The following is a 144,179-nucleotide window of genomic DNA, read 5'->3' on the forward strand; positions in this document are numbered from 1 at the left end:
CCTTCAATCTATAGCTTCGGCATTGAAGTTAGGTTTTATTTAGATTCAGGCTCATTCTCATTTTAGAGAGTGCGTCTTGAATTTTAGTCTTTGACAGTATGTTAAGGAGAGTCAGTTCAACTGGTGACTGAAAATACTGTAATTTTCCAGTTGTCAGTTTACGATTTATCAAGACAAAACATTTGCGCTGTAAATAATTAGCATTGCAGCCCTGTTTGAAAATAAATAGTATTCGGCACGATGATAGGATAGATCCTCCAGGACGTTTCCCTCCTATTAAAAAAGACCCCACAAGCACCGTTTCGAAGTCAGAAAACTATTCGAAATGGCCGAAACCTCGCGCAAAGAACTTTACTTTGGACCTCCCAGATACTCGAATAATAAACTCATCAACATTGCAGGAGAACGATGAACTAGTTGCAAATCCAGCCTCCAAATGACTAAATATCAAAAACTTTCATTCAGACCTTCTCATGTGATGCACCCAGATTTTGACATCACCTACCTGAAGAGCTCAGATTCATTTTGAGCTTGCTGGGATTCAGGAAAGTCCAAAAGCCCACATATCTAAATTACAACAGAAGATTAGAGGTTGATGTCTCTCATTCATGCCCATTTGTTCTGTTGTTTCTTTAGTTTCTTGTATCCTGTTTTCTAATGTGAATTGCTCTTCTGCCCACTTTACTAGGCCCTTCCACCCTATAACCCTGCAATCAATAAATACAATAATGTAAATAGAATCCTGCTGACTTGTTCCTTGAACACAACAAATCAAATCAAATACTAGCAAGATTTGTACCCTCCAACAGATCCCCATAGCGCAAAATGTCTGGTCTGGACTCAAACCAGCTATAAAGAGAATAATATCAAATATGTGCACTTCTCAATGGACCTGAAGATTACTACATCAAACATAAAGTTATTTTAAAGTTATGTATATATTTACCACAAGCGCCTTTTCATTTTAAGTAAGATATTAAGCACACAATAAAATTGTATGTTCACTGTTGTGTTCTATTTCTAATATGTACTATAGTTAAATTAACGTTTTTGAAAGTGAACCAACAACAACTTCTTCAAACATTATTCACATTAGTAACTATGTCATCCCATGAAGGTTTACAAATTAACTTGATAAAAAGGGCCCAATTCACAAAGCCTATAACATCCCTAAAATATTTATTCAGCTAAAAATGGCATCATTTTCCTCTACGAGGTGTCTACAAAAGAATGAATAGCATGCGTAAAACTATTTACTGCAGCTTAACTGTAGATCATGGCCACATACAATTACACAATAGTAAAGCCTATGCCATGGTGGGGAGTAGCAGCATCAAGGTGTCTTGTGGCTTTAGAGTCTGTGAACGCCTGTAGACTGATGCATTCCTCTGCGACCATTTCCCACCCTGATTATTTCTTTCTATTCTGGGTCCTAAAGCCTAGTTTAGCACGTAACACAGAGTATCACAGTGGAAAGAAAGAACCTGACCTGGAGCAGCTACCCACTCCTGGAGCTGGGAAATCTGGAAGCTTTGCTTTTAGCAGCTTTATTACTCTACAACCTGCAAAAACAGCCCTCAACCTTAACTCTTACCTAGATTTCCATTCAGCAATCAAAAAGTCGTATACTGTAAAATTCCTTGTAATTGAGGTAATACTGGGGAGCTTAGGTCCTACATTAAAAAATGACCACCCTTCCAAATCAGATGTACCATGGTCCAACCGTAATTCATTAAAAGGGGTCATGTTTTCACAGCTCAGTATAATTAATTCAAAGTATTTTCCACCAACTCTTCCAAACAATCATCTTTTCATTACTTTTCGCACATGAAAAAAGTGTACTCACTTCTCTTTAAATCGAATCTCCATTTTTGTCAGTTTTTCTGACTAGGCATTTTGTGACATCGACTGAATTAAAATGGTTGTCAGATTGGACAGATATTTTAGAACGTCCTGAATATAAAATATCAAAGCGTCAAGTACAATGACCTAATGCGGTCTTTCTGAAAGTGCCATTGGCACAAGGACTGCATTTCTGATTTGTTGCAGTATAAAGACCTGGTGAAATTTATGTAAGCAAAGGAAGCCACAGCCTTCTGTAAAAGTCTTTTGAATAAGAGTTCAGTTTCCAATACAAACTCCACACAAGTAACAGAAAGTGTTTCTCTAGTGCGTACAATTAGAAAATGCGCGTTCACACTGGAAACTCTATGGGATGCACTGACATTGCTATTTTTAGCAGTTATAACAGTCTGTTTAGGAGATGAAACTAAAACCCCGATTTAGCACTGAGTGTAGTGACAGTAGTTCAACAATATAGCCTTCGCGCTCTATTGCTCGACATACTACTCCCACGGCTTGAGTGTGCTCAGTAGTAAACCATCATAGTACATCCAATTTAGGATGGGAGAGGAGGGACAGCAAAATGTAAAATAAAAAAGGACCCCCTCTAATTCCACTATGGGTGAATATTCCCATGGTGTGGGGGAGCATTAGTTGCTCATTTTCTTTTAAAGAAACTCCTGCTTTGGGTATATGTTTTAGAAAAATGTAAAACTTTCAATGGATTGGTGTAAGGGTACGTCACCAATGGCGAACCCACCACCAAGCTTTTCAATGGATTAGCATGAGCCAATGGGATAGCACTTCATATAAATCCACAGAGTTCAATGCTGGGTCGGCGATGATCTCTCAGTTTAGCAATCAGAAGGAAAGTCGTCCGCCATCTTGACTGCCTTTACTCCATCCGCCATGCTGACTGCCTTTACTCCATCTGCCAAATTCAAAATCGGGCACTAAGTATTAATTCCGTTAAACAAATGAAACAAATTAAAATGTTCTATTTCTTCGGTATGTAAGTCAAGCATAGCGCAATCACCTTATGATCCCAAAGAATTGATGGCACCCAAAGAGTATGTTTTAATGTAGTTGAAATACACACAACCCCCATCTCCACTTATGGCAGGAGTCCCATAGATTGGTACAGCAAGAATAGTGTACTAAGGATGTATCTGTTCTCTGATGCAAGGGTCTTCCCTCTCGCTCATGCTTGTGGGTTTACTGTGCAGAACAGACTTTTAATGGCCAGTCAGTAGTCAGACATCATCTCAGCATTTAGTTTATGAGTTTACCATAGTGTGAAAGGTTTTACAAGGGTTGAGCACCAATACCATATCACTCTCCTCTAATCCTTAGAGATAAGAGCTCAAACATATGATAATGTTCTTTCCTGCTAATAGAAGATCTTAGCACAGTGTTCTCATCCACTTGCTGGGTGAACTAACTGGATACTCTAGATGACAGAAGCAACTACTTATAACCTTTACTGTGGGGATGCTCACCTGTCATCTGTCCAGCACTAATAGTAACCTTCAAAAGTTATGTTATTCTCTAGGTGATTTCTGTGTGTGGGGATCAGAGCCTAATGCTGTAGGCACTTTTACATCTCACTTAGGTAAACGCAAGCAATCCAGCTCAATTGTCAATATTTGCAAGTGTGTTCTGGACTTCTGCTGCATTATGGACTGTGTGTATCACAGAGCAATGTTGGGAAATTTTTCTGTGTAGAAGTTGGACATTTCCCAAATGGAAAAACTATCCTGTGCTAGGCCCAGAAAATCTAGACTGCCCAGAAATTACAACCTATCAGCTTCAACTTCTATCTTTGATTTCCTCCTGACGTAATATGTATGGGACAAATCTGGCCACAATTTCCTGCATCCTGATAAAATCTGGCTTCCAAGGTGCTCCAATCACTGCATCGAATGACCAGCCCTAATCAGGGGGCAACTGGTCTTTTGTTGCTTGTATTCCAGTTCTCGCAACTGCTCTGTGGGCTGAGGTAGTTGCTATAAGTTACTGCCGTGTGCTGTGGGGGATTAAACTACAGGAATTCCATGCCCCTAATCACATCAGTCCAGGAAGCAGGTGCTGGGACCTTTATTTAATTTTTCAACAGGAAATGCCTCCAAGACCGTCAATCAAAAAATTACTTAAAGGAAGAAACCCAATTATTGTTTCTTCCAATGTCTATTGTTTGACATGTAATTATTTGATGCTTTTAGCTGATATGTATACTTGAATATAACACGCTAAAATGAAGATATGTATGTGATTCTGTATGAAATGACATTACTTGTTGATTATGTACAATATAGTGTCCTACATTGTACTATTGGTGGGACATTTGCCACTTTAGTTCTCTAATCTGTAGTGCGAGGCAGTAATACTTGGCCCTATGATGGTGGGGGACAGAGCATTCGTTTGTTGCAGGGTATGGTCCTGAATTCAATCTCCCATGATGCACTGCCTTATGTGAAGATAGAACAATAAATGATAGCTCTTGGCCCCTTTGTAGTTGTGCCAATGCGTTTTGACCTTCGTGGTGAGCTTTTGACGTGTTTCAGGAAAGGTCTTCTTCAGGGCTTTAAGATTTGTGGACACTGTGTCGATTTTAAAACAGACAGTTACTATCTTTTGATAGTCCTTCTACATTAATTTAATGATGTGTGGACTAGATTCCACATCTCTTTAAGCGTCGTGGAGAGACGTACCTTTGGGTCAGCTTGTTCCTGTGTTCCTTTGAGGCCTATATATATGGTTTCCTTTACAAGGGCTTCTGTTTTATTAGCTGGTCCTACATGTGAAACAGGCATAAAGCAGGATTGAGTGTTATTCTATAGGTTTTAAAACCCATCATCCTATTTGCTATTCTGTATGAAACAAGGGGAATCCTACCTTGGGGTATGCTTTTGTGGAGGCCATTTAACTGTTCAACTCTGGGGTCCTGCTGGGGATCAAGGGGCACTTAGTCACACATTATGTATTTTTGACACCCATTGAAGGTCAGTAAATTGACATACTTAATATTATGTGGATGTTCGCACATGCATGCTTCATTATTGCCTTATATGGTGCATCTACTCTGGTGTATGACTGAATTGTTTCATATCCTCTAAGTGGTTAAATGGGGAGGAAGTGTTTCTCATGTGGTGGCATCAGTGTTGTGTTCGTATTGATGGGTTTTCTGCTCTAAGCATGATTTGTATCATACTTTGTTATATTGATGCCAACATGCCTATTAATCCAGCGGCAGGGGTTTAAGGCATCTAGTTGCCTTGTTTAGTCACAGGTCACCTAAAGAATCAGTGTCATTCTTATAGGTCTGGTTCGGGGATGTGCCTAATGTCATGCTTACTGCATGACGAATCATACTTGTTTGCCAGGATGTGGTGGTGGCATTCGGGTGTTTGTTTCATGCACCCTAGATTCATCCCCATTGCATTATAAACCCTGCATTTACCTATTGTCTAGTTATGGGATGTGAGGGGCACTCGAAACTGGTGGTCATGGTGGGGGGACTTAGACATTCTTATGGTTCATGCACCGATGCTTCCCACCACTCCTGCATGTGGCTGAGATCAACGCATCGGTGGTGAGGGCATGCCCTGGCCTTTACCATGTTTAGTGGCTTCGACCTCCTCTGCAAGGAGTGTTCATTCGAGAGCAGGTCGTGTCAGTGTGAATCCTCGGACTCGGTCTTTCTCTCCTTTGTTATCCTGCTGAGTACTCAGCAGGAGATGCAGGGAAAATGGGCAGGGCACCAATCAGAAATGACTTGCCTGACTTATGGGATGTTCTGCCTGGTGCGGGACATACGTCAGGGGGAACATCCTGCTTTTTGTTTTTTTGTATTTTGGTAGCGCTAACTTTATTGATTTTTTTTCACATAGCAACAACCGTCAATGTTTAATGCATTTGGCTTACCGGCTTAAAGCAATAAATTAAAGGATGTTATGTGTTACATATTTGTAAATCATTATTGTGGTTTGACGTTTTACTTACAACATGCATTAGTATACACCAGAGTTTATGCTGATCTTTACATTATGTTTAACATATAATAATCAGTCAATCAGAGCATTTATAAATTGCACCACTCACCCGTGAAGGTCTCAAGGCCCGGGAGGGGGGTTCTCGCCGCTACTGCTCAAAAAGCCAGCTCTTGAGAAGTCTCCTGAAGGTTAGTTGGTCCTGGGTCTGCCGTAGGAGGATGGGGAGGGAGTTCCGGGTCAGTCTTGGCGGCGAGGTGGGAGAATGATCTGCCGCCAGTGGTTGCTCTCTGGATGTGGGGGATGGTGGCAAGGGCGAGGTCAGCGGAGCGGAGCTGGCAGTTCGGGGTGTAGAAGCTGAGTCGTCTGTTGAGGTAAGCTGGTCCGGTGTTGTGGACAGTTTTTGATAACTTCCATCTTACAATGACTGTTTGTACTACACTGCCTAGACATGTAGATGATATAATGTATTTCTGGATTACATATTGTTCATTCATGGCCCCTTGAGCTTCATATGGGGTGTGTTGTCTTCAGCTGTGCTATGACTGATGTGTGCCTACTTGCCTTGTGTTGTTGGGGAGACAGGGGGTGATCTGTCACATGTTTCTTGTTAGAGGCAATGGACTATCTCACTCATTTTGTTCAGGCCATCAGTGGTAGTGCCTAAGTGCAGGAATATTTTGGCTTCAAGTTTTGAGAGTATATCATCATCGTGCTGGCCTTTAACATGTACTAGCCCGCCCATTTCATCTCTAAAGGGCCATGGCTTTTTTCCATTTAATGGTGCACCATTAGTGCATTTAGTACTTTGCATTTGATGCGTGACCGGTATTGTTTGATCCTTTTCCTAATGACCTGGGTCATTTTTCCAACGTATGCCAAATTCCATTGACATGTTGTGCAATATATCACATTCTCTGTATTACAGTTTGTAAATTCCGAGTGGTTAATTTTTTTGCCACAGTAAGCCCATTAAGAACAATTTCCACATCTGTGATGCCCTCTTAGAGGGGGTAAGGCAAGCATTCTGCGTTTAGATGTATTTTCCTTCTTACAGTTCATATTCGCTCTTACCATGCTGTCTCTCAAATGTTTGTTCCGTTTTAGGGCAAATAGGGGAGTGTCTTTCAGTTTTTCATGGCTTTTCACTGTGTTGCAGTTCTTATGTATAATCTTCTTTATGTCGTTTGTTGCACTTGAAAATATTGTTACACACACCAGGGGTTTGTTCTCTTTGCGTTCCTTTGGGACTAGCAATGTTTCTCTGCGCGTATACCATGCTAGTTTGAGTGCTCTCTTTAGTAGTTTCCTTGGATACTTTCTCTGTTTCCATCAAAGCTTTTGCGTTACTAAATTATTCTTCCCGTTTGGAGAAATTCTGCCTAATTCTCAGCACCTAGCTGTATGGTAGGTTGTCGTCATACAGGTAGGTTCCTTTGAGAGGAATTAGAGTGGTTCAGAAAAGTGTTCCTGTCGGTATTTTTTGTGTACAGTGTTGTGTAAATGCAAGCATCTTCATGTCTGATTGTGAAGTCTAGAAAATAAATTTTCGCTTTGTTGAAGTTTAAGGAAAATTGGATATCACGGCTTCTGTCATTCAGAGAGTTATGGAATTCCTAAATATTTTCAGTTGGGCCTCTCCAGATCATGAACACGTCGTTGATGTAACGTTTTCATAATACAATATTTTCTTCATACGGGTAGTTGGTATATCTTGAATTTTTGCTTGTACCGTGCATGAACATGACGGCGCTCTTTGGAGCGAAGGGGCATCCCACCCCACTGTGCCCTTTATTTGGAGGTAGCACTTTAGGCACAATTTCGCTAGCTTGATAAACATTCTGTGATCTCAAGTGTTTCTAGACCACTTTCTTGATGAATATTTGATTAAAGGCTGACAATGTCCATCGTGACCAAAGTGTCCAAGATTGGAGCAAATGGCATTCCTTAAAGAATGTTAAGTATTTGCATAGTGTCTCTTAGACAACTTGGAATTGTAGGAATGAGTGGTTTTAGAAATGTATTGACATATTTTGCTGGTCTTTCCAAAATTGAGTTTAATCCTGTGATTATTGGTATTAAAGGTGGATTAATCGGATATTTATGAATTTTTGGAAGAATATATTGCAAGGGTGTTCTTGGAATTTTGTGTAGTAGATAATTTGCTTCCTTCTTCGATAGCCAGGCTTTCTCTTCCCCTTCTTGAATTAGCTCAGTCAGTTTTTTTGCTACACATTTTGTCTTGGATTTTCTTGTAGTGATCTGAGTTATCTAGCTGAAGATGTACCTCCCTTTCATAGTTTTTCCTGTCCATGATGACTATCCCTCCCCCTTTGTCGGCGGGCTTGATAATTATATCATGGTCATTCTTGATTCTTGCCAGCGCTTCTTTTTCGTCTTTTGACAAGTTCTATTTCATATATGTTTTTTCTTCTCCAGACTTTCTCTGTCTCTCATGACATTTTTTTTAAATGTTTAAGTTCCATTGGCATACTATTGTTGGGTGGATAGAAGGTGGATGGTTCTTTTAGGCCAGAATAGTTGGTTTCAGGTTGATTTATCTGATCAGAGAAAAATGCCTGTAATTGCATCTTCCTGAATAGTCGAAGCATCTCAAATCAAATCTGGATGAAATCCGGACGTGTCGTTGGGATAAAGGACAGAAATATTCTCAGTATTTTTATTTCCTCCTTTTCTAGTCTCTGATTTGATAGGTTGTATAAAGGAATGATATCTGTTTCTACCATCTGTTCATCTGTCTCCTTATGGTGATTTCTCCCTGATACTGGTTCGGATTGATCCATTGTTTGGCTCTGTTGCGTCACCTTTGGCGTACTTGACCTCTCTCTGAAAAAGGTAGCGGGCAGGGAAAAATTGGCCCTGTTGGTTACTCTGTTGCTGGTTGAAGGCTCTGCGTCACTTGAACTCTTAGAGTATGATGAGGTGTCTGAGAATAAAATTAATTTCTTCTTACTCCTTCCTGGAAATTGTCTTAGTACCGTTGTGTGTTCAGGTTGTTAAAGAAACCATATATATGCCTCAAAAGAACACAGGAACATGCTGACCCAAAGGTATGTCTCACCACAATGCATAAAGAGATGTGGAAACAAGTCAATACATCTTTATATTAAGGTGCATAAGGACTATGAAAAGATAGTAACTGTCTGTTTTAAAATCTACAGTGTCCACAAAGCTTACAGCCCTGAGGAAGACCTTCCCTCAAACACATTACAGGACCACCAGAAGGTCAGAACACGTTGACGCAATTACATAGGGGCCAAGAGCTATCTGCAGATGGAATTCAGGACTGTATCCTGCCACAAACTAATACTCTGTCCCCCACCGTCATAGGGCCAAGTAGTACTGTCTAGCACTACAGATTACACGACTAATGTGGCAAATGTCACACCAATAGGACAATGTAGGACACTAAATTGTACACATTCAACTAGTATTGTCATGTAATGTTTGTCATTTTTGATTTGTATAAGTCTTGTCCTTTGTCATTTTGTTCATGATTGTAAGTAATACATGTGCAATGTTTCTTTCAAAAGCTATAACTTAAGTAAAGAGGACTGTTGATTCATTTCATACAGAAATACATGAATATATTCATTTTAGCTTGATATATTCAAGTGTACATAGCTGCTGAAAGCATCAAATAATTACGGGAAACGTCGTTTACAACGCGGTGTTTACACCGCACGACCTTTTCCCCGCAGCTATTACAACGCAAGTCGTTACTACGACTTGCGCTTGATGGCGCTGTGGGATAAGGAATGTTTTAATTTTATAGTCCAACACCTTCCCTACTGTTACGGGGACTGGTGTTGGAATATAAAATTAAAAAATTCCTAAATCCGCGCCCTCCAATGCAAGTCGTTGTAACGACTTGCGTTGTAAAATCTGCGATGTCAAGTACCGCGATCTGAAAGATCGCGTTGTACTGAAATACATCCAATAATTACAGGTCCAACAACAGACATTGGAAGAAACAATACTTGGGTTTCCTCCTCTAAAGAATGTTTTGAGGGGGGCGTGGCCAAGATGGCGAGCTGAGCGGACGCACTCTCCGCAGCTCCTCTGACCTTGGGCCCTTATGACCGAGAATTAGCGCAGATCTCCCCCTGGACTGCGCCGCAGCTGTAGCGGCGAAGCACCGTCATCGCGCTCTGCCGAGAAACGCTCTCTCTGCCAGCAACCGACGACCCGGGAACCCCGAGACCGGCGGCCTCCGGACAGCGGCCTGTGCGCAGCTCCGCACGACGAGGCGCCAGTGAAGCGAGGATCAACGGCCTCAGTGCTGGGTGTACGCAGGAAGGAAGGTGAGCTGCCGGGCACACAGCGACAGGCGCCGTTGGCCACCCGACCGGCCCTGGGGATCGGGTGGCGTCCGAAGACGGCAAGCGGCGGCGCCCCCTCGACCGGCCACAGCACCGGAAATCCCTAAGCGAGGCCGGGGTCGCGGCCTACTAACGGCGCACCCCGGCTCTCTGTCGCGGCCCCCACGGGCGCAGACAGACCGCTTCCAGGCCAACTCCGGGGGTGAGACGTGGAGTGCACCCGACCCCAGAGGGCTCATCGGGGACAGCCCGGCTGCAACACCGCCGCAGAGAGCGGACCCGAACAACGGCTGGAGAGGATTCCTGTGGTGGAGTGACCGGGACCAACGCTGCACGACTTACACGGCGGTGGGGCCTCTGCCTCTAAGTCTCAGCTCCGGGGACTGTGGGGTGCGGCGAGCTGGGGTCCCCAAGCCTCAGGGGCCCCTGTGGAGAACCGCCCCGAACGCGGCCATGGGCAGGGGACGCACGGGGGCCGGAGACGCGGACTGCTGCCGAAGATAAAGAGGCCGTCCCCCCTACCCTACGCTGCAGGGAGAGCCTACGGACGCCTGACCCCCACGCAGCTAGCGGAGCCGGACCCCCCCGGGGGGAATCGCAGACGGCCTCTCACGTCAAAGCGGAGGCCCCCTCCTCCTGCCCCTCCTAGAGCAACCGGCTCCCATCGGGCCGAGGGACGACGAGCTCTGACCGACGACGGTGGCGGGAGGCCGGGGACCTGCCTCCTGAGAGCTTGGGCCCGGGACATTTGCCGCGGGACACGGACGCCGGCCCTGGCCTGCGCCCTCGCACACGGGACCGGCCTGGCGCTCTGCACTGGACTCGCTTCGTGGCACACGTGAGGGGTCCCTCGCTGCCCTCTGTACAGCCTGTGGAGGCGTCGTTGTGCTGAGACTGGTGGCCTGGGCGCTGCGGAGGACAACATCGTGGGCCGCGACGAGACCAGAGCGACCCGCGCAGCATTGACCAGGGGTCTCACCCCACACCAGAGAGGGGGCTGGTAGGAGCTTTGCGTCCTTAGCCGAGGCGCGCGGACTACAGCGCAGGTCCTGATATAGCGCCACTCCGAACAGACTTTCACTGACGCGCAACGGCCCCTCGAGCAGGTCTAGACGCCCGACGGCTGGACTGGGCGCCATTGACCACAACGATGGCTGGCAATCGAGGACCCAAAAAGGGGGAACGGACCCTGCCCGAGATGCTGAACAAGGGACCTCCGAAATCTGACAAAGGACAGCACTCACCGGGCACCTCTCGAACCCCGCCGGACATGGAAGACAGGGAGCCGCCGGTCACCAGATCCTTTCTGGAATCCCTATTCAGCTCCCTAAGAGACGACTTCCAGACATTGAAGCAGGAGGTGGCCGGAGAAGTCAAGGAAGTGCGAAAGGAGGTGGATAACCTCGTTGAGAGGGTGGCCACAGTGGAGGAAGCTTGTCACTCTAGGGATGAGCAGGTCGAGCACCTGCAGAAGTTGGTGCTCCGCATACGTGACCAACAACTGGACTTGCAAACCCACAACGAGGATCTTGAGAACCGGTCCCGCCGCAACAATATCACGGAGTGCCATCCAAAGAAGAAGGGGAGGACGTTGCCGCTTATCTGCAATCTCTGTTCAGGGACGTACTGGGAGAATCGGAAGACTTCCCCATCAGGATAGACAGAGCGCACAGAGTGGGCTTGGCACGCCGGGCCTCAGCACCGCCGCCGGACATCCTGGCCTTCCTGCCGGATTACCCACTTAAAGAGCGGATCCTCCGTGAAGCGAGGAGACGACAATCGCTACACTTCCGTGGTCACGCGATCGCACTTTTTCAAGACTTATCAACGATTACGCTCCAAAAACGTAGGGCATTTAAGATCGCAACAGACTTTCTGAGAAGCCATGACACGCAGTACACCTGGGGACACCCTTTCCGGCTTATCTTTCGCTGGAACGGCACCCTGCACCAACTCCGCTCCCTTCAAGACACGTGTGAAATACTGGGAATCACGGCGTCGGACGAGCGCCCATCCACGCCCCGTCGCAGGCGCACCACCAGGGACGGCTGGCAACGCATCCCGGATCGACGACCATCTGTCACCTCCGGCCGCCCAGACTCGCCCACTGCCCGGTCGGGAATGGACAGGGCAATACAGGAAGCGGCAGCCAGAAGCACGACCACTAACACTGCCGCGCGAACAGCATGAAATGACTCCGGGGGGAGATGGACATCGCCTTTACTAATGCAGGTTTGGGGGTGAGAGGGGAGGGGCGGGAGGGGGTGTGGTGGCTCAACGTCCATTACCGTAATCAACCACAGTCTCGTTCTGATTGGACTGGACTGGGACTAAAGGACCAAGGGGCTCATTGCAGGGTGGGGGAGGAGGGCAGGAGGGGTTGGTGGGGCTTTTTGTTTCAGTAGTTTGAGGGGTGGGGTACGGGATTGTTCAGGGGATGGTGAGGGAGCAGGGGGAGAGGTCGTCCAGTGCCCTGAAAACACACACGCTAGCCAGACAATGCTCCGATACACTGTTTGCCGCGATGCTGCCCGGCCCGGGCTCTGAATCATTGCTTGCGATGCCACCGACCCATGATTATGGCCACTCTTAAAGTAGTGACCCTTAATGTGAAGGGGCTTAATAATCTGGTCAAAAGGAGGGCGGTACTCTCCCTACTTGAAAACACCCAAGTAGACATTTGTCTCCTGCAGGAGACTCACTTACTACCCCGGGATTGCCATAGGATGCGATCTCGCCATTTTCCCACGCAACTCTTTTCCTCCAACACCACCAAGACAGCGGGGGTGGCAATCTTGCTCTCCCGAACATTTAAGGGGGAGGTTTTACATAAAATTGCTGAACACAAGGGGAGACTTTTAGCGTACAGGGTAAAACTGGGAGGGCTGGTGTTCACTGTAGGATCCATATATAGCCCCAACGAGCAGCAGGAGCGATTCTTACACTCAGCCGTGGTGGATGTCACTGCCACCGCAGACAGGCACATCATCATAGGGGGAGACCTGAACATGGTATTTGACTCATCCTTGGATAGGTCAGCGCAGAGATTCCCACAAACAGGAGCACTCTCCCAGGGGAGTAGATCCCATTTGAAGGACCTGGACCTTCATGATCTTTGGCGCAGTCTTCACCCCACCGATAGGGACTACTTCTTTTACTCGCATGCGCATAAGACGTATGCGAAATTGGACCACCTCTTGGTCTCGGGCCCGGTCTGTGCCCTTGCCACTTCGTCTGAAATGGGGGTTCTCTCTCTGTCTGATCATGCACCCGTCATGGGCACCTTTCACCTCCCTCCAGTGTCTTCATCGCGAAGGGTGTGGCGCCTCAGGGACACGCTATTGCACAAAAAACCGGTGGTGCAGCGCATCACGGACTCCATCCGCAAATACCAGACCCACAATGATAACGCGGATACCTCTGTGGCAACGCAATGGGCGGCCCTTAAGACGGTGCTCCGAGGGGAGTTCATAGCGATCTCTTCTGTGGAAAATAAGGAACGACAACTCAAGCGAGACGAGCTCACGCGTGCAGTCAAGGAGCTAGAACAGGTGCACCAGCGCACCGGAGCCCCTAGGGTGTGGAGACAACTTACGGCGGGGAGGAAACTCTTATCGGCTCTAGACACGGATAGGGCAGAGTATGCTGCGCTGCGCTTGAAGCATGCATACTACACGGGCGGAGACAAGTGTGGCCGACTGCTGGCGAACAAGCTCCGTGTCGCGCACCAGCAGCATCACGTGAAAGAGCTGCAAACCTCCGGCGGGGACACGGTCACGGACGATGCTCGGATAGCCGAGACCTTCCGTACCTATTATGCGGAGCTCTACGCGGGTGAGCCCCAATCCCCGTGGACAGAGGCGAGTTACCTGGACTCGGTCGCCCTCCCTGCCTTGACTCCGGAGCAGGCGGAATACCTAGAAAGGGACATTCGAGTTGAGGAAGGGATTACAGCCATCTCTAAACTTAAGCACGGGAAAGCCCCGGGCCCGGATGGCTATACTTTCCTTTTCTACAAGACGTTCTGCTCTATACTGGCTCCTATTCTCACCCGGCTCTTCAACTCATTCTCTACTCCGGGAGCTATCCCCCCGGATCTGCTTCGAGTGACCGTCTCGGTCATTCCCAAACCGGGTAAGGATCGTACGCAATGCAGCTCGTATAGACCAATCTCAAGCTGTACACCGGGATCCTTGCAACGAGACTGGCACTCCATCTACCCGGGTTGATTGACCCGGACCAGGCTGGTTTCGTCCCCGGGAGACAGACAGTGGACAATACCAAGAGGGTGGTACACCTGCTTGAAAAGGCCTCTCGGACCTCCGGTGAAACCATGCTGTTGGCCGTCGACGCGGAGAAGGCGTTTGACCGGGTGCACTGGCTTTATTTAGAACGTGTCCTGGCAAAAATTGGCATTGGGGAGAAGTTCCGCACCTTGGTGTTCAACTGCTATAGGCTACCATCGGCGGTGGTACGGGTGAATGGTGACAGCTCCCAGAGGTTCGACATAGAGCGGGGCACCAGGCAGGGGTGCCCTCTGTCACCGCTGCTCTTTGCCCTCTATATGGAGCCTCTAGCTCAGAGGATACGCCTAAACCCAGTGGTGACAGGGGTGAAAATGGGGGAGTTTGTTCACACCATCAGCCTCTATGCGGACGATGTGATATTGACACTAACTAACCCGAGAGGGGCATTCCCAGCGTCTATAGCGGAGTTAGAAATGGAGGAAAAGGTCCTAAGACTGAGTACAAAAATTATCACACAACTATTCAATTACATTAATTTAAATCAATTTGAAGAAGCAGAGCTATTCAATGCAAAAGAATTTAATTCAAATTTTGCATATACATCCTTCTCAATGGATTACAACTTAAGTTACATTAGACACATTTCTAAACATGCTTGTGCCCCCAAACACAACAGGGGGGGGTGAAGTGGAAGGAGTGTTAGGAAAAGGGTAAACGTGATCTGAGTCATTCCGTGACAAATCTTATTTACAATCGAAACAATACATATAAGTGGTCCCTTGAAACAAAGGCCACATTACAAGGCTCGCACAGAGTCCAAATTTGATCAAGTAGAACGAGCCTAACTCCCTTGTAGCGATCAGTGTCTGCGTGGGGACGGGAGTTGGTCACTGGTGTGTAGTTGTCTACGTTTCGACCCGAAAGAACAGTAGGGGTTTCTTCCTTACAATTGGGTCTTCATCAGGACAGAAGGAGTTGTGGGCGGGCAACCTCCTATCGCCAAAGGCGAGCGAAGTTGGAACTACTTCAAGATGGATTATCTGATCCTAAATCCAGTCCTTATTGGTCGTGACGTTGGTAGTAAATAAATTTGTGCAGCGTACTTGGTAATATCTAATAGCCTCTAAAAAGTCAGCTGTAGTGGACTTATGACAAATATTCTTCCACAGTGAGTTTAGCACCCTAATAGCCTCTAAGAGGTCAGCTTTAAGGAGACTTATGACACAATTTTCTTACTCAATTTGTTTGGCACCCTCAAAGTGTTTACAAAAGACCATTCCGGATAAATCTGGTAGTGCTATTGCGTTGAGCGTCATGTGAATGTTATATGTGAACTCTTATTTCGTATTCATATCCGCGTTAGGGATCCATGAAACTTTGAACATTACCGGTTTCTTTTAGCGGCGCTTCTAATAAATAGGAGAAGTGAGGAGTCAAGCCGTCACCGGAGATGGCTGTCTACGGTGAGAGACAAAATCTTGTGGTCTATTCACAGCTATCTTGGGACGTCTTAAATTATTCCAACAGATCGTCAGGTATTCGTGGCTTATATGGTTGTTCAAAGGTTGCTTAGAGCTTCATCTGTCATCCGACAGAGATCCTCGGGTGTTCCTCACCCATGTAATTAATCCAGGGCACCAAACCTGAGCTGCACTCAAATCATCAGCCGTGGCTTCTACTCGAAGTAAACTAGGTTACACCATTTCCTGGTTGTTCGGTGGGTGGGCGGGACTACTACGTGAAAATAGAAGAGATACTATCCTTAGTAAAGGAATCGTAGTTCCAAAGCCATTTAGCTTAATCGGACTACAAACTCTTCATTGATCGCATAGCGGAGTTAGAGGCCTTCTTGTCCGTGGCAGGTTTCAAAATGAACATGGGGAAGTCTGCGGCCCTTGCTGTCTCACTGACTACGGTCACTAGAACTGATCTCCAGAGGCTCTTCCCCATGCATTGGTCATCAGATGTGGTGCCCTACCTAGGCATTCTTTTGGCGCCCACCCTGCCTGCCATGGTTACTGCTAATTACGCGGCATTGGGTAAGAAAATTAAGGAAGAACTGCGCCGCTGGGACAAAGGTACCCTGTCCTGGCTGGGCAGAGTTGCAGCAGTTAAAATGACAATTTTACCCCAGGTCCTGTACCTGTTCCGAGCCCTACCACTTCATCCCCCTAAAGGGTGGCTTCACCAGACGCAAGCGGACCTGGCCCGATTTGTCTGGCAGGGGTGCAAGCCCCGGATAAAGAGAGCGCTCATCACGCTGGCCCCTGAAGCGGGGGGTCTAAGTATGCCGGACTTACGCAAGTATTTCCAAGCGGCGCAATTGCGCTATCTAGTCGAGTGGAGCAGACGGGAGTCAGACAAACATTGGCTTTTCCAGGATCAAGCAATAGCAGGCAGGCCATTACAGGAGATACCCTTCTTGCGCAGACCTCACCGCCCGCCCAACTTGTACGCGTCTTTTATCACGCGACTCCCGCTGCAAACATGGGACGCCACTAGCGTTGCTCATGGTCTCACCTCGTTCCCCTCCCCGTTTACTCCACTGGTTTGGAACCCGGATTTCACCCCGGGGATTCTACTGGGTGCCTTTAGGCGTCGGCGAGAGGAGAGGTGCACAGCACTGTACCACATGTATTCCCCAGACGGCGTCATCCCGTTTGAGGATTTTAAACGCGAATATCATATGCCGGAATCGGAGAGGTTGCGATATTTGCAGGTGCGGCACTGGGCGCTGCACCCACAGGTGCGAGACTCGGCAGATAGGCAGCTTACATCTTACGAGAAATGGCTAGTGACACGTACCTCAGACGCGAAACTACTCTCAGATCTTTACCGATTACTGCAGCCTCCCTCCTATCATATTCATAACCCAGGCAGGGAACGGTGGGAACAGGAATTGGGGAGGACACTGGATCATAAAGAGTGGGACCAGATCTCGTACCGGGCACGACACTCTGCATACCACACAGGCCTTAGAGAAACATTCACTAAGGTGACAACTTACTGGTACTACACCCCCGAAAGGTTGCACGAGATGAATCGTAATAATGAGAATACGTGTTGGAGGGCCTGTGGGCAGGTGGGTACACTTACACATGTGCTATGGGATTGCCCTTTGCTGCGCTCCTACTGGACGGAGATTTTAGATGAAATAGACGCACACTTTGACATTGAACTCCCGCGCTTCCCTGCCTATGTGCTGCTGGGCTTGCCCAACCGGTTATGTACCCGCTGAAATCCCGAAGGGGCCGGCAAATTGCGATTGCACTGGGCTCGGCAGTGCAAAACATTCTCATACACTGGCGCACCACAACGCCCCCCTCGCTCACAAGTTGGCTGCATAGATTATGGCATGTCTTGGGCATGGAGAAGTTGTCGCTCACAGTGGCGGGTGATGTGGACCAATTTGAGGAACTATGGCAACCGTTCCACTCGCTGTTGGTTAAGGAATTCAGAGAACGTACGTGCCCGAGGTATCTTAGACTCTTGAGGCTGTCAACACCTGCGGGCTCATCTACTTGAAGGATTGGGGGTGGGGTGCCGGGGAGCGGGGCAGGACTTGGGGAGTAGCAAGTGGATTAATCAGGCGCTGGATCAGGGAGGGGGGAGGGTTGGGGAAGGTGGGGGGGTTCGGGGAGTTGGTGTGGGTTTGTTCATTAGTGTGTTCGGGTCGCAGTATGCGCACCAACGCCAATGCTGCCTAAGTGCCTTCTTTGCAAATTTTTCTAAGCCAAGCGCCCTGGGGTGGCGATATTATGTCTTGACTTTGATGCAACCATTGTAATTTTTGTTTTGTCAGTGGATAAATCAATAAAAATGCTTTAAACCTAAAGAATGTTTTGATTGATGGTCTTGGAGGCATTTCCTGTTGAAAAATTTGATTCCAGCCTCCAAAGCCATTAACTGAATCACCCCCCTCGACAATACACGCAACCTTTATTTGGCCGTCACGCTACTCCTGCACCAGGTGGCCCTGCCTGCATCTGCCACCAGCCAGTCAAGATCAGACCGGCACCTCCCCCTTGTCTATGTGTTCCGCTCCTCTTTATTATTGGTAAGTGTATGATAAATTTGCCATCTGGTGAATTCAAGCACCCCCACAACATCCCACACATAAATTAACATGGTGGATGAAGAGCTTGGTTTAGGTGTGCAGTCCTCCAACTTAGCTGGGGTTGGTGTTACTAACCACAACACTGCTTCTACTTTGGTGGCAGAAAGTCCACCCATTATTGCTAGTACGCAGGATTCTCCTGCTTCCGGTTCACATGCTTTTTTAACCTCAACTGATGTGCAGATGACTCTTCAGCTGTTCCCTTGGAACCTGCAAAATTAAATTACCTGTTAAGGGCCCTTCGAATAAGATGTCCACAAAGCCTCCTCCAGCTAGCATGAAGGTTCTTTCGATTGCTGATGACTCACAGATGGACTGGCCACGAAGTTGGAGGTTTTGGTGGCCCACTCTTTTTCTTCTTGTGCACAGGGACTTTCAAGGATTAAAGATGTCATCTTCCAATTCTCTGACCAATTTAAGACTTTTCACCAATTTTGGGATTAGGGCTGGGCCATCTGTTATTCTATTGCGCATTACGAAGGCTGTCTCTGTTGCTTCTGTTCCCTCTGTCCCACCCGCTGGTGTGACATATTTATTTAATGCTCCACATTCTTCTGATCCCACGATATTACTCAGTAGATAACGTCGAATACAAATACTCGGGGTCAAATAATGCTGCGGCATTGCAGAATGTTCAGAAGCCAATTATTTCCACTTCTTATGCTCCTTGTGAGGGTCTCAGTATAGCCATCCAATACACAAACCTGTGGCCTAATTGGTTATAACAGCAATGGGGCAGTCTACTCCATGGAACCCAGTCTTGTGCCCCCAGTCTTGGTTTACCTCTATCCACCACTCCCTATGTTCAGATTTTGGTATAGGTTTCTCCCCTGCATGAAACAACGTTGGAAAATCATTTCTAACTAAAATATAAATTGGTTGCCTCGGTAAATTATTAGTTGGGGGCAGTAAACAATTGTTCAAGTCCATCCACATTGTGAGGAGGGTCCCGTGGTTGGGTTCTCAACCTAGGTACTTAGATGGCGATTATGTTTTAGTAAATTTGAATAACTCCAAGACAGCTGGCCTTCTGCTAACCAACTTGGCGTCTGGCCCAGTGAACTCTTCAGGCATTTTACCACTTCCTTTATGTTAATTTTATAAATCTCCCCCTTCAAGCGGTTTATGTAACTTTAAGGTTAATGCAATTCCCTCTGTTCCAACTGTATTCAACACTATTCCAGTATGAATGCAGTATGCCTACTTCTAATAGTTTTGCACCGTTGAGTGCCAGGGTTGACAATGACTAACTGCCTCTTGCTCACGATGTAAGCTTGTCCCCCAGCCAGGGAGGTAACTTATTGCATATTGAGTCTGTTGACTCTTTAACATTTTTAAGTTGGAATATAGCAGGATTTGCTAATAAAATGGAGAATGAGGATTTTTCTTCTTTTTTGCAGAAATTTGAAATTGTGTGGTTTCAAGACACCAGGGACGTGGTCTCAAATTCTTTCCGTGACAGTTATACTTTTTTTTCTGTCCCTGCCATTTCGTCTAACCATGGGGAGGCCAGAGGTGATATCTTTGTCTTGATTGCTTAGAACCAAGGGCTAGATGTATCAACATACCCTTTTGCGATTTCCAAATAGCGATTTTTAAGGAATCGCTATTTGGGAATTGCAAAATGGCATGTATGTAGAAATTCGCTATTTTTTAGCGATTTCTTAAAATTCCTTATTTGCGATTAGCGATTAAGTTACAAGTTGGTGGTAATTTGCGATTTCTTAGCCAAAATTCGCTAAAATGAAATGTTTCATACATAGCATTTAAGAAATCGCAATTTGCGATTTCTTAAATGCTTGCGCAATGTTAAGGAATCGCAAAATTTGCGATTCCTTAATATTGCAAACTTTTTGCATGATACATCTCATTTCCCGTTTTTCTTGTCGCAAACACTGCTATTTTGCGAATCGCAGTGTTTGCGACAAGAAAAAAGCTTGATACATCTACCCCCAAGGCTGTAAAGCTAAGGTGATCAATACTAGTTCACCTAACTTGGTTGCTGTTTTGTTAACTTTTTTTTAATTCCCAGAGTTTACTTGCTGTTGATTACTACAATGCTTTTTCGCAGTCACTTTCTCCTGGCCAAGCCCAGGTACTTAGATATGTTTTAGAAAAGTTGTACATTTTTAACTGTGCTTATTCACATATAACAGGAAGAAATTAATGAATTAGGTTATGTGTGATATTATTTTATTTTCAGCCAACTTTTCTCATTCAGAGGCTTTTTCTGTACCCCTTTATGTAGGTTTAGGTTGTTCTAGAGTGAGCTATTAACTTTTTATTACCTCTCCTATGACTTACTTTCTTGAAAAATATGAGGTAGTATGGGTTCCTCTGAGCACTAATAATCCCTTAACAGTGTCTTTTATTTGGGAATTTAAAAGAGCTAACCCTGTTTGCTGGCTTTAGATAATGTTAGACCTTACAAAAAGGGTAACACCTTAGGTGGATTAAGGTGGTCCTGAGGTTTTTTATCATGATCTTTTTTTTACAGATTGTCAGTTTAGCTTCAATACCTGCTTGAATTTGAACTTTAACTATTGTGCTACTTCCATCATTAATTATTTTGTAGCTATTTGTCAAAAAATAAACTCTTTCTTTACCTGTATTGCTAAACCCCAGGTATTAAGCCCTTTAAATGGTTTGATAAACAATGCTCCAGGGCACATTGGGATATTTTGGAGACAAATTAAGGTCCCTCTCAGATATTGATCAAGGGTCGACACTTGTGGTGCTTCCTATAAGAAAATTCATAAGAATTGTAATTTCATTGCGTGAGGAGGAATGAAAACAACTCATGTGTGCATGTAGATTTAGGGATAGCTCCAGGTTTTAGGAAATTATTATTCAAACCATATTTAAGCCCTTATTGCCTGTTTTATGCTCCACTATTTTGCCTGAGCTATGGGTCAGCCATTTTAAAGACACCTAACTTTGTGATTCTTTGATTCTCTGTGAATGATGTTTTGCCTGGTAATATTTTAACTGGGAAGAGGTTAATAACGGTATTCAAGAGCTCCCCATGAATAAGGCCCCTGGTCCTGATGGTTCGCTGGATAGTTTAAATCTAACATTATATAACAAAAAGGAGCGCCTGACTCTAATCAGTAAGGCTGAGTCATCAACACTACAAACTAAACAAGCTGCCAATACTGATAAGCAATTTGTGAACCACTAAATGATAGAAGCAAGGATATCAAGCCAAGCAACCTAAAGCTTATTAATCGCTTTTATTTTCAATATTCGAAAATATTTGTTTTCATTTAGGACATATGATGACAGAAAATAAATAAATGCACCTCTTGTCATTCAAGCTCACTCCTATTTAATCATTCGTACAGTCATACCTACATTTACACGTTCAATATTCACAACACACACTACAACATCCTAACAGGCCCGAGTGATTAGTAAGAAAACAGGCCTTGCCATTACCGTGACAAACGTTATGAAAGTACATACATATTGCACGAGCAATTAAACAATTTTGAACCATACAGCTTTTACAATGTAACATCAGTTTTGATCACAATGTAGATACAAATTATTTGGGAGTGGCATTAACAATGTTATGGTTCATTTTGAATAGTGAAAATAAAAGCGATTAATAACCTTTAGGTTGCTTGGCTTGATATCCTTGCTTCTATCATTTAGTGGTTTACAAATTGCTTATCAGTATTGGCAGCTTAAATCTAACATGGCAGTTTGGGACCCCCCCTAATTACTTTATGCATTAATGTGGTTGTCCAGCAGTCTATGCCCCATGTACCTCATGAGACTATTTTCAAGAAGGGGAAACGTGCTGATCCTATATACTATTTTTCCATATTCCTGATAAGATCTATGGTTAAGATCATAGGGCGTATGGTCTTAAAGAGGTTAATACCCTGGGCCTACGGTTGCAACATACTAAATGAAGTTCAATATGGCTTTCGGTCTGGCCTTTGGAGAGTTTCTTAATGTCTTATCTGCATCTTATTATAAGCAAATATACAGTTTCCAAGCAAGGTGCCATACATCTGGCTTTCATGGATTTAAGCTTCGCTTTTGACAGTGTTAACAGGGAGAGAATCTTTGGGATATTATGCTGTTTCTTGGAGTTGAGGTCAATATGGTTACTTTGCTTTGCAAACTTCATTCTAACTTGCCCACTTCCATCCCATATGGCCCTAATGGGGAATGCACTGAACACTTTACACTGAATAGGGGCCTGCACCAAGGCTGTATCCAGGCATTGTTTCTTTTTACCCTGTACATAAATCATTTGGAGAAAGCACTCTTGGATTGTAGTAGAGATATTCTCTGGATGCTCTGCTGATGAAGCTGTCCTTATTTCTAGGTTAGCGTTGGGGCTGGAATGCTTGTTAAACTCCTTTGTCCCCTTTATGGACAGCCCTGACCTGGGCACCAATTTCACTAAATCCTATGTTACGGTAATAAGCCCTAGATTTTCAAAAACCAGAACCTTTTGGGTTAAAGGCATTATTGTCAGTCATGTGGCCACATTCTCATATTTAGGAGTACTATTTAACTCATCTATGACTTGGTCCCCCTTGATTGCACCTAGGTTTAGTATGCTTGCCAGGAGCATTGTGTTGTGATTGTAAAATGTTGAGTGCTCACTGTTGTCATGGCAAGCTGCGAATGTGGTCTCTAGGAGACTGAGAACGTTAAGTGGAGGAGCAACTGTGCACTGTGCCAGGATTGTAATAAACTACATCTAACAGCAATCATGAGTTGGATTGATCTTTACACTTTTTGGCGACAAGTGAAAGACGATGTAAATGTAAATGTACAGGAATTTATATAGCGCAAATCACCAAGCGGTTTCTAAGCGCTTGCTTAGGGAACCCGTCCTGGTATTCCCCTGTGAGATAGCAGGGTATCCACAAGGTGAAAGTCAGGCATCCCGCCGCGAGGGGCCGTTGTGGAGATTAAGCAAGCTATTGCCCAGAGTCGCAGAGTGTGAACCCGTGAGTCGAGGAGGCACCAGGGCGAGAATTATCGAGTCCATGGAATTTTTTAGCCCAAGACCCGCCGAGGCGGGGAATTGAACCCTGGTCCAGGACCGATCTCAGCTTCCGGGTCTGCTGCCTCTAACCCCTGAGCCACACTTCTCCACTGCAGCATCCTTGCAGCAGTAAAGAACCTACATGTGCGAAGTACGCAGTGACTCTTCAGACCACATTCTAGTCCTGCCCCAAAACTATGCTGCTGAAAACATGCACGCATTCTAAGAACATACAAAGGAACATCTTTCTTTGAATACTGAGGTACTGTCCCTTGCCATTTTGTTTTTTTGTTAATTTAAGTTTTGCCTCTGTTGAGTTCAGTGTGAGTACTTGGTGTGTGAATTCTTTCCTTCTTTTGACATATGACACACTGCCCACCCAGCAGTACAAGCTCAAATTCTGCAAAGCGTAAGTTTTCATTTCAAATACAGCAGCTATCTTTTGGGGAACTACAGGAGGTTGCACAGGGTAAACTCAATTGAGCCATTCTATTATCCACTTGAGTGCTTTCAAGTCCAGGCATGTTTATCAAGCCTGTCGCTTCAGGGACAGGGACGCTTCAAGCAATTTAATTACCTGCTGTTATAGGCACATCAAGATGGGAATCAACATCCCAAAAATGTCTAAGAAGTATTTCGTAGGAGTTAGTAAAATTTACAAATATTAAGCAGCAGTTGCTCTTCCAAATCATTCAGGTACTGGTTTACATTTGGCTGGAATACTTGTTGGAAACATAATTATTTGTTTCTCTTCTTCTCTTTAGTCTTCAAGTGTACTTATCACAGTTATGGCATCTGGCAATGTGTGGAGAGCTTATTGCCTCCATATTCGCTTTTTGGCAAATAGGGTGAACCTTTGCTTAATTGGAATGAGTGGAATGAGTGGAAAGAACATTTCGAGAATTATAGTTCCACGTTTGATGATGATGAGAAACTAACATCTGAAAAGAAGATCAATATTCTACTACATTGCTTAGGAGCTGGTGGTATAAAAACGTATAATCATATGCCAAAAACAAATTAGACCATAGATTCAAGTGGATGCATACAAGAATCAATTAGAAGATTTAGACTTGTACTTTAATCCAACGGTGTGTGTATCAGTTGACAGGTACACGTTTATTTGTCACTGGAACCAAGTATAGACGAGCCTGTAGAGGACTATGTTGCAGAACTTAAAAATTCAGCATTGACATGTAGGTTTGCAAACTTACATGATGAGTTCATATGTGACCAAATTGTAATGTGTGCTGCGAACAATAATATTCAAGATAAATTATGGACTGTGGGTGAATGTACTCTACAGGAAGTCATTGATGTTGCTAAAGAAGCAGAACTAACTGGCAGATGTACTAAAGAAATGATACCTGGCAGGGCTGATAGGGCAGTTGTGGAGAAGGATAACAATGTAGGTACAAAAATGTACATAAAACAAAAGGCCACATTTGAGAATAAACCTGTTAGTAAGAAACAGGTTACAGATTTTAAAAAATCAGATCAAGTTGAGCAACCTATTTTAAAACCAAAATGTTATAGATGTGGTAATACATTGCATTTTGCAACTGACAAGAAGTTTCCTGCTAGGAACCAAAGATGTTCAAGGTGCACGGTAGTCACACATTTTGTGAAAGTTTGCAGGAAGCATAAAGCAAAGGGGGTGAATCTTCTTACACATGATTCATCCACTAATACTGACAACCATGATAGTGAGATTGTGAACATGTGCATTTTGACTGTGGGTGAATATGATCTAGCAAGTGAAACAAGCCATCTAAGAAAGAAACCCAAATGTGAAATCTGTATAAGTGGGGTGGTTGTCACTGTAACAGAAGATTCAGGCTCACCTTATACGATTGTTAATAAGCAAATATGGCAGGAGAAATATGGTACCTGTTCTAGGGTACGAATTAGAGCCCACAAATGTATGTCCTAAAACCTTCACTGGTGACAATATCAAAATGTTAGCTGTGATGGCAGTAACATTCATTTTCAAAGTTAGAGTGGCAGAATGTAAACTGTATGTGACCGAAGCTGGTCCATCTGTTTTGGGAAGGTGAGATGAAAGACAATTAGGCATTGTACTTGATCCCATCAGCCCGGAGCCCATCCTGGTGGTTTAGCCTGCAGATGAACTTGAGCAGAACATTATGAAAGAGTATCCTTAAGTCTTCCCTGGAGAAAGTAAGGGATTTAAACACAATGTCCAGTTCAAACACAATGCCAGTCCACATGTGCATAAGGTTAGGAATATACCATTAGGTATAGAAGAGGAAGTCAAGTGTGAGTTAAAAAAAGGTGTGTGCAGAAGGGTTAGAAAAATTGTGTGCCCAAGGGGTCAGAAAAGTTGTGTGCATAAGGAATTATTCAGAGTAGAAGCTTCAGAGTGGGTCTCTGCCTTCGTTATTGCCCACAATGAAAATAGGATGCTTAGGTTATGTGTGGACATTAGAGATTTGAATAAGAACATCATTGAGGGAAAATTTCCCTTGCCAAACATAAGAGAAATGCTTTCAGTCACCAAGGGTGCAAGATGGTTCACCACAATAGACCTCACAGTTGCCTACCACCAAGTATCTTTAGATAAGAACAGCCGGAGCCTCACTACTTTCATAACTCCTTTTGGCTGTTTCAGGTATGTCAGGGTTCCTTTTGGACTTGCCTCTGCTGCTACTATGTTTCAGCGCATAATGTTTGAATTATTTAAGGATGTAAACAATGTCATGTTATTCCAAGATGATTTTTCAAACATGGGGAAGACCAAAACTGAACACAACAAAACTGTCAGGAAAGTAATGGACATTTTGAGCTTTAAAGGTTTAACAGCTACATTTAGAAAATTTTAATTTGCAAAAGAAAGTGTGACATATTTAGGACATGAAGTGTCTATTGACGGTATTAAACCAGAAAGAGAGTTGCTAGAAGCAATTGTAGTGTAGTTCCTATATTCCCAATAGGCTCTGCATATTGGAATAATATATCCTATAGATTTGACGTAGGACTTAGGTCAGTAGGTCTCTATCGTATATATTAAACTTAATAGTGAGTGCCAGCTAGCTCAGAGGTCACTAGAAACTTTCTCGAATTCACAAGAAGGGATTAGTTTCTGACAACCGCATAAACATGACAACTTTGTTTCCCTACGACTGGAAAATATCTTCAGAGTTGTTGAAACAATAGATAACTATTTTACTCAGTCAATCGTGCACCCTTCTTTTCTACAGAGTTGCAGAGAAATAGTGAGACAGGCGTTTTCAATAAAAGGTTTATTGAACAGTCTTCTTTCTCATGCAAGAGAGGGGAACTGCTACAATCGTTAGACAGAATGCAAAGTATAATGCGTACAGCGAGAATAGTATTATAAAATAATACTGTAATAGCATTGTATGGTAGCTAAGCCATATAAAAATACATACATTAATAACATAGGCTAAAATACTCAACTGGTGCTTCTAAAATACGCCTACCCCAATGTACCTAACCAAGGTGTAGTACGAGGGAAGACGTAAGTATTGTTTAGCATAGGTTTTAGTTCTGCCAAGAATTGACAAAGGTTTCTCTAGGTTCTAATCAGCTCCATACCTTAGAATGAAGGAGGTTGGTATCTCTGTCCCGAACTCGAATTCCCAACACCCCGCACGGGGAGTCAGAAACACTGGAGCTGGATTTTCGGCAGAGGAGGACAGCTTCTTGTCAGTGTGTCAGCTGGAGAGTCGGCTTCCTTCGGCACTTGCTGTAGCGAGCTGCATCGGGCAAGTAGGTCATCGAACTCCACCGAACCACACCGTGCTTTGCTATCGCAAGTGAAGGTATATTTATACCTTGAAGGTGTTTAGGAATGCCAGCTTTGACGTAAAGTTGGGCATATGAACGTCATGGAGGAGTCCCTTCTGCTTAAGAGTCTGGTTTTCCAAGAAATCATTGTGACGTTTGATGATTGGATGGAAGTAGCCATGCCTGTATTTGGATAGCATGGGCTATGCCTAAATAAGGGTTCGATTCCTATGCATATATATAAGGGCAACGTGGATTGTACCTATATAAGGGCATGAATCGGGAAAATTCATTCAGAATCTAAAACGCCAACCAACACAATAGTGAAGTCTCTGGACCACGGCAACAAAGATGATGTCAGAGCCTTCCTGGGGCTAATAGAATTTTATTCAAAGTTTGTAAAAAAAAAATCGAGCAAGACATACAACATCAGGCAACTCCTCAAGAACAAAAACTATTTGAGTGGTCAAAAGACTGCCAGCAGGACTTTGAGTTGGTGAAACAAGAAATGTGTACCATCATCCCACTTTAAAATCTAAGGTCACCGCCGATGCAAGCTCTAGAGGAATTGGGGCCATCTTTTCACAGATTAATGGGGAGGGTAAAGAGTGTGTTATGGAGTATGAGTCTCACTCGCTCACCCCCACTGACATAAAGTGCTCAGTAATTGAGTGAGAAGCGTAAGCTTGTGTGTGGGGGTTAGAACATTATAGAGCCTTCATTTGGGGTCGTCATGTAGTTCTGAGGGGTGACCATAAGCCACATTCTAAGGTTCTTCCAACCAATGGTTTATATTCTGCTTCTCCCTATCAGTAAAGTTATTAGATTTTGATTACGCTGTACAAAATATTCCAGGAGTGAGAAATAAGGTAGCAGATGTTTTAAGCAGATTACATTTACCTAGATTGGAAGATATGGAAGATGACATTAAGCAATACAGCGTAGCCAACATTGGAGATTAAATGAGTGTGATCACAGCGGAAAAATGGAGCAAGGCTTATGAGGAGGATAAAATATTAACCGAAGTGCAGGGTAAGATTTTAGAAGGGTTGCCTGGGAAGAGTAATATCACAAAGGAATTGAAGGTATACTGGGAAGTGAGACAAGAATTGTCAGTGGTAGAATCATTCCTCCTTGCAGTTTACATGCAAGGATTATGGACTTGAGCCATGAAGGACACCTAGGTATAGCACAAACAAGGAACCAACCGAATTAAGTAACATTACAGGTGGCCAGGTATGAGTGTATGCGTGGAAAGGATAGTAATCGTGTCTGAAAGTGGACAAGATTCAAGTTACCCTAAGACCACATTTATCCCCTGTCAGTGTCCCAGGAATGCCTTGGGAATAGATTTGGGTAGATATCACAGGTCCAATCTTGGATGGAACAGTTCAAAAGTATCTGATAGTCACCCTCAACCATTTCTCAAAGTGGCCAGAGGTGGAAGTGGTTGAACGCATTGCCACTAGTTCTGTGATTTGTTTCCTTGATAAATTGTTCCTAAGGGAGGGATTCATGAAAATTATCATTACCAATAACAGTTTTCAATTCACTGCAAAAGCCTTCAAGTATTGTTTAACACGCAATGGCATAAAACATAATACTACTTCACTCTATCATCCGCCGGAGAACGGGGCAGTGGGAAGATTTAATAGAGTAATTAAAGGAGTGATCCAATTAGCAATAAAACACAGTTTAGAGTGGAAAATTGAATTGTTCCTTACTATTTGGGCATTCAAACTTGCACCTTGCTCGACCGCAGGACATAGTCCTTTTGAATTAATGCAAGGCAGAGCTGTGTTCTCCAAAGATAATATTGGTTGGATGCCTAGTACTAAAAGAGTGGTTTGGGATCCTGTAGTCGTAAAAGCTAGGATCAATAGGGCCAAACAAGTGTATAGAGAGCATTACGACTCCAAACATGGTTTTAAAATACACAACCTACGCATGGGTGACTGTGTTAAAGTTAAAAAATCCGGTGTCTTAAGGAGCGGACAGAGCAGATTTTCTAAACCCCATGTGGGAGAGAAAATATTTAGCAATCTGTTTTGTTGAGCAACAGTAAGGTACGTCACATGAGCTACTTAGCAGGGTGCAATTAAAAAACAAGGCAAGTGTGTGATTATGGAGGAAACAAGTTTGGCTGGTTGTTTGAGGGAGGAAGAAGTTTCAATTACTTACCTGGAATTAGGATTTCCACCCAAAGTTCCACACCTGATTCTCCACTGGTGGAAAAGAACATCTCTAGTGGACATAGAACAGGTTTGGAAGAATTCTGAAAGAACCCTTCAAACTGAGAAATTATGTGTGAGAATACGTTTTTGCTTAACATATGTTTACTTGTGTTTGTGTACAATGTAATTGTAATACGTATACTGCTTGGATAATGTTATATACTACAAGTACCAACATAGGAAAATATGTAATGTTAGATTTTTTCTTAGGCAATGTTAAATAATTTGAAGGTTGTGTTGTGATTGTAGAATGTAGAGTGTTTACTGTTGACATAGCAAGCTGGGAATGAGGTCTCTAGGGGATTGAGAATGTTACGAGGGGAGACCATTAGTGCTGCTTCTTATACGTGCAAGAGCAATTGTGCGTTGTGCCAGGATCATAATGCACTACATCTAACAGTAATGCTGAGTCGGATTGATCTTTACACGTAGCCTCTGTTTTAGATTTTTCAGAGAGGCTGGGGCATAAGTCTATTAAGGTCAAGTTACATATTTACAAAGCAAATGTCTTGCAATTGTTGCTTTTGGAAGTGATATTTGGGGTTTTGCCAATCTTTCAGTATTTCAGTATTATCTGTTATTGAGGACAAATTCTTAAGAAGACTGTTATGTCTTCCCCAATATTCCTCCTCATATATTTCTCATGCGGAACTATGGTTAGTTTTTTTACTGATACTCTGCAGATGAGAACTTTGATACTCTAGCTGTTTGTATGATTGAGACCTGAAAAGAGGCTTAACCGCATAATACTGAAGTATTGCCTCTCCATTTATTAAGTGTCTAGAATTTCCTGGTTCTACTAGGTTACAGTGTTAAAATATTTAACCACACTTAGTCCATTGTTATTGGCGATGTTGTCTGGGTATTAATGGTCTAGAAGACAAAAGAGAGAGATCTGATTGAAATGGAAAAGTTCTCCCGTGTTTATGTTCCTTTACAAACTTCTAAGGCAGTGAAGCCTTCTTTAACTTTTGATATACCAAACCATCATCGTTTTTATTGATCTGCTTTAGACTCAATGTGATTCATCACCACCTACTCCTAGGGGAGCTCATTTGGTTCAACTTCTGTACTATGTTGATGCAACTGTGTTTCCACACAATACACATTGCATTTTTTTATGTTTTATTATTTTTCTAAACAACTGTGAACGTTTTTAATTTTACCTTTGGGTGGCCGGTAAACAGTACAACATGTTTTGTTTTAATGAAAGTTATTGTTTGTTTTCTCAGGAGTTGTCCAACTATGGACATTTCTTCAACGTCATTAATGTATTTTATTTTTTTGTTAATGTCGTTTATTGTTTTAATTTGTCAAATCCAATTATAGGTTACATGATGATGAAGTTGATGATCATGATGATGATGACATGAACAAAGCCCAAATTAACCTGTATTACATTTTCTGGTAGCCAGTCAGGCTTAACTTATAGGCAAAGTGTAAGGCATTTATGCAGCACACAAGCAGTACTATAAACACTAAACAGGAAAAATCCCATACCAATTTTTTAAAAATAGAATAAAATGTATTAAATGTTTTGATGGCAAACAGCAGAAATTGAAATAGTAAAATCAGAGATATTCAATTTTAAAAATGTAAGTAAAAACAGTGCTTAAAATTTCAGAGCTTCAACTGTGGTATCTGGCCACGTCGGACCAGGCCATATTCACAAGTTCAGGCTGACCACAATGGTGGGTGGCCTGGATGCAGGGACCAAGTTAGGCCCCCTGACAAGTACCCCATATCCTGGTTGCGGAGCATTGCTCGATCCCACATTGATGGTGGGACACACAGCTGCAGTTCCGAGAAGTTGTGGGCTGTGATGCAAGTTCTTGCATGGAGAATGAGTCACTCAATGATTGTTGTGAGGAGCAGAAAGATCCTGAAGTTTGGCAATGCATTGTACAGCCGTGGTTCTGATGCCCAGCTGCAAGGTGATGCTTCGCTCTACGTCAATTCTGCAAGGACCACAGTTGGGCTGGCAGAGCACATTCAGACCCATTTTCAATAGTCCACTACTGGTGTGGCACCATTCTGGGGGCAGGACTCAAAGCAGGCAGACTCCAAGTGCTTGGTTCAAGAGGGTTGTAGACTTTTCTGTCGCTGAGGCTCTGATCAGGATGCCAGACAACTAGACCTTGAAGTCACTCTTGTGGTCCTGGTTTCAAGATGCAGAACTAGTCCTTTTTCCTCAGAAAGTAGGGCAGCAGAGCAGCAGGGTAGCAAAGATGCAGTCTGTCTTGGATCAGAGCAGCACAGAAGTCCTTCTGAGTATTTCACAGGTCGAGAGGTTTACTGAAGATTTGCCTCGAAGGGTCTACTATTTATTCTTGGTACCAGTTTTGAGGTAGGAGAAGTTTCTAGAGGGTTCCACCCCCAGGAGTGTTTGCAATTTCCTGCCTCCGTGCCCTAGCCCCAGCTTGTCTAGGGCCACCAAAGATTAGTGTCAATCTGTTGGAATGGCCCTTTCTGCAGGGTAACCCCATACCTTTTGCCTTCATTCTCCACTTTTGGCTGAATTCGTTTTTTGCTGACCGTAGGTCTCTGAGCACTTTACCATTGCTAACCAGTGCTAAATTGCATGTGCTCGCTACTCTCAACCTGGTGCTATTGGATCATTATCCAATTGGAATATGTAATGCTCTTATAAATATATAGTAAAGTGCACTAGATGTGCCCATAGCCTAAACATGTTTCCAGGCTCAGCCCTTCCTTTTTAATACACCTGTCACCACTAGGGTAGGTCCTGAACTGCCCAGAGGGTAGGGAGGAATGTATTTATAAAGTAGGACATGTACTTTTAAGTTTTGCACGTCCTGATAGTGAAAAACTCTCACATTGATTTGTTGTTACTGCATAGGATAACATTTGGATTACCATATTGCATTTTATAAGAGTAATGTCTAAATGGGAAGATATAACTGGTTTAAGTTTGGTGTCTCTGGAATCCTAATTTAAAATCCTAATTTATGGTGCAGCCAGATTTTAACTTAAAATTCTGCAAATGCCACTTTTAGGACATTGTCTTTTTCTTTCCATAACCATTTGGTGCCTGTAGCCTGTCTCTGATCACATCTCTGGGTGTAGTTAGCAATGGGGCTTTGTGTTTCCCTCCTAGACAGCCACACACAATGGAAGCTTAGGTGTGTCTCAATTTTCCATCTCTGGCAGGATGAGAGGGATGAACTGGGAACAGCCTTACTTATACCAGAGTTGGCTCTGTCCTGTCCACACCCAAAGGGCTGTAACCCCCCCCCCCCATAGTGAGTCTGGAGCCGTGGCAAGAAGGGACACTTCACAGGCATGTCTTTGAAGTCTCCCCTACTACAAAGGCCCCACTGGGCATAAAGACTAGACCTCAAGCACCACCACTTCAGTACCCTTCTGGACTTGTGGATATACTGCCAGGATAAAGAACTGCTGTGCTTCTAAAGGACTGCTGCTCTGCTGGACTGTACTCAGCTGGACTCCTACTTTGCTGATCTGCTGCCTGCTGCCATGCTACCTAAGTGAGAAGGACTGTGCTTGCATCCTTTGACCCCAGAACCCAGAGTAACCCCAAGAGTTAGTTGGCTGGCCTCTGTATCTGAAAGCTCAGGGGTGTAACAGGCTGCCAACCCCTGCACCTGGACTCTGCCATCTGTAAGTCTACACTGCCAAGTGGTGCCACCCCAGTTGTGTACCCTCGGAAGTGGGTCTAATGTGTTTGCCAGAGGAACTGATGCATCATCTCTGCCGAGTGAAGCATCTCCTTAGTTGAGCTGTGCATCCCTGCCACTGCTGTCTGGATTAAACCAAACGCAAAAGTCCTGCATCGCTGCTGCCTCCCTCATTTTGGGATACGATCACCTTCATAACCGACACTTTACCCAGCGCATGCACCTGCTAGCCCTTTTCGCAGCTTCTCTTCTCATCACAACCAATGCATCATTTCAGCTGCTGATCGCATTCTCAACACCACCCTTCACATCGTCCCTGTAGACAGGATCCTAGATGTTGACACATTGGGCGCTCGTACCTCAAACTTGCTGCATCTTTGAACTGTCGCATTGCATTGGCTGCACGACATGTCTGTGACTCAGATCCGCACAACACTCTGAAACAAGGATTTAAGGTACTTTCTTTAGCGTGCCTAGCTGAGTCCCTGTAGCCAGCCTGCACTCCATTGTGGTCATCCTAATATTGTTTCTTTGTCCTGATCTGGTGCAACCAGATATCCCTATAGATCTTTGTGGTTTTGATGATAGAGTTCTCTATAAACTGTAAAATTCAATAACTCCAGTTTTACTAATTGGATTTTTGTTGTGTAGTCTTGTTTTATTTATTAAAGTCAAATATATTTTTCTAATTTGGTGTGGGAACTTTTAGTATGGTGTTGTCACTGTTCTGCTGTTTGAAATGTTGCACAAAAACTTTATCAAAGGGTGAGCACAGGTTATTGTTATTTTAGGGGTTTTCTTTCCCTGACCCTCATAGGGATTGTGTTTAGTGCTTGACCACGGCTCATATCCATGTCAAACAGTAATCCAGGTTCTGATACTATCCCTTTGTGGAGTGGTGTGGCTCACTGGTTAGAGGCGGCAGACCCGTAAGCACGGCCCGGGACCAGGGTTCAATTCCCGACACGGCAGGGTCGTGGACGAGGGTCAAAAAACAGACTCGATAATTCTCGCCTCGGTGCCTACTCTAACCAGGGAACACACTCGGCAACTCTGGGCATTAAGCTTGCCTCATCTCTACAACGGCCCCCCACAGACGCCAGGAATGCCTGGTTTCACCTTGGAGATACCCAGAAAGGGACCATCTCACAGAGAAAACCAGGACGGGTTCCCCAGCAGTCTTCAGCGCCAGGATACTCCATGGAGTCGCAGTGCGCTTTACAAGTACACCCACATTTACATTTTGTGAGAGTGCTGAGGCTTTGTCATATGCCTCAAACCTATGGTGACTCACTCTCTGCTTCCAAGCTGAGTGGTCGCTCCCTGCTCCCTGCTGCTGAGGTATCGCTTCTGCAGCGCTTACGCTATAACTTGGTCTGCATTTAACAAGTACTGCCTGCTGTGTGCCCTCATTACCGCTGCTTGCTAGAACCGCCGCTTTGCACATTTAATAACTGAATTTACCGACTTGCCCTTTTAAAGTGCGTTTCTGCTAGCGTGACTCTGTTGCTCATTGTGTTTTGATCTCGCCGCTTTACCTGATTAGCATTCGTTTCCCCCCTAGCGCTCCTGCCGCCCTGACCCCTCCACCTCCATTTTGTCGCATTTTGTTGTTGTTGTCGTCGTCCTTTGCCCGCCCCGCCTCCCAGCTGAAGCGCCCTCCCACAGACAACAAACAGCGCGCCCACACCAGGAAGCGCCGTGACTCACTCTCTGCTTCCAAGCTGAGTGGTCGCTCCCTGCTCCCTGCTGCTGAGGTATCGCTTCTGCAGCGCTTACGCTATAACTTGGTCTGCATTTAACAAGTACTGCCTGCTGTGTGCCCTCATTACCGCTGCTTGCTAGAACCGCCGCTTTGCACATTTAATAACTGAATTTACCGACTTGCCCTTTTAAAGTGCGTTTCTGCTAGCGTGACTCTGTTGCTCATTGTGTTTTGATCTCGCCGCTTTACCTGATTAGCATTCGTTTCCCCCCTAGCGCTCCTGCCGCCCTGACCCCTCCACCTCCATTTTGTCGCATTTTGTTGTTGTTGTCGTCGTCCTTTGCCCGCCCCGCCTCCCAGCTGAAGCGCCCTCGCCCCTCCCCCCCACCATCCATTTATGGCCAATGCCCCCACGCGCAGCGTCCACGCGCTTCGTACACGCCGAAGGTGCGCCAAAGGTAAGCCCGTCTACGCCCGTCCGCGCCTGGACCGCGCCCAGCGCCAGACCCCCTGCCCCTCGCGCTGCCCAGCCCCCCCGCATTACCTACGATGCCGCCACCCTCCTAGCCCTTAACCCAGGTCGCGCCCCCAACTGCGTCCAAGCCGCTCCTGGACGCTTCCATGGACCGTTCTCTTGCCTCTCCTGCAAATATAGCGGCACTGACAACATCTCCACTGCGACCACAACACAGATTACCGACCCCAACCACCTAGAATGCATCCTGCTCAACACCCGCTCGGTCCACAGGCACGCCATTGACCTTTGGTACTTACTTGACACCATCTCTCCTGACGTCGCCTTCCTAACGGAAACATGGATGAACGCTTCCTCCGCCCCTGACATCGCCATCGCTATCCCTGATGACTATAAGATCACACGCAAAGACCGCACCGACCATACAGGAGGAGGAATCGCTATCGTCCACAAGAAATCAATCCGCATCTCAACCAGCTCTGACGACAACCTCGCTAACTCCGAACACCTTCACTTCCAGATCCACATCGACCCCAAAACCACACTCCGAGGCACCCTCCTCTACAGACCACCAGGACCCCGCGCAAAATTCAGTGAAGACATCACGGACTTCATCACCCCACACGCGCTCCCCTCCAAAGACTACATCCTTCTGGGAGATCTCAACTTTCACCTTGAAAAGAACAACGATCACAACACCGCCACCCTCTTGGACAACCTCGACAACCTCGGACTTAAACAACTGGTCACTTCCCCCACCCACATCGCAGGTCACACACTCGACCCCATCTTCACCTCTAGCAACCATGTCTCCTTCAGCCACACTACGAATCTCCTCTGGACTGACCACAGCTGCGTTCACTTCACCTACAACAAGCCGAAACCCACCATCCACCTCCAACCAACTCTACAAAGAAACTGGAACAAGATCACCACCGACCAGATCTCCACATCACTCCTTCAAACCTCCCCAGCCCTCTCTTCTAACGTCAACGAAGCCGCCTCCAACCTCACCCTCTGGCTATCCAACACCGCCGACACCTTAGCACCACTGAAAAAACGTCAACACAAACCTGGTGTCAAGAAGGCCTCATGGTTCAACGATGACCTCAAGAATTCCAAGAAACTGTGCCGCTCCCTTGAAAAGGCCTGGAAAAAAGACCCATCCACCAACACCAAAGACGCCTTCAAAAGCGCCATCCGTACTCACCACCAACTGATCCGAAAAGCCAAGAAAACAGCATTCAAGGATCGACTTGACAACAACGCCCACAACAGCAAGGAACTTTTCAACATCGTCAAGGAATTTTCCAACCCCTCAGCCAACTCCAACGACATCACCCCCTCTCAAACCCTCTGCGACTCCCTAGCCTCTTTTTTCCACAACAAGATTGCTGACATCCACAACAGCTTTGACAACCAACCCGGAAGCCAACCCACCCTACCATCAGCCGACCATCCTCCCCTCGTTAACACCCTTAACGCCTGGAACCCAATCTCCACTGAGGACACCATCCGCCTGATGAATTCCATCCACTCTGGATCCCCCACAGACCCATGCCCTCACCACATCTTCAACAAAGCAGATTCCGTCATAGCTCCGCACCTCCGAGACGTCATCAACTGTTCCTTCAACTCCGCTACCTTCCCAGAAGACTGGAAACACGCTGAACTCACCGCCCTTCTGAAAAAACCAACAGCAGACCCCACCGAACTCAAAAACTACCGACCCATCTCGCTTCTTCCATTCCCGGCCAAAGTCATCGAGAAAGCTGTCAACAACCAGCTCGCCGCCTTCCTCGAAGCCAACAAATCACTCGACCCCTCACAATCTGGCTTCCGAGCCAAACACAGTACTGAAACCGCCCTCATCGCAGCAACAGACGACATTCGAACTCTACTGGACAATGGAGACACAGTCGCCCTCATCCTGCTCGACCTCTCTGCAGCCTTCGACACAGTCTGCCACAGCACCCTTTTACAACGCCTCAGAAACATCGGAATCGAAGGAAAGGCACTGGAATGGATCACCTCGTTCCTCACCGGAAGAACCCAGAAAGTCCGCCTCCCACCATTCAAGTCCGAAGCCTCTGAAATCATCTGCGGTGTACCACAAGGATCCTCACTCAGTCCCACCCTCTTCAACGTATACATGAGCCCCCTCGCAGCCATCGCCCGCCAACACAACCTCAACATCATCTCTTACGCGGATGACACTCAACTGATCCTATCTCTCACCAAGGACCCCAGCACAGCCAAAACTAACCTACACGAAGGAATGAAAGAAGTCGCCGAATGGATGAAACAAAGCCGTCTGAAACTGAACTCAGACAAAACAGAAGTCCTCATCTTAGGTAAATCCCCCTCTGCATGGGACGACTCCTGGTGGCCGGAAGCCCTCGGAAATGCACCCATCCCGACAGACCACGCACGGAACCTGGGTATCATCCTGGATTCTTCACTGTCTATGAACAGACAAGCCAGCGCCGTATCCTCCTCCTGCTTTAACATTCTTCGCATGCTCAGAAAAACCTTTCGCTGGATCCCCACCGAAACAAGGAAAACAGTCACCCATGCCCTGGTCACGAGCCGACTGGACTACGGAAACACCCTCTACGCAGGTACCACCGCTAAACTCCAGAAGAAACTACAACGAATCCAAAACGCCTCTGCCAGGCTCATATTAGACATCCCACGCAACGAACACATCTCTGGTCACCTCAAAGACCTCCACTGGCTACCCGTCAATAAGAGGATTACTTTCCGTCTGCTTACCCACGCACACAAATCACTCTACGACATCGGACCAGATTGCCTCAACTCTCGACTGTCCTTCTACACCCCCTCCCGCCAACTTCGCTCTTCCAGCCAAGCCCTCGCCACTGTACCTCGCATCAACAAGACCACCATGGGAGGCAGATCCTTTTCTTACCTGGCTGCCAGAACATGGAACTCTCTCCCCGCTCACCTTCGCCTCACCCAGAATCACCTAGCGTTCAGAAAACAGCTTAAAACGTGGATCTTTGACAAATAATTCATCCTCCCCTTCCTAAGCGCCTTGAAACCCTCTGGGTATGTAGTGCGCTATATAAATTTTATGACTTGACTTGACTTGACATGTAAGAATTTCTAGTACACTTCCTAGAAAAAATCCTCTTCACTACATCTAGTTCAATGCTGGGAGAGGAATTCAGAAGGAGCCATGGGCACCAAGAATGAAGATGGTGATTTGCATCTGAGAGATTAAGGAGTAGATGAGACGTTTTAGACAAAGCCTATTGTGATGGGTTTATACTGCTTGAAATTGCTTTGGGACAGTTTAAGGTTCCGGCCTCTGTGAATGGGCCTGTTAAATTATATTATTACAACTGTGTTTCTGGATTCATATCAAATGAGCTTAAGTGATCTGAATATGGATAACAATTAAGACAGCAAATATGTGAAAGAGCCATTAAAGTTAGCTTGTTTTGCAGACGGAATTGTGCAAAATGCACTTAATATTGTGCCTCCGTGATGAAAATAGGCAAAACATTTGACACTGTTGCTTCCTTAAGCATGCCTTATTAAAAGAAAATGGTGTGTGCTGGAAAGGATACTAAATCTGGTCCAGATAAGCAGATGTAACAGTATCTATTTACCGCATGTTATATTCATGTTCCAAGTAGAGTGTAAATGAGAAGTGCTTGAGTATCTATATGAAAGTTAGCCATTAAGGGCCAGATGTATCAAAATTACATTTTGCCAGTCTATAATAGCAAATTTTACTGATTCACTCTTATAGACTCAGAAAATACAATGTATGTAGGTTTTTGCAAAATTGTTGTGGTTCCTACATATTTCTCAATAGCGAGTCGCACATTGTGATTCGCTATTAAGGAATGCCTTCACATTCATTCCTATGGGCCTACAGGCCCATAGCAATGAAGGGGAAGATTTTCGCAATTTGCAAGGACCAAATAGGTACTCGCAAATTACGCATGTGATTTCATGGGTGCTAGCGGGCCAAAAGGCCACCCTGATCCACCCCTGAAATATGCATGTGTGTGCTCCAAATGCCACTTAAAAAAATGCAAAAAAGTGCCTTTTTCTTGTAATTTTCAAATTACCACAAACTAGAAGTTGGTGGTAGTTTGGAATTCCTTAATGCCAATCTGCAATTTGCGATAGCTACAAAAATTGCATGTTGGGAGTCGCAAATAATTGCAATTACCCATATTGCGAATTAAAAATTATTGATACTTTGCAAAACGCATTTTTGCGATCGCAAGAAGAGTTGATACATCTGGCCCTTAATTCATTTAGGTCATTTTCTGGGCATTCACTATGAAGACCCACAGAGTGGGTCCATGTTGGGAGGTATGAGAAAACAAAGCATTGGTTCCTGACCTAAATGTGAGGTGACCTTGGAAGAGTTCTTCCAAAAATGATTGCAGTTCACAGCGAGGATTTGAATCTTTGACGGACCACTCAGAGGGGGAAATGAACTGTCCCTGAGGTTAATACTGGGATGTGGAATGGTAAGATCTCTCAGTGAGTGTAACTCCTGGGGACACATCTAATAAGTAAGGGAATCCAGGGAGACAAGAAATGGAAAGTGTACCAAACTTGTTTGAGGTCATGGTCCTCAGCTTCAAGCTCTAAAAATCCATCCAGGTACAGGGTCACAACAGGACTGTGCCTCTGGGCACATACGACAAATGTCTTCTTTTTTTATGTTGAGTTGGAAAGTTCTGCTCAGCATTCAATATATCAAGCATATTGTTTTGATATATGCCATGGCACTAAGAGTTATTTTCATTAGATATGTAGCTCATCACCACTGTATCTGAGTTGTCTTAGGCTGAGCAGTATCTGGCCGGTGTGCAGCAAATGCAAGAGTTTTGTTAGCCTCTAGAAGCACTCATGGCTCTAATGCTTGATTGCCAGTGCAACATTCATGCTCCATTGATCTGCCCCAGAGACTCCTTTTAAGGTCACAGCTCACAGACCTCCCACTTGGCCATTTCATTGGAGAATTCCGGAAGAAAATTTTATTAAAACTCAACAGTCTAGCCAGTGATTGGATAGTGAAAAATAGCAATCTGTAGCACATGCTGAGGCCATATCTTACTCACCCAGGGGCTGATATACAAGCCACTTGCAACACTTTTGTGCTGCTGTTGCTTCCTTTTTGGGATGCAGAGGCGGCATAAACAATGTGGCCAATTTACAACGTGAAGCCCTGCGTCACATTATACCTGCGTCCGGTATAAAATATGCACAGTGGGCGTTCCCGCGCAGGAATTCGTTGTAAAAGTGATGGAGTGAAATCTACAAGGTTTCACTGCGCCACTTCTAGGACGCCACTGTGTCAAAACCTTACGCCTGCTTGAAGCAGGCATAAGGAGTGATGCAGTACAATACGCTAGGCCTCAACATGCATTGCTGGTGTTGCATTGTGCTTGCAGCACAACTGCAGCACTGTGTGACTTTTGGGCCAACAGATATGTCAGAATTACTGACGCATCTGTCAATCCTTGCACCATGGTGTGCCATATTGGAAATACAGTGCCTCCATGGTGGCGCAAGGGTATAGTAGGCTGCCGTAGGGAAACTGACGCATCCCTACAGATGCGTAAGTTTCTTTTAAATCTGCCCCGCATTGCTGGAGTTGCATCATGCTTGCAACACGACTCAATCAAAGTGGAACTTTTGGGCCAATAGATGCATCGAAATTTCTGACGAACCTGTGAATCTTTGAGCTATGTTGCGTCATATTATAAATACGGCGCATCCATGGTGGCGCAAGGGTATCGCAGGCTGACGCAGGGAAACTGATGCATCTCTACAGATGCGCCAGTTTCTTGTAAATCTGCACCCCAATTTGTGGGTGGAGATGCATTTAGCCTCCAGGTTTAACAGCCCATCTGCAAAGTGCATATCAGACCTCATACCTATCCACAGACCTCAAGATCCTTTGTCTGTGGCAACTTTAGCTGGTATGCATTCCAACACAAATGTGGATGTCCAAGATGAGGGCTACTAGGTGCAATAACTGGTGGCCAAAGCCACTTTGGGCCTGAATACGATGTTGGCGAACCACCACCGACATGCCATCTATGGTGGTCCAACTGACTGACAATCCGGTTCGACCACCGGATTACAATCCAGGCAGTCAGACCTTAAACATTTGTGGGGTAGACCAACACCTTCGACAGGATCTGCAATCCGTTGCTCCGGCAATTGGAATAGCAATCTACCCAAGGAATCTGATAAAATCCCATTTTCTGTTTTTAAAGCAGTAAACCTGGAATTGCGGCAAAATGGTGTGCCAACCACAGAGAGGCGTAATGATGAGAAATATATTCATTTCTCATTTTTTCCTCTTTCCATGTTTGCTGCATTCTTAACTATGGTGCAAGGGGGCCTGCGTGGCACCAGGCAGCACCCCGTTTTCAAATGTGTATTAAAATCTGGTTTGTTTCTTTAAGTTAGCTTTTGCCAGAGGAAATGATACTAGAGGTCCCAAATGATTGGTTTGGGATCAAAGACAGTAAGTACCAATTGAATAGATGTGTGATGCCCACAAGAATGTGCATGTGGTATTATACAAGGAACAACTCCACTTCTCATTGGTTGAGCCTCAATGAGTTATATTTTTGCAAGGTGTGAAATAGACAAGATCTACATGGGCAGATGACAGCTAGTGTGCAATTCCTTGTGGCAACATTCAGGATGTTGATGCTAACCACCAACTTCCCTTCATAATAGAAGTAATATATGCCATAGCAATATTAGACTGGTCAAACACTCTCCCATTTTGTTCCTGCACTTAAATCCAAATGTTTCTTTGCTTGGACTCTATCAATTTCTCTGCAGCTGTTGGGTAAGTTCTACTTGTGAAAAGCTTTGTTGCAGTTTTATTTACCAGCATGAAAAGTTCCTGTTTCTGGATGTCATGAATCTTGAATAACTGAAGGAACGCCTTTTGACTAAAAGATGTGATATCATCAGATCTCAGCATGTTATTCTTTGCACTTTGACAGTCGATATTATTCACATAAAAAACTTTATTTTGCCCTTATGTCCTAATGCACTTATAATATGGTGGACTGGATATCAGTCATGTTTGTGACAGAATACCAGTTGGCAAACTCTAAATCAGGCCCTTTCTACTGTGAATATTTTCTGTGATGTAGGCATTTCTGTAGACTCCACCTCAATTTTTAAGTCTGCCAGTAACCACAACCTTTTGATTATACTAAAACAATGTGGTATACTATACTTACTTGTAATTTTTATATTATTCATGTTCAATTACTTAAAATGATTACATGATAAAACATGCACAAATGAATGACTGTATTCAAAGACTGAGGGGTAAAAACAAATTTAAACCAGTGAAAGTGCCAGCAGGCTGGATAGAATAAGATTGTACAGAACTCATATAATTTTGAAAAGTTAAAAACGCTCATGAAAGTGCTGACACACAGTTTTAAAATAAATTGTGTACTACATCCATGATTACTAAGTGTCGTTGGGTCGCCTAGGTGGCAACAAATATTCTGAAGGTCTTTGAAAAGATAAAGTTCTAATGCTTACGATTAACACTTATGAATTTAATTAATCAATCTTAGCTTGTGCAGTTAGAACCCCTTAGGTGGGCTGCAGGTATCCAAGGTGGCTTTATCAGGAGTGGAAGTGCTCTGGTTTTCAAGGTCCACCTGAAGAAAGTACAATGGTTGAACTTAAAAAGCAACCTTGCAGAATAAATCAAAGTTCATCCCATTAGTCTGATGGAAGTAATGAACTGAGGTCAAGTGAACCCTTGGCCATTAAAGCCAATGAGGGACGAAGTGCTGACTGAATGGCATTTGTAAATTTCCCAAACCTTGCTGGGATCATAGGAGTGGGTTGGGAGAATCACAGATCGGAATCCACTCTGCAAGTCACAGTCCCTTGAGCCAGTAATAGGGGAACTGTGAGGGGAAGATGTTCAAGGTCAGGTTTGGGGCAGTAACACAGCAGATGAAGCCAACATTTGTTGAGTAGTTTCACAGCTTGCAGGATCTTTTCTCATTTTCCCTAGCCCAAGAGTAGTTGAAATCCATGATTGGTAGTGCAAGGATGTGCATGTATAGGATTTTAATGCGGGCAGCTTGTGCTCGGTGCAGATAAGGCTGTGCTTTTGCAACCATGTGGGAAGCATTTAGTACCTCTGTGTTCGTGGAATGACGTAAGCTGCTCATGTCCTGTTCAAGCAAGATGTTGGTCACCTGAGCATTCAGTAAACTTTTCCAGGCTGAAAATGAGGTGTTAGAGCAATTGATACTGTAAGCTTCACATTTTAGATATACCAGGTAATGAAGATACAGGTTGCTATTGTCACACAAGGCCTAACTCCAATAAGACCCTCATCCTTTATATGTGATGAGGTATGTGGAAGATTCGCTGTCTGCTGTGTTTACCATGTTGTCTAGGATAGCGTACCAGGGAATATAGTTTAAAATGGAATCAATCAATTAATCAGTATTTGTATAGCACAACACTATCACCCATAGGGTTATCTGGGCACTGAGGGTTCTGTGTTTCCTTCAAAAAGCCAGGTCTTGAACTTGCTTCTGCAGTCTGCCAGGGAAGGTGTTGTCCTGAGGTTGGGGGCAGGTTGTTCCAAGTCTTGGTGGCAATGTAGGAAGGTGGACCAGCCATGTTGCAGCTGTGTCAGATGTGGGGGCTGTGGAGTGCTAGTGATGGGGAGCCGAGGTGCCTTGAGGGCAGATGGACGTTCAGTCAGTGGTTGATGTAGTTTCAATGGACACAGTTTGGCTTTTAGAACTGTTACCATGGGTTCTGCCTACGGACGCAGCAAGTGGCTATTTAGGTGGTTGTGGCCATGGACAGCACCTGTGCCTTTGATTCTTTGATGCTTTACTATACTTACTTAAGGGGGCTTTCAGCCACCTCTTTTCACCGACTGGTCTGTTGTTGTGTCATTCCATTTTTACTTCCGCCCGCTACAGCATGCAGCTTGTGGCAGCAGGCCAGCCTACTTAAGCCTCTGGTTAATGTCACTTTGAGAGACTGCATTTTGCTCTTTCAGAATACGCACATCCGCAAACAAGGTAATTTATTTTGTTTCCTTTCGTGTCGGTGTTGCCTGATGTGACAGTAGGAAGAATTATAATTGAGCACAGGGCACATTCCAGTTCTATCAGTTCATGTCACCTTCCAGTGTGGGTGTAAACTTCATTTTGTGGACTGCTGCTATTTCGCAGCATACTATATTGCGTTCCTGGACTAGGTTTCACCAATGGTTCTTTATTAAACTTTGCCTAGGATGAAAATCAAACTTTATTGTGTTTCATTTGCAAGACATTTGCAACACTTTTATTTAAATATAGGTTGTCGTAATTTGGGTTTTAGTATCCAGTAATTATTACTATAAACCTTTTCCTTCCTTCTTTTACTTTCCTTTTCTTTCCTTCTTTCTTACCTCCTTTCTTTTTTCTTTTTCCTTTTTCTTTCCTTCTTTCTTTCCATTTTTCCTTTCCTTTTCCCTTCTTTCTTTCATTCATTCTTTTTTTACCTACCTATTCTTTCTTTCTTTCTTCCTTCTTTTTCTTTCCTTTAATCTTTATTTATTTCTTGTCTTCCTTCCTTTTTTCGTCTTACTTTAATAATTTTTTACCATCTTTCCTACTTTCTGTTTCACCTTCATTTCTTCTTTCTTTCTTTTTTGCCTGTTAATCCCTTCTTTTATATCCGTTTTGCCTTTGTTCTTGTGTTGTTTCCTTTTGCCTTTGTTCCTTTCTTTGTTCCTTCTTTATTTCTTATTGCCTTTTTCTTTTTTTCTTTCCTTCTTTTCTTTTGCCTTAATTCTTCCTATATTTCCTTCTTCCCTCCATCCATCCTTCCTTCCTTCCTTCCTTCCTTCCTCCCTCCCTCCCTCCTTCTGCTTCAAGTCTACCTTCCTTCCTTCTTACTTTGCCTTCCTACCTATTTTCTTCCTTCCAGTGGCAAAGTGAGCAAGGGACTCACGTCTGATCATACCCTGCCACCACCTTTTGTACCTCTTTTGGCTGCCATAAGTGTGGCAGGGTATGCTCAGACGTGAGCCCCTTGCTCACTTTGCCACTGGATTCAAGCAAGCAGGGCTGAAGACGGCTGGAATGCCAGAAACCGGTCCCCGGAAGCTTGTTTCCGGTCCAGGGAAGACATGGCTTGGCAGTTCGGGCTGGACTGTTCCCATGAGGCACAGGGTCAGACTGATTTGCATATAGCCATGTCTGAACTGGGGTGGCAGAGTGGGCTAAAGAACGGTGATGGATTAAACTTTGGATCTTTTGACTGGGTGTGAGTGTTTGATTGATTCAGATGCTCCGTCCATCACCACCCCCTTTTGTACCACCCTTTCTCAAGGAGCACATCCACCCACAAGGTAGTTCCCTTCAGTGAGACTAGAAAAACAATTTTCCCTTCAGCCAATGGTTTCCTTTGAATCTAAAGTGAGCCCGGGGGCTTCCCAAACAATAGTGGTCTGCAAAAACGATGACTAAACAAAAAAAGAGTTGGCAAAAATTGTCAGTAAAAGCCATACCTAATCTCTTTGCCATGGCTTGTTTTAAATGAGAATGTGTTTATATTTTATAATAAACGGCGATATCTTCAGTTCCTAGTCAAAGTCAGTGAGCATAATGCAAATCTACTGCAACCTTTATGTATCACTTTACTTGTGGTACTAAAGCCTCTGCAACAGTTCACAAATATGAAACTATTTTTTAACAACAAGATGTCAAATCTGAACAGAATACAAAGAATGCCTTATTTGTCTCATTTATTATTGGTAAACACCATGTAGTACATGATCTTCAAAGTCCAGTGTTTAAGGTAATTTTTCTAATCATCTCCCTCCACACCCTGACACGCAATTGCTATTCACCTTCAGATATTGACCCTGCTTAGTACACACTGCGTACAACATTGCTCTTTAAAATGGACAGGATACAAAAACCTGGAAAAGAAGAAAAGAAAACGATATAATAAAAAAAACATAGCAGGTTTCTCTTCCATTTAAATCAATTTGACTGCAGCATCTTTTCTCCATTTAGGTATCTGAAATGTCTATTTATTTATTATTCTGTTAATGGTAATGTTGGTGCGCATATCGCATTGTCATTTTGATTAGTAATATACAATACGATTGACAACATATAATGTGGCAAAACAACATTCGATTGGGGTGCGTGGAGCAAAATTAATTAGGCAACTTGAGTTTTTAGAGAGAAAACTAATTATTAGTATCTGGAAGTAAAATAATTGACAACATAATTATCTTCACTTGTGATTTGTTTCCATTACTGATCCATTTGTTTCACTTTCGTAAATACCTATTTTTGATCCAGAGTATTCATGGCACGAACATAATAATTGGTTCTGTTTGCTCATCATTTGCATAAACTAATTGTTGTGTTGCTAATTACCTTTTGTGATTGTTCCCAGGAGTCTTGTCTTGCTGTCTAATTAGTTACAAAGCAGACATTGTAATTCCCAAAGTTTGCTTAATCTCCTAAAGAGAGGCCTTTTAGGTGACACAGAAGTAGTCACGTGGAGACGTCTGCGTGGATGTGTGACTCTAGAACTGATTATTTTGTAGTCAGTTTACTTGTAACCTTCACATTCGGCAGTGTTTAATGTGTGCCACTAGTTGCAGGTAGAGGTGCAGCAACAGACTTTGATCCAGAGCAAAAGAGAGAAAGGTCTAAAATAGAGGAACAACGAGGAAGAAAAATATATAACACTGACACAGGATGAACGCAGGGATGAAATAAAAAGGCCACAAATGTGGGTGGTGGGAAGAAAAAAGCATGCGATTGAATTATGTCTAGTTAGCCTTGGTATTTAGCTAAGACAGCATTGGTAGTGCCATGTGGGGCTCCCAAGAAAAAGTATGTTGCACTTATGTATGTGCCAATCAAGCACTGGCATGAGATGCTGATTGTGAGAAACTGGGTTGCTGGTTGCCTGGGGTGTGCGCCCTGAAAAAGCAACAACCACAATCCCTGGCAGGGTGAACCACGAAAAGTTACTAAATTTGCCTGTGATTAATCCTGGGTAGCTTGGTACAAAATGTAGTCAGGCTAAACTTAGTGGTAATGTGTAAAGTATTCATGCAACACTCAAACAGTAATGAAGTGAAAATACAAAGTATAGTTTAGTAAACTTTTTGACACCAAAATGACAAAAATCAAATCAGTTGACCCGGAGTTAGAATTTTTTACGTTTTAACTAAAAACTAGCACCTAAAAGATTTACAGCCACATGCATCAATGTTGCCGTTTGCGAATCCTTAATTGCGAAAATTAAGGAATCGCAATTAAGAATTCGCAAACGGCAATTCACATTTTTTTTAGCGATTTCTTATTTTTCCGTAATTGCGATTCACAATTTGCGAAACGCAATTAAGGAAAACCCTTCCCATTGATTCCTATGGGCCAAGAGGCCCATAGGAATCAATGGGAAGGCATTTACAATTTGAGATTTTCAATTTGCGAATCATAAATTGAAAATGCAATTTCAAAGGTTCAGGGGGGTCCAAAGAACCCCTCCCTGCATCCCTGAAAATAAACATAAGTGCAATTTACACACACACATGTCCCAAGGACATGTGTGTGTGTAAAATGCATCTTTCAAAAATGCATTTTTGTGCATGTTTGAAGGTTTTCGTTAAATTAGCATGAGGTTCAACCTCATGCTAATTTACCACTTCCAAATTGCCAATTCGCAATTTAAAAATGATCATGCATTGCATTTAAGAAATGTGAAATTGCGATTTCTTAAATGCAATCGCAATTTTAGAAATCAGAACATGATTGCGATTCCTAAAATTGCGAAATACATGATGCATTCCAATTTTGATAATTGCATTCGCAAACGGCCAAAAATTGCGATTCGCACCGTTTGCGAATGCAATTATCATTGATGCATGTGCCTGTAAATCACTAACTGCGGACATCTGGTCATGCAAGAACAGGTCAAAGTTGAAAATTTAACAAGCGTGGATTGGGCCCAGTCTGCGCTTACCTTTGTACTTTTCAAGAAAAAGGTCCTGAGAAGGTAATGTTCAGTGGGCCAAGGCTGCAGGCAGTGTCAGAGGGGAGGTTGTCATCGTTGAGGAACCTGTGGTCGCACTAAAGATTACTAAATTTAGATTCAGTCACTTTTTTTAAAGTAAAAAATCTCCAGTTCTATGAGGCAGGAGGCTGAAGCCGAGGTCAGTTTCTGGAAGATGGATACTCCTTTGGCAAAGGACCTCTGTGCAGGATTTGCGACTGCAGAGATTATTATAGCGGGAGCAGCCATGAAGTCTGGCCAACCAGCGATGCACCTTTTGGCGAGCTGACAATCAGGTTTGTCCCAGTCTTCCCCCGGATCTCAGAGCAATTTGTAGCCACAATTTGGAAGTGTCCAGGAATGACGGGCACTATTTGGGGGTTCTCAACTGATTCGGACTGAGTCCAGGTGCAGGGTTAATCTTCTGGGTCCATGTGGCTCTGAAGAGTAGGACAGATGAAGGGCTCCTGAGTATGGCTCGCCTCTGAGGGTTCAAGGCAGGATCCAGGCTGCTGAACAGTCCTTCCAGGTGTAGAAAAGCACTTTAGTAAAGTACACAGCAGGTGACAGCACCAGGCTGTCTAGTCAAAGTCCTTCTGCAGGAAGAGAAAGACAGTATTCTACTTTCATATATTGTGCCTTCTTTGAATTTGGGAGAAGTTTCCAGAGGGTCCTCTTTAAATAGCTTGGAATTACCTGACTCCCATGCCCTGGCTCCTTGCTGCCTGCAGAGACCACGTAGAGGTGACAAAACCTTTGTGTGAGGGCAGAGCTCAGCCTATTCAGTTGCAAGTTTTTACTTTCCCTTCCTTTTCCTTAGTTATTATTTTGCCACCCACCGCCATGGCAAGGGGGCAGCTTCCATGCGGGTGGTGCCGCTGCCCAGGTGTGCAACCCTGGGCGATCTTTGAAGAGGGGGAGGTGGCAGCCCTAGTTTATTTTTTGCAGCCCCACCTCCCTTCAATGTTGGCAGCAGGCAGCAGGCCCGGTAATGGCTACTCCTTGCGGGAGTGTCGGCGGCGCTGGGGGACAGTGTGCCGGTGCGTGCAACACACCAGCGAGGTTCAGTGCACTGCCCAGCCTCTGAGGCACTGCTGGGCCGACATTCTCGCCCGAGAACAGGACCTGCTAGACCTGCTAAGCGTTGAGAATCCAGGGTTCAGTGGGTATTAAATATTTGTTGTGTTTGTGTTCTACAATGCAGAAAAAATCTGAATAGCACGCTGCTCGCACTTGGAGGTAGTTATGTCTAGTAAAGTTTACGCTGGTATATTATTGTGTGATCCAGTTTCTAGTTTCTGCTACCTAATCGCAGTCATCTGGCTCTCGCCTTAGCTGATTAATTAGCTGTTCATGTAGCTCGTAGAGTTCCAGGTTATTTAATTGAATTCACTGTGATGATGTGAAGTATGCATCTATGCATTGCAAAAAAGAGAGACTGAGTTGGCTCATCAAAGGTGTTGAGAAATGGGAATAGAATACAGTCAAAGATTATTCACTGCAACACATTAGTTCCAAATGTAGTTTTTGTTAAGGAGATTTGGAATATAGATTTAATGACAGTCAACAGACTTGAGTCAAAACTAGTGGTACAATAGATAATCTATTTTAGCGACTGCGCTTGCATTTCATAAACCATTTTGTGGAGATTATTAACAGTATCACTTATCTATTTTTATTTATATTCTTAATTTCTTTAATCAGCACCCAACTACAAGAAGAAAAATTCAGAGGGTCGTGGGCAAGCTGGTCAGCCAGCGCCGAACACCAGTGCCTCTGCTGAGGTCTCTGTTGATCCCAGTAAGTCATTTTATAATTGTTGTGGACTTCTTAGGGTAGAACCATTGAATATTGGGGTATTTATTGGTCTATTGAAATATTGATGCTATCTATCATGATTCGTGAAGTTTCCTATAGCAGGCCCAAGTAAGCTAGTATTTTAAATAAAAATCACCATTTATGTTTTTTCAGAAGGCTTCCCTTTTCCTGCTAATACCTAGCTCAAACACAGTTCAGTTCATAAGACAGTGGCCTTGGTCATCATGGACCACACCCTCTTAAGCCCCAATGTAGTCTGATGCAGACCTGTTCATTTTGAGTTACAGTGTACCAGCTGTTTCCAATGACAGTGCAGCAAACTGGAAAAAAGTATGAGGTGCCATTGCATTTGCCACCCAACACCATATGTCTTTCATTGACCATTATTCCACACCTGGCTTGTCCAACCTTGTGAACCAACAAATAAAATGCCCAGAGTGATATTTAGAAGATATTGACATGCTAACTGAGCTGTGGTGCTGCATTGCTGTTATATTTGGGGTTGCGTATCAGGAATCTAATTTTTGTGTTACTTTTTATTCTAGGTGCACAGAACATCAGTGATGCCGGCTCCAGTGCCACTGCAGGAGGAGACGCAATGGGTCAGTTGGAGGGGCGGCAGCAAGGACGGGCACTGGTATACTCACTAACTTATGCCATGGCGTAAAAAATGACTGAGGTGTACCCCCCAGCTTTACCCACTATAGCAGTGGTTGAGTTATTATTATTGCCTCTTCTATCTGTAATTCAGCCACATCTTACATAATTAACTTAGATGGCTTTGGAGAGACATGAAAGAACAGAAGATAACTTAAAAGGAAGGAATTGGTATATGAGTGAAATGGTGGGTGGGCTATTCTTGGCATGTGCCACATTTAATCATTTTGAAACCGGTCCCAGGATGCTTGTTTCCGGTCCAGGGAAGACATGGCTTGGCAGTTCGGGCTGGACTGTTCCCATGAGGCACAGGGTCAGACTGATTTGCATATAGACATGTCTGAACTGGGGTGGCTGAGTGAACTAAAGAATGGTGATGGATTAAACCCAGATCAGTTGTACTGGGGGTGAGTGTTTGATGTGTTCAAACGCTCCGTCCATCATCCCATTTTGTATTACATTTAATCATGCCATACAAATGTGAAATCATTCCAGAACATATAACATGGTTTCCCATAACAGATTATATTACACTTGTTCAGATTTTTTCCTTTGAATTGAAACGTGACTGTCAGTCAAATATCTTTATTCGGTTTATGTGCAAACCATAAAAGCATTCTAAAAACAGATTATATCAACAGCAGAAAATCCCTAATTTATAAAAAACACTATCAAAGTTCATAAATACATATAAAATCGATGGGTAAAAGCAATGCAAAAGTGATTTTATTTTAACAGAAAAAACTGTACATGATTTTAAAATATTAGGTTATTTTCCTCAGGGTTCTCACGGCTGCAGATAAAAAGTTAGCAATATTGACAGTTTCCCAAACATCGGTCAACATTTGCAGATAGTGAAAGGCAGGTCTCACTTGCATAAAACCTTTGTTAATTAAAATTGGATGGATAAAACATTTCCTAATGACAGTGAGGTGCTCACAGAAAAATAAGAAGTGTATAATATCCTGTTCCGAAAAGCTGTCGCAGGTACAGGGCCCAAGATCATCTACCTTCTGCCAGTCCTTCGGTTCACCAAGAAGAAAGTGAAATTGATTCAATCTGAAACGGGTGAGTAGGAAACGGTGATTGCTATTTGTAACATAACCTAAATATGGTTCCATGGATAGCGTTGTTTTACATAGCTGGTGGGCCCGTCACCTTTACCAGCTCTCTCTCTTCACTATCCATGGTAGCTAGGCGTAGGTATGTTTCCTTGGACCATTTTATATCTCCCTTCTCTAGTGTTTCTGGGGAGTTATACAATTCTGGTCTGCCTAGCCTAACTGATAGCTTCTGAACATATTTGAGCCAGGGTATGGACAGCCCATGGTCAAGTGACATACAATCTTTCAAGATGTTGTGATTTAACACTAAATCAGGATTTAACCAAGTTGCTATCCATTTTCGTAGGGGTGCCACAGCAATTGCGTCTTCAACAAAGCCAATACCACATTCCTGATGAACAATGTAATTTGCTGTTGTTTTAGGGACGGTTAGGCGGTTCTTTAAAAACCTATCTTCAATGATCGGTATGGCCTACGTGTTTTTATTACCCCACAGATCAGCCCCATACATGGCAAGAGAAATGCACTTTGCTCTGTATATTTGAATCAAGGCCCTCATAGGCCTGGCTCCTAACTTCCTGGCGAAACCCAACACCGCGGATGTAGCTCTGATCAAAACAGTTTTTTTCGCTGTGATCTGGGTGCCCCAGGATCGTCAAAAAATACTCCTAGGTATAGGAATGATGAAACCCTAGTTAGTAAATGTCCCTCGCAATATAGGGTTTTAACCTTTAGAGATTTCTGACCAATGGCCATTATGTGTGATTTAGGAAAGTTCACACTTAAGTCTAGTAACTTCATAAAGGCCGAAAAAGAATTGAGTAGTGACTGTAGTCCCACTGCAGTTCTTGCTAAGAGAGCAGCGTCATCCGCGTATAAAAGTGCGGGAATCATCCGTTTCCCTGCACGGGGGATATCTTTGCAGGAGGCAGTTAGGGTGGTAACTAAGTTGTTAATATATAGTGTAAAAAGCAGTGGTGCCAAAATGCACCCCTGCCTGACTCCATTTGAAATGGGGATTCCTTCTGTACAATTACCCCGCTGGTCATACCTCACTGTTGCAGATAAATCCCTGTGCAGGTCTGCTAAAAAATAGACGATGTTTTTGTCTACGCCTAGTACTAGAAGATTGGACCACAGCTTTGACCTGTTAACTCGATCGAAAGCCGAGGACAGGTCCATAAAGGCCAGAAATAGTGCTCCCTTCTTTGCTACTGTGTATTTGCCTATCAATAGTTGCAGGTTTTGGCATTTATCTATTGTGCCCATCCCTTTTCTGAAGCCGTACTGGGCTACAGAAAGTACTCCTGTTTCCTCAAGCCAACTAGCCAGTTGTTTTAAGACCACCCTACGAAGTACTTTTACTGAGGAGGCGATTAAGGATATCGGGCGGTAGCAACTCGGGTCACCTCTATTCCCTTTCTTATATATTGGTATAATGACAGATCTTGCCCATGTAGGAGGCAAACCCAATTGACAGGCATTAACAAAAACATTATACAGTATCTTTGCCCAGGTCTTTAAGTCAGCTTTAAATAGGTCTGCCGGGACTCCATCTGGCCCCGGAGCCTTATTACTCGTCATTTGCATTATGGCTTGCATTACCTCTAGCTCTGTGAATGACAGTGTATAATTTTCCATATTTAGTACTGGACCTGCCGGCGTTTCTTCCCCGTCATAGACATGTTTAAAATGACTGTACCATTCTTGTTCCTGGATGCCACAATCCAGCTCACTGTTGCAATTTTCCTGGAAGAAGGGCTTATTAACCACGGACCAAAATTTAGCACTATTTTTGATTACGTCAATGGATAAAAGCTTGTTCCAGGCCTCCTACCTGATTTCATTTTTCTGCTTTTTTTGTGCCAATTTATATGAGTTCCTGAGCACGGCTACTTCGGCTTTATCAGGAGGGTTAGATTTCAACGCTGCCATCAATTTACGATGTGACAGCACAAATGGGGTCAAAAGTTCCTCAAGGGGAGTATGCCTAAATAAAGGATGCTCCAAAAGAAAAGTTAACGAAATGAAAATAAGTATTAGTGCATTAGAATAGCTCTTACTCAGGACTTACAGGTGGTGTTGTGAGAGATGTGTGAGGTGAGGTGAATGCTCCTCCTTGGTAACCTAGTGCCCTCAGACAACCTTACGGTCGCCTTAGATCATCATTGGGCGTTGCTCCTCGTGTGGGCGGCGCTGCAGTCCCTCACGGGCCCCACAAGGGGGCTCTTTGGCGGAGTTCTTTTTTTGGAGATGCCGCAGTTGTGCATGGGAGTCTGGGGGCCTAGCAAAAAAATATAATAACTAGTGAGTGTGAGGAAGTTAAAATAACCATTCAGTAACCTCAAACTAGTTTATTCAGGGGTCTGAAAGGTTAATTAAAAGGGGGTGGACCCTGGAGTCGCCCTATAAAAATAAATAATAAGGGCGGTTGTCTAACTAAACGCTACTCTCAGGGTGAGTGCTCAAGTGGGGGTGCACAAAGTATCTGGTCGACATGTTTCACGCGTCTCGTGGTCCCTAGTGGATCCTATTGCGCTTCTTCAGGACCATATGATGTGCAAAGAACAATCTAGGTTTGTTATTGCAGGTGCCAGGCCTATTGCCCGTGTACCCGCTGTACCTTCATCGTCAAGGTGGACAGCGTCTAGGGTTTGGGTCCCATCAGCGTCGGCTTGCCTGTTAGGGCGAGGGAGCAAGTTTTCTCCCTCAACAGCCGTCTTGCATTCCTACCCACGGCAAGCTCGGCGTCGGATGGGCTATTGAACAGTTTTTGTCGAACCATTTCTCCCCCTTACAGGATTGCCCCTTAACTACTTTTTTGAGATCACTATCAATCTGGGTGCAGATTCTATTGTAGGCCGTGAGGACTTTTTCACCGACTATACCTTCAGTTAAACAGGTGGACATATCTTGCCCAACCTTTGCCAGAAAATTGTCCGAGAAATCTTTTGGGACCACCCGGCACCATTTCAGACGTCGTGCTTGATCTGTTGGTTTTAAATCTAACATTCCAGCTGACAGATTGGGTTTGTCTTTTTTCTTTAGGTCATCCATCAAAATCAGCCTTACAGGGTTGTGATCACCATATGAGGACCAAGAAACGGTATACTGACGGACCCTGTTTGCTACATTTAGGCTCACAAAGATATAATCAATAGTTTACCCAGAACCTTTGCCTTTAAAAGTTGGAACATCCCCTCTACTTTGGGTGGGGTAAATCAGGTCATTCCCAGCCACCAGTTCTTCTAGATACAATCCCTGCAGGGAATACTCAAAATTAATGTTTTCTTGGTTAGCTGGTCCTAAGCAGTCCCAAACATAACAATTACCATTGCAACAGTGAACATTAAAATCTCCAAGCACTATAACCGAATAACAATTTGTGCTATGTACGTTATACAATTCTAAAAAATCATATAGACTGACTAGATGTTCATTAAAAAAGGCCTTATTGAAGGAGTTATAAAAATTAACAATAAGCCAGTTACCGGTGGTTTTGGTCAAAATTTCCACAGCCATGCAATGGGATGAACCTGTCTCCACTTTGGTATAAGTGCCCTCAATTTTTAATGAGATAAGGGTTAAAAGCCCTCCCTTGGCCCTCCCCATAGGGGAAGCATCTGCTGGTGACCAAAAAGCCGCGTACCCATCTAGAAGAAAATTATTTTTTGTATCCCAGGTTTCCTGTAGCCCCATAATATCACAATCAGTAAGGCAGTCCCTCCACGTAGCATCATTTGCCTTACTGTTTAACCCAGCAATGTTCCAGCTGAGGAACCTAGTTCCGGGACAGTGGAATTTAGCTACCACCATGCCATTACTATGACCACCTTGTGCACCCCCCAAGTGGTGTGAGTGTTAGGATTGCCTCCCACACATACTTTCAGTGAGTTTATTTCTTCTCAGGCCGCCACATCCACAGCCAGTGAGCAAACTTCTACGGCAAGTGGAGATTGGGCCCGGCCAAGTTCGTGTCAATCATTTGAGTCTAAGCCACTCAGGGGTTGCTATCGATTCGATGTGACAACCCCATAGCCAGTGGCGCCATCAGTACTATTACCTCTTGCCCTAAAACAATCATTTGGGGGGTGCTGAGTTAAATGTCTATAAAAATATCCTAGTGGTCTAAGTGTAATACCCTGGTCATTTTGGGGTAAAGAGGCAGCTCTTAACAGTGCCGTATTGGCAAGATGTGGGTTTCTAAAATGAATAATAACACAGTCGCCACTAATGTTTTTATGAGATCTACCTATCCAGAAGACTCTTCTGGTGGTTAAGATCTGATGTGATAGGGCCACTGGATACCCACAGTCTTGGTTAAGCCATGACACAGTTTTATTCTTCAAGGACTCATGAGTTTCTGACTTGTTTGGGTGACCGGTCACTCTTACAGGTGGAACATTAGTTAAGACTGCCACAAACGGTGCGCATTCCGGTGATAAGTCTGGTTTTGAGTTAACCGGGCAGAAATCACTTGCTACTACTCCACCTTGATTTTTCTCTGAGCCTGTTACTTGCAATTAATTTTTTGCGCCCTGGTTTCGGGACTACAGGTACGACAGGTACTGCTGGTACTGCTGGTTCTACTGTGCGAGAACCCCCATTCAAAGACTTAAGGGTCTCATTGTTATCCCCAGAACCCTCTGCAACAGCTTTATCACTACCAGTTATATCAATGTGGGGGCCCAAAAGGGCTCCTAATCTCACTACTTCCGCAGAGATCAGGTCAACTTTGACCATTAGGGGCTTAACTAACTTGGCAATTTTTGTATCTATAATGCCAATCAGGAGATCCAATTGCTCCTTGTCTATTTTAACTATGGCATTATTGACAACTGGCTCGGTATCCCTTCCAACCCTAGCAGGATGCGATTCTGCTCTTTTGTTATTATGGCCCCCACCCCGTTTAATTTGTACATTCTTACGTGATCTCAAAACTCTCTGTGACCTCGGGCCGGGTTGCGCTGTGCTGGAGGGCTAGGAGAAACAGCCGGATTTTCCTGGTTCGGCGGTGGTACTATAGCTGAAGGGGTTGTGTCTTCCATGTTTATTAAGACAGAATGATCGGGATCGCAACTATTATCCAGTGTGGAAACTGATACCAAGATAGGCGATGTAGGCGGTGAGGTAAAAGATGCCTCCCGGCATAACGATTTGCGCCGTTCACTATTTATTTTATTCACAACTTTCACAAGATAGTTGTCTAACGTGGCTGGTGCAAAAGGTGTTTTGTGAACTTTAGCTTTCAACATTTTTGATACTGTCAAGGATTTCTAGAGTAATCAGTTTTGGAGACAAGGACCGTCACAAAGACCAAACCACCGTATTAAAAGGCTTCACTTAACTTCTTATCCTGCGACCTTATAGTTCAAACATTTACGCAAACATACATAAAATAATGGGAAAGTCTCACTATGTCAGAGACTCAGCTTCAATGTTCAACAACCAGGGTCCATGAACAACAGATGGATGAACAGGTGACCAGATAGAGACAAAGAGGTTACCCGGACGCCACTTTGATAGAAGCCAGAAGGACTGTGCCCAACAAAAAGAGGGAAGACCCAATACACAAACAACAAAATGAAGTGCACATGAAGAAAGAGGTGTTCGTTTTAAAACACTCAACACAAGCCCCTAAAATAAAAGCTATCATCCGTAAAAGATGGGAACTGATAGAAAATGAACCCGATTTTCAAGGCGTCTTTACTGGCATACCATTGTTTGCTCACACTCGTGCTCAAAATCTTCGTGAACTATTAAAAACACCGAAGACAGTCAAATCAGGAGAATTTAAGGGTATGAGAAAATGTCATAACTGCGGACAATGTACGAATTTAATAATTGGGAAAGAGTTTCGACACCCTCACACTGGCAAGGCGATTGCTCTTAGACATACTTCAGATTGTATGACTAACAATGTCATCTATGCGATAAAATGCCCATGTGGATTGATCTACTTGGGAAGGAACAGCAGAAAAATAAAAACTAGAATAGTGGAACATAAAAGCCGGATACGTAACAAAAACATGAGTTCTTCACTTGCAGCACATTGGATCAATGCTGCACATACCATTCCACAACTTAGGTTTACCATACTTGAACACATTCAACCACACACAGGCACTGACATAAATACAACATTGTCTCGAAAAGAAACACAATGGATTAAGAAATTAAGAAATTAGGGACCGTAATCCCGGGAGGTCTCAATGACCATTATGAACTTTTATGCTTTTTATGATAAATTTACTGGTATCCTAGAGTGTGAGGGGCTGTTTTCACATGCTTCTAAACGACATCAGCAGTTTCTGTTCACAAATCACTTTTTACCTTTTTACTTTTTCACTTTTTATTTACTATATTTCTTCTATTTCTTTTTTCCTATTTTCATTTCCTTTTCTCTATTTCCCTTCTCTCTTATTCGTTTCATCAGAATTATGGGCGCCATCTTAAATGAGGCAAACTGCTTTCATAAGTCCGTTTTCTATGTCCCTGAAGGCGGCACGCAACGCGTCGCTTAGTAGCCGGCGTACCTTGGATTTATCAATGGTGGGTGTTCCCCGCCTAGTTGATTTCAATCTGGAGTAGTGGAGATCGTTAAATGGAGAGCGTTTTTGTCCCAGCAGGTACGAGCAATTTTAATGATGTTTGGTCAATATTACCAAACTGGCTTACGCTCAGACACCCATTGAGTGTGTTCTCATGTCTATTTTAGATTATCTTAAGAACACGAAGGGTGCGAGTAATGTCCATTAGAAGGTAAGACGGAGACGCCGTCCCACTTTTCAAGTTAGGAATTAAGTCCGCTGCAGCTTGTAGTCTTAATGTAGTTTACGTTTGTTACATTCTAGTGACTTCTCGAGGTTTAATACGGATTGATGTCGAGCCATAGTCTTAATTTTCCCCGCGCATAAGGGTATGTTTCATTGGAACACTAATAGGTGACGCTGAAGTTTTTGGCTTCATTGAATTAATGAAACTTTAAATACCCACCATATCTACATTATTTTTATTTTTACTCTCACAGTGATACTTTTTTCTGGATATCGGGTAGATACTCCTGGTCCCAGTAGGACTGTATGAGGTACAGAGTTTATCAATTCACATTAGTTGGAGGTAGGGTAGCATTATGCACTAACAATGACACAGGTGTGTGGTGCATTATGAATTTAGTTTTTTCTCTCATTTTTTTCTCTCATCTTTTTCTCTTATTCCCCCTTGGTCTCTTCCATTGATTCCTTTTGGTTCACACACGGTTAATCTTGGAGATATGTATTCTACGGGGTTTCCTTTCTCTCTCAGTGGTGTCGTTTTTAAGAATGTAAATACCCACAGTCAAATGAGTAATGCTGGATATGTCTTGTACTGTATTCCATTGTCGTAAGAAATGAGGGAAGTGTTACTTCTTCTTTTCTTTTTGTATATTCGTAACCTGACTGACTCCGAAGACTTCAAATTGAACTTGTATTAGGATTTCTAGAATATGTATACCCCTGAAGAAGGGTTCAGATTGAACCTGAAATGCATTGGGTTTTAGTAAAATGTTGCTTTTTGGGATGTCAATTCATAAAGAATATACATATGTGTTGAGAAACCTTTACTTTGTGAAATTAACTAGATTATTGTTTCGGTGAAATTTATTTGAATTTACCTATTATATTTTGATTCGTGCTAAAATATTGAAGTAAAAACTTGAATGTCCTACTTGTGAAAAGTTTGTTCATAGAATTTAGGTCTTAGTGCCATTAAGCTGTGCAGGGTTCAGTCCCGGCTTTCCCCGGACTCTCTCTAATAGTGCCAATTGTCGCCACCTTGCTCCATGGTTCCAGGGTGCCTGTATTACAGGCAGGATTCTTTTTGTGCAAGAAGTGGAAATACCAGGGAGAAAGAAACATATTTCTCCTCGTTACCTCTCTGCTGGGATGACATTTCATTTTGACACATTCCCAGTTTTACTATTCTTAGTAAATGAATGAATGCACCAAAATCGTGAGTGGATGTAAGAGAACGCCCACACTCCACCCATGAAATGCCTTCACAATGCTGAGTAAAGCAAGGCAGCCACTTGCGCTGCCCTCTGTTACTCTACATTTACTAAGCTACAAAGAGCCACGTAAGGTGGCTTTGCATGACTGAAGGGCTTGCATTGCATTGGGTTGCCTTGTGTTGCCTTGAGAACATTTTATCTCATTAATTAATCCATTACCCTGAATGTTTAAAATGTTGAGCACCTAGGACATAGTGCTAACGGCCAACCGACAGTTTTATTGGTTTCAGATAACTCTAAAAAAGTTTTTTCATGGTCATAAATCACACCAAACTTCCTTTCGTGAAATTGCTAAAAAATGTTCGACCTTGTCATAAAAGGATATAGAAGGAAAGCAGAGCAAGACATGATCTCTAAATTTGTTAGAGAAAAAATAGTGTGAAATGCCGTGGAGGACACTGGGTACGAGGCCAAAACAGATGTTCTCTCTAAGTCACTTTGAGACATTGCCAGCATCGTAATTACAAGTCGAATTGACAGGATAACAAGAAAAAAGCTTTGCTGCAGCCCTTCGACAATTATATTTAGAGGAGCACACTGGTGTTGACACCTTCTGCTGAGACGATCCAGTGACATCGGGCAGGTTGAAACCCTACCCGAATGTCATAGCTGTTTGCATTATAGTCTTAAAAATTACCTGCAGTGATACCCTGCAACATATTCGGAAATGCTGTAAATTACACAGAAAAATTACTTTTGGCTATACAATGTCTGCTTTAGCTGTATCAGTTGCTTTGAAAGAGCTGGTTAATGCACAGAATGCATTCACTCCATAATAGCAAAAAGAGGAATGTACTCATTGGGCCAGACAAACAAATCTCTTTTGTAAAATAACAGGCTTTGTCACTGCAAAGCGTGCTTCTCATTCTGGTGAAGGTGCTTTCTGAATCACAACTAGGATGGTTCGTTGAAAGGGATGCCCTCTACCTACCACGACTCGGGTTAGAATACATATTAATAGAGTATGAACAAAATTGCAGCCACAAACCTTTGATCAGTTACCGACATTCTACAAAGTGTGATAACTGATTCACAAAGAATGAAACTATGAGGGTAGTGGGACAACATTCATATTGTGGTTCATGGTGTGTGACTTCAGTGGCTGTAGACAGTGATTCAAGGGGCCCCTGCATGTACCTTGCAATGCCATTTATTTATTTATTTATTTAATGTATTCTTATAAAGCGCAGACTTTACCCGAAGGTGTCAGAGCACTGTACCATAGAACCAGTTACGTTACATGAGAGAACTGTTACAGGAATGGAACAAATAAAAATAGCATGCCATAGAATCAAAGTGACGTAAGCATAAGGCACACAATCTCAGGCACAGCAAGCACAGACTGTACAAGCACAAATATGAATATAAATGACAAATCTTACAATGAATAAAGAACTTTCTGGCGAAAAATAGCAGGCCATAGAATCAAACCAACTCAGGCAAACGGAACACAAAATCAAACGCAGCAAGCACAGGATGTACAAATAAAAATATAAATATATGTGACACATTTACAATGACTAAAGAACTTCCTGGCGAGGTCTGAGAAGGGGGGAATTAGTTCCGAAAGTGTCTTTGGAATAAAAGAGATTTGAGGTCCGCTTTGAAGATCTGGATGGAGGTGATGGCACGGAGCGAGGGAGGAAGTGAGTTCCTGATTCTCACCGCATTACCTGAGAACGATTGTGCCATCAATTTTTCCCTTTTGAAGGAGGGGGGGCTCAAGAAGGAACTTTTCCGCATTCCGAGACGGTCTTGAGCCTCCAGACAATTTCAGTTTATTCGCCAGATAGCGAGGGGAGGAAGAGTGCAAAGCTTTGTGGGTGATGCACGCCGTTTTATAGATAGCTCTAGCCTCGATGGGAAACCATAGGAGAGAAGACAGTATAGGGGTGATGTGGTCACTTCGTTTGGACCCTGAAATGAAGCGAGCTGCTGAATGGAGGACGGATTTGAGGGGAGAGAGGGGAGATTTGGGCAGGCCAGTCAGAAGAGAATTACAATAGTCTAATCTAGAGAGAACTAGCGATTGAACCAAGGTTTTTAGGTCATTCTCCCGCAAGAACCGACGAATCCCCCAAAAAAGGCGCAGCTGATAATGTGCGCTCTTGGCCATGGAATTGATGTGTGAGATTAGGTTGAGTCTTTTGTCCAGTATGACACCTAAGGATTTAGCGCAGTCCAAAATGATGGGTTTACTGTTGAGTAGATACAACTGATCCAACCAGGATTGAACAGGAGGCGAGGAGAGAGAGTTAGATAAGAGGAGGTATTCCGTTTTAGAGGGATTGAGAATGAGTTGGTGCACTAACATCCAGTTGTGAATAGCATTGAGAGTAGAGCTGAGTAGTGATAGATCATGAGGGGAAGACACCTTGAGGTATATTTGGGTGTCGTCTGCATAGAGATGGTAGAGGATTCCAGATTTGCTTAGGAGGTTCCCTAATGGTTCCAGATAAAGATTAAACAGAGTGGGAGCAAGGATAGAACCTTGAGGGACGCCTTGACCAACCACCAGTGGAGACGAGAGACTGTTCGCAATCTTAATCATTTGGGATCTGTCCGAGAGGAAAGAGGCAAACAATTTGAGTACTATGCCTTCCACGCCCATTCTCTGATGAAGAATGTTCAGGAGGGAGTTGTGATTAACAGTGTCAAAAGCTGCAGAGAGGTCAAGAAGAATCAGAAGGCAAAATTCCCCCGAATCGTGAATATGCAGCGCATCATCGATCACTTTCAGCAGGGCTGTTTCAGTGCTGCAATTTTGAATAAAGTCCGACTGGAACATGTCGAGGGGATTATTGTCCATAATGTGTTGGGATAGTTGTTTTGCAACACATTTGTGTGTGATCTTTGAAGGAAAAGGGAGATTGGTGATGGGGCGGAAGTTATTGAGGTCATTTACATCTGCAGAGTTTTTTTTTAGAAGGGGGTAACCTGTCCTGTTTTGAGGACAACTGGAAGGGATCCTTGACTGAGGAAGAGATTGACTAGCCTGGTCCAGTTGGAAAGGGTGTTAGTATTGAAATCAATGGCAATGCCACTGGGTATGGTGTCAGAAGAATGGTTGGAGGGTTTGGTTTCGCGGATGCATTTGAGGAGATCAACCTCCGAGATGGTGGCAAAGTTGTGCCAGGTGACTAAGGCTTTTCGCTCCTCAATGAGGGTGGGGTGGGTGACCTGTTCCACCAGAGATTTTACCTTTTGATCGAAGAATATAGCGAACTCAGTTGCTTTCTTTGAAGCCTCCTCAGGCTTGATGGTTTGGAAAAAACAATTTGGGTTTTTGATGAGGTCGAAAAGTTTTTTTGGTCTGTTTTTAGCTGAATCAAGGAGAGATCTGAAATGAGATGTTTTTTCCTGGAAGTTGTGCTGGTGGTTATTGGATCTTGCTGAGCGTAAAAGAGAGAGGTTGGGGGTGGATGGAGAATGTCTCCAGTGCTTCTCCAAGATTCTGAGGTTTTTCCTTTTGTCATAGAGAGCTTTGTTGATCAAAGGAGCTGTTGGGGTGGGTCTTTTCCTTTTGCTTTGGAGTGGAGCAACCTTGTCGATCTCGACAGCAAGGATTGAGAGGCAAAGGGGAGCGAGATCGTTGACATCCGTATTGGGGTCTAGACTAGGAAGTGAACGCATAGCAGAATCACATAGAATCTCAAGATCAATGTTTTTTGTGTTGCAGAACCACGTAGATGCTCTTTTAGGTTGGTCGAGAGTTAAAGTGTGAGAGAGGTGAAAAAAGAAGGGAATGAGGAAATGGTCAGACCAGTCAACACGGATGGGTGAAGCAGAGGTAATCTGGTCTGATTTGGATATCACAAGGTCCAGAATTGAGCCCTTGGCGTGTGTAATTTCCGAGCAGTGTTGGGCAAGATCGTTAGCTGAGAGAAAGGTTGCAAGCTTGTTGGCAGCCGAGCTCGGAGGTCTCTTTTCCTGCATTTGCAGGGCTTGGCAGGAATCGCAAAATGTCTCATGCTTTGTAAATGTACATTTTGTGATGCAACTGATTAGCTCTTCAATCACATCTGAAAATGGAGCCCAGGTCGCAAACCAGTCAATCTAAAGCTTGTACCTCTAGACGCTGGCTCATAACCTATGGACTACATTGTTTTTAAAGAAGCATATAAGATACAAAATATTGACAAAGTGTACTCAGAAACAGGAACATCATTTGGAGAATGTGCACCAAATATAAACATTGCATAGATACAATTTTACATGTTAAAAGAACACAGCAGTCAATAAGGTACTCTTTGGGTTGAATCTGATGAATGTCTGCTAGCGTGGTGCACTGGAGTGTGGCCTTCAGGTATCAGGTGAGGGCAGGAACTGAGCCCCTATGAGTATGGAAACACCGATTCCAACCCTCTAACTCTGTACTCTCTGTAACAGCAATTATGCTTCACCTTGTGGGTCTGATTCCATGTTTGCACATCTGGGAGCAAAACAATACCCCAACATTTGCACAACAAACATGTTACCCCCCCAAAAAAATCTTTTTACCTCATTTGGTTCTCCAACAGGTTGAATTACAAGTTAAGGAACCTCCAAAATATCAATTAGTGGAGTAAAACAGTTAATAATGTAAGTAAAGGGGACCACTCAATTACGGAGTTCTAGATCAATGAAAGGTAAAGGGTTTTATTACAAAATAAAAAACAGAAGCGGTGCAGAAACGATGCCATAAAGGCTCTCAAATGCAAAATCAGAATTAGTTTAAGCCTCAAATGAGTAGCAAAATAAAAGAAAGTTGGGCAGCATCCCTAGTAAAATCCAAAAGTGTTCTAGATCACTCCCAGAATGTGGGGGTTTTCATACACAAGTCTGTCTTAAGTCAAACTTAAGACAAAATCCTAACTTTACTACTACTAAATACCTCTGTCAATACCAAAAGTAGTAAGTTTAGGATTTTGTCTCAGATTAGTTCTCTGAATTGGCCCAATTGTCTGTTTGGAAAAGCAGAAGACAGGGAAAAATACACACCATCAACTTAACACATAAGCACCATCCCAATTCAAGAATATTATTCTGCACCCCTTATGCTAATGCCATCCAGACATGTTCTAATAGAGATGAAACATTTAAATGATGGAACTTTCAGTGAATGAATGACCAGTATTCACAACAGAAGGCAGTGGAAGAAAACTTTTCCCCACAGGCGCTACAAGCACAGTCAAACTTTGCTTTATTTCCACTGTTTTCATTATCAATGTCTCGCTTCCAGTGTAGTCTTGGGGTCTGCATCAAGTCCTGTGAGATGGATGTCATTATGTGTGTCGACCTGCACCCATCACATGGATTGCATGCAACAGGGGATGTGTATTAGACTCCACGTCCTTGATGTGCCAATGTTGCTGCCATTTGGCCAGTAGCGTACGATGCGCTAGGAAGTGACCAGGGGGGGATACATGGTGTTTGTAAAAGTGTTCAAAGGCATGAAACCGCCTTCCTGGAACAATGTGCCCAGTGTGTCCAACCCTTTGTCTTTGAGAGTTCCATCCCCTCTCATTCAAGCAGATCCCTGAAAGGTCATATGAATCATAAGTGGATTTCCGGCGTGTTTGGCACCTGTGTCGGAGTTAGGCCAAATGCGATGCAGGGCGCGCAACAAAATTTGTTTTAATTATTAAAATGTTTACTTATCTCTAATCGGCCATAATCTGTAGTTTACTACACCCCACCCTGCCCCTCCCCGCCCCACATCATCGCCCATCAGCACTCCCACAATAGCCCGCTACTGGTCCCTGGTATAGTTAGCATATGTGGTTCACTGTCAAAATATTGATGTTAAAAATATAAAAGTAAAAAATATTGATGCAAAAATATTAACTCCCTATACTTAAATAGGTAAGTACCGAAAATTAGAGAAAACAATATCGATGTAAAAAATATAGTTGTACAGAGTATCGAATTTTATATATATATACATATAAAATAAAATAATATTACATTTCTTGAATAATAAAATTGGTATAGAAAAGTAAGTAGATTTAATATCAATTAAAAAAATATAATAAATAAACTTAATTAAAAAAGTGAAACACACATACATAATAATTCGTATATATTTACTTTAAACCAATTAATAAACTAATAATTTTAATGCAACACAGGGATATAAACAATATGGGGTTACGAAGCGATCAAGTGAAAAATTGAAAGATGAGTTTTGTGCTCTGTCTAAAACAGGAGAAGGAAATCAGCCTGCAGAATCTGAGCCACTGTGGTGTTCGAAGTTTTTAGTGCAAAGCAGCAGAAGGACCGTTGTCTGTTACTTCCCTTCTTTTAAGTTAATTCATTCCAGTATGGAGATGCTAATGGTGTTGCGTGATGTACTTGATCTGACTGGCCTCTTGGTCTTGGTTGTGGGTTGTGGTGCTGGCACTGAGACCCTTGTAGATGATGAAGGTTGTTTTGTATGACAGGCATATCTGCAGGGGGAGCCAATGTACTTCTCCGAGTGACATGGTAATTCTGTTGAATATGAGAAGACCTTGGGTGAGTCATTCTCCGATTTGAAAGATGTTCCTCGTGCTGGTCAGCCACGGCCCGTATAGGGCGTGCCAATGGGCGGTGATGTGGGGCGGGCGAGGGGCAGGGTGGGGGGGTGGTAAAAAGTGGCAAACGGACGATTTCAGGTAAGTAACAACAAAAAAAACAACTAATTTTGTTGCGCGTGCTGCATCGTATTTGGCGATGCAGCGTGCGCAACGAAATTCGTTTTTTTTTCGTTACACACCTGAAATCGTCCGTTTGCCGCTTTTTACAACCTTCGTCTGTAAATTAAAACAGTAAACTATTTAGAAATCTTCAATATTAAATTTCCCACTCCACAGAGTGCAACTGTAGGGATAGCGGAGGGGTAAAAATTACTATTCCCACTCCAGTGAGTGCAACAGTAGAGAAAGTGTTGGATAGCGGAGGGGTAAAAATTACTATTCCAACTCCAGTGAGTGCAACAGTATGAAAAGTGTTGGATAGCGGAGGGGTTAAAATTACTATTCCCACTCCAGTGAGTGAAACAGTAGGGAAAGTGTTGGATAGCGGAGGGGTAAAAATTACTATTCCAACTCCAGTGAGTGCAACAGTAGGAACCATGTTGGATAGTGGAGGGGTAAAAATTACTATTCCCACTCTGGTGACTGCAAAAAAAGGGAAGGTATTGGACAGCGGAGGGCTAACAATTACTAGTCCCACTCCAGTGAGTGCAACAGTAGGGAAATTGTTAAATTGCAGAGGAGTAGCAATTAATAATCTTACTCCAGTCAGTTCAAAATTAAAAACAAACCAACTTTTAACAATTAAAATTTTTTTTTTTAAATGTAAAGATATATAAATGTGTTAAAAGTTCAAATACAAATATATGTAATATTAAATATAAAAATATTATAATGTTATATATATATATATATATATATATATATATATATATATATATATATATAAAGGACACAAAAGATTTCCTTACCAAACTACAGAACCTGAAGTGGGATGATGACTGCCATCTCATCACCATGGATGTCCAGGCCCTTTATACCATCATTGACCATCAACAGGGCCTGGAAGCCTGTGAGCATTTTTTAGATGCACGTCCCCTTCGGTTCAAAGAGCACAGCAAAATGTTACTAGAAATGGTGGAATTCTAGCTCTTGAACAATTTCTTCCTGTTTGATGGTATTCTCTACAAGCAGGAGACTGGGACCGCGATGGGTTTATGTTTTGCTCCCAGTTTTGCGAACCTCTTTATGGGGCACTGGGAGCAGAAGATCTTCATGGACCCATCATGGTCGGAACATGTGAGTCATGTTGCTACTTGGTGGCGTTACATAGATGATCTCTTCGTGGTGTGGAGAGGGTAGAAGCAGCGAATTGCTTCATTGACCTCCTTAACGCCAATGCCAACAACATCGTGCTCACGAGCAGCATATGTAAGGTTATGGCCGAATACCTTGATGTCAGAATTGACATCAAGGACAATAAAATACATACCTCACTTTTCAGGAAAGCAACTGCCGGCAACAGTATTCTCCATGCCCTCAGCAGCCACCCGGACACTCTGAAATGGACTATAACTTATGGTGAGCTGCTGAGGGCAAGGAGAAACTGCAACACCGATGATGGCTATCAGCGCGAGTACACTGAAATGCTGGAACGGTTCAAAAACAGAGGGTATCCAGCATGGGTGTTGAAAAAAGCCAAACTAAGAGCAGACAAAATCCCCAGAAGTGCTACTCTAGAGGACAAAATATCTGATGATAAGGAATACAATGTGAACAGTACGCGACTCATCTTAACTTACAACACTGAGTCACGACAAGTACACAAGATACTGGCCAAAAACTGAGACATCTTAAAAAGTGATAATATCATAGGAGAACTTGTTCCCGAAAGACCAAGTATCACATACAGGAAAGGCAGGAATATCAGAGACCTATGTGTACGTAGTGATATCACCATGTACCCCACTACCCAAGACTTTGTTCCTAAGGGATTTTTTCCTTGTGGCCATTGCAAAGGTTGTAGGAACAGCACTCATGTAAAAAAAGTGAAATACAATAGAGTTGAGAAAGAGATCACCCAATTTCTCACTTGTAGTACCACGCATGTTGTATACGTGATTGTTTGTCCCTGCAGGCTTTGGTATATAGGCAGCACGACTGCACACGCCAAAAAACGCATACTGGAACACTATCGTGCCATTGCACAAAATGATGAAAAGTATCCTGTGGCAAGGCACTTTCGTGACAAACATTTCTCGAACCCTGCACTGTTGAGTTTTTTCATTTTAGAACAGATTGACAGGAACCCCAGGGGTGGTAACAGAGTGTTGAGACTGAGGCAGAATGAATCTAAACGTATCATCAATTTCCAGACCAAGGTCCCTGGGGGCCTGAATCAGGATGAGGAGCTGGCAGTCCATCTGAAGGAGAACTAATGTTCTCACCAGTGTTGTTATACATGACTATCTCATGCATGGGGACATTTGCTGGTCTCCACCAGCCTTCCCAGGGACCCTGTAACAAATGTTCTCGGATTCCCATGTAGCCATACCAACTCACACAGTCGGGGCATCTGATATTGGACATTTTCTCTGCATCTTCTTCTCCATGGTTTTAGTGCTTTAATTTGTTTATTTATTGTTTGTATACATTGCGAAAAATGCTTTTTAATTTAACAATATTTTTTATATATTCCCCAACAGGAGAACAGTCGGGGAACAGGGCCACGTCACTGCACTCACTTACACGGCCCTTTATTGTCTATTCTCACCTTACAACACTGAGCACGCCTTTGATGGGCACCTGTTGCAAGCACCAGGACATCGCAGCATTCTAATGGGCCTGTCGAGCAAGGACCTAATTTTCCGTGCACTGTGATTCCATGTATTTTACCTGATAACTTGACACCATAGTGTTCTCATGTGTTCCGTGATCACAGGGCGCAACCGGGTATTTGACCTGATAACTGTGTACCCTTTCGAGTGCTACTTGATCTTTCTAGTTGCACTTCATTGCAAACCCACGTACAATGATTATTATTATTTTGCGGGCACGTCTATGATCACATTGATGGACACTATCAGGCAGATGCGCTCGGGATTATACTTTAATGTGTGTCCATTCTGTGAGATGCACATTTCCAGACGACACCCACGCACGTTGTAGGGCTCTATTATGAGGACCTTTATTTTACACTCTGTCAGAGTTGTCATTTGACATAGTTTGTTTGTTTGCTTACTTGCAAGAACATTACATATGAACCATTGACATTATGTACACACTATGTTTATATGTTTTTTGGCCGTTCCAAGATGTCTGCCATTGAGTTGTCAGCCTACCAGTCCGCTGTCTGTGTCCATGAACTGCTTGTAACTTTATTAAGACTGTTTGCACGCATCTTCACTTACGTGATCAAGGCTTCCCACAAGCCGAAACATGTTGTAGGTGTAAATAAACACCCTTGGACTTTGCATTCTGGCGTTGTGTGTTGGTCTCTGAGAGCGTTGCGATTTTGGTACTGTTTATTCGTAATATATATATATATATATATATATATTCACTGAAAAAACCATAGGTTATAGACCATATATAGTTAGGAATTAGCATTTACAAAACCTTGAAAATTCACTGAAAAAACCATAGGTTATAGACCATATATAGTTAGGAATTAGCATTTAAAAAACCTTATTTTACTCACACAAAACCATTGAAATTCCATATATAGTTAGTTGCACTAACTATATATCGCGCACCCGCAATCCACTGCTGATCATGTCACATATTACATCATTCATGACATGGTCAGTGACATCACTGATGACATCACTGATGCCATCTCAAATGACATCACTGATGAGATCACTGATGACATCTCATTTGACATCAATGACCACATCACTGATGATATCATTCATGTGACAATACAATGCATCTCCTCACATTTTAATATAACCTCTGTTTCACCCAGTGTTAAATACAGAGTATAATGTTTGAAACCATTGACACACCAATACTAGTTACTACATACGTACTCACTGATTCCTACGTCTACACACACATTCACTCATTCACCCATACAATCATTCATACATACAATCACTCATCTTTACAACACTATCATATGCACTCATACACCTATACAGACACTCACACTCTGCCACTCATCCATGGAGTTACTCACACACCTAGTCAGTCCTGTAAAGAATCAATCACACTTCCATTTTCTTGTCTATACAGTTAAACATAGAGCACCTTACATTTTCAAACATATACTAACACATACTTACTTTCTTATACAATCATTGATACAAGTACACATTGATCTGCACAGAGTCACACACCTCCCAGCCAGCCACACACACACTCAGTCTCCCATACAAATACTTGGACAATCAATCAATAACCCATATAGTTAATCATATAGCTACTGATCAACACATGCAGCAGTTTACAGAACAACAGACATATTGATGCACAAATTAAGACAGTTTAGTCACTAACCCATGCACTCAGTGAGACACATTTAATCACTCACTCACACATTCAGTCATGCACCTACTAAATCCTTCGTCCAGACACTTATACATCTACTCATTCTTCAATATGTAAAACATATTTAAACTTTACAGAAACACACAGTCACTGGATGATGTCATCAGTGATCTCATCAGTGATGTCATTTGAGATGTCATCAGTGATGTCATCAGTGATGTCACTGACCATGTCATGAATGATGTAATATGTGACATGATCAGCAGTGGATTGCGGGTGCGCGATATATAGTTAGTGCAACTAACTATATATGGAATTTCAATGGTTTTGTGTGAGTAAAATAAGGTTTTTTAAATGCTAATTCCTAACTATATATGGTCTATAACCTATGGTTTTTTCAGTGAATTTTCAAGGTTTTGTAAATGCTAATTCCTAACTATATATGGTCTATAACCTATGGTTTTTTCAGTGAATTTCAATGGTTTTTTAATAGCAAATATCATAAGCTGTCGAATGTCAAGTACGTGGTAAGTGAAAACATTTTCGTGTTTATGCACACTGATCTGCTTTGAATGGTGCCCCCCCCCTCATTTCTATTAGGAGTTCTCTCTCTTTGCACATAGTGAAGGGTAGTTAACGCAGGCCTTTGCCCCCGTTGTAATACGTCGTGCCTGCTTCTCTCTCCATTTGATTGATTGTTATCCAAGTATTTACTGTTTTAGAATTGGTTCTCTTTGGTTCATTCTCTATTTACAAACAAACACAGAGTCGCAATACTCTGTTTAGTCTTCGCAGATAACGAAAAATCGTGTAAAAAAAAAAGAAAAGGAATCGAGCAAAATCAGTAGGCCACTAATGGGATCTCTTTTTGACCTCGCTAAAATAGAAACATTAGGAACAACCCCTCATGACAAATACAAAACTAGTGAGATGAACTGAACTCCACACAATGATGGCTGCAAAACAGCTTGGCTCCGCCACCCACCCCGCCCAAAATAACGATAAAGAGCGGCTGCCATGATTGGTTGCGGAATGGCCACGACGGAGCTACGAAATGGTGCTGCTCTCATGCTAACCCCAGCTTCAGTCTGAATATCCAGAAACACTGTAGACTACCAATTCGATCAGTTCCGGTAGCGCCCCAATGTAACCCGGTAGAGAAGAACTAGCCCTCCCCTCTTTGACTGATAGTTCTTGTTGCCTGTCCCTTCTGTTGTCATTTAACAGAACTATTTAGCCTGCTGAAAGGGGTTGTGTTCCAACCGCTGGTTGGTGGAGACATTTTGACTATATTCTGGACCTGCGTTGTCGCGTAATGCGTCATATGACGCGCCGCGTTAGCGCATCCGGAAGTCATCCGGGGCGCGCAGCGCGTAACGTAAGCATAACAAGTCATGTGACTTGTTAATAAAACTTTTCATTGGTTCATTTTACTTTTCTTATTCTAATGATGAAAGGCTTGGTCATATGACCTAAAATTACGCTTTTTATTACTTCCGAACATTATTTTTTCTTAAATATATGTTATAATGTTCCAGGCTAATGTACTTTCCCGGAAAATTTACAACTGTCCTGCAAGTAAAATATATTCTTTTTTCGAGAAAAAGAGCGTTTCTTCGTCCCATGACGGAGCCGTTGAGCAAAAGAGGGTCGACCTGCTGTCTTAGTCGCCGATACGCCTGAATATGAGATTCTTATCGATCACTTTATGTTGCAGGAGTAGAAAACACAACAGCCCTTGACCATTTATCTTTACTGCGATCCTTCGAATTATACCTTTTACCCTTCATGTAATTGGTCTGCTTTATTTCACTTGCCTTTTACTGATTCTAAAACAGTGACTATTATTAAAAACTTTACCAATGTATATACTACTACCATGTTTTCTTTTAAAAACCTTTATTGTGAAAATTTCATTATACAAATACGAGCCTATAACCACGTGGGCCGGCCACGGAGCAAACTGTAATCGTATATGATGAGTAGACATTTACACTGTAGAGGAACGTAACGGGCGGGCCATTAGGTTGCAAGAACTAAGGTGTCTAACAGTTACGGAATCGGTGGACGTACATTTTATAATTAAAATACGACAGGGCCAGTTACAATAAAATTATCTAGATATACATTTGCGGGCAAGTACCATGGGTGACGTTAATTCGAACTTTCAATAGTACAGTAATCAATAACACATCAGAACTTAATATCAATAGGGATGTCGAAATATTCAATCAATTCTCGTCCCCGCCCGCCATGTGCTTCAAAACTGCATACGTATCTCGTGATTTCAAGGTTCTGCAACCAGTACACAACAAGGAGTTACGAGTCCCATTTATTCCGGCGCCATTTTGGGCGAGGACGGGCAGGTCCAGGATATAGTCAAAATGTCTCTACCAACCATCGACTATGATGATGTTCATATGCTGTATTTATTAGAGTAACACTCATCTGTCCACATGAAATTAATTTGCCACAATCTAAACATGTCATTTTAATCTTTCCAAAGTTCTTCTAAATATTTGGGACCGTTTCCCTTGCCTCTGATGCTGTCAGTGCCACTTCTTTGATGAATGTACTAGCAGGTCAGGGGTTCTCCTCCAAATCTCTCTTTTATGCAGCACTATAATTAATTGGTGCCACCTCTCCATATGACGATGCATGGTATAGTTACCATAACTATATTTTTTTTCGGTTCCTCTGGAGAGTTCATCGTGGCAGATGAAGCGTGTAACGTACCGGGCATTTACCTTTTTTTGCATGTACAGGAAAGGAAAAAAAAAATCGAGCGTCCGAGTTCTAAGGTGTCCCAGGGCCATTTTAGTGGACCAGGCCCAAATCCAAAGAACAGGCCGCCATTTTGAGAGTCCTGTTGCAGCCGCCTGTCGCTGTAGCATCAAGAGCAGCCGAAACTCAGCTGAATGGCAACTGAAACGTTAAAGGGGCGCCCCACTACAGCAGACGAGCCTCCACCTAGGAAGGCCCGTTCACGCCGCCTCCCCCCCCCCCTTCGGGCACCCCACGCCGTTATTCGGAGCAGTATTGTAGGATGGCCACACCAGTGCGGCAACTTGCTAGACATCACCTCGGTGGTAACCGAATCTCAACGCCTTGTGGTGTCTTCTATTCAGAAAACATTGTTATGCTGCCTTCGACCTATTCGCCGCAAGTGCGCACACAACTCAACTGCATAGCTTGCTAGACACCACCTCGGTGCCATCCGGATCTTGGAATCTCAGCGCCTTTTGGTGTCTTCTCTTCAGAAAATATTGTTGCGCTGCCTTTGGCCCCATTCGCACATCGGTCCGCTACTGACGCCATCTCACAGGCTAATGGGGCGCCCCACGCCGACTTTCAGCATTGTAGGATGACCACACCAGTACAGCAACTTGCTAGACATCACCTCGGTGCCATCCGGATCTCGGCGCCCCACTGCAGATGAAGTGCCTCTCAACTATGAAACCACCACGGTGACATCCGGATCTTGGCGCGTTGTGCTGCCTTCGGCCTATTCGCACATCGGTCCGCTACTGATGCCATCTCACAGGCTAATGGGGCGCCCCACGCCGACTTTCAGCATTGTAGGATGACCACACCAGTACAGCAACTTGCTAGACATCACCTCGGTGCCATCCGGATCTTGGCATCTCAACGCCTAGTGGTATCTTCCATACAGAAAATATTGTTGCGCTGCCTTTGACCCCATTCGCACATCGGTCCGCAACTTAGACATCACCTCGGTGCCATCCGGATCTTGGCATCTCAGCGCCTTGTGGTGTCAGTCAGAAAATATTGTTGCGCTGCCTTTGGCCCCATTCGCACATCGGTCCGCAACTGACACCATCTCAGAGGCCAACAGGGCGCCCCACGCCGACTTTTACCATTGTAGGATGGCCACACCAGTACAGCAACTTGCTAGACATCACCTCGGTGCCATCCGGATCTTGGCATCTCAGCGCCTTGTGGTGTCAGTCAGAAAATATTGTTGCGCTGCCTTTGGCCCCATTCGCACATCAGTCCGCTACTGACACCATCTCACAGGCCAACAGGGCGCCCCACGCCGACTTTTACCATTGTAGGATGGCCACACCAGTGCCACAACTTGCTAGACACCACCTCGGTGCCATCCGGATCTTGGCGCGTTGTGCTGCCTTCGGCCTATTCGCACATCGGTCCGCTACTGACGCCGCCTCACGTGCCAACGTATTTTCTCCGCATTTTATACCCTATGCCGCATAACAGGTCATGTGACTTGTTTATAAAACTTTTCATTGGTTCATTTTACTTTTGGTTTCCTAATGATGGAAGGCTTGATCATATGACCTAAAAACAACACTTTTCATTGGATGAAAACTTTTTTTTTTCCCAAACGATGAAAGCCCCACCTTGTTTCTGGATGTTTCAGACTGAAGCTGGCTTCAGCATGAGAGCACCACCATCTCGTAGCTCCGTCGTGGTCATTCCGCGAGCAATCATGGCAACCGCTCCCCACCAGAAGCCTACAGGAGTCGGGGGCCCCCAAAACTTTTGATAAATCCTCAAGGCGGAGGGGACGCTTTCGAGAATGGGGTCCAAGACCTAGCAGACAAGCGTCCGATTTCCAAAGTGTCCCAGGGCCATTTCAGTGGACCAGGCCCAAAAAGGAAAGAGCCTGCCGCCATTTTGAGAGTCCTGTGACAGCCGCCTATCGCTGCACCGCAAGAGTGGGCGCAACTCAGCTGAATTGCGGCTTTTGACACAGTGGACCAAAAACGGACGGAATGGCAACTGAAACGGTAAAGGGGCGCCCCACTACAACAGATGACACTCCACCTGGAGAGGCCCGTTCACGCCGCCTCCCCCGGGGCGCCCCACACCGTTATTCGGAGCAGCATTGTAGGATACCAAAACCAGTGCGGCAACTTACTGGACATCACCTTGGTGCCATCGTTCTGCTGCCTTGGAACTATTCGCACAACAGTTTGCTACTGATGACCCACCCCCCGCGACGCCCCACGCCAGAAATCTGGACGTTGTGCTGCGTTGGGACTATTCGCACAGCCGACCGCTACTTCGTTGTTTTTCCCTAAAAATGTTTATATGTTATTACTGTTTTTGTTTTCTTGTATATATTTATAAGTTATTAAAGTTTTATAATCTTACTACTTTGTTGGAGTGCTATATATTTTTAATGTGACACATAATTGTAAAAACTTTGATGTACAAAGAGTCATCCCTGGAATCTTCCGCTTCAGGCTCGGTCCCCTCCCCAATCACAATACAGGATGGTTTTCAGATAATAGGAACGCGTCTGCTGTGACGGATCTCATCGAGTGTGGGCCTTGATCTACTATAACTCCTTTGAAGAGGGGTGATTCTTTACAGCTGGGGCCATAAACTACATCTGCAGGGCTAGCTGATACCCTAGGACCGGCCTGGACAATCGGACACAGAGGAAAAGGAGTGTCAGAGGGTGCGGTAGTGAATAGGGCGAAAGGGAGGTGTCGGGCGGGCACAGGGTGTGATTCTCAGGGAAGAGCAGCGCAGATGGGGGGTGGTTTATTACCCATGCATAAGACAGAGAGCGGGGGTGACCACTGCCTGGGGGAGATGCTTGCGAGGGTGGGGAGTCATGCTAAGGATCGACAGCGTGCACAGAGTGGGTCTGGTCAAGGCATCTAAAATGACTGCCGTGCACGACAAAAGTGTGGCATTTGAAAAAAGGCAAGATGGCGCAGACAATGTTTTTCAACACTTCCTGATTTCCTTCGAATCGAACGTTAACAGACGTTGGGGCATATTACCAAAGTTAAGCGATATTTATCCCTAACGATGCTTAGCAACGATTTTTTTACCGCTAAGCATCGTCAGAAATTATCGCAGATAAACCTTGCTATTATCAAGGTTTATCGCAAATACGATAAAAAACGACCGCAATGCATTAATATCGCTGAAAACTCAGCGATATTCATGCATTACCGAGCTAATGCTCTTAGCCATGTTATCCACCTCCCATTGGATAACATGCCTTAGAACTGCTCAGGGCAGGTGCTAGCTTTTGGAGATATTCGCGCTTATCGCGAATATTTCCAAAAGTTGATAATAGGAGATAGCGATGTTAGCGACTGTTTCCAGTCGCTAACATCTTGGCATGCCCACTTTGCATGTCATTAGTGATAAATATCACTCACATGCAAAGTGGGGCCCAAGATGGTCGCTATCTCCTACTAGCCGTCGCTAACTGGTGTTAGCAACAGCTAGGTAATACAGATATAATTTTATCTCCGCGAAGCGGAGCGCTGTTACAGATATATATCTTTTTTTGAACGTTAATTTCTCAAAATCCACTGGAGCACATATATTGAGACCTAGCAAAGGCACATCGGACTACCAGTCCCTACAATTTTGCCAAGTTTCGTGCAAATCCATTCAGCCGTTCGATTATTATTATTATTTTTTTTTTTGCCTCGCGGGGCCCTTTTAAAACCTCCACATCAAACCTAAGAGGTCAAGGAGGATCTACTATGCCCCCTTATGGTCATTTGCCCCTTTGCTTTGGCCTCCTCTTGTCTCTCGATCCTACCGAGAGACAAGATGGCGGCCGCTACGGACTGTTTGCAATGTTTACAGACGCCGGAGAACCAATCAGCTTCGCAAACCTCCGTTACGCGAAGCGGAGCGCTGTTACAGATATATATCTTTTTTTGAACATTAATTTCTCAAAATCCACTGGAGCACATATATTGAGACCTAGCAAAGGCACATCGGGCTACCAGTCCCTAATATTTTACCAAGTTTCGTGCAAATCCATTCAGCCGTTTGATTATTATTATTATTATTTTTTTTGCCCCGCGGGGCCCTTTTAAAACCTCCACATCAAACCTAGGGGGTCAGCGAGGATCTACTATGCCCCCTTATGGTCATTTGCCCCTTCGCTTTGGCCTCCTCTTGTCTCTCGATCCTACCGAGAGACAAGATGGCGGCCGCTACGGACTGTTTGGAATGTTTACAGACGCCGGAGAACCAATCAGCTTCGCTTCACAAAGGTCCGTTGCGCGAAAAGTACGCGAACTGGAGCGCTGCCCGGTCCGCTGTTACAGATATATATCTTTTTTTGAACGTTAAATTCTCAAAATCCACTGAAGCACATATATTGAGACCTACAAAAGGCACATCGGGCTACCAGTCCCTACAATTTTGCCAAGTTTCGTGCAAATCCATTCAGCCGTTCGGGCTAAAAGTGAGGCCAACCGCCCTATGGAAAACTCAATGTTAAAAACACGTTTTGGGACCCCCCTTTTTTCTCGGCCCCCCCTTGACGAACCCCCCCCAAATTTTCAAGGGCTGCTCAGAAACAAAATGTGCCATTTTCCTGAAAATTTCAGCCAATTCCGTCCACAAACGCCAAAGTTATTAGACATAGAATTTTCAAAAATCCCATATGGAAAAAATCCTAACTATATATACCTACTGGCGACCGCCAGTAGGTAATAAATATATATATATATATATCGTCGAACACTCGATCCTTCCTTGAACAAAGTAGACGGCACTCCGAGCTTCAATACAAAAAGTAATTTAATGGCAGACCCCCCTGCCCCCAGAAAGACAGACGCGTTTCGCCGTGAAGGCTTCCTCATATAATAAATGCCTACAAATATTATATTAACTAAAATAAAAAATATTTTCCAAATAACAAAATATATTTAATTAAAAATGATTAGAAATAAAAACATTCATTATTACATACATTTTACCTTTTGTATTTCCTACCCTATAACACCACAAGATTCACAACATACACCTAAATCTAAAAAAAATGTGCTTCCTCAACTAACATAATTAATTACCAATTAAAGAAATAGTATTGATTAAAAATACAAATTAAATCTCATAAAATGTATTTAACTTCCCACACTTTACCCCAAAACAATAAATACCATACAGACATACATATATACAAATATCCTAATTAAATATACATTAATTAATTAATAATAATGATCAACTAATTAAACAACAATTACTTCCCACAATATAAACCCCACAAACCACTCCTAAAATTAATTACACAAATTCCATATTTAAATTTCAATTAATTAATTAATAGTAAGAACTAATTATTAATTTGTTAAATATAAGTTACTTTCAACCCTTTACCCCATATATATATTTTTGGGAAATGGCAGTTGTTCCCTGGCTCATCTTCAAGTTATATCTGATAGATGATTAATAGGATCCACACAAATCAAGAAACAACATATGGGAGTAGGATCTATGTAGTGTAAGGATAAGATGAAGGCAAGCATTGTGAACATTCAATATGGAGTATGAGCAAGGCCCGGCTGAAGCGAAAATATTGTCTGGTTCTCTTTAGCCCCAAATTTGGGAAGGCTCAGAAATGTGTACCATGCCATTTGTTAGTTTGCACTATTTAAAAGAGTCCTTTTTCACTGATTAAATGTGAATATTGCACAAAGTTTAAGGATCAGACTTTAGTGGAGACTTATATGTATGTATGTATGTATTTTTTTTTTTATTTATATATTTATGCATTTATATATTTATATATTTGTATATACATTCAAATGGGCTATTGTCTACGACATAGGGTTGCCGATGCATAGTAATAGTAACATGATGTTAGATATATGTTTTTGAGATGTAATGTGTAGCGGCGCAGTCTAGTTGCTGCACGTCACGTACAGACGTGACGTGCGGCCGCCATCTTGAGGGATGCGCGTGCAGCGCGTAGGAGTAGCGCGAAATAGCCGACAGAGAGCAGATGCGGCTCGGCGCACTTTAGGGTAGATTTCAGTAATAAATTACTGAAACACAACTAATGTGGCAGCGTCCTCATTGGGGGAAGAACCATCATTACAATGGCGACGAGGGTGGGATGGTAGACCCCCACCCCCTGCACAGGACCAGCCCACCGAGGAAACAGCATCCATAGGTGGCTAGAGGGCACGCAGCAAGGAACAGCACCACCAGACAACTGGTGCCAGGAGGAGCAGGTGGCCGAGAAGCGACCAGCAGCCCCTACGCAGGTACCTCACCCTAAAGAGCGTGGCAGAGCACGGCACAGCCCAAAGGAGGTACATACCAGCCCGAAGGGGTAGCCCAAGCCCCACAGACCCCAAGCAAGCACGCCCGAGCACGCTGCGACCCACCAGACAGGGAGGACCGCGCTGGATACCCCAGGCAAGATCGAGGGGGCGGAAGAAGGTAGTCCCCAAGCGCAAACAGACAAGAAAGAACAGGACAACACGCCAAGAAGTCCCCGAAGCCAAGCGAGTGCCTATCCTGCGATCAAGAGCGAGAAAATGAGTGCGCAGGCGGGGTACGCGATGGTGCCAGTGCAGTTCCTGCCCAGACCAGGAGAACCGCTTATGAAGTGGGAAGACTGGAGGGAATACATCGATAATTTCATTGGAGTCTTGGAGGATGAGAGTGAAGAACAATTCAATCCCAAGAGGAAGAAACGCATATTATTGCTCAACCTGGGCCCAGAAGGCCTGAGAATTTACAAAAGCCTGGTGCCAAAGGAAAGAGGTAGCACCGACGTGGACGTGTATGCCCATGCCATCGAAGACCTGAACGAGCACTACAGGCCGGCGGTGTGTGTCTCAGTGGACAGGTTAAATTTTCAGCAAAGTAAACAACGCCCGGGAGAGACAGTGGAGGAATATGTTGCAGCCTTGAAGAGACTAGCGGCCACGTGCAAGTATGATACTTGGGAAGAGGAGTTCATCAAAGACCAGGTGGTGATGCATACCACGTGCACATCAGTGCAGGACAAGTTATGGGCCAGTGGAGACACCACCCTAAAGGAGGTAATGGTGATAGTCAAAAGGGCAGAACTGGCGCGCAGGTGTGCGGAAGCAACGAGGAAAGAGACAACCCCCAGCGCCATGTTGAACAGAATTGGCGAGGAAGAGTCCCGCAGGGACTACAAGAACAAGGGTTCGGCGGCTAAAGGACCCAACAAATGGCAAGGCAACCCAGGCCCTCCAGGGAAACAAGCGGGAGGTAGTAAGAAACCATGCTATCGGTGCGGAAGCTGGTCGCACGAGGCGCACGACAGGAAGTGCCCAGCATTCCGCGCCAAATGTTTGTACTGCGGTGTAGTGGGCCACTATGAGAAGGTGTGTCGGAGGAAGGCATCAAAGAGCATGGTGAAGTATTTTGGACAGGACGACGAAGAACAAGACGAGGGCGCCGAGGATGACGTCGTCACAATCATCTACATAGAAGATCAAGCACTAAGCGTCGATGGCCAGGTGTTGAACGTGGACGGCAAGAGAACGATGAAACCGGTCCTGGAGATGCTGATCAGCGGAATACCGATAAAGGTCGTGGCTGACACCGGCTCACCCTACACCATCATCCAAAGAGCGGTATGGGAGGAGAGTTTTGCACCACACTTAGGTCCAGGACTGGAGAAGCTGGACATCCGCCCAGTGACGTACAACGGGGACCGCATTCCCATGGCAGGTTTCAGGCCATTAGAGTTTAAGTTCAGAGGCCGATCAGCTTTCTGCAAACTGTATATATCGGAGAGAGGACCCTCAGTCCTAGGATGGCTCGACCAAGGAGACCTGGGCATCAAGCTGGACCCCGGAGGCAAGGAACAGATACTACTCACGGAACCGGGAGCCTGGCCTGACCTAGATAAATGGAAAGAAGAGTACCCCAAGGTGTTCGGAGGCACAGTCGGAAGGATGGAAAAAATTTGCACACAAGATAGTCTTGAAGGACGATGCAGTACCGGTCGCCCACAAAGTGAGGAATGTACCTCTGGCGGTGAGGGACGCGGTGCAGGAAGAACTACTGGATCTGGAAAGGAAAGGGATCATAGAACCTATCACGTGTGCGGAGTGGCTCGCACCTCTAGTGGTAGTGAAGAAGCCAAGCGGGAAGATCAGGCTGTGTGTCGACCTACGTGAATTGAACAAGAGCATAGTGGTGGAAAAGTTCCCCTTGCCCCGGATCGAGGAAATGTTGGCCAGAACCAGGGGAGTCAAATGGTATTCCACTATAGACTTGACCTCCGCCTACCACCAGATCGCCCTGCATCCGGACAGCCGTAAGCTCACTTCCTTCATCACCCCATTCGGGTGCTACCAGTTCCGCCGTATGCCGTTCGGGCTTGCCTCTGCGGCTGCGGTGTTCCAAAAATTGATGCACCAACTGTTCAAAGACACTGAAGGAGTCCAATATTTTCAGGACGACATCCTGGTAATGGGGCGAGACAGGCCGGATCTTGACAACAAACTAGGGAAGGTGCTAAAGATCCTCGAGAATAAGGGCCTCACCGCCGAGTGGTCCAAGTGCCGGATAGGAATGGAGTCCGTCACGTACCTGGGGCATGAGATAGGGGTGCGAGGAGTTACCCCCAAATCCGACAATGTGAGAGCCATCTGCGACGCGCCACCGCCCTCCAACAAAGAAGAAGTCCGATCGTTCCTCGGAATGGCAGAGTATTATAGTAAGTTCGTGCAGCACTTCGCATCCAAAACCCATCACATGAGGCAGCTGACACGGGACAACACGGAATTCTGCTGGTCGGAGGCGGCGCAAGGTGAATTCGAGATTGTCAAGAGAGAGGTGGCCGGAGCAGTCCCACTCCAAGGATATGACCCCCAAGGAACCACGGTATTAACCACGGACGCCAGCGACAAGGGATTGGGCGCCGTCCTTATGCAAGATCGAGGTCAAGGGAAGATGGAAACGATCAGTTTTGCATCCCGCACGCTCAGTGAGACTGAGAAGAAGTACAGTGTAATTGAAAAGGAGATGCTGGCGGTCGTATGGGCCATGACCCGGTTCAGGCAGTTCTTGTGGGGCACACGGTTCTTGTTAAAGACAGATCACAAACCCTTACTGAAAGTGCTAACGTCCAGCGGACACGCCAGTGCCACGCCGCGGATCTCAAAGATGACCCTCAAGTTGCTAGAATTTAGGTACGACGTAGAACACATCCCCGGCAGCAGGAACAAGGTGGCAGACTACCTGAGTAGAGCGGCGGCTATGGATCAGACTGGAGAGGACCAAGCAGGCGCAGAAGAAATGGTGGCACTCATGGAAGACCAAGAGGAAACCCTTGGGCATCACGAATGGAGGCAGGCCTATGAGACAGATCAGGTCCTTGAAGAAGTAAAGTCCTACATCACAAAGGGGTGGCCTGAAAAGAGACTTACCCGTGGAGGCCTCAACCCATACTTCGAAGTCAGAGAAGAGTTGTCGATGGACGACCAAGGAGTGTTTGTATACAGAGGGGAGAAAGTCATCCCCCCAGCAGAGATCATCCCCAAACTATTGGACATGCTCCACGAGGGACACTTGGGGATAGGAAAACTGACACTAAGAGCTAAGCAAAACTACTGGTGGCCAGGGATGGACGTAAGGGCTGAGAGGCACGTCAGAGACTGCTCCCAGTGCCAAGGAGCAGACAAAACGCTCAAACCACTCCGCCCAGCCCTTGGAAAATTTGACCCCCCGAGGAATCCGTGGGAGGAGTTGTCAGTGGACATACTGGGCCCTATCCTGGACGGGCATGGAGTCCAGAAGTACGTATGTGTCATGGTGGATAGGTACTCGAAATGGCCTGAGCTAAAAATAGATGAGGCGATGGACACTGAGACCATCATAAAGTTCCTGGCGGACACGTTCGTGAGGGAAGGCATCCCGAAGTCCATCTTAAGCGACAATGGCCCTCAATTCAGATCAGAGAAATGGAGCAACTTTATGCAAAGAAACGGAATTTTAGCAAAGCACACGTCCATATACCACCCGGCTGGGAACGGACTTGTGGAGCGTTTTAACAGAGTGGTGATGGGCTCTGTGCAGGCAGCCATCTCCAACAGCAAGGACTGGGAAAGAGAGATTGAACGCATGGTGTGGGCGTACAGGATCACCCCCACAGGGACAGGGTACAGCCCTTTTCAAATACTGAGAGGCCGTGAACCATTCACCCGAGACAACCGCGTATGGAAGGAAAAAATCATAACAAGTGAATGGTCCCCCGCGGTTGTGCGAGCCAACCTGGAGAAAGCACAGGCCGTTTACTCTAGACACTACAACGCCCGGAGAAACGTGAAGGAGACCGAACTGGAGAAAGGGGAATGGGTGCGAGTAAAATTGGCCACGCTAAGGAGGAAGGGAGAGAGTAAATATAGCAAGCCCCTGCAAGTCAAGGAAGTGAGGGGTAGAGCGGCTTTACTGAGTGATGGCAACGTGTGGTCACAGGATCGCATGGCTAGATGCAACGGAGTGCAAGGATGGAACCGAGGTGGAGAAGACCCAGGAGACGGAGAAGAAGGGTCTCAGGAACAAGAACGATCAAACGGTGAGTTGGAGGTGAGCAGAGGAAAACAGCGAGGAGAAAGAATAGATTGTGGTGATGAAGGACTAGGTAATGAAGTGGGAATGAACAGACGAGATGGAGGCGCGACCGCGCTTGAGAGTGAAGAAAGGAGCGAAGAGACACAGGGGAGAGTGATTTCACCTGACCCCCTGAGACTCACACGGAGTGGTAGAGCTGTGGTTAAGCCCGCAAGATATCGAGACTTTGATATGAGCGACGGAAAGTGAGTTAAATGTTTGTTGGGAAAAAAGGGGAGATATGTAGCGGCGCAGTCTAGTTGATGCACGTCACGTACAGACGTGACGTGCGGCCGCCATCTTGAGGGATGCGCGCGCAGCACGTAGGAGTAGCGCGAAATAGCCGACAGAGAGCAGATGCGGCTCGGCGCTCTTTAGGGTAGATTTCAGTAATAAATTACTGAAACACAACTAATGTGGCAGCGTCCTCATTGGGGGAAGAACCATCATTACATAATGGAGTTTATAAACAAAGATTTGAGTTTATGAATGCTCTATCAACAATGCATTATGCCATGAGAATTAAAATCCACTCTCTGAATATCTACCCACGAATGTCTGAGGATTTATCTGTTTGGATTTTGTGGAGAAATTTTAAAATTATGTATTAAGCAGTTTATTTTCCTTTTTCTATGTACAAAACAGTATTTAAACTGTAATGATATAAATATATGTACAATGAAAGTAATTGTATAACTGGCATAAACACTGCTGTGGAAAAACAGACAATTAGTCTGTTTTCTATTGTTTTGATGCACTGTCAGTTTAAATAAGAGAGGAATCACAAATATGTTATGTGATCAAGGCCGCTAGGGGCTGAAATGCGTCATGGCAGGATTCACTGAATAAAAATATTGCACGAGGAAAAACTGGTGTCCGTTCCGTTTTCTGGCTCTGCAACATGGAGTTGTAAGGATTCGGTATCTTGGATATATATATATGTCAAACCAAGCTTTCAAATCAAGCAGGCGCTGACTCTGTAGATTGATTGCCAAAGAAAGATACATTTATTCCAAACGACCAAGACGCGTTTCGGCGGCGGACCGACTTGCTCACTACATCTGGTTCCTCAAACATCAACATTATATACATTTCTGGTTGACAGGCATAAACTAGCTGGTTGTCACAGCAACTGTGTGAAGACAACTAACATAGAAGAGATTACTGCATTGGCATGATTGTGCAAAAAACGGTAAGGGTGAGAAAAGAAAGCATCGGGTGTTTATAATTTTCACAATTGTTAAATGCTGCACAATTGTTGAATTTAAAACTGAGGCTAGCGCATCTATGAATAACTAACGCAAATTAAAAAATGAGCTGTGACAATATTTATAAAGACATAACAGTGAATGAATATCTGCCACACTGTGTTAACTGTGCCTTAATTAAATTTGGTTACAGGAAGGTCTAGGCATACATTTTCAATGTTTATACTTCGTTACACTCTCTTGGTGCCACCCCACACTTCAGACTGAGTCTGGAAGGCATAATTTACCAGTGCTTGAAAAGGATATCCTCCACATGCCATGCATCAAAGAGTTACAATCAGTATTGTAGCTTAGTGTGTGCGAGTGCACTGTGGTTGGATGTATTGAAGCCGCATATACAAGCTATTGTGTGTTGTGGGATATGGTCAGAGAGTTACGCTGGGTGCTGCCCAAGTGGGCTTAATTAGAAGGCTATTGGCCTGTGACCATTGGTCGTAAGTGTATGACTATCTAGGACAACACAGTTAGTGTTGTGTGGAAAAAGAAAAAGTGGAAGAAAGTGTCAACTGAACCTTATAAAATCTATAAAGTAGTGAGAACCTGACGCTTCTGAGAGGGTTAGAGGTACAGGACAAATGGCTAGGATGTTAGAGATGCACATTAAGAGCCTCATCTACATTCATCCCATTGGGAATTTTGGAATCTAGAAGAATTATATATCTGGAATCCAGTCTTCTTAGTGACAGTTGTCTATTGCCTCTCCTGATGTTTTTGGGGATGCTGTCAATTACGTAGAAGGAAAGATCCTGTGTTTGTCCAGCGTGGCATGCGCTCATGTGCCTGGCTACAGGATATGCAGGGTCTCTTTTATTCCTATTATATTGTTAGGGATTATGCGACTGTAGCATTGTCAATCTTGTAGCTGTTTGCTTGCTTCTTGGTTGTACATTTGTAACGGCCATAGGACTATGTTTCTGCCCTTGTCTGACCATCTTACTACAATGTCTGGTCTTAGTTTGATCTTGTTGATTAAGTTGTTGTATTCCGTCCTTCTGTTGTAGTTATTTTTGATGAATTCCTTGGTGCTAAATAGAGATAGTTTTTTAAGATCCTTGATGACATTGTCAGAGAACATATCCAATACATCTTTGGGCAACAGAGGAATGAAGACTGATTTCGGTCTGAAAGGTGTGCGCACACTTTCATAAATGTCTAGTTCTGATCTTGCTGCTGCATCCATTGGAGATATTTGACTTAGTGTACTCGCAAAGTGTTAATTGCAACTGCCTCACCTCCAAAGTTGCCTGATAGATCTCCAGTAGTTTAGGAACCAGTATGCCCTCATAGACCTTATGAAACACAGCCAGTAGGCCACCCAGGGGAGGGGTTTAGGAAGTAGCCAGCCCTTGCTTTGCCGTTTGCAACTCTTGCTCTGGTATAGGCTGCTGCAATTCCTCTTGAACCACTCAATAAATAGTGGGCAGGTCAAGGTCTTCAAGGAATGCGTGTATAGGCGCTTCACGGGCAACATGGGGATCATATAAGTCTCTATAGTATGTTGTGAATGCATTGTGTATGTCTATCTGGGTAGTTACCATGTTTGTTCGAGATTGTTATATTGCCATGATTGGCATTGATGGATTCGCGCTGCCCAAAAGCCAGGCCAAGGGCCAACCAGACTTGTCCCCCTCTGCATGCATTCTTGGCTTATAGGCCTTAAAGTGAAGTTGTTGTAGCTGAGTCACCAATCAGGCGTGTTGACCTCTAGCATCTGCAAGGGCCAGATGTCTTGGGAGCTCATTACGATGCTGGATGGAAGCCCATCCGTAGTGTTGGCAGTGGTGTAAAACTTCATTTTTTCCGCCCCCGATGCGTATATAGCGACCACCATATTACAATGGGCCAACAGAGGCCATTATCGATCCGATACGGTCTTTCCGGCTCCGCATGTTTTCTCAGGATGCAAGGGTGGTGAACGGAGTCTATAGAGCAAGACCAGCATGTGTAAACACGTTCCGTCCACTAGCCAGATTACAATGTAACAAACAGTCATTCCCACCGCGGCATAAAAACCACCACATCGCGGGTGGCGGAAGCACAACTACGGAAAGTATAAGCCAACCCAGAACACATCCAGACCAGCTGAGCCGCCATGAATCCAGCGCTACTGGTCTTTATGCAGCTCTAACTGGTGCATCTCCAGCAGATAAGACACCACCATGATCTACAGCAGAGGTATGTCCAAAACACCTCCCCACATGCAACCCCTGTACAACTGCAACTCCTAGCAAGTGTGCAGGCTGGGCTGACCATAAGATGTATGTGGCAACCTGACAACTGCAATGGGCGAGGTCCACCTAAAAACACATGAGTGACACCCCCAGGGTTCCATTTCCGTGCCCCACAGATGCAGAGCGCACACCCCACGACATTCAAAACTGTAATCCGCTGGCAGCTCCCATTGACCAGATGGCGCTTTCGCATAGGCTGTGCCCCACCTCGTCGGCCAGGAAGCACCGTCCGCAATCCGCAATCCTGCACCACTCAATTGGGGCCAATGCGTGTTTTCGCTGTGGACGGCAGCTTCTGTGCCTGTAAACACATAAGGCATTCGCATTTTCGTCATGCGAATTGCATCACACACCCCAAAACATCAGCCGAAAGTGATGTGTGTACCCAGTGAAGGCATCATAGAGTGTGACCTTTGATTCAAGTCTGCACACACAAAGATTGTCCAAGAAAAGTATAGTGGATTTTCATTCCTTGTCATGCCCCGTGACCAGCATGGCCTTCAATGAGTCAAAAAGAACAAAGGCCTATCGCACTGTACCAATGTTGTGTGATGAAACTAACAACCTGTTCACACTGCCTGTATATCTCTTGCTATGTGCTTAGCAAATCCTTGGCCATGGGCCATCTTCTGAAGGGCCAGTGATGTAGGCTGACAATTTGTGGGGTGTCCATTCTCTGCAACTCAGAGACACTGGTAATCCCTAGCACTTCCAACACACGTACTGGTGTGGCATGCAGTGGGCCTAGCTGTCATTGCCTGTAAATGTCTCAAACGTCAGAGTACATATGTGTAACACAAAATCATCGCCTGGACGATATCATCTGTCGTTCACAGCCATGTGTATGTATACACAATCCATGTATTTATGTACCTCATGAAGTTGAACATGGCAATGTCTGTCATACATAATCACCACACAGTCACGATGTACTGACCCCATAATGTTCACATTTGCCTGCCCACCGTGCTGAATATAGATGTTTTATTGTCCAGGTGACACTCACTGCCTCATTCCGTAATGGTAGTCGTGCATTGTGGGACTGAAGTCTGAGGTCGTGCAGTGACAGTAGCTACATGCAAATCTGCATAGATGCTGTGAAACTGAAGTGCTGTGGCATCTAACCACAGGGCAGCTCAACCTTGATGTAGCAGTATACTGTATACCATTCATATCGAGCTACTATGGATGTTGAAGTAGTGAGTATGTTGAGTGAGTGAAGAAAGTAGTGAGTATGTCGAGTGAGTGAAGAAAAGAGTCTACGCTTAAGCTGAGTACCCCAACTCTCATCTTTGACTCATCTCATGCATGTGTACCCTGATAGGATACGTAGGAGGAGACTACCTATCTTTCGTCCTGTCCCTCACCTGGCAATAATGGAGGGCATCTACATCATCAGGAAATTTTGTTTGGATCGCCTCACACTGCAAGAGATATGTGTTCATTTGGAGCACCATTTGAAGCCAAAACGAACATATCCTGCTGCATTATCTGCTACAGTGAAGATGATGGCTGCACTGAATTTCTTTGCCACTGGGTCTTTCCAGTACACTGTGTCCAGCACTGTTGGGATTCCACAGACCATGTTCAGCATGGTGTTGCGTGATGTTCTGTCAACATTGATGCTGTACAAGGACAGCTATGTCCATTTTCCGAGGCAGGATGCATTGCCAGAGGGATTTCTTTGATCTGGAATGCATCTCAAATGTTGTGGGAGCTATTGACGGAACTGCCACCACAGGCACGTGAACACATTTTTTGCAACTGAAAACACCACCACTCCATTGATGTGCAAGTGGTATGCCAGGGGGATCAGGTAGTCTCACACGTCTGTGCAAATGAGTCCTACATCTTGCGGGACAGAAGCATACCACAATTAATGGCTAACCTGTACACTGAGCGGGCCTGGCTTGTTGGTGAGTGTGCTGTGTAAATGAATGTGATGTATGTGTGACATGCTGCTCTCCTCACATATTTTGATTACAATGTTTGTCTGTGTTCCTCACAAAAAGGTGACTCAGGGTATCCCAATCTTCAGTGGTGGATGACCCCACTGAGGAATCCAACCACGCCCAGGGAAGTACACTACAAAGATGCCCATGTAAGGACACATTGTGTGGTGGAGCACACCTTTGGACTGCCCAAGTCTAGATTTAGGTGTCTAGACAAGAGTGGTGGTGCACTACTCTACTCCCCACAGAAGGTGTGCCAGATATTAGTTGCCTGCTGCATGCTACACAACTTGACCTTGAGCAAGAAGATGCCCCTGATTTTGGATGATGATGAGCAGCAGCAGCCCCCTGCTCCAACCCACACATGCCCAGTGACAATGACAGTGGTGAGGAAGAAGGCCTTGACGTGCATCAATATCTCATCACCAACTACTTACGTTGAGTGTAAGTGAACACTGAGCGACTATGTCTGTGTCTGTGTGCTATGCTGTTGTCCATCTAACTTGATAGTTGTAGGTATACTGTGAATATACAGAATTATGCGTAGGATTATAGGACTTGGGCAGGAAGGGACCGAGACATTCTACCACATGAGCACCCTGAAACACTGGACCTAATAGCCATAGTGCCTCACTAGCGCAAACACTCACTGTCAGTGATACAAGTGCACAGACACCCCAGGACACAACACTCAGATCTCTCATGAATAGTGTTAACAACACACAGCCTGTCACCCTGACTCTTATACTTGTCCACAATGGGTTCATTTGAAGACAAACAATGGTTCGGAAGTTTTATTTGAACTACTGGTAAGAACATGCAGTATACAGCTCAAACGTGTTTGAGAAATGCATTTTGCACAAAAACATTTAACAGATTAAGATGTCCACATATCATTAAGTAAGATGGCATATCAATCAGCCATCTGGATGAAGCCCTTCGAACCCATCCCCCCTCCCACTGCGGGAAGAACCTCAATCAAATGTCATTACACTATGGGATTTGTGAGCAGAACCCACTCCTCAGCCCATAGATGGTGATATGTACGTCACATGTGCTGTGTCGCTCTTCTCTCTTGATAGACCCCTCCCCAAGTGTGGTGCACCTAGCCCGCTGCACGATAACATCTTAGAGGCACCCGTGGTCATTCGCTGCTGCAAGATCCTGTTGAGTTATGGTGATAGGGCCTGACCTGAACAGAATAACAAGGGACATTGTTCTCTGACCACGGACAGAATGTGCAGACAGTACCCCAGGAACCCGTAGAGATCCCATGTGACAGACATAAACGAAGCTTCTTGCAAGACTTCAAAGTCAGGGATTTACCTGTGCGTCAGCAGCATGATGGAATCCTGGCTCATACTATGGGACATTTACCCCGACAGACATATGAAAGCCTACGCTTCCTCAGCTCTGTAGTACCAAGCGAAAGAGGCAACAGAGGAGAGCAAAGTCAAAGCTAGGGCCAAAGTCAGAGATGTCTGACGGAGGCGAGAAATGTTGAGACAATATTGAATTAGTTGCCACCAGTTCCAGATGCTGCTAGGTAGCTACGGATCCAAGAAGGCACATGTAGCTTTGAAGGCAAGCAGTTCCAAAAGACGATCCAAATAAGCTTCAGCAAAAAGGACCGACATCCAATCCAGTAGCATGAAGGAACAGATGTGCTCCTCATACCACAAGGACAAATGGAGCATTTCATGGCAAGCTGGAAGTTTCTTGGTGTAGGCATAGCACAGCAACTGTTACGCAAATGCACAAGTGCAGCTGGCATCCTGTCTGACACGTTGAAAGGCATCCCATAAACGGCTATCCCTGAAACAGGCCTGGTCATGGGCCAACAAAGGACTCACCCACAGGTCATGATCAAGATCAGCATGGGATGTGTTTGAAAGGCAGACATCCTTGGCCCATTGAAAGGGGCACCGGCAACAGTAGACCACAGGTTGCATGCAGGTGAAATAGGCATAGCGGAAGGACAGCCTATAACTGATGCGGAGCACAGCCAATGGTATACATCAAAAGACGAGCTGCATCTGTTCACGGTACAGTTGCACCAGACCGCGGTTCGCCTGGACCACAAAACAGGCTGCCAATGCAAGAGAGTGGTCGGGAAACCAGCAATCTGCAGTACTGGCAAAGGGTTGATGTGCAACTGCCAAATACAGTCGGTAAAAATGAGGAGTGACACCCGATTGGGCTCCAATAATAGTGTGCAATGAAGTGACAAGGCCAGAGCCTTCAAGTAGAAAAAATGTGCAAAGTCTTTAAAATAAGACCCTATTGATATTTGGTGTGTCATTAGCCCAAAAACAAGTGGGAGTGTCGGGTCTCGTAGACACTGAATCGCGCGGGACGGTCAAGACACCTGGGATTCGGAGGTCTCACGGTCTGATGTGAGAGCGACTACTTGTTGAAACAAAAACCCATTGAGCATGCATCACTAGTTAAAGTCTGCTTTCCTTGTGGGAATGTGAGGCCACAACTGACTATCTACAAGCACATATGGGGGAGTTAAGAGAACATTGCTACAGCAATGAACACGTAGTGCAGCTTTTCCTATTTACGGGACGCCTGCCCGTAAACGGCAGCAGTTGTGGTCATTCAGGATAAGATAACTTCCGTTGAGAAGTAGATTTGTTGTGGGTATGACATCAGGGACTGTTGTTCATGTGGGTACAAATGCAAAAAGACTGGACATGACCCATGAAAGCCCTGTATAACAGTACTTGAGTTTATGTATGCAACCATGTCACCTTTGGCCACATGGCAGGATGTGTTTTGATGCTGGCTCCTGTGGGATTTATTGATCAGCGCTGTGTGTTTTGTGACAACTTACGTCATATCCATATTGATGTTAGTAAGGGGATGGTAGCACCCTACTTCACCTCCCAGCACAGTTTATCCCTTGGCATTCTGGTAAATGCAGTTCTGTCAAAATGCTTACTTGCAATTTAGCTTTTAGTGTTTCAACTGAGTTGGGCAGTGAGAGGTACAGAGAAATTAGTGTATTGTGGCAGCTTGCTCAGCAGACACTGATCTCAATTTATTTTACAGCTACTGATGTGGTATAATGTCATGCAACACATGTGTCTAGTGATTGACAGCACTGACCTGCATCCAGCCGAGGTGACTCACTTCCATGGAAAGACAAGTAAGCATTTCAACTGCAGTGCATTTATCAGGATGCGGAGGGGTAAACTGTGCTGGGAGGTGAAGTTGTGTGCTCCCATCCGCCTTCTGTCCATGTTGATGGTTTTGGCCTGTGTTAACTGGTATGCATCTTGTACAGTGTTGCCTAGTGCAGTGCATTTTCTGCATTGCCATCATATGTCAATTCACTGCCTTTTCCTTGAGTCGTTCCAGGTTCCTCTACTCTGTCAATGTATTGTCGCATTCACGTCTCATGATACATTACAATGTAAGTTAACATGCTACTTACTATGATAAAAATGTCATCTTGACACAAAGGCATACGGGTGTGATTTGTGTGTATTTGTCAATGACTGACAAGTGAGGGTTAAAGTTGAAAGTGATGGTACATGGTTAGTTTGGGTAGAACACACAATGGTGGGATTCCACATTCCAACAGTACACCTTGTGGCAATGTAGGATTGGATTTATAACAAAGTCAATGCTTGGTGTGACACTAGTGACATCAACGTTGGCTCCGAGAACTGGTACGGCACTGTGCTTTGCCACGTGATCCTCCCTGGGACTTTTTAGGATGGCCCCTATGCCGTTTGGCCTGGGGGAACCTGCTGCATGCTTGGAGGTGTCTGAGGATTCGCTGTAATGTGACTCACCCCTCCCTCTGGCCGCTGCTGAGGTGTTGTGACTATCATCTGGCTGGCCATGAGGGGGGTGGCCAGCTATTTGTGCTGCATGCATGTCCCTCAGGAAACCGACAAGCTGACCCATGTACTCTGCAATTTGTCCCAAACAAGTGTCCATGGACCTCTGCAGCAGGCGGAGTTCAAGCAGTTCATCAAGGACCTGGACAATCTGTCCCTGGTTATGCTGGTATTTCCCAAAGACAAATTGCATGGTGGCCTGGACCTTTGTCTCATTGTTCTCCTGTGACTGTCCGCAGTTGTCCTCCTGCATGCCCTACTGCCATGGACCTGTGGTGGCACCTGGTGCTGCCGCCGCACACAGTCCCCAGCATCCCGAAGCTGCCTTGTGGTATTGACTACAACTGGCACAGGGACAGTGTTGGAGGCAGCGGTTGGGATTGTGGAGAGAGCTGCCACACATGTCAGTGCTGCAGGGGTCAGCATTGTTGTTGCAGCTGTTGTGGGAGTAGTGGGGACAGTGAGGGCCCAACCCTGCGCTTGCCTAGGCATGCCAGAGGGGCCAGGTCAGTCCTCCTCATCCGTAAAAACCAGGGAGTCTGCATCCGAGAGTTCAACTTCTTGAGTGGGTGACTGGCTTGGGTCATCCATGGCACAGGCCCCTGCTGTTGCTGGTGAGTCACCTGTTTGATGAAGGTTGGAATGTCAGCATGTTCAGTACACGACACAACTTTGATGCCCATATTTGGCACATTTTGATTGAGACAACATGACTTTTCATCTTGGCATTACTTGTCATTCATGACAGTTTGTCAGTAGTGGGACATGATGGGGTACCAACTTGTTGATCGTCCACTTCTGTTCATGCTAGGATATTTGTGACGTTGCTATGACTGTTTGTCTACTATGCCGCAACTTTATGACTTCTGTTGTGCTTTTTGTACTGTCCCCTTGTGGTTTGTGATGTTTGACTGAGTCTACATGCATTTGTTCTGTTGATGTGAGCCTTTATGCTTTGGGATAATGATACTTGCACATTGGGATTTGGCCACTGCATTCTTGGGTTTTGCTTTGCAGTTACATGTGAGTTCATCGATGACACTGTGATTCATGTGAATTCTCAATGGTATTTTCTGTGTGTGCACTGGCTGCAACTTATGCAGCTTGACAGAGTTGACTCACAAATGTGGGATGTGGTGGTCGGATAGATCCCTTCTGTTTGGGGAGGAAGCCGTGTGGCCTTGCGGTCAGGTCCTGACAACCCCCTCCAGAGTAAGATGGCCACCTACCTGTTAAATGAAGCAGAGGAGTGTGATGGCTGCCACGTGGCTGTGGAATTGCACCTCAGTGGAGAACTATAAACAAGAAGCCAAACTGCTAGCTAACAACCTTACAATGAGACAATACCCTGAGAGAACAGTGACAAAGTGCATGAAGCGAGGTAACAACAATAATCGGGCGGGACTTCTCGAACCTAAAGTTAAGACAGCTGATAACATCATGACCTGTGTTTCAACGGTTTCCCCAAGATCTAACTTAATCAAGAAAACCATTAACAAACATTGGGGTATCCTTGGTGCAGGGGATCTAACAATTACCAGACGAAGATTTGCTTTCAGGCGATCAAATAATCTTAAAGATATGTTGATACACACTATACCGTCCCCTAAAGAAAACATTACTCAAAGGAACCTATGGGGACTCCCCCCAGTAACCGGCCACTACCCCTGTGGCTCCTGCACAGTCTGCCACAGACGAGACCAACCAAAGAAATAAAATTGACTGACAGTTTCACATGGGTGATGACAAGACACACCAACTGTAACACCAGCCACTGTACTTACCTATTGATATGCCCGTGTGATAAGTTCTACGTGGGTATGACCATGAGACCGGCTAAGGTGAGGGTTACTGAGCACAAGAGTAACATCAGATGTGGAAGAACCACAACAAAACTTTACACACACTGCCTCGAAAAAAGACATACACCAGAAAGCATAATATGGTTTGTTCTTGATGCAAAGCCCACAATAACTCAAAGAGGTCTGTTCAGGCTTGAACAGAGATGGATACATCGTTTGAAGTCTGCTGAAAATGGACTCAATGATGAAATTCCTTGGGTGGCATTGAACCCCGGAACTAGAGTTAGAGCCAGACTCTTCATCCTATAATTGCTGAGTTTTCTACCTTCACGGGGGGATACTATCTGTCTCCTCTATCTTTATTTCTCTACAGCATGTCGATATATTTTTAACATGTGGGAAATCCACTGTGCTTGCCCTATGGGAAACTGTGTACCTCCACCCACACAAGTATCGCATATGCCACATGGGCCTCCAGCAACTTTGGCATGTTATAAAACTAGGATCGCGACCCTGGTAAAGGGAAGTTGATATCTCTGACTTCTACACCTCGGTTTCTACTAACACCTATTTTTTCAAACTCACCCCACTTTGTCCGCAATTTTGAGGGTTTTTGCCACATAAAGACCACATTATTAATATTAAACTTACGAACCTTCAGAACATTAACCGGGTACTATTAAGACCGCACATAGATGTCATTTTACATCATGCGGGTCTCGCACCAGTCTCTAAGATGGCTGCTCCTTTAGTAAGTGATTCTGCCCCGCCGACAGCCATCGACACTGTCTACCAATGAGGCCACTCCCACTATTCCCATGGCCTATGAGCTTTCACAATACTTAACCGCCCTCGGCGAGCTACCCCGTCACCTTCCTAAAAAGCAGCGGCAGGGTAGGTCGACAGCACGGTTTCCACATTGAACAGGTAAGCACTTGGGGGCACGAGCATTTCTCTTATAATAGACTAAGGGTGGCTTTACTTAACTAATTGCTGAGTGCAGCGTGCCCGTCATTTTGCTTTTGTGGTTCACGTGCTTCAATGTGAGAAGTCACCTGGGCACTCCTGGTGCTTTAACAACTGAGCCATGATTCGAGGCTCTTGCTCTAACGTCATATTGCCCGGACAATCCTGGCGAACTTATTGCAGCTGGCACGTCGCGCAGTGGGTGGTCCGGTTTCTACCGCCATCACCACGGCGGGACGGGTCGGCTCACCGAGTGAGTCCGGTCTTTGTTTCTTGGGCAGACACTCAGATTGAGCTTAAGAACAATCTGGACCTCCGTTTTTTCCCGCTACATGGGCACAGTGACTTTTTGCACCGTTGCTGAGTCTGATACCTTTAGGAACAGTGATATGAGACACGGTTGTCTCAGACTAAGTGATGTGACCCCACCCGCCGTCAGAGGTGTCATGCTCTGTTACCACTGTGCCTCCTGCTTGCAATAGACACTCTGTCAGCTTTATGTATTGCTTCTGTTTTTAGCGACACTATTAACTGAGTGTCCAAGAAACCGCTGCACCAGATGAGGCCAACGCACACATTAGTTTAAGTGAGTGTTGCACTTAATTTGGTGTTTGCAGGTCTGTTCCCATGGCTGTAGATTTTGGTGTTTTATCTACTGCCTGCCTATGATACGGATGTCTTACCTATCAGTGGGACACCTTATGAATAGGCCACCACCTGTAGTTAAGCGCTGTTTTTATTCAAATGCAACTTGACTGGCACTGCATCCTTTGAATTAAGCGCTCCAACTCAGGATTGCTGTGCATGCATGTATGTATTTTAGCTTTGAATTTGCTTGTATTACAGGCGGTCTCCAGTACCTAGGAGGATCACCCTAGGCGTTTTGACAAGTGGCAAGTAGAATTGAGGCACTTGCCCCCCCCCATTTTATTGCAGATAGTTTTTTTGTTTATCACTAATTGTCCTTTTTATGCACGGTCCTGAAGAATCGCCAATGATCTTTAACAGACAGTTATTAGGCGAGAAACATGTCGACCACTAAGGAGCATAGTAGGTATTCTTTCAACTAGGATACAGAACATACTTCCCTCCTTTCTTGGTTTACTTAGGTAAAGTACCCACCAGAATAAAATTTAGCAGCAGAATCCTTAACCTTTTTTAATACACTGCACAGACATCTACACGTGACTAGGCCCCCCTCATCCCCACTGCACCCTTACAGCAAGGAATAAAAGATCTCCGATAAAGAGCCTCTTTAAGGGTGCCTGTTGGGCATCACAGCGCCGGCCCAACGAGGAGCAGGTTTAAATGATGAAGCATGACACTTAGCTTGCTGGGTGTGTGAGAGCCCTAGTTTCAAAAGGAGGAATTCCCCTCCTTTCTTCTACCTTTCTTTGACCCCTGTTTTCTCCTTTTCTTTTTCTTTAGCACTCCACCAGTTATTATTTCCCTGGTGTCTCATGGTGAATAATATTTCACTGAGGAACTGCGTATACTTCTTTGTTTCAGTGGGGAGGGTGCTCCCTGCTGTTTGGGAGGGAAGACAGAGGGCCTTGTGGGTGCTGTGGCCTTGCTGTCAGGTCCGGACAACTCCCTCCCGAGTAAGATGGCTACCTACCTGTTAAGTGAATCGGAGGAGGATGATAGCTGCAACATTGCTGTGGGGTGGGGAGGGTGTTCCATGCTGTTTTGGGAGGGAAGACAGAGGACCTTGTGGGAGTTGTGGTCTTGCTGTCAGGTTCCGACAACCCCCTCCCGAGTAAGATGGCTACCTACCTGTTAAGTGAAGCAGAGGAAGGAATGTGACATTCATGTTGACAGCGTGCATTGTACATGAGTTTGATTTTGTCTGCCAATTGAGGCTCACTTGTTGTGCTCAACAATACATTACAGTGGTTTGTGACCATTTTGTTTGTACTAACCGGCCTCCACTCTCCCCTTGATTCCTGTGAGACTCTCGGGATGCAGTAGGGCAAGCACCTTCTCCTCCCATTTAGTGAAGGTTAGTGGTGGTATGGGAGGGCCACCACCAGTTCTTTGGGCCTCCTCAAGTTACTATGGGCCCGATGCTTGACCCGGGCTTTAAGAACAACCCACCGCCTTTTGATGTCATGCAGTGAACGTAGGGTGACCCCTACAGCAGTGACTTTGTTGTAGATCCTTGTCCACATGTGGTTTTTGTGCACAAGCGAGGTGTGAAGGACCAGGCTTCCATAAAATGTGGTTCTACCCTTATTATCTCGTCTACCATCACTTTCAAATCGGTGTTGGTGAATTTGGCCATGGTGCAAAAGTGTGAAAAGTGCAGGGTGCAGGGGTTGGCGGAGTTATGTGTCAGGTGTGTGGGTGGAAAGTCGTGTTGTGTAGAGATGGGTGAATGTGATGTTGTGCTGTGTGCGTAAATGGTGTCCTGTATCTCTGTGTCAGCTTCTGGTGTGAAAAGGATGCTGGTCCAGGAAGGGGTTGGTTTTATGCAGTGGTATGTGGGTGTGTCCACATGTGTTTTGTCCTCCAGGTGTTTCTTCTATGCTGGGCATGGCTTACATTGCCAATGGAATTTGGGGTGTATCATTGTGGTGTGTGTGATGTGATTGAGGGCAGCGTCGAGTGCAGGCACACTATGTGCATCACTGCTCAGTTTTTCCAGACTTGCTGGCGCTGCATGTGTGGTATTTATCGACAAGGTTTGGTGTCACAGTGAAAAACATGTAGTTTTGACTGTCCGGTTCTGTGAACGTATTTCACAGCCCTTTTGATGTAAACCTCTAAATGCCCTCTCATTTAGGAATTGCTAGAAGAAAATACAGATCATTTTCTCTGTGGCAGTTTTATCAAGAGTGAATCTGCATTACTGGCATGAAAACAGAATAAAAATAGCGAGGTCCCTGTTGGACTTAGACGTAGATCATCATTATTCAAAGCCCACGGCTATCCATATTAATAATAGAGAATACCTGCATCTGAGGTGGCTTTCCTGAAGAAGGCATCTATATGCCGAAACATGCATAGATGACATGAAACCACCCAGGAACTGCAATCGCTCAATGACCCAGATAAATTGTACTATGTTTAAAGCCCAGCAATGAGATACACGTTTGTGTAATGCTGAGACAATTAATCACATCATTAAGTTTAAATATACAAATCTATCCAGAATATTTCTGTCTTGAGAATCTTTCAATGTGAAAAAATATATAAAACTTTGACTGATCAGTATGATTAGATAGATGAATGTGGCATGTATGTGGTTTGCTTTTATTTTAACTACGAATATGAATTCTATCTAAATTATCATTAATACATATTTGTACATTTCTATCCATGTGTGTCTGTTCTCTCTTCCATAAATTACTATTTTGTTCTTTTTGAAAATGTGTAGAAGTTGCCCTAGGAATGTCACAGTATGTATTATTTCCCTTCCTAGTGGAACTTCTTATTAGTAGCAGGGGGCCCTTTATCTTTACGGTCAGTTTGCTACTATCGCCATTCATTTGGTCTATGCGCGAGCAAGGGAATCGGAACACAATGCTCCACCTCCAGCTCCGCGGTTTCATTGTAATTGGCCATGTGGTCATTCCGCTGCAGGAGCAGCCTTTTTAGTCCCATGAACTGCTTTCCTCATCCGCTGCGGTCGGATGCACAACTTTTCCGAGCATGGTGGATGGTCATTTGTGAGTTCCGTCAGCCGTGGTAGGATTTTCTGTGCATTGCATCATAATTTGACCGACATAGATGCGTAGGGTCTTGCGGGTGCATTTGACAGAAGCCTTTTCCATCCGGCATCGTAATGGGCCCCTTAGTCGGGTCCCCCAAGGCTATGCGTCAAGGGCACTCAAGGATGCCTAACTAAGCTGCTCATTATAACCTGTAGCCGTAATAGCCATTAGTTCTGACTTTAATTGAGTTACTTCTCCCACTGTACTTAAAGCAACTTTATCCACTAAAGCAGACAACCACATTATCTTCATATCATTCATTGCCACACCTATTGAAAGAATAGTAGCAGCATCTAAAATATACATCTACCTGCCCACAAACTTGCTTTATTCACTTTAATCTAACTGCCTCAATCATTTCATTCATTTGAAAGACTCAAGGAAACACTAAAGCAAGATAGCAGGATCCAACCAAAATTCGTGGCAAACTAAAATAAGCAGCCTCATCACACTCATAACAAATTCCTCTCAAAATCATTTCTTCACTAATTAAGTAATCACCACTCAAAACAACATTTCTTTCACACAAAAGTTCTATCACATATTCAGTCTTACCACCTTTAAGTGGCTCATGACCCACTATACACATTTCTTCCTTATTGCAAATTCAACGTTCAATATTTCTCCTCTTCCTTAATTTGCTCGCTTATAGCATCTTCATCCATCCAATCTCTCAAAATATTCCTTCTTCACTCATTATGTTCCCTAATGAATTCCAGCTTTTCTGCGCTCAGACTACACACATACCCCAGTTTAATGGTTTTAAATTCATGCCTAATTTGTACAATTAGTCTAAAAACATACCATATTTAGTAACGTGGATGCGCTATCCACTCTCTGAAATATGTAAATCCTCCAATGACACAGTGAAATCCAGCAGGTAAGAAGACAAAAAGTACTTGTTATTAAATATGCTAGCAAACTCTGTACATGATAAGCCATACAGATTAGAAGCTGTGAATCGTTAACCTCTTCCGATGCAGAAGGAAGAAGAAACATGCTTAAAAAAAGTTTTTAAGACCCATTATCCCTGAATATTCATGTTACCTTGAAATTCACTAACTACATTTTCTCTATGTTTAATCATGTCATGCTTCACTTCATTATTTATCATGTCCCACCACAGATAGTAAGCACAGCAGGCTTACTAAAATCAGTAATGATATAAATAGTACAATAAAATTAATATTTTTACCACATCTGCTGCTCTACATGTTCTATTAAGAGATACATTTGATTGTGAAGCCCAAAAACCCAACATTATCAAACATTTTCTTCAAAACAATAATGCATTTAATCTTTCTTTCCTATTTATCTAAAACAATATTCAAAAAGAACATTTCTAAAATAGTCTCTTCTTTTTCTTTTCAAAATCTTTCAGTTCATTCTCTCAACAAGTTTTCTTTCATATGATTTATTTGGCCATAATTCACTTTGAAAGTCTTTCTATTTCGTAAGGTGGTTCTTCTTCTTCCTCTAATTCACTTTCAAACTCACTTTGAGAACAGTACTGGCAGCGACTCATTGGGCTGTAGAGCAGTACCTTTGATGCTTCTTCCGCTCTGTCTCTCAATATAGTGATTCAGTTGATCCATAGTTTTTGTTTGGTATTCTGTTCCTCATTGGTCGTTTAGCAACAAGTGTTTTACTTCTATTTTTTTGAGTTCAGTTCAGATATTTCCAGATTTTCATTGATTGCCTTTGATCTCTCTGGTTTATCTGGGTGACAGTGTTTTCTCTTGCAGGTTCTTTTCAGTGACTTATTTTCTTCTGGCTTTTCTCTTTCACCTGCTTTTTCACTCAATGACAACATGAACCTTGATCAAATTCAACTGTATGACTCACTGTTAATTGTTTTCTTCCTCTGGGGGTTCTTGTGACTCAAATTTTCAACTGCAACTCTTTTTTCTTTGGATAAGAGACCAACTTTTTTTTCTGTCCGTCATGTCTTTGACTTTGACATTGCAACAACTCTTCTTTCTGAACCCACCTTTGATACTGGACTTTGTCAGCACTGACAGAGGTTCTTCACTAGTACTCTCACTTTTACTGATCTGGACTTTTATGACAATTTCAACACATTCAACATCTTCATATCCCGCTGGATCCATGCTACATACTTAAGCATGACTCTGTGAATTAATAGTTGTCTTTTCCACTTCTTCATTTGGTGCCTTCACAAATTTATTAGCTTGAACACCCTTGATACACTGAGGGATTCCAGTGTTTGTTGTAAATATTACCTAATAAGGCTCACACCAGAGGTCTCCTGCTATATCTGCACCATTATCTGGTCTCCTGGATTCAGTACATTGCACAATATGTCTTTCGATTCTTCTGCTACCACATTCACCTAGTGAGAGACACATTTCACCATATTGGCCAGGCCTTGGAAGTGATTTAGCACAATGTCATTGTTTTTTTACACTAAATCAGCTGAAGTTATTTAAGCCAATCTCATTGCTCCACCCATGATTACTGAGCATGATGATCCAAGGGCACATACCAGACTTTTTTCAGTTATACATCATATGTCCAGAAAAACAAAGGGAAGTGTGTCAGGCCACTGCAAACCAGTTGGAGAACAGACTTTGACCAATATGTTCATGAGGATTCCATATACTCTCTCTACTTCACTGGAGAATTATGGACAATAACTACCATGAAACCGCTGATTTATTTGAAAGGAAATACAGATTATTGGCAAAGTTTGTTCCTAAATCATGAGCCATGATTTGCCTCCTAGAAATTGCAACGCCAGATCTAGGAATCAACTCTTTCAACACACGTTTAGCAGCTGTAAGACTATCTGATCATCAGACTATGACCGAGATATATTTCAAGCCATTGCAAACATGCATCTCTACAAAGTCTGCCTGAAGTCTTGTAAATTGGCCTTCTGATTTACCAGTATGATTCATGATAGTTAATAAAAAAAATTCTAATTGCATGTCTAATACCTACGACACAAAGCTTCAGCAACATGTCTAAAATATGCATTTTGCCAATATTTTTGAAATGTAAGAATCATACTGTCTCATCCTGATTCTGCTATGTTGTCAAAGTAATGTCCGATAGGATACAGCAGGGCATCAGGGAGAATATATTTATTCTCAGGAGTTAAATACATATCTTGATGATTTTTCTTGTAACCAATTACACCCATTTTATTTTCTCATCTTCTGTAGCCTCCTCCTGAAGTTCTCTAAAATTGCATGGAGAGGTCTGGATCAAATTTAAGAAGAGCTAGATCACATTTTCTGCATTTTATATTGATTCATCATTTTATTTATTTATTATTTATTTATTTATTTATTATATTTCTTAAGCGCACGGTCACCTGGCAGGCATCCTGGTGTTAACACTTTCAGAGATACGCAGTTGTGGGGCCATACAGAAAAAAACACCTAACTAGATCTTCGGAAACAGCCAGGTTTTTAACCCTCTTCTAAAAGGAAGAAGGTCACTAACCTGTCTAAGTTCCAAGGGCAAGGTGTTCCAAAACTTTGCAGCTGCCACCTCAAAGATTTGTCACCTGATCTCACCTTCCTGCATCTAGGTACCTTCACTAGTTTTGCCCCTGACGAGTGCAAAGTTCTTAAGGGGACATACCAAGCAAATTTCTTTTGGAAGGATACGGGACCCAATCGATTCAGGGCTTTGAACACTAGACAGAGAGATTTAAAATGGACTCTTTGTCTCAGTGGAAGCCAGTGTAATTCCGCTAAAGCCAGGGAGGAGGAGGACCTTCTAGGCCAGCCAAGGACTAATTTGGCTGCCATGGACTGAATCCTCTGCAACCTGTCAAATAGAAAGTTGGGGGACTCCAGCAACAAGGCATTACAGTAGTCTATTCTACTGAGAAGGGTACTGCGTGCTATCAGTGTCGAGCCAGAGGGGGCAGCAACAGAAACATTTTCCTCAATGATCTGATGATCGCAAGGCAACAGCCCATTGTTTTCGTCACCTGTGCTTCCAGAGTAAGTTTACTGTCAAAGGTCACCCCCAAGTAACGAACTGTCTTTACAGGCTGAATGGCAGTCGGGATGTCCATGGGCCAGAAATTACTGGGCAGCCTGGTGGGAATCCTTTCCGTAGTGCAATAAAGCACCTCGGTTTTGTCAGCATTGAATTGCAATGAGTTTTCCCTAAGCCATGATGCCATGTCACGCAGACAGCTATGAAACCCTTCCAATGATCAACTGAGTGTCATCAGCATACTTTATGATGTTGATGTTATGCTTTTTGATGATCGTCATTAGTGGTCTCTTGTAGATGTTAAATAAAATAGGACTGATGGCCGAGCCCCTTCTTGATCAGCATTATTATTTACAAGAGTCCCCAAATCTTTTCCAGTCATATGGGCAGCACACTTGACCACAGTAATCTCATTTGGTTGCTGGATTGCCTTAAAGAGATCAAGTATATAGGCACTGTTCTTTATGGGGCTCCAGAAGATATCATAAAACATATATTGCTCCCGAAGATGTCATAAAATATCTATGTGATCACAGATTCCAGTAAACATGCACACCAACCCTTAATTTGAGCCAGTGGTTTCCGTTGCTTGGCATCAGCACTTAATTGTAAACACTGACACTGATAACAGTGTGTCACAAAGTGGCAATGTTTGTCAAATTTAGAGATGAGCACAACAACAGTTGTTTATTAATTCAATATAGATTAAAATCGAATAATACCTGCCACCAAGCCAATTCTTATTACTTTGAGGGCCTGGAATAGCTGAAAATGTCACCCTAAAGGAGCGTGAAGGTTATTAGTTGTTTCGGTGCTGTCATTGGCAGTGTTGAAAGGGGCAATAGGTGGTTTAAACTGCAGTGGTCACTGGACAAGGTTGCTGGCATTTTTTTTTTGTGCAAATTAAGCACTGTGCACCACACCAAACCGTACTGACTGTATAAACGACACATGAAGATGTTCTCACAGTCAACCAACTATTGTCAATCCATCCAACCTACTCTGCCACTTGACCTGAAGTGACATTTGGCAGATACAATCCTTCAAGGATTACAGAAATAGAACATACTGCATAGGCAGACTTCAATACTCCACATTGCTCTCAACAAAAAAAGTAATAGCAAGGATTTCTAGAGTAGTTTTGTTTTATATCCAGTTTTGGTTTAGTATAGTTTTCAGTAGCTGGAATACAGTTATGTTCATACTCATTATGTTCATGTTCATTTTCATCATTATCCCTGCCTCTGCAATGTTTGTCTGGGATCAGAAGCAGATTTGCTGGATTTAGCATATATTTGATTTAAATGATTTCTTCTGCAAAAATTACTTTCGCTGACCTGGTGAGTCTATTGCTTATCATGTGCTGAGTCCTTGTTCATGTTAAAAGGATCTAAACTGAATGTAGGACATATACAATCAAAATATGACCCGTCACTATTCCTCCACTTTGTTCATTAACAGCACAAACAGGTGCAACCGATTTTAAACAATCAGGAAGACTTACATCTACTGGATTCAATACAAATTCAAGATAGGTAAATTGGCTCATCATTCCACCATAACTCTCTGTGTAAGAATTGATAATGTACACCCACCCTTCTCATGACAGTGCAAAAATAGTCAAATTATAGTCAAGCATCCAAGGGCGGGTGCATTACGAGAACTTTCTCTTAATATGTTGAATGCTTTTGAACATTCTTTTTTTAAATGATATTGGATATTTTATGTCGCTGTGAGTTAATCTTATTAAAGGTTTTGCAATCAAGGACAAGTTTGGGATGCACTCGCAACACTAACTAACAATTGGCAGGAATATCATCTCCTCCATCAGGGTGGTAGGAGGATTATTTTTTAGCATTTTAGAAACATGTTCTTTTGAGACTTTCCTTGTACCTTTTTTTAATATGGTGACCAGATAGATTTCTTCATTTTTAGATTACTGCATCTTTTTTGGTTAAACATAATGACCACTATCAACTAAATGATTCAACAAAGCAATTGTGTCAAGTTCACAGTCCTCTTTGCAACTAATAAGTCATCAATACACTGCACTACGACTTGAGTTACAGGCAATCTCACATTTTCCAGATCTTTCATCATAATTGACTAAAGATTAAATGACTTTCTGTATACCATTGTGGGATTCTACATCACATAAGAACTTTATTAAAACGTGAAGAGGAATTGACATTTCTCATTCAAAGGAACTGAGAAGAGTCAATGACTGAAAACCAATCTTACTCTGAAGGAATTTGGAATAAAAGCACTGTTAGATTCAGCACTATTGGATAACATGGGATGAAAATGTTATGTTTTTTTTAATCCCACATGATGCGTCATTTCCGACTAGGTTTATTTATTCCCATCACAGGAAAATTGTAAGGGCTACTAAGCACCACCAAAATAGTTTCTTGCTCAGGATTCTGTTGAGTCCGGAATATGGACAACGTATTTTACAGTATTCTATGGAGCAAATTCATACTGAAATCTATCTTGATTCTGTATGCATTCGCATTTCCAGTGCCCAATTTTAATGCAGAAGAGACAAGCAGTGTTCCTTTTCAATATTTCACTATTTGCTTTCCTATTAGAATTATTCACCATTGTCCTTCTCCCATCAGTATGCATTTTGTATTTGTCCATTTCCCATTCTCACACCTACGATTGAAGTCATTCTGTTAACTTCAGCATTTCTAGTTTGAAAATATCCCATGTCTGAGTTCATAAACTGATTATGGGCATTTCTCTCAAATTGTTGTGTTTTTCAGCAATCATCAAATTCTCCTTGATCTTTTTCTGCTTAGCATCAAATCAATTCATTACTGTATTTTGTCAGCTTCAAAATTGTATCTGTACTCTTTGTCTGCTAGCACATTTCACTTTGTTGTTTACGACTACTCAGCTTCGGATCCAAAACCATAATGAAAGCAGAAACCAAAGTACTTACATACTCATTCTCAGGATCATCAACTGTGCTTTGACTTTAAAAAATCAGCATGAGCCGCTCATAAAAAGCATGCACTGACTCCTTTGGTTTCGGTGAAGTTCTCAAAATGTTTACCCAATTATTATCCTTTTTAGGTGCCTTCTTTTTCAAATGTTCATCCACCTGACTGTATTTATTAGCCACTTCCTCAGAAGGAGCATTATAGGGGGCTGCTCTAGCTGGCTCCTCTGTTTGCCATGCCACCATAGCATTTAATTCAGTCCATAACTCACTGGGAATCATAATCAAAAATAACAAATCTAAATCAACCTACAACATATGTGATGTAGTCATTAATCCATACACCCCCTTGTACCTTAATGACTCCTTTCTAAGCTAGGGACATTTTTGAGTAAATGCATAGAGGTCAGCTCATGTCCAATGGATATGCAGTAGATTTTAACCAATTAATTTTTGCAGATGAAAACTCTAAAATTGCCTCTGATCCCACCTCTGAATCACTAACTGATGTCAGCACCTTGCTCTCTGATTATTTCACTTTCTTTTTACCTATTTCTTCAAATCACTCTAATCCTTAGTTTCTTCAATTCAGTATTTAATGTGAGCTCTTGATCTAATCAACCTCAATTCCTTCATTTCATCTTCTGTTAGATCCATTTTAGAATTTTTCCTAACATTCTTCATCTTACTGATATCAAATTCACACTCAACTCCTGATTCTTTTAGTTTATCATGTGCCCCATTTGCACATCTGGCTGCTTCTTTGATTAAATACCTAATTTCATTAACAATGCATGTGAGTAACCTTTTTAAATAAATTGGCCCTTGTAACCTTTCCCCAAATAATTTTTTTTAAAGTCCAACTTTTTTTTTTTTTAACTCTTTTTATTGAATTTTATACAACGAAAAGACAATACAACACATAAGACAGCCCCCCTGTCTCTGATCGGGCAGATTAAATGTAGAATAAAAAGAATTTCAAGAGCTTTTAGATAATAATAATACATGAAATTGAATATTTGAATTAACACAGAAATCATCGAGATACAGATAACCATTAGGGTAGATGGGTATACATTACAACTAAACGGTTTTAGCCATGTTATTATTATATGAGTGTCTAGGTTCAGACCATTCTATGAAAGGAGACCAAATTTTTAAGCCTTTTATTCTACGTTTCCTACCTTTAGTTTTATATATTGCCATTTCTAAATTAAAAATTGCTAACAGTCTTGAAAACCACTGTTGATATGAGGGGGCGATAGGATCTAACCAAGCCGATGCTATACAAATTCTCAATACGGCCATCGAGATAAAAATCAGTTCATGACCAGTGTTCAAATTAGTACAGTTTGTTAAGCCTAGTAGAACTGTTTGATCAGATAGATTAACCACAGTTTTAAGGATTAATGAGAGGAAATGTTCAATTTTTGATTTGAGAAAAGTTAAGGCGGGACAAGATGAAAAGATATGTATACAATCCGCATCTTGTAAGTTACAACGAAAGCAGCATGTTCCTCTCCCATTACCCCATTTGGCAATTCTATCTGGAGTATAGTACATGAAAAAGCATATTTTATAAAATGGTGTTTGTAATTTGGTTGACATGAGTGCAGATTGTGATAGCCCATTTACATACTCAAATTCTTCAGTTGAAATTATAAATTTCTTTTGCCATTTCTGAATAATCTTCTGCCTGTCATCAGGTAAATGTGTAAGTAATAATTGGTAAAACCCCCCAATCCGTATTCTTTCCTGATATTGGCTAAGAGTTTCAGCTATGATGTTTTGGACATAGTGTCTTCTCTCCTCACTCGTCGTAATAGAAAATCTCTAATTTGGAGATATTTAAAGAAATCTCTCCTTTCAAGATGATACTTGTCTTTCAAAAATTCAAAAGAATATATCCCTTCTGAGGAGAAGAAGCAACCTATATAAGTAATTCCAGCTATGATCCATCTATCAATATAGGAATCTTTCAATATGTCTGGTGAGAGGGGGTTATTTAGCATTGGTGTTTAAAAAGATAACCGTCCCAAACCGATCATTTTCCTCACAGATTTCCAAACTTTAAACACGACTATGAGTGTTAAAGTCCAACTTTAAAAGCTATCTCCTTGGGAGTTTCTTCTATCCATGTTTTAGTAACAGATGGTTCACTTTGACTTTGAGAAACAGCAGGTGAATTTCCTCTAGTACTTGGCACCACTGTCGTAGTTTCAGGTGGGGCACTCACTATTGAACCAGTAGCAACTGTGGCTGTTCCCTGTATCTGCACAGCTGTGCTATCTCCCGCTGCACTCATATCAGTGAAATTAGCCACCTCATCCGTATCCTGACTCTGCTCCCTTTTCTTCTCAGTTTTCTCCTTATTCTCATTCTTTAACTATTACCGGAAAAGCCCTCACATATTCGATTGTTTCCCTCCCTCCAGCATTTCTCCTGTCTGTCTCAACTGCTCTCCATCCATTGCCTAAAGAAACCCTTAATTTGCCTTGTCATTTGTTTTCTTTCCATTTCAGTGGCTATTCAATCCCATTTGTTTAATGCCTCAAATTGTGCGGGTCTGGGTAATGGCTTTCTCAAATTCATTGTTTGTCTCAGCAAATATTTTTTTTTAATATTAATGATACCTTCCGAATGAATCTGTAAACTTTTATCAGAAGCAATGTATTTGTATTTGTATTTGTATCTGGGTTTTATATCGCGCCAAATCACCAACAGGTCTCAAGGCGCTTCTGCCCAAGTACAGCAACAAGGAAAGGGTGAATGAGATGCAGATTGCCGGCCTATCTTACAGGGATGTAAATGCGTCCCTGAAAAGCAATGTCTTCAGGGATTTCCTTAAGCGGAGAAGGTTAGATTCTCTACGAAGCACCTCCGGTAGCTTATTCCAAATGGTGGGGGCTTGGACTGAAAAGGATCTGCCCCCTTTAGTCGCCATTTTAAAGCGTGGACATGATAGCAGAAGGGAGTTGGAGGATCGTGGAGCTCGCTTGGGTTTATACACTTCGAGACTCTCTTTTATATATTATATATAATGTAATCATGTCATTTAGAAATCCAGGTACATGTATAGAACCAAAATGTCTGTCATCATTTTGTATGCAAGCGTTCACTCAGCAGATCATGTCTGACCAGAAACCTTGGATATTTTCATTAAAGCATCCATTATCTCAATAATCACAAAATACCTCTAGCATAAAATGACCGATCCCAGTGCAGCTCTGTGAAAGGTCAACTTATCACAGCGTGGCTCTGTCAGTAACTAACCAATGACAACGTGGCTTTTTGGTGATGTCTCACAAATCCCACAGCGGCGCCATGGCTGACCAATGACAGCACAACTTCTCAAGGAACAATGAAAGATTGCAAAACGTGTCTAAATTGTGTTACAAAGAATACTCTTGTCTTTTTAATCTAAATAAAACGGTAACCAGAAAATTAAGGTAAAGCAAATCTCACAATCAAATAGAGGCAAGAATAAAGGACTGCACCCTTTCCCGGACAGTTCACACAATTTACACTAGGTAGACTACGGCCCAGTGATAAGACAACACTGTCTACTGTGCAATAGGAGCTAGGTACATCAACCTTGGTCAAACACACCACCCTGTCAAGAATGTCTATCTGTGTGCATGTAGCACCTCACACTACACACCTTATGCAGACAAGTAAAACAATATAGCTCAAGATCTTGGATTTTGACAAATTCTATGAACAAACCAACCAACAGTAAATACATTTTATAAGAAAAATTCACAAAGCACTACAGAGATATTGTCATAATGGTGCTCAGATGCAGAGTTATACAGAGTAAGGCAAAATCAGAATTATTCTAAGTCCCAAATCTGGAGCAAAATCAAAAAGAAGTTGGACAGCATCCTTGATGGAACAAGAAAAGCCATTGACCCACCCCCAAAACCAAGGGGTACTTATACAAAATGCACGCATAACAAGTTAGAATAACTGCAAGATCATCATGATCTGAGCAATAAATATTGTCTCTTTGGCAAATCAGAACACAGTGAAAAATATACACCATTACCCTAACAGATAAGCGCTATCTCACTAAAAAAAAAAACTATTCAGCACCCTGCATGCCAGTGCCATCCGCTGATGTTGTAAAATTTATGAAACAGCTAGTCTATGGAATTTTCAGCAAGTGAATGGACCGGTATTCACAACAGAAGTCCAGAGAAGACACCACAATAATGTTTCAAATCATAGGCAACAGGAGAAAGTTAATTGAAAGCAATCTAATCATAACAGTGAAAATAAACTATTACACACCAGCTTGACAATGATGGCTTCCATCTTGTCTAAGATGGCATCGTGCCAAAAAATGTAGCATAGTGTTAACATGTTAATAAATGATCCTTGATGCATTATATAAAATTGTTTAAACTACGATAATATTAATGCTGCTTATATGTGCAGAATAGATCATAAAAAGGCCTATTAATTGTAATTATTAAAATATAAACCCAGAAAAGCAATCAAACGCAAGTAGTGTAATTAAATTGAATTTACTTGTGCATAGTGGATAAAAACTATTTGTAAGGTAAGTGGGATATGGGCATTGATACCACACCTCACCCTAAGTGCTTAAGTTTAGGGCGCCTACCTACATTGGAAGGAATGGATCAGATGGCGCTGGGACGTAGAGTAACTGGAAAGGCCTGGGTGGTATGTATGATCTAAACCCCCAGATACTACTGCATTTTATTTGTGGGTTTCCATTACTGTATGGTACCTGTTTTTAGCTTGGCTATGGCTTTGTCCCGCTAATGTTGTGTGCCTCTTAGAGAACTGTGCTTCAGGCCAGAAGCTCTCAGTCACTGCACTTATACTCTTGGCAGGCGAGGCTTGTCCTGGTCACACCCTTGGTTATTAAGTTGAGATGGTGCCTCTGTTTAGAGTAGAATGGGCCACAGGGAACTAAGGGGAACATTGAAAGACCTGTATGGTACATGAGACCCAACAAACACACATTTCCATGTGTCCTATGATGGATTAATCTGTTTACAACTTCTGGTTGTTGGTATCGCACTTTAGTAATGAGAAAATAATTCACTAAGCATGTGGACTCATCTCCTTCAAGCAACTGCGACTCCTTCTGGTGGTTCTCTCTTAATATGTTGTCTTGCTCGGGCAATCCCCACTCCTGCTTGTGGTGCTTGGGCATGATGATGTGTGGGACTTCAAGGATGTTTGGAGAAAGTAGTTTTAGGCAGTGTTGGCTTAATTTCTCAGGGTGAGCACAGTTTAAGTTAGAAATTGGATACATTCTAACAAGGACTTCATGCATGGCTCCAGGGATTCTAGGAAGTGTAATTACTAGATCCCACGAACCCCTCTCAAAGCCTGCCTTAAACGTGTTCTAGAGTAGATGTCAGGAAGCAGCCTTAAAATTAACAGGTAAAAAACTGAGGTGTTGGTGGTGAGGAACAATCCCAAGAGATGGATGGAAATGAACTGGCCTGATCTCCTTGGTAACCGCCTTGCTCCAAAATTGAGAGTCAAAAGCTTTGGCTTGTGGATTGATAAGAAAATGACAGTGGCAACTCAAGCCAAAAAAATGGCATCCACTTGATTCAACATATTAGGAGCTATTGGAAAACTGCTTGGATAGCTACCAGAAACCCCTAAAAAACTGGCAATACAAGGCGTAGTAATTTGTAGACTAGACTATGGAAACTCCTTGTATCTTGGTAGTTTGAAGCCTATTATAAAAAGACTTGAATTTATTCAGAATGCCACTGCATGCATGCTACTGAAAATTCTAAAGTGCCACTCTGTTACTAGTGCCCTGGCAAGCCTTAACTGGCTTCTTGTACCAAAAAAGATACACTTTAAAGTACTATTTATGGCCCACAAAGCGATACATAATAGATCACATTGGTCCAATTGATACAAAATCTATTAACCTCATATAATCCTGCTAGAATGTTGTGTTCTAACATCCAACATCTTCTCGCAGTACTCAGAAGAATGAGGGCCAGAAGTGGTCGTAGGTTATCTGCGTTCCTAGTCCCAAACTCTGGAATCAACTTCAGCTGAATCTAAGACAAACTAAATCAGAACCAGCCTTTAGGAACATTTTAAAAACCTTTTTGTTTTAAATGCCTACCGTGCTGGACTATATCTTGTTGTTACCAGCACAAGGAAGCCCTCATGGGTAGCCATGTGCTTAAGAAATAGTTAAGAATAGAACAGAAGGAGTAGATGATGGTGTAAGCCTTCTGTAGGGCAGGATGGTAGTACATTTCAAAATGAGCACCTTTAGAATTTGTGTTGTGTTGGTTGATTGGGGTGTCCCCAGGATAATGAGGGCCTGGAGTGGTCATAGGTCATTTGCGTTCCTAGTTCTCAAACTTTGGAATGAACCTCAGTTGTATCTAAGACAAACTAAATCCTGACCAGCTTTTAGGAAAAAGTTAAAAACCTTTTTGTTTTAATTGCCTACCATGCTGGACTATATCTTGTTGTTACCAGCACGGGAAAGCCCTCATGGGTAGCCATATGCTGAAGAAATCGTTAAGAATAGAACAGAAGGAGTAAATGATGGTGTAAGCTTTCTGGGGGCAGGATGGTAGTAAATTTCAGAATGAGCACCATTAGAAATTGGGTTGTTGGTTGACTGGTGTGTGAGCCCTGGTCAAGCAACAGACATTGACTTTACAGGGTGAACCACTAAAAGTCACTAAATTAACCTTGGCTTAACCGTATTTATGCAGCACACAAACTGTAATGAAGTGAAAACACAACACAAGAAAAATCCCAAACCAATTTAGGAAAATAGGGTAATTTTAAATAAATTTTTGGACACCAAAATAACAAAAATGCAATCAGTTTGCCCGGAGTTATGAATTTAAAAATGTTATAGTGAAGATAGTGCCAAAAACCACAGAGCCTCAACTCAGAGTATTTGATCTCGCTGGAGTGGGTCATAGACTCACTTTCGGGCTTAACACGATGGAGTGCGGGTGGCTATAGTAACTAGGTTAGTTCTGCAGAAGGTTTACCTTCTCAAACTTTATACAAAGAGTTCTGTTATGGTGGAGGGGGCACAAGGAGCAGGAAGAGGATCGCAGGAGACTGCCAGGGTGGCGCGAAGAGCAGTCCAGGCACCGTGGACAGGCATGGCTGGAGCTTCCTGTTAGCAATCCTCATGAGTGGTCACAGGTGCATTCTGAAGAGTCAGACTGATGGAGCATCTCACTCAAACGCAGTGCGAGCGGCAAGGTCTTTTTGCGAATGGTCCAGTTTGCTGCTGTGAGGAGCCCAAAAGCTTAATTTTAGCTCTATGAGCCACACCAATGGTGCCACCCCCGCGAAGCAACACTTGAGGATTAGGAACTCACTACAGCTGGGTTCAGGGGCTGGTGCAGGGTGTTGGAGAGCCTTTTATATCCCTGGAGCTCAGACCAGTAAGCCAGTCCTGGGTTCAAAGGTGAAGTTGCAGGCCCAGTTCTCTTTTCACCCAGGCAAGAGGGCAGCAGGATGCAGGTCAGTACAACAGGGCAGCAGTTCCTTTGGAACAGCACGCCATCAGAGTGTTAGTCCTTTCAGCAGCAGAGCAGTCCTTCTTCCTGGCAGAGTGTTCACAGGTCTAAAAGTGTACTTAAGAGTTGATGTCTGAGGTGCGACTTTTATACCTTGATTCCTTGATTCTGGAAGGTGGGAGAAACTTCTAGACAGTGGCTTTAAAGTGCATGGCATTTCTTGCCTTCCCTACGCTGGCTCCAAGCTGACTGAAGTGACACTTCAAGGTAGTCAAGCCTTTTGTGTTAAGGCAGAGCACAGGCTATTCAGTTGTAAATTGACGGGTGCTCGGCTCTGCTCCCCCACCATGCCAACAGATGGCCTATTGAGGCACACCGAATTCCTCCATAGTGTGACTGTCTGCGAGGAATTCACAAAGTCTAACTGTCAGTTACACTAAATCATGTTACCCACACCAGACTAAAGGCACAAAAAAGCTATTAGCAGAAAAATGTCAAACTTTCTAAAAGTAAAAAATATCTAGAATCACTGGTCTAGACCCCATGTTCACTACTGTGTCCCCCTCTGGGGTTTCTAACAAAGTACGACTCAATTAGTCATTATCAACAATAGTAAAAATCATTAGTCTTAAAACATACAGCCATAAGTTATGAAACAAATGTAATGAATACTAGTCCAATTAAATAATACAGCGAAGACACTGTGGTTGTTGATAAGACATTCAATTGAATGGTGCTTCCTTTATTTTCATGAAGATTAGGAAATCATTTCAAGCCCAATGCATTTCAGGCCACTACTAGGCCCTTCAGCAGGGGTATCTATAAACAAAAAGACATCATTTTAGCAATCAGTCTATTAGAGACAACTCATGTTTTAACAAATAATTACAAACGTTTATAACCTCATAACAAAAAAGTCATAGTCTAATCAAAAAAGCCAATATGATTATAAACCATGTACTGGTGGTCAGATTGGCGAAGAATAGAGAAGATCAGATTGATAATGGTGCTTACTCCTTCTAAAACTCCTATTTACATCAACAACAAGTGGAACCCATGCCACCAAAGGAAAAAGTGAACCTGTCAGACGATACTTGATATGCAATTAAAGGAACAAAAAATGCTCCTAATCATGCAAAGAAACATGTGATCATCACATCATATATGCAAGTGTTCCTGTTGTAAACAGTGAAGAACATGCAAAGAAAACATGCTGAATCAAAACACGAAACAAAACTCCAACCTTACAACAGCCATGGAAAGGCAGGCAAAATGAGCATAGAGCCGTAGTCCATAAGCAACCGGATTCCTTAACAATCAAAGAACAGAAGAAAAAGTGATATATAAACCATTCAAGGAAACAGATCAATAATAGTGCTCTTAAAATATCCCGTCAGTGAACTCTCAAGATGTACTAACCTCGTTGTTCCAGATACGAGGATCTTACACGAATGTCTGTTGTGCAAGGGCTTCAATAAACCAAACCTGGGACCACCATTAAATGAAGGTTGCTTGAGATCATGCTGGGTGACCTACGTGCCTCAACGTGAGCTAGTGAAGGGAAGGAAAAACAGACTTTCCGAAAGCAATGTGCGATTTTGAAGTAACGATAAAGTTTCAAAAAAAGGCTACAAGCAAAACATGTATCCTCAGTGGGAAGGTTCTTACATAATAGATTGTATTACAACTCATGAATGGAATTCTCACACAAAAAGTCTGTAAAAAGTGTCATACATAGACTGCAAAAAAGCTGTTTACAATCCAAATAGGAAAACATCTGATATATGCACTATGATTACCATGTAAAATTACATGTGATGACAACCCACCAACTGTGGTGTGATGCTTTCCACTAAATTATGTTTGACTATTCAAGGCATGTTAACAAATGTCATCTTACCAATGTTGAACTTGGTATTTCAAGCAAACTGTATGCAACATCTATGTTTTAACACTGATTGAAATAACAAGATCCAGAACTCTATCAAAATACCCCTCCGTGATATTGAAACAAGCATGATCTTCATTTAGGAATATAAATGTACGGGCATATTGATATTGTCTGTTTTGAATTAACCTTACGAACAACCTAAAATGAGGATGGTAAAAAAATACCATGATTTGAAGTCAACACTGAGGTGTATCATTCCAAATATACCAATAAAGCTACTCTCTTTTGAGAAAAACAAGACTTCATGAGGAGGAGATCTAAATGATGGGACCATTTGGTAATCTAAAGAGTTTGAAAGTTCTTATTATCTTGTTGTAGCAAAAACTTCAAAGAAAGCAAGATAATTCTAATTTGTCATTGAAACCTCTAGGGTTCATTGTGTCCAAATATCTAATCCAATGAGATTCACGTTGTGCTAAGATCTTTGCTTGGTTTCTATCAGGGTGATGAGTGATGACTTCCAGGACGGAAAAACGTAATTGAGCAATTGTGTGATGGTTCTCATTCCAGTACATCACCAGTGGGCAGTGCAGTGCTTTGGTTCTTATGCGACCTTTATGTTTGGTAATCCTTATTCTAATCTTTAGTTCTGTCTTCCTTACATAAAAGAGCATGCAATTTGTGAATTCAGAGTGCTTAAGTGCCCTGTAGTTGTATGTGAATCATTCACATTTAATGATGCAGTCGGAGGCAATACAGACTTGAAATTTACGATGCCGTTTTAACGCTGGTGAACCCATCATTTTTCTCAGGTTATGTGATGGTTGCTGTTTTTCTATACTGGATTGTACCAGATTGACTCTGTGGTTTCAGTTTCTTTTTAAAGCAAAAAGTGATTGGTTTTCAAATTGATCAAATTAGGAAATCAAATGCAAGTGCTTTCTAATGAAATGCTTAATAGGATAGTGTTTGTGTTGAAAGTTAAGATGCAAACCATTCCATCTAATGATTTGTTTGTTCATTTTTGTTTCAGATGATACTCATGGCTCTCTTCAGAATTTTATGAGGAAATCCTTAGTTGGATGATTAATAGCCCTGCCCTATTGAAATAATGATCCTATTTTGAATCATTTCTGTGCATACGCAAGAATTGACATAAGTTTATTTTTTGTGTATTGTAGTGTCTATTTGACCAGCATCATGTTTTTCTTGTCAAATCAATGAAGCTGATTTCATTGCAACTGGATATTACACTAAATTTGCAGCGTCCTGTTGATCACCCATGCCACAAAGTTCAGGAGTTCCATCTTATCACCTTTTCCTATTGTGATGACATTGCTATGAATATTTTCCATGTTGGTATATAATGTTTGAATGAATTATAACCATCATCCATTTCTCTTCAACTCTGTCCATCAACATTATGGCCATCCCTGGAGCTAAGAGACAGACCATTGCAGTCTCCTCCACCCCTGGATGGTTGTTGGTTAAATAAAAAAAAAATATTTTGTAAACAGATTTGTTCCAAATCCAGTCAAAATCCAAGGTTTGCTTCCCAATACATTGGCACTGCCCAGCAATGTAAAACCTTCATGCTCTCAACTTCTTGCTGAACTACCTTCCTTTGATTCTTTATATGAAGCCCGACCAGTGGTTAATTTGTAAAAAAATAAGTGTGGGGGCTCTTGTCAGGAGGCAGCTAATTTCTCCTGTTTGTGCTGCCTAAAACAGAACCAACTACTAACCATGAAAGTGGAGAGAGGATGTGCCATAATGGCCAGAGGTCCGGAATTCTAAGCTGGGGAAACCGGTTCAAGTCTCGGCTCAATATCCTGTGATTCTGGCAAATTAATGAATCTTGACATGACTATCATAAATGAATGTGTCCTTAGCTGGTGATCATGAAATGCGCAGGTAATGATGATTAAGTGCCAGTGCTGAGCACTGGTAACCACTGGCTCAAATTAGGCACTGAGCCGACCTTGGAAATATCCATAAAATTACTCTTCCCCGAATGTCTACAGTGTTTAACAACTAAGGTGTCGACCTTGCCTGCTGGTTTTCTTAACCCTCTCTGGTTCAGCATTTTGAAGTATCCCTTGGTTACTCAAGCGTTTTATAGAAAGAATAAATGATTAAAATGAATGCACACCTGAAACAACTCATTGTCTTTCTTGTGTACTCCGTCTCTCACTTGGGCTGATGCTTACCTTCTAAGGCCTGTGACTGGAGGCAATGGCGGCCGACACATATAAATACCAGCGGGGTGGGTGGATGGTGTGCGGGGGGAGTGGAGGCCATCAGGAAGCACACAGGTGGAGTGCCAGGTGAGGGTTAATAATAATAATAATAATAATAATAATCAACCGCTTACCTGGTGCTGTAGGCTGCCTCACGCTCCTCTACTTCCAGTTCCTGGCATCACCGACTCCCCATCCAATACCCCGCTGCTCCCAAGCATGAGAGCAGTGTGGAAATTGGCCTGAGCAGACTGGATTAAGACTCACTCAGGTAGAGGGTGTCTGTGCTGTTTCTCCATCCCGGCTGTGAAATACAGCCCGGTTGGAGAAACCTAAGTGCACATCTCAGTTTGGCCGGCCTATGACGGCCGTCTTAACTGACATGCTTACTTAAAAGTGCTCATCTACCACTCCTCCTCCACCATCCCATTGCCCCGCCTCACCCTTCCCTGAACGCACTGACTCAGAGCCAGCAGCTGAAAAATAAAATGATAGTAAAATATTGTTTAATTCTTCAGCTGCTGACTCTGAGCTAATGGTACGATGCTCCTCCGCCATTGAGGAGGAGCCGCCGCTAACTGGAGGGCTTTAAGATGGAGATCATGAAAAAGGAAATGTAGTGGGCTGTACCAAAATTTAAGGGAATCCTTCAAAATATGCATTATTAATGGAATCGATCAAATTAATGGTTTATTTTATATATTAGATTAAGATTTCACTTTGACATGATTGTGAGATTTAACTGCAGTGTATTCCCGAGATATTATTTTTGCGCCTTCAAAAATAATTTGTAAGTGATATAGAATGTATTCCGAGTAGGACTGATGAACACATTATTTTTAAAATCGAGTGACATTTCTTTTGATTCCGCCTTGCTACCTCTGTTCATCATCGCACTCCCACTCTCTATGTCTCTCCCGTGCACGGTGCTCTGTGAAGACGGAGGACTATTTCTGTCTTCCTGCTGATGGATGAAAGTTCAGGCAGTGAAACACTGCCAGACGGAAAGCATTTGTCACAGAGAGCTGGCTCTCGTCCACACATGAAAACCACATCTGAGTCATGTCTTTTAAGTCGACAGGCATGTCACTGCTATTTGTCACAGTCCTGTTTATCTGCCAGATTAGAATGTCACTTTGCTACTGCGGGTCACTGCAAATGGGTCGCTGGCTCACCTTCGGTATCTGTACCAAATTATACAGAGCACAATTACCCTCTGTTCAGTTGTCCACTGGTTCTTGTTCGAACTGTTTCATTGCGGTTTTTTTTCCCCAGCAACATTTCTCTGTAGAACCAACTACATAAATAGCAGCAGACATTTTTGAGATTTTTCAGTGGTTTGTGCACGCATTTTTTTCAGATTCCCTAAAACAGAAATGTATTTGCAAACATATTTTTTATGTCTGAGCAGTGTTTTTTTTTGCTGGCAGTCTCACTGGTTTCAAATTGTTTTGTAATTTTCCTTTCAATTAAACGGAAAAAGTTAGGGATTTATATGGTATATTACTTATTGAGAAACACCCGTTTTTATTGTTTATAAAGCATCAATTGACAATATATTGCCAAACTGCAGTATATGTCATTAACAACTAAGCTTGTAAAAAGAGTTTATACTAGCCCCATATAGTGTGTGTTTACATATACTGATACAGCGATTCAGGACTAGAATTTTTCCAATGACTAGGCCCAATTTCCATTACCCAACAAAGTCAATTCACGCTGGGTTTCGCCATATTTTCAACCACCATACCAAATGTACTAATCTCCAATAATGTATTGCCATATTCTAGTTTACCAAAATTGGCTATGAAATCTTTTTATAGTTGATTACATTTGGGAAAATAGTACTCTAAAATGAATCGCTCTTAATAAAGACAGACTCATTTGTAAATGTATACGGTTTAACTAAATAATGTGAAATAAAATGCTCTTTATACAGACACACAGAATGAACCATAGATCATCACAAGGAGAACAAATATCAGAAGAGAAAATGACAAATTCATATCAATGACAATGCATAAAGGAGTTAATAGTCAAAGAGGCAAAAGAATCAGAAACAAAATACATTTGCATATCATTATGTAAATTCAGATTCCTGTCTATACTAACCCAAATAGAAAATAGGAAATCTACTCTCTGGCCATGAGAGCAGCAAGGCCCCTCAAGTAGATTTGAAGAGGCAAAGACTAAGTCAGAAATCAGTAAACAGGAACAGGACAGTAAACCAACACCAGTGACGATCTCCCAACAGAGCAATCGTAAAACTTCTCTCACCAGACACATGAATTATACCATAAAACCCAAATGTCCAACCCTCACATGTAACAAACTACAGGTTTTCTTCACATTTGAATGGTTAAGGTAGAGGGTGTAAAGTCACACCACTTTCAGCTTGAGAGTATCTCTAAATGCCCCTTTGTTTTCAATTAATCTATGACCTAAGCTTCCACCCCAGGAACTACAATTCAAACTATCGTCAAAATGTTGCGATCACTGTAAATCTTTCTCACTAAGCATCTCTCTACAGAGGAAGCTTCCCTATGTTTGTTGCACTGTTCTTTTATACTGATTTTGGCAGACACTCAGGACTTGAAGGACAAAATAATGTTCCAGTTTCTTCTTCGTGCTCATTTTTCAATTTTCCATTATTTAACGTATTTATGATCCAGACAGCACTTTAATCCATTACTTGTCATGAAGAATAGAAAGTCATGCCTCTAGGAAAACAAACACAGACATTCATTTTCACGTGTAATTTCTTTTTTTCTATATGCACAAACCCAATGCTGCAGCTACCCCTGTGCAACCCATATTAGTATTTATCAATTTCCTAGCAGGCATTAATAACGTGCACATAAGCAGCATTTTTATTTTTGTTAGTCAAGAAGCATTTGCGGCCTACTCCTAGTACTTTAGTAAGTGTTTGCGCAGTAGCAATTTCCCACATGTTAAGCCCTTTTCATATCATTTTTATGGTACACAGTTAGTTAATGCTACTGAGGGTTAAATCCAAGCAGGACTCCTAACTTTACTACTACTAAACGCCTTCTGTGAATATCAAAAGTAGCAAGTTTAACCAAAAGTAGTAACTTTAATCAAAAGTAGAAAGTTTAACCAAAAGTAGTAAGTGCATTCTGTGAATACCAAAAGTAGTAAGTGCCTTCTGTGAATACCAAAAGTAGTAAGTTTAGGATTTTGTCTCAGATTAGTTCTGTGAATCTGGCCCGAGTTTCTAGTTCAAATGGCTCAAATGTTCCCAAAAATGAAGCGGCCTGTTTTACAACGTCGTGGAAGGCCCTTTGCAAAGCTGGAATGGTCAAGTGTTACTTATTGAAAAATGTGGGTGTTAATCTGGTACTAATGGTGCACAAACCTCTCTTCTTTCTGTGCCTCTCTTGCCTCTTTCTACATTTCTTTTGTTTCTTTCTGCACCTTTCTTCCTCTTTCTGCACCTCACTTGACTCTTTCAGTACATCTGTTGGTTTTTTCTGCAGATATCTTGCCTCTTTCTGCATCTCCCTTGCCTATTTATCTACCTCTGTTGCCTCTTTCTGCACCTCACTTGCCTCTTTCTGCTCTTCTCTTGCTTCTTTCTATACCTCTCTTGCCTCTTCCTGCTCTTCTCTTGCCTCTTTGTCCATTTCTCTTGCCTGTTTCTGTACGTCCCTTGGCTGTTTCTGTATCTCTCTTGCCTCTTTCTGCACCGCACTTGCCTCTTTCGGCACCACACTCTCTTCCTTCTGCACATCTCTTGCTTCTTTCTGTACTTCTCTTGCCTCTTTCAGTACTTCTCGAGCCTCTTTCTGCACTTTTATGCACCCCGCTTGCCACTTTTTGCACCTCTGTTTGTTCTTTTTGCACTGCTCTTGCTTCTTTCTGCACCCCACGTGTCCCTTTTTTTGCACTTCTCTTTCTTCTTTCTATACCTCTGTTGCTTCTTTAGCAATTCTTTTGCCTCTTTATGCACTTCTTTTACTTGTTTATGTACCTCTGTTGCCTCTTTTGGCACCTCACTTGCTTCTTTCTGCACCCCTCTTGCCTCTTTCTGAACAGCCTCTGTTCTCTTTCTGCACCTCTCTTGCTTCTTTGTGCACCCCTGTTCTCTCTTTCTGTTCCTTTCCTGCCTGTTTATGCACCTCGCTTGCCTCTTCCTGTGCCTCTCTTGCCTCTTTGTGCGCCTCTCCTACCTTTTTCTGCACCCCTCTTGCCTCTTTTTGCACCTGTTGGTTCATTCTTTACTGCTCTTGCTTCTTTCTGCACCCCTCTTGCCTCTTTCTGTACTCCTCTTTTCTCTTTCTGCACCTCTCTTGCCTGTTTTGCACCACTGTTCCCTCATTTTGCACCTTTCCTCCCTGTTTCTGCACCTCTCTTGCCTCTTTCTCTTCCTCTGTTGCTTTTCTGTGCACTCCTCCTACCTTTTTCTGCACCCCTGTTCCCTCTTTCTGCACATTTTCTGCCTGCTTCTGCACCTCTCTTGCCATTTTCTGTACTTTGTTGTTTCTTTCTGTACTTTTATTCCTTCTTTCTCCACCCCTTCTGCCTCTTTCTGTACCTCTCTTGCCTCCTTGTGCACCTCTCCTACCTTTTTCTGCACCCCTCTTGCCTAATTTTCCAACTCCGTTGGTTCATTTACCACTGCTCTTGCTTCTTTCTGTACCTCTCTTGCCTCTTTCTGCACCCCTCTTTTCTCTTTCTGCACCTCTCTTGCTTCTTTGTACACCCTGTTCCCTCTTTCTGTTCCTTTCCTGCCTGTTTATGTACCTATGTGGGTTCTGTCTGTACTACTGCAATGAAGGCACTCTGTAGCCAGTCTTTTGCTCTATCAACTTTGCATCACTATGCTAAACATGACAAGCACGTTGAAAATAACTCAACAGCAAGTGATGTTGATCCAAGCCACATAATGAACCCTACCGTCGCACAGAAATGCTGCACGGGACAAGAGAATCATGTGAATGACCGCATTCCACTGGTGCTACACAATAATTCACATATGCATCATCCCACCATTGTCATGTCTACTGCTAAACATACATGGCATCATGTGAATGAAAACATAACTGCTACTCACTGTGAAGGCTGGCGTAGCAGTATTCTCAACCTGCACTGAGGTAACGACATGGCAGTGACATGACATACTGCAACAAGGGGCAATGCATCCATGCAAACAGAATCACAGGACAGTTGTCTTAACATGTGGAACATACACTGGGCAACACCTACACAACATGTTTTTTTGGTAAACAAACTGGACTGGCCCACAAGGTTGAGGTGAGGATCCAGACACATTCTAATGCACACAGTGAGGCTGCAATCCCCCACAGAGTCCATGGTTGTGACCTCTAACACAATGTCAAACCATGGTATATGCAATGTTGCAGTGTCAATGTCTAGACACATTAATGCATTCACCAAAGTCTAAAACTACGACAGATGACTGTTAGATGGGATGACTATCCTGTCATGGGAGTGGGCCTACATGTAATAAGATACATGATGTTGTTGCATGTATGCATGGTCTAACAACCTGCGCATGAACATGTACCACACAATAGAAACCATACCAACGCTAAACAGCCTCATATGAGTCCATACCCAAATTGACTTTTCCACATGTCCATGCATGCTCCGTTGATTCGGCTGATGTTGCAATCATAATGAGCAATAGCAGGCTGACCACGATGACACCAACGGACAAAAGGCAGGGCGAGCTGGGGATGAGAGGCACACAAGGGGTCAAGTTCCGTATAATGTAATTCTGACATTGTCCTGTTGAATAGCCTGATGTTGTAGTACACCTGTACATTCCAAGTACACAAATAGAACGTATGTGTGTTGCATTACATCTGCACCTGTGTGACACTGCACAACAAACATCCAAGTGACATTGCATACAGTCAGTTGCATACACAGCATGCTACCCATGCAACTCTATAGTACATGTTTTACCAAAATGCATCTATGACTCACCATTATGAAAAGAAGTTGCGGATGAGGTGACTCCGGATATCATCTTCATCCTCCTCATCACTGGCATCCTGGGCAAGGCCTTCATCCTCAACGGGCGGATGTTCCAGCTCATCAGGATCAAGGATGAGTGGCACGGCCTTCTCCACTGCCATGTTGTGTAGCATGCAGCACACGGTGAAGATGTCACACACCTTGAGTGGGGTGTATTGGAGGGCTCCGCCTGTCTTGTCCAGGCACCTGAACGGCTCTTCAGGAGTCCAAATGTTTTCTCGATCACCCGCCTGGTCTTCCCATGAGCATTGTTGTACCGCTGGTCTGCAGCTGTCCTGGGGATGCGTAGCGGAGTCATTAGCCACGGCATGTTTGGATATCCTGCGTCTCCTGCAAATTGACATCATGGAAATGAGTGTGTAATATGATGCAGTTCATGAAGTTTTGACATACTGACATACATGGCTAACAGAGTTTACCCACCAACAAGACATGCCCGATGGTTGTGCAGCTGCAGCATCATCTGTGGTACCCTGCTACGCCTCATGATGAATGCATCGTGGCACGATCCTGGAAAACGTGCACAAACATGTGAGATAGGCATGTTGGCAAGACACACCACCAGGGCATTTATAGAGTGGTAGTGTTTCCTGTTGCGGTACGCTTGCTCCTGAGCCTGTGGTGGCACCAGAGTAACATGGGTACCATCAATTGCACCAATTACATGTGGCATGCGTCCCAGGGCATAGAATTCCCCTTTGACATGTGTCAACTGTTCTGGAGTAGGGAATGTAATGAATTCATCTATGTGCAGCAACATAGCTGCCAATACATCGCTTAATACCCGGCTAAACATTGTTTGTGACATCCCTCCCACATCAGCTATGGTAAATTGGAACGTACCTGTGGCAAAGAAATGTAGGGCTGCCATCACCTTTACCTTGGGTGTCAGCGCAGTTGGATACCTGTGTGGTGGTTGCAGGTGATGTTCCAGCCTGTCCGTCAGGTCCTTGATCATCTGTCTGGAGAAGCGGTAACGCTGTATGCAATTACGTTCCCTCATGGCTTCCAAGTCTGGCAACGGCCTTTCCAGAGGGGGTGCCCTGCAAACCATATTTAGTAGAAAATGTGTACAACTGTCAGACAAAGACAATAACAATGTACATGGCACAAGCAACACTGCTTCAACAAATCTAGACAATTTTGAGTTAGGCATGGGATACACACTGAGGAAACATGTGCCAGCTGCCAGCCACTCCTCCGTGAAAAGTAAAAGACCTGTGGTCTGCGGAATGGATATTACATGCATACAAATGATCTGATGGGAAGGTCTGAGTGAGCATGACAATGTATCACGTCAGTGACACACGTCAAGTGAATTGCATTAGGAGGTTGTCTGCACATCCAGACAGCTGACAGCAATACACACACCCACATCACATGTGCCATCATTTGCACAGATCTGACATATTCCTATAGCGGTGTGATATTTCAAAAACAAATACATGGACATCATCAGACAGCAGAAATGTTTGATTTGTGACAAATGGTCTGTGATGCCATCACACATATGAGCGGTTCATTTGCACAAGTGGCATAGTGTGCGTACATGTGAAACCCTGTCATCACGGCAAGGACCCATCATAGATGCTCCTACAGCAGATATAATGAACAGTATAAACAAGTTACTTACATTTTGTAACGAAATATCTGTAAGGAACAGTATTTAGTACCATATTCCTACCTTGGAATACATACCAGGCTTTGCAACAAATCGCCTCCGTGGATGCCATCGCTCTGCCCAGTGAGTCAGTGCTATCCAGCCCACACCGGATCGAATACCGTGCCGCAGATCGGCATTCTACAAGGGCTTGGCCAAGTATTGCCCTTACCTACAACGCGCACTCTGGCAGCAGTTCCACAAACGTGTCCCACAGAGAGTGTGTGTATCGGACAAAGAGGCATGTGATGTTGGAAGACCTCAGTCCCAGACTCTGTGAGGATGATACCATCTTTCCGTACTGCTCATACCTCTTGGATACCCTGTCCAGCGGAGCAAACGGGAATGCGGTCTGTGATTTGGAGGCCTGGATGCCCGTGCTCTCTGGGGTGGGGTGGGAGGACAGGAAACATGGGTTGTCCGGGGACGGGTGTGGGCGTCTGGAAACGTGCCAATCTACAGCCAAACCTGTAGCGGGCCTGGACATAGTGGCCAAAATAGCGTCAGTCAATCCTCATGAAACGGCTGCAGAGGCTCAGCCGAGCTTGACTGCAGTTTAAGAACCTCAGTGAGGAGGTTGGTCCTCACGGCGCAACGGGGAGATGAAGGGGCATGGCTTTGGCCGCCCACGTACACACAACACTGTACGTTGCCCGCTCCTCCAAAGACACGGTTGGATTAGAGACATTACCAGTGTCTGGCGAGGTGTCCAGACCACTAGCATCCCCCAGTCCACCTGTCCATTCATCTTGGGACTGACACTCACGTGTCAGTGGGTCTTCAGGACCCTCCCAATACTCCTTATCACCCATTCCCTGATAATCAGGGTTGTCAAAAGATGTGCCCGGCTCGTTGAAGTTAAACTCCCCATGCAGCATTAAAAGCATTGTTCTGCAGCGCCGTTCCCACACTGGAGCCGTATAGTGTGTGGTATCGGGGACATCACCACCCGAGGACGGCGCCGAGGGTGACACCTGGGGAACTGTTGCCGGTGAGGTCGTGAGGTGAACCAGCGAGGACCAGGATTACCTATCGGATCCAGTGTGGCCCAGCGGTGCGGGGACGAAGGCGCCGCCAGCGTCATAGCCAAAGCAAGAGACGGCGTCGGGGCCAAAGAACCAGACCCGCTAGTGCCCCCAGACGGGTCCGCTGGGCCCTAAACCGCGGCGTAGCCCGTCAGTGGAGTGAGGGACATCATGGCCATGAGGAAGCGCACTAACTCCTCCTGTGTCGCATGCTGGCCAGGGACCAGAGGTCGTGGTGCAGGCTACTACGGCTGCAAATCTGACGGAGCCGCGTGGGCGGTGTCACCCAAATCCCGTACAGCATTGCACGTGCATTGTGGTGAGTTTGAAGTGCGATGACGTCTCTTTGACTTCTTGTGGTTACCTGACGACTTTGCCCTGGAGGAGTGATGTCAAATCCCGGGGCTCTGATGGCTCAAACCCCACGCCCGGGCACTCGACCTACATCCAGACCATGAGCTATTGCAGTGCTGGGCCTACTGCTGGAGTCCGAGCCGCTTGTGGGACCACTCCCACCTAGCTTCATATGTCTGGGCCCGGCAGTCAGAGCAGCACTTGTTGCCGTGCTTGACGTCGGAACAGTGGAGACACCGACGGTGAGGGTCAGTCACCGACATCAGTCGGTAGCAATCCTCACAGGCTTGGAAATGGCCATCCCTATTGGCACCGTCCTGAGTCGGACAATCCAAGTTAAATGATCAGAAGTGATCGTACTATGATTTGAAACAAAATGCGTAAGGTTACACTTATACGGGGACTGCACTGCTGGCGTGAAAAAAGAGGACCTGACGTGAGCACGCAGAGTCGACGTATGAGTACACAGACGTCATCACGGCGCACACAACGCCAACGACACACGCCGAGACGCAGATGATGCCTACCGACATACAAGGGTACTGCTAAGGCGAAATTGGCAGATCCAGTCTGACACTTGGGGATATTGTGAGAAATACAATACTGACCTGTTTCTTTCATATGCAAACAGCATGCACAATGTCGCACATGGCACACTCATGACGTGGTCACACAGGGTCATGCTGTGCGTCAATTCGACATCTATGACAGTGGGCATGTTGCTGTCATCATGTGACAGTTCCCTGTACTGAATGGTGTGCCATTCCAGTGTTGATGTACAACACAATATGTTTCAGACGTTACTCAGGTGCGAAGTGTTGAATTTATGTGATACACATGTGCACAATGACTAATGGCATGTCTCAACAGCTCTTCACACATCAACTGAGCCACAAGGTCACAGTCCCTGTGCTTCTTCAATGTCTGCCACGCCTGGGGCCTGCTGATGTAAGGATGCCATGCTGATGTATGCATCCACATGGTCAACATGAGTCTAGACTACATCCCTGCAATGTGATTTCCTGGGGTCACTCTCCCAATGGTGACATGAAGGAGGTCAGGAACGCAGCCTACACAAGCGTTCACTTGAGCATGTCTGGCGCACTATACCCCAATGGTAAGTGCGTGTGTAGGCCTCGTTTCCCTGTTGCATTGTAGCCATACGCGAGCACAGCGTACCCCAATGGTATGTGCGTGTGTATGCCTCGTTTCCCTGCTGCACTCTAGCCATACGCGAGCACAGCGTACCCCAATGGTACGTGCATGTTTAGGCCTCGTTTCCCTGTTGCATTGCAGCCATACGCGAGCACAGCGTACCCCAATGGTACGTGCGTGTGTACGCCTCGTTTCCCTGTTGCATTGTAGCCATACCCGAGCACAGCGTACCCCAATGGTATCTGCATGTTTAGGCCTCGTTTCCCTGTTGCATTGTAGCCATACGCGAGCACAGCGTACCCCAATGGTACGTGCATGTTTAGGCCTTGTTTCCCTGTTGCATTGTAGCCATACGCGAGCACAGCGTACCCCAATGGTACGTGCGTGTGTACGCCTCGTTTCCCTGTTGCATTGTAGCCATACGCGAGCACAGCGTACCCCAATGGTACGTGCGTGTAGGCCTCGTTTCCCTGTTGCATTGTAGCCATACGCGAGCACAGCGTACCCCAATGGTACGTGCGTGTGTAGGCCTCGTTTCCGTGTTGCATTGTAGCCATACGCGAGCACAGTGTATCCCAATGGTAGGTGCGTGTGTACGCCTCGTTTCCCTGTTGCATTGTAGCCATTCGCGAGCACAGCGTACCCCAATGGTACGTGCGTGTGTAGGCCTCGTTTCCCTGTTGCGTTGTAGCCATACGCGAGCACAGTGTACCCCAATGGTACTTGCGTGTGTAGGCCTTGTTTCCCTGTTGCATTGTAGCCATACATGAGCACAGCGTACCCCAATGGTATGTGCGTGTGTACGCCTCGTTTCCCTGTTGCATTGTAGCCATACGCGAGCACAGCGTACCCCAATGGTACGTGCTTGTGTAGGTCTCGTTTCCCTGTTGCATTGTAGCCATACGCGAGCACAGCGTACCCCAATGGTACGTGCGTGTGTAGGCCTCGTTTCCCTGTTGCATTGCAGCCATACACGAGCACAGCGTACCCCAATGGTACGTGCGTGTGTATGCCTCGTTTCCCTGTTGCATTGTAGCCATACGCGAGCACAGCGTACCCCAATGGTACGTGCGTGTGTACGCCTCGTTTCCCTAGTGCATTGTAGCCATACGCGAGCACAGCGTACCCCAATGGTACGTGCGTATGTGCGCCTCGTTTCCCTAGTGCATTGTAGCCATACGCGAGCACAGCGTACCCCAATGGTACGTGCGTGTGTACGCCTCGTTTCCCTATTGCATTCACAGCGTACCCCAATGGTACGTGCGTATGTACGCCTCATTTCCCTATTGCATTCACAGCGTACCCCAATGGTACGTGCGTGTGTACGCCTTGTTTCCCTATTGCATTCACAGCGTACCCCAATGGTACGTGCGTGTGTACGCCTCGTTTTACCATTGAATGGGTGGCATGTGGAACGGCAATCACACAGTACTTGTGTGGGTAATCAAATAAATACATAGGGAACATCTAGGGGAACAGTGGAATGATCAGAATGCAGCCAGGTTGTCATGGATACAGAGAGTTTTGAGCCTCCTACAGGTGTTCTAGAAAATTCAGTTGGGCAAAAGTATACAATGTTGCAAAAGTTGTTGTTCAGCTCTGGCTCAGTTTTAAAACCATGCATATGTGTGTCATGGCCTTATGTGTGACGGGATTGGATGAAACATAGGATGCAAACTATGGTGGCCTATCACACACTACTCCTTGGACTCACATACCCTCTGCAGCACAAATATAAGGCAGCATGTGGCTGTGGGAGGGCACTTGCCTGCACAACATTGGAGTGGAAAACACAGCTGCTGTCTCTGTATCCTCTGGACCCTGATTAGCTGAGCATGGAGAGGGCACCTGAATTCAGTGATGGTGAGAACAAGGCCCTGCTGGATGCCCTCCTGCCTAACTACTGCAAAAACAACAATTGATGGACAGAATACAGAACAATGTCATACATTCACCCCAGTACAGAGATCTGGGCCTAAATCCATCGTTATTTTGCTCACCACACCACCCCAAATCAGACATGGTCATCTGCAAATCAGCCTTGACCCTGTGCCTCATGGGAACAGTCCAGCCCGAACTGCCAAGCCATGTCTTCCTTGGACCGGAATCAAGCATCCTAGGACCGGTTTCTGGCTATCAGCCGTCTTCTGCCGGGATAGCTTGACTCCAGTGGTGTGGAGAGCACGGGACTCACGGCTGAGCATACCCATCCCAATCGGGGTGACAAATGCAAAAACAACAATTGATGGACAGAATGCAGAACAATGTCATACATTCACCCCAGTACAGAGAGCTGGGCCTAAATCCATCGGTTTCTTTCTCACCACACTACCCCAAATCAGACATGGCCATATGCAAATCAGCCTTGACCCTGTGCCTCATGGGAACAGTCCAGCCCGTACTGCCAAGCCATGTCTTCCTTGGACCGGAATCAAGCATCCTAGGACCGGTTTCTGGCTATCAGCCGTCTTCAGCCAGGATAGCTTGTCTCCAGTGGTGTGGAGAGCACGGGACTCACGTCTGAGCATACCCGTCCCACTCGGGGTGACAAATGCAAAAACAACAATTGATGGACAGAATGCAGAACAATGTCATACATTCACCCCAGTACAGAGATCTGGGCCTAAATCCATCGTTTTTTTGCTCACCACACCACCCCAAATCAGACATGGCCATATGCAAATCAGCCTTGACCCTGTACCTCATGGGAACAGTCCAGCCTGAACTGCCAAGCCATGTCTTCCTTGGACCGGAATCAAGCATCCTAGGACCGGTTTCTGGCTATCAGCCGTCTTCAGCCATGATAGCTTGACTCCAGTGGTGTGGAGAGCACGGGACTCACGTCTGAGCATACCCGTCCCACTCGGGGTGACAAATGCAAAAACAACAATTGATGGACAGAATGCAGAACAATGTCATACATTCACCCCAGTACAGAGAGCTGGGCCTAAATCCATCGTTTTTTTGCTCACCACACCACCCCAAATCAGACATGGCCATATGCAAATCAGCCTTGACCCTGTGCCTCATGGGAACAGTCCAGCCCGAACTGCCAAGCCATGTCTTCCTTGGACCGGAATCAAGCATCCTAGGACCGGTTTCTGGCTATCAGCCGTCTTCAGCCAGGATAGCTTGACTCCAGTGGTGTGGAGAGCACGGGACTCACGTCTGAGCATACCATTCCCACTCGGGGTGACAAATGCAAAAACAACAATTGATGGACAGAATGCAGAACAATGTCATACATTCACCCCAGTACAGAGATCTGGGCCTAAATCCATCGTTTTTTTGCTCACCACACCACCCCAAATCAGACATGGCCATATGCAAATCAGCCTTGACCCTGTGCCCCATGGGAACAGTCCAGCCCGAACTGCCAAGCCATGTCTTCCTTGGACCGGAATCGAGCATCCTAGGACCGGTTTCTGGCTATCAGCCATCTTCAGCCAGGATAGCTTGACTCCAGTGGTGTGGAGAGCACAGGACTCACGTCTGAGCATACCTGTCCCACTCGGGGTGACAAGTGCAAAAACAACAATTGATGGACAGAATGCAGAACAATGTCATACATTCACCCCAGTACAGATATCTGGGCCTAAAGCCATCGTTTTTTTGCTCACCACACCACCCCAAATCAGACATGGCCATATGCAAATTAGCCTTGACCCTGTGCCTCATGGGAACAGTCCAGCCCGAACTGCCAAGCCATGTCTTCCTTGGACCGTTATCAAGCATCCTAGGACCGATTTCTGGCTATCAGCCGTCTTCAGCCAGGATAGCTTGACTCCAGTGGTGTGGTGAGCACGGGACTCACGTCTGAGCATACCCGTCCCACTCAGGGTGACAAATGCAAAAACAAGAATTGATGGACAGAATTCAGAACAATGTCATACATTCACCACAGTACAGAGATCTGGGCCTAAATCCATCGTTTTTGTGCTCACCACACCACCCAAAATCAGACATGGCCATATGCAAATCAGTCTTGACCCTGTGCCTCATTGGAACAGTCCTGCCCGAACTGCCAAGCCATGTCTTCCTTGGACCGGAATCAAGCATCCTAGGACCGGTTTCTGGCTATCAGCCGTCTTCAGCCAGGATAGCTTGACTCCAGTGGTGTGGAGAGCACGGGACTCACGTCTGAGCATACCCGTCCCACTCGGGGTGACAAATGCAAAAACAACAATTGATGGACAGAATGCAGAACAATGTCATACATTCACCCCAGTACAGAGATTTGGGCCTAAAGCCATTGTTTTTTAGCTCATCACACCACCCCAAATCAGACATGGCCATATGCAAATCAGCCTTGACCCTGTGCCTCATGGGAACAGTCCAGCCCGAACTGCCAAGCCATGTCTTCCTTGGACCGGAATCAAGCATCCTAGGACCGGTTTCTGGCTATCAGCCATCTTCAGCCAGTGTAGCTTGACTCCAGTGGTGTGGAGAGCACGGGACTCACGTCTGAGAATACCTGTCCCACTCGGGGTGACAAATGCAAAATCAACAATTGATGGACAGAATGCAGAACAATGTCATACATTCACCCCAGTACAGAGATCTGGGCCTAAATCCATTGTTTTTTTGCCATGTCTGAACTGGGGTGGCGGAGTGGGCTAAAGAACGGTGATGGATCAAACCCAGATCTTTTGACTGGGTGTGAGTGTTTGATTGGTTCAGATGCTCCGTCCATCACCACCCCCTTTTTGAACCGCTTTGGCCGCCATTAGTGTGGCAGGGCATGCTCAGACGTGAGTCCCTTGCTCACTTTGTCACTGGCTTCAAGCAAGCCGGGCTGAAGACGGCTGTAATGCCAGAAACCGGTCCTCGGAAGCTTGTTTCAGGTCCAGGGAAGGCATGGCTTGGCAGTTCGGGCTGGACTGTTCCCATGAGGCACAGGGTTAGACTGATTTGCATATAGCCATGTCTGAACTGGGGTGGCAGAGAGGGCTAAAGAACGGTGATGGGTCAAACCCAGATCTTTTTACTGGGTGTGAGTGTTTGATTGGTTCAGATGCTCCGTCCATCACCACCCCCTTTTAAACCACTTTGGCTGCCATAAGTGTGGCAGGGTATGCTCAGACGTGAGTACCTTGCTCACTTTGCCACTGGATTCAAGAAAGCCGGGCTGAAGACGGCTGTAATGCCAGAAACCGGTCCTCGGAAGCTTGTTTTCGGTCCAGGGAAGGCATGGCTTGGCAGTTCGGACTGGACTGTTCCCATGAGGCACAGGGTCAGACTGATTTGCATATAGCCATGTCTGAACTGGGGTGGCAGAGTGGGCCAAAGAACGGTGATGGATCAAACCCAGATCTTTTGACTGGGTGTGAGTGTTTGATTGGTTCAGATGCTCCGTCCATCACCACCCCCTTTTTAAACCGCTTTGGCTGCCATAAGTGTGGCAGGGTATGCTCAGACGTGAGTCCCTTGCTCACTTAGCCACTGGTTTCAAGCAAGCCGGGCTGAAAACGGATGTAATGCCAGAAACCGGTCCTCGGAAGCTTGTTTCCGGTCCAGGAAAGGCATGGCTTGGCAGTTCGGGCTGGACTGTTCCCATGAGGCACAGGGTCAGACTGCTTTGCATATAGCCATGTCTGAACTGGGGTGGCAGAGTGGGCTAAAGAACGGTGATGGATCAAACCCAGATCTTTTGACTGGGTGTGAGTGTTTGATTGGTTCAGATGCTCCGTTCATCACCACCCCCTTTTTGAACCGCTTTGGCCGCCATAAGTGTGGCAGGGTATGCACAGACGTGAGTCCCTTGCTCACTTTGCCACTTGATTCAAGCAAGCCGGGCTGAAGACGGCTGTAATGCCAGAAACCTGTCCTCGGAAGCTTGTTTCCGGTCCAGGGAAGGCATGGCTTGGCAGTTCGGGCTGGACTGTTCCCATGAGGCACAGGGTCAGACTGATTTGCATATAGCCATGTGTGAACTGGGGTGGCAGAGTGGGCTAAAGAACGGTGATGGATCAAACCCAGATCTTTTGACTGGGTGTGAGTGTTTGATTGGTTCAGATGCTCCGTCCATCACCACCCCCTTTTTGAACCGCTTTGGCCGCCATAAGTGGTGCAGGGTATGCTCAGACGTGAGTCCCTTGCTCACTTTGTCACTGGATTCAAGCAAGCCGGGCTGAAGACGGCTGTAATGCCAGAAACCAGTCCTCGGAAGCTTGTTTCCGGTCCAGGGAAGGCATGGCTTGGCAGTGCGAGCTGGACTGTTCCCATGAGGCACAGGGTCAGACTGATTTGTATATAGCCATGTCTGAACTGGGGTGGCAGAGTGGGCTAAAGAACGGTGATGGATCAAACCCAGATCTTTTGACTGGGTGTGAGTGTTTTGATTGGTTCAGATGCTCCGTCCATCACCATCCCCTTTTTGAACTCCTGCCTAACTACAGCAAGCTGTATGGGAGACCAGAGGAGCAGGTGAGTGATGTGTGCACTACCTTGGAGTTTGCACCTTTTGTGTGTGTGACACTATAGCCACTGTGTATGTATAGTGGATAGATGCTATGTTGTTGTGATTGAGTGCCAGGGTGTACAGTGTTGTGTGAAGAGGGTTCTTTGTTGTAGTGGGGTGTGTGACAGCATGTCACGTGCTGCAGTGCACCCAGATGTAGCATATATTGCTCCGTGAGTGCCATGCTCAAAGAGTGGTTTGCACCCCTTATGTCACATGTATTGCAGTTGTGTTTGCTCACAGGCCACATACTCCTGGACAATGATGCAAATGTGTGGAGCATCCGATGCCCTGTTATCCTCAAGTATTTTGTGCACATATGTGTGTCTTTTGAACATGGACCAGGTGTACTGATGTTCTTTAACTTTACATTCATGACAGGTATCTGCCTATGAAAGGGTGAAATCTGGGTGGACATCGCCAGGGCTGTCAGGAGTGAGGGGGGGCCTCGCAGGAGGCTCAGAAACATCAAGAAGAGGTGGCAGGACATCCGGTGCTAGACCCGCCGCATCACCAGGGTACAGCTGAAGCTGGAAGCTCCATGCCGGCATGGCGGCACCCGCCATCTCACCCCCCACATGCTCTGGGTGCTGGAAGTGGTGTTCCCAGACCTCCATAGGCAGTTGCAGGAGGGACAGCAGCAAGAAGGGGGTAGGTACATGTCTGTTTGTTGTCATGTGTGTCACATGCTACCTGCAGTGCTCCGAGGCATGGAAACACTCCCATAGTTGGAGTGGTGTGGTCAGACAGGCACTTTATGCATTGGCATAAGAATGGCCCAGTTTCAGCAGATGCTTCTTTACATGCCTTGCCCTACTCCACATCTGACCAGCACTTTGGCTAATGATTGTTTTTCACTATGGTGCAATGTCTTAGTATGCATCTTCCTTTGCACATCATCATGTTGGAGGGGGGTCTGAGACAACTGTTGGTACCTTACATGTAGCACCACATGTGCACTGTGTCTGGCCTTCTTCATATTTTGGCACTGATCTTGAGTCTCAACATGTGTTTTCTGCACGAGTCAGCCTCAGTGGCCTTTGTCCATGGTACACTTTCTAATTGTCATGTGTTAGCTACAGGTGCACACTGTACATGTGCACTAATTTTGGCTTGTGCATACTCACACTGGGCAGTGCGTGTGTGCATATACTCAAAATATGTTGCATGTTGTTTGTAAATAATATTGATGGTCAGCCACACAATGTGACTTTGGGTGTAGACAGCTGTGATGCCAGTGTGAGGTGATGGAACACTTGGTTCAGGTTCCAGGATGGCATCACATGGCAGGTCAGGCAGGACTTTTCCCATGTGGCACAAGGTCAAAGCGAATCAAACATGACCAGGTCTGGATTTGGGTGGCAGGGTGGGCAAATGAACTGTGATTCATCATCAGCTATCCTGCTCTCAGGCAGTGGTTCATCATTGTGTCTCTCATAATAGTTTTTGCCTTGCCTGTTTCTTGTATCCTACTATACATTGAGCGTTGTGTCTCTTACAATTGCCCAAGACTAGGCTTGGCATTGTGCAGAGTTCAGTGGCGTGTGACTCATGATGCATGCCATGTTTAGAAATGTGCCCAAATGATTTGTAGCTGATATGTCTGATGTGTACAGGTGACTGATATGTTTTTCTTATTCTCCTTGCCAACAGCATCATCACCAGAATCTGGAGGAGACACAGGCGCGGACCAGGCAGAGGGACCCAGCGACAGTGCCACCTGCTATGAGGAGTCAGAGGGAGCAGTGGCACGGAGGGTGAGGAGAGTCTGCAGGCCGGACCCCATGTGACTGACACATCCTACCATGCGGACAGCTCGGAATCAGACTCTCAGGAGGAGGGGGAATATGCAGCAATGGTCTCTTCTACATCTTTGGCTGGCCTCTCCTCCTCCAGTACCATCTCCACCCTCCCAGTTGTTAGGGTCCCTAGGGTCCCTGCTAGCCCCCGTGTCTCCTTTGTTCCCGGCACCGCAGCACCTGCCCCTGTGTCCCCTGCTGCCCTCAGTGCTGAGTCTGTGGACCTACTCCGGCAGATTGTAGTAGGTCAGACATCCATGTTGACTGTCCTCCATGGACATACACAACTCATTACACAGTTGTTGTCGTTCATGGAGGGCATGTCATCTGCCATGTCTGATCTATGTCGGAGTGTGGCTGCCATAGAGTCAACACTGACGCCAGCTCTGTACACCCAGCAGCATCTGTCCCTGCCCCATCCTTCAGACCCATCCACCTCAGCCTCTCCCATACCTACCCAACATACACGCAGACGTCACAGGTCAGACACAACACCAGACACACCCAGCACACCCACACCGCAGAAAAAGCTCAAATCTCCACGCACCCTATCTCAAGGGGATGTAGGCACACCCACAGGGAGAGGGGACACACCTCACACACGCATCCACAGACCCAGGACAACAGACTCACAGCCCTCTACCTCCACCCCCAATGTGTCCCCGGGTTCAGGTGGTAGTTTTTCCGAACTGGCTGAAGTGTGCAGCCAAGTTTATCTTGCTACTTTCTGCGATGCACCGGCCAGTGTGGGTGAATCCACAACACCTGCACCCACTCCACCTGTCCTTCCCTCTCCTGTCCATGCGGTGCCGGAGGATTCCACAGATGATGCCCCCACTGTTTCCACAGCGGATTGAACTCCATGTGCAGGCAAGTTTTTTTTTGTGGTTTTTTTTTAAAACCTTTATTGAGAAAAAATAGGAGATACATGCGCAAGCCCACAACCATCATGGCCGGCCGCAAAGACAGTCAATAAAAACAGGAGAACCGTAGGCCAATCTATAATCCGGATATTACAAAGTACACCAGACGTGACCGCGGGGTGCGCAACACAGGATATGAGGTTTCATTTTTAAATTTAGAAGAAGAGAGGGGCCGCAACAACCAGGACTGCACACCTTACATAAAGGGACACAAAAGAAACAAGGGGGATGCACCCCATTTACAATCGGAGATAGGCTACGAGTACAGCAAACATACAATAAGCAGCCGCAGCGATAAGACTGGACAATAAGCAGCATTACAGAAAGCAACAATTCCAAATATGATCCCAGAGAGCCCACCCCCAAGAACAGGAAACAAAGGCTAATTGAGATGCAAGAAAAGAAAAAGAAAAAAAAGGTGCGAGACCCAGAGACAGCCAACCCTAGTAAAGAGGAAAGAACCCTCCCAAAGCCGGAAAAGAGCGATAGAGACCATAGAACAAAACAAACTAAAATAACAAACCCCCCCCGCACCCTCCACCCTGCACCCCTGTAATGGCTACGGCCTAATCCACTAACAGCGTGCCTGTCGCCCCGGAACTGCCCCAAAGTAGGGAAAAATATAAAGAATGGAGGAGGAGGGTGCCCCCCGCCGGCAATCAAAACCTATAAGTACAAGGGGTCATCATCGAGCAAGGTATGAACAGTCGGGACCATTGCGAGCGGAGCGTAAGCAGTAGTAAGCATGAAACAGGATTGACTATAAAACAGAACATTCCGCTCCCCAAAGCAGCAATACCCACTGTAGTAACAACGTTATGAAAGCAGTACCCCTTGCAACATAAGCCATAGACAAAAATGGAGAGCAAATCTACAGCAGTCCCTCAGCCTCTCCCTCACATAATCGTTATACCTGCACAGGATGTGAACTAAAGCAGCAAGAGTCAGACCAAAGTAAACAAGTCGCAAGGGACAAAATCAACCCAGCGCAGCATTATATAAGGCGACGTGTCGCGCGACCCCCACAGCCCCCAGCACAAAAGACGAGGACCCGAAGGAGAGTCATTTATCCTTGTCCAGTCTTACGGATATCACCAGATCCAGTAACATTACCAAACTCCAGCAACTGCGACGGGCAAGACCTGGCATGAGAACAGACCTTCCACACTTCATGCAACGAAGTATCACAGGAGAACAACATTTCAATGTCCAAACACGGCAGGAGCAGCACCAGGACCTTCAGCAGCAGGACATAGGAAAAGAATCCATCAGTCAAATCTAGTCTAGCGCCTCCAGACTGTCCAGTGCATCCAATAGTACAATCATGGAATGTCGCGAGGCACAGTGTTTCGGACCCTCCAGCTGAAGTAATGGGCGCCATCTTGAAGCATCTGGGCGCTGAAGACGGCGTCTCGCCATGTATTAACGGGTCAGCCGATCTCATTCGCTCCACCGCGAGGGTTACTTTATCCAACTTGCCCCCCAGTAGTCGGGCGCCCTGCACCAAGGTGTCACGGAGGGCAGCTAGGGAGGCCATCAGATCGCCAAGGTGCAAGTCTGTTCCGTGCCCCCCGTGTACCATGTTCCCCTTCTCCATAGTAGCACAGGGCAAAGCAGGTCCGGAGCGAGGCCGTGGCACAGGCGGCAAGGCAGCGAGCAGTGTAACTCCGCCGGCAGGGCCACCGAGATCAATTAAAAGTCGCCGCTGGAGTCAGTTCAGCTGAGCGGCGGCTCACAGGAAATTCGGGAGCCTCCCGCCAGAAGCGGGACGAGTAACAAAACACTTCTCGGCGGAGAACAAGTGAAAATCGTGTCGCACTATCTATCTACACGGAGGCAGAGTGACAGTCTCAGTCCTCCCATGTGCCCACAGTCTGCCAATATGGGCCCGCCAGAAGAACCGCCGCCACACGCCACTTCGGAGCTGACCGGTCCCTCCAGGCCACCGGCGGCCGCTGTTATTCACTCAGGGACCAGCTTCACAGTATGACCGAGTCCCCGGTCTCAGGGCCGCTGCGTGCCGCGAACGTCGCCGACCATATCTCGCCTCCACAAGCAGACACGAACCTCGGGACTTCACCCTCGGTAATCGGACGCTTTCATGTCCCCGTGCGCTCCGTCGTGCTGCGGTAGTTCATGCAGGATGTGGTCTCGGGAGGAGATGGTGATCGGAGCCGAGGGACTAGGCAGCCATTGCGGTCGCCGGCTTGGCTCCTCCCCGTGCAGGCAAGTTTGGGTGTGAGAACATCAATGAAGGCACAAACTGTTTATCTGACTTGTTTGGACTGGCCACTGGCCTTATGTGAGCGAGGACTCTTATTTGCGTTTTCAATTTTGAACCAGCTGAATAAAGCTATTTTTTTCAGTTTCTGTACTTTAGTTTCTCTGATAATGTCTGTGACTGCTGTGTGCCTGGGAGCTGGTGTGATGTTCAAATTTGGATATAGTAACATGTGTCTATTTCCTGATGGTAATGAGGTTAACAATGGTATGTTTTTGCTTTAACTGCTGGGCACTGCTGGGGGTCTTAGCCACACACACTCTAATGCTGGGCACTGGTGGGCACTGGTGGGGGTCTTAGCCACACACACTCTAATGCTGGACACTGGTGGGGGTCTCAGCCACACACACACTCTAATGCTGGGCACTGCTGGGCACTGGTGGGGGTCTAAGCCACACACACACTCTAATGCTGAGCACTGCTGGACACTGGTGGGGTTCTTAGCCACACACACACTCTAATGCTGGGCACTGCTGGGCACTGGTGGGGGTCATAGCCACACACACTCTAATGCTGGGCACTGGTGGGGGTCTTAGCCACACACACACTCTAATGCTGGGCACTGGTGGGGGTCTTAGCCACACACACACTCTAATGCTGGGCACTGGTGGGGGTCTTAGCCACACACACTCTAATGCTGGGCACTGGTGGGGGTCTTAGCCACACAAACACTCTAATGCTGGGCACTGCTGGGCACTGGTGGGGGTCTTAGCCACACACACACACTCTAATGCTGGGCACTGCTGGGCACTGCTGGGGGTTATAGCCACACACACTCTAATGCAGGGCACTGGTGGGGGTCTTAGCCACACACACACTCTAATGATGGGCACTGCTGGGCACTGGTGGGGGGTCTTAGCCACACACACACTCTAATGCGGGGCACTGCTGGGCACTGGTGGGGATCTTAGCCACACACACACTCTAATGCTGGGCACCGGTGGGGGTCTTAGCCACACACACTCTAATGGTGGGCACTGGTGGGGGTCTTAGCCACACACACACTCTTATGCTGGGCATTGCTGGGCACTGGTGGGGGTCTTAGCCACACACACACTCTAATGCTGGGCACTGCTGGGCACTGGTGGGGGTCTTAGCCACACACACACTCTAATGCTGGGCACTGCTGGACACTGGTGGGGGTCATAGCCACACACACTCCAATGCTGGGCACTGCTGGGCACTGGTGGGGGTCATAGCCACACACACTCTAATGCTGGGCACTGGTGGGGGTCTTAGCCACACACACACTCTAATGCTGGACACTGCTGGGCACTGGTGGGGGTCTTAGCCACACACACACTCTAATGCTGGGCACTGCTGAGCACTGGTGGGGGTCTTAGCCACACACACACTCTAATACTGGGCACTGGTGGGGGTCTTAGCCACACACACCCTATGCTGCTGGGCACTGCTGGGTGTGTTTTCTACACACCTCTTACACTTACACTGACATAGCAGACGTATTTCCCACACGTCTCACTGTTACACAGGTTATATGCGGTAGCGTACTGTACCCGAGGTCGATGACGTAGGTGCGACACGTCTCCGTATTACACTGTTGATGTGCGGTGACATACCGTACTCAGAGGTCGATGACGTAGGTGCGGCATGTCTCCGTATTACACTGGTGATGTGCGGTGACATACCGTACCACGAGGTCGATGACGTAGGTGCGGCACGTCTCCGTATTACACTGGTGATGTGCGGTGGCGTACCGTACCCCGAGGTCAATAACGTAGGTGCAGCACGTCTCCGTATTACACTGGTAATGTGCGGTGGCATATCGTACCACGAGGTCAATGACGTAGGTGCGGCACGTCTCCGTATTACACTGGTGATATGCGGGAGTGAGTGGCGCAACATACCCAGACATTACAGTTGTGCAATGGAGATGTGCGCGTGTGGCACCACGTACAGGTATGTTGGACTTCGTTGTACTCACCGTCTGCGCCGTCGTTGGTTTCTTTGTACGAGGTGGTGGCCGTACAGGATTGGGATGACACGGACGATGGCGTTCATGTCTTGTTTGTCGCGTACCGGGGTGCTGTTCATGCCGGACTCTGGTTTTACGGTAGTTTTGAGCTCTCATAGCAAAAGAGCCGTACGGAGTGTGTTCAACACGGATCGTACTTCCTGGTTCGGAAGACGTACGGACGTGGGTTGTAGCGTCAGCCGACTGCAAATCGTATGGACTTTCGATTTGTACGGTGTTTTTTATGAGGCGTACGGAGTGACGCTTTTGGTTGGGATCATACTTGCTGATTCATACGGGGACGCTTACGGGTATGAATCGTACAGGGAAAAAAGCTCCGAACGGCATAGAGGACCAGAGCCGCACGTCTCCCTGCATCCAACGCCTTCCTGATCTCTTCAGTAGATTTAATCAGGGCGGTCTCAGTGCTATGACCTTCCCTAAACCCATGTTGGGCTATGTCCAGACCCTGAGAAGATCTAAGAAATGTACAAAGCTGAAAATTCATCACCTTCTCAATAAGTTTGGCTGGCAACGGCAACCGAGCTATGGGCCGGTAGCTGTTAGGGTCGGAAATATCGAGTGTGGGTTTCTTGAGCAGCGGGACAAACGATGCCCGTTTCCTGCATGTTGGAAAATCCCCGATATCGAATATCTGGTTAAAGAGATTAGCAAGGGTGAAGGCTATAGGGGAAGCCGCCAATTTTGCCACTGACGCTGGACAAGGATCTTAAGGTGAATCCGATTTTGTCGCGTGCAGCAGTTTTGTAATCTCTTCCGCGCTCAGACGACCGAAACCAGATAGTATCGCCTACTGTGGATTGGCTATGGGATTCCCATGCGATCCTTCAAGTAGAGTCTGCCCAACTTGAGGCTCGAGCACGGTAAAGATTAGTTCCACCTTCTTTAAGAATAACTTGGCGAGGGTCTCGCAAAGTTCCAAGCTCGGAGGAATGATCACTGGCTTGGGAGTGGCAGGACTAGTGACAGTGTTAAAGAGTTCCCTAGGTGAATTTCTGGCTCCCTCAATACGGTCAGTGAAATATGAGCATTTGGCCTTCCTTATCAAATCTTTATAAATCCTTTGACTGGATTTAAGTTTGATTTTGTCCGCCTGATGGTAGTTTGTGCGGCAGGCTCGCTCAAGTTTTTTGCAAACAAGCTTGTGTTCTCGCAGCTCGTTAGTGAACCAAGGAGCAGATGGTGTCGTACGAGTGGGGCGGCATAATTTCGGCGGGGCTAATGTGTTGCAGGCACGATCAATCCAATCGGTATACATATCTGCTGCTTTGTTTACCTCAGCTGGCAGAGTAATCATAGAGGATGTCAGCAAATCCTCCAGTGCAGTGCCCTCAACCTTCTTCCAGGTTCTATACATCCTGGCTGTCTTCCTATCCTGCCTTGCCTTTTGCAATGGGGAACTAGAAATATTAAATAGCACGGCCGAATGGTCAGACCAGGTCACGGATTCAGTATTGACAAACTGCAAATCCGGGTTGTTCGTAAAGTTCCCATCCAGAGTGTGCCCTGCTATGTGCGTGGGCCCCTTAACCACCTAGATTGAGTCCCACCCCCTGCATCACTTCAGCCAGGGCTAGAGAGTCAGGGTCTAAACTACTTTCTAGATGGAAATTAAAATCTCCCAGGGCTGTGAAGGATTTAGTACACAGGGCTTCCTCCAACATACTGCCCACGGTTTCAAGAAACTGGGACCTAGTCCCTGGTGGTCTGTACAAGAGGCAGCCC

At 44.5% G+C, this 144,179-nt stretch overlaps 1 long non-coding RNA gene across 1 annotated transcript; it reads left to right on the forward strand.

The window, feature by feature from the left end:
- Nucleotides 1–58,605: 58,605 nt before the first annotated feature.
- Nucleotides 58,606–118,615, forward strand: LOC144827111 (uncharacterized). Its single transcript, XR_013610024.1, has 3 exons — nt 58,606–58,653; nt 58,743–58,786; nt 117,571–118,615. It is a non-coding gene; the product is annotated as an uncharacterized LOC144827111 (long non-coding RNA).
- Nucleotides 118,616–144,179: the final 25,564 nt, after the last annotated feature.

This window comes from Lissotriton helveticus, chromosome 4_1, assembly GCF_964261635.1.
Source record: "Lissotriton helveticus chromosome 4_1, aLisHel1.1, whole genome shotgun sequence".
In the NCBI taxonomy this organism is placed as follows: Eukaryota; Metazoa; Chordata; class Amphibia; order Caudata; family Salamandridae; genus Lissotriton; species Lissotriton helveticus.